Here is a 143,255-nt window from a genome sequence, read left to right on the forward strand (position 1 = left end):
GGAGGAGCTTATCAGAGTCTGAAGGGCAGCAGTTGAAGAAGGAGCAAAAAGGGTTTTCTTGTGTGTGTGTGTTTCTTTGTGGCTGGTTAGCTGTTTTCCCTGTGTAAAGGTCAGAGGGGGCAGGGTTTCTGTTGAGGCAGGGGATTAGCTGTGGGTGGAGCTTATCAGAGTTTGCAGGGCAGCAGTTGAAGAAGGAGCAAAAAGGGTTTTCTTGTGTGTGTGTGTGTGTTTCTTTGTGGCTGATTAGCTGTTTTCCCTGTGTAAAGGTCAGAGGGGGCAGGGTTTCTGTTGAGGCAGGGGATTAGCTGTGGGAGGAGCTTATCAGAGTTTGCAGGGCATCAGTTGAAGAAGGAGCAAAAAGGGTTTTCTTGTGTCTGTGCGTTTCTTTGTGGCTGATTAGCTGTTTTCCCTGTGTAAAGGCAGAGGGGGCAGGGTTTCTGTTGAGGCAGGGGATTAGCTGTGGGAGGAGCTTATCAGAGTCTGAAGGGCAGCAGTTGAAGAAGGAGCAAAAAGGGTTTTCTTGTGTGTGTGTGTTTCTTGGTGGCTGATTAGCTGTTTTCCTGTGTAAAGGTCAGAGGGGGCAGGGTTTCTGTTGAGGCAGGGGATTAGCTGTGGGAGGAGCTTATCAGAGTTTGCAGGGCATCAGTTGAAGAAGGAGCAAAAAGGGTTTTCTTGTGTGTGTGTGTGTGTTTCTTGGTGGCTGATTAGCTGTTTTCCCTGTGTAAAGGTCAGAGGGGGCAGGGTTTCTGTTGAGGCAGGGGATTAGCTGTGGGAGGAGCTTATCAGAGTTTGCAGGGCATCAGTTGAAGAAGGAGCAAAAAGGGTTTTCTTGTGTCTGTGCGTTTCTTTGTGGCTGATTAGCTGTTTTCCCTGTGTAAAGGCAGAGGGGGCAGGGTTTCTGTTGAGGCAGGGGATTAGCTGTGGGAGGAGCTTATCAGAGTCTGAAGGGCAGCAGTTGAAGAAGGAGCAAAAAGGGTTTTCTTGTGTGTGTGTGTTTCTTTGTGGCTCATTAGCTGTTTTCCCTGTGTAAAGGTCAGAGGGGGCAGGGTTTCTGTTGAGGCAGGGGATTAGCTGTGGGAGGAGCTTATCAGAGTCTGAAGGGCAGCAGTTGAAGAAGGAGCAAAAAGGGTTTTCTTGTGTGTGTGTGTTTCTTTGTGGCTGGTTAGCTGTTTTCCCTGTGTAAAGGTCAGAGGGGGCAGGGTTTCTGTTGAGGCAGGGGATTAGCTGTGGGAGGAGCTTATCAGAGTCTGAAGGGCAGCAGTTGAAGAAGGAGCAAAAAGGGTTTTCTTGTGTGTGTGTTTCTTTGTGGCTGATTAGCTGTTTTCCCTGTGTAAAGGTCAGAGGGGGCAGGGTTTCTGTTGAGGCAGGGGATTAGCTGTGGGAGGAGCTTATCAGAGTTTGCAGGGCATCAGTTGAAGAAGGAGCAAAAAGGGTTTTCTTGTGTCTGTGCGTTTCTTTGTGGCTCATTAGCTGTTTTCCCTGTGTAAAGGTCAGAGGGGGCAGGGTTTCTGTTTAGGCAGGGGATTAGCTGTGGGAGGAGCTTATCAGAGTTTGCAGGGCATCAGTTGAAGAAGGAGCAAAAAGGGTTTTCTTGTGTCTGTGCGTTTCTTTGTGGCTCATTAGCTGTTTTCCCTGTGTAAAGGTCAGAGGGGGCAGGGTTTCTGTTGAGGCAGGGGATTAGCTGTGGGAGGAGCTTATCAGAGTTTACAGGGCATCAGTTGAAGAAGGAGCAAAAAGGGTTTTCTTGTGTGTGTGTGTTTCTTGGTGGCTGATTAGCTGTTTTCCCTGTGTAAAGGTCAGAGGGGGCAGGGTTTCTGTTGAGGCAGGGGATTAGCTGTGGGAGGAGCTTATCAGAGTTTGCAGGGCATCAGTTGAAGAAGGAGCAAAAAGGGTTTTCTTGTGTCTGTGCGTTTCTTTGTGGCTGATTAGCTGTTTTCCCTGTGTAAAGGTCAGAGGGGGCAGGGTTTCTCTTGAGGCAGGGAATTAGCTGTGGGAGGAGCTTATCAGAGTTTGCAGGGCATCAGTTGAAGAAGGAGCAAAAAGGGTTTTCTTGTGTGTGTGTGTTTCTTGGTGGCTGATTAGCTGTTTTCCCTGTGTAAAGGTCAGAGGGGGCAGGGTTTCTGTTGAGGCAGGGGATTAGCTGTGGGAGGAGCTTATCAGAGTTTGCAGGGCATCAGTTGAAGAAGGAGCAAAAAGGGTTTTCTTGTGTCTGTGTGTTTCTTTGTGGCTGATTAGCTGTTTTCCCTGTGTAAAGGCAGAGGGGGCAGGGTTTCTGTTGAGGCAGGGGATTAGCTGTGGGAGGAGCTTATCAGAGTCTGAAGGGCAGCAGTTGAAGAAGGAGCAAAAAGGGTTTTCTTGTGTGTGTGTGTTTCTTGGTGGCTGATTAGCTGTTTTCCCTGTGTAAAGGTCAGAGGGGGCAGGGTTTCTGTTGAGGCAGGGGATTAGCTGTGGGAGGAGCTTATCAGAGTCTGAAGGGCAGCAGTTGAAGAAGGAGCAAAAAGGGTTTTCTTGTGTGTGTGTGTTTCTTTGTGGCTGGTTAGCTGTTTTCCCTGTGTAAAGGTCAGAGGGGGCAGGGTTTCTGTTGAGGCAGGGGATTAGCTGTGGGAGGAGCTTATCAGAGTCTGAAGGGCAGCAGTTGAAGAAGGAGCAAAAAGGGTTTTCTTGTGTGTGTGTGTGTGTTTCTTTGTGGCTGATTAGCTGTTTTCCCTGTGTAAAGGTCAGAGGGGGCAGGGTTTCTGTTGAGGCAGGGGATTAGCTGTGGGAGGAGCTTATCAGAGTTTGCAGGGCATCAGTTGAAGAAGGAGCAAAAAGGGTTTTCTTGTGTCTGTGCGTTTCTTTGTGGCTGATTAGCTGTTTTCCCTGTGTAAAGGCAGCGGGGGCAGGGTTTCTGTTGAGGCAGGGGATTAGCTGTGGGAGGAGCTTATCAGAGTCTGAAGGGCAGCAGTTGAAGAAGGAGCAAAAAGGGTTTTCTTGTGTGTGTGTGTTTCTTGGTGGCTGATTAGCTGTTTTCCTGTGTAAAGGTCAGAGGGGGCAGGGTTTCTGTTGAGGCAGGGGATTAGCTGTGGGAGGAGCTTATCAGAGTTTGCAGGGCATCAGTTGAAGAAGGAGCAAAAAGGGTTTTCTTGTGTGTGTGTGTGTGTGTGTTTCTTTGTGGCTCATTAGCTGTTTTCCCTGTGTAAAGGTCAGAGGGGGCAGGGTTTCTGTTTAGGCAGGGGATTAGCTGTGGGAGGAGCTTATCAGAGTTTGCAGGGCATCAGTTGAAGAAGGAGCAAAAAGGGTTTTCTTGTGTCTGTGCGTTTCTTTGTGGCTGATTAGCTGTTTTCCCTGTGTAAAGGCAGAGGGGGCAGGGTTTCTGTTGAGGCAGGGGATTAGCTGTGGGAGGAGCTTATCAGAGTCTGAAGGGCAGCAGTTGAAGAAGGAGCAAAAAGGGTTTTCTTGTGTGTGTGTGTTTCTTGGTGGCTGATTAGTTGTTTTCCCTGTGTAAAGGTCAGAGGGGGCAGGGTTTCTGTTGAGGCAGGGGATTAGCTGTGGGAGGAGCTTATCAGAGTATGTAGGGCAGCAGTTGAAGAAGGAGCAAAAAGGGTTTTCTTGTGTGTGTGTATTTCTTGGTGGCTGATTAGCTGTTTTCCCTGTGTAAAGGTCAGAGGGGGCAGGGTTTCTGTTGAGGCAGGGGATTAGCTGTGGGAGGAGCTTATCAGAGTTTGTAGGGCAGCAGTTGAAGAAGGAGCAAAAAGGGTTTTCTTGTGTGTGTGTGTTTCTTGGTGGCTGATTAGCTGTTTTCCCTGTGTAAAGGTCAGAGGGGGCAGGGTTTCTGTTGAGGCAGGGGATTAGCTGTGGGAGGAGCTTATCAGAGTTTGCAGGGCATCAGTTGAAGAAGGAGCAAAAAGGGTTTTCTTGTGTCTGTGCGTTTCTTTGTGGCTCATTAGCTGTTTTCCCTGTGTAAAGGTCAGAGGGGGCAGGGTTTCTGTTGAGGCAGGGGATTAGCTGTGGGAGGAGCTTATCAGAGTTTACAGGGCATCAGTTGAAGAAGGAGCAAAAAGGGTTTTCTTGTGTGTGTGTGTTTCTTGGTGGCTGATTAGCTGTTTTCCCTGTGTAAAGGTCAGAGGGGGCAGGGTTTCTGTTGAGGCAGGGGATTAGCTGTGGGAGGAGCTTATCAGAGTTTGCAGGGCATCAGTTGAAGAAGGAGCAAAAAGGGTTTTCTTGTGTCTGTGCGTTTCTTTGTGGCTGATTAGCTGTTTTCCCTGTGTAAAGGTCAGAGGGGGCAGGGTTTCTCTTGAGGCAGGGAATTAGCTGTGGGAGGAGCTTATCAGAGTTTGCAGGGCATCAGTTGAAGAAGGAGCAAAAAGGGTTTTCTTGTGTCTGTGCGTTTCTTTGTGGCTGATTAGCTGTTTTCCCTGTGTAACGGTCAGACGGGGCAGGGTTTCTGTTGAGGCAGGGGATTAGCTGTGGGAGGAGCTTATCAGAGTTTGCAGGGCATCAGTTGAAGAAGGAGCAAAAAGGGTTTTCTTGTGTCTGTGCGTTTCTTTGTGGCTGATTAGCTGTTTTCCCTGTGTAAAGGTCAGAGGGGGCAGGGTTTCTGTTGAGGCAGGGGATTAGCTGTGGGAGGAGCTTATCAGAGTTTGCAGGGCATCAGTTGAAGAAGGAGCAAAAAGGGTTTTCTTGTGTCTGTGCGTTTCTTTGTGGCTCATTAGCTGTTTTCCCTGTGTAAAGGTCAGAGGGGGCAGGGTTTCTGTTGAGGCAGGGGATTAGCTGTGGGAGGAGCTTATCAGAGTTTGTAGGGCAACAGTTGAAGAAGGAGCAAAAAGGGTTTTCTTGTGTGTGTGTGTTTCTTTGTGGCTCATTAGCTGTTTTCCCTGTGTAAATGTCAGAGGGGGCAGGGTTTCTGTTGAGGCAGGGGATTAGCTGTGGGAGGAGCTTATCAGAGTTTGCAGGGCATCAGTTGAAGAAGGAGCAAAAAGGGTTTTCTTGTGTCTGTGCGTTTCTTTGTGGCTGATTAGCTGTTTTCCCTGTGTAAAGGTCAGAAGGGGCAGGGTTTCTGTTGAGGCAGGGGATTAGCTGTGGGAGGAGCTTATCAGAGTTTGCAGGGCATCAGTTGAAGAAGGAGCAAAAAGGGTTTTCTTGTGTCTGTGCGTTTCTTTGTGGCTGATTAGCTGTTTTCCCTGTGTAAAGGCAGAGGGGGCAGGGTTTCTGTTGAGGCAGGGGATTAGCTGTGGGAGGAGCTTATCAGAGTCTGAAGGGCAGCAGTTGAAGAAGGAGCAAAAAGGGTTTTCTTGTGTGTGTGTGTGTGTGTTTCTTGGTGGCTGATTAGCTGTTTTCCCTGTGTAAAGGTCAGAGGGGGCAGGGTTTCTGTTGAGGCAGGGGATTAGCTGTGGGAGGAGCTTATCAGAGTTTGTAGGGCAGCAGTTGAAGGAGCAAAAAGGGTTTTCTTGTGTGTGTGTGTTTCTTGGTGGCTGATTAGCTGTTTTCCCTGTGTAAAGGTCAGAGGGGGCAGGGTTTCTGTTGAGGCAGGGGATTAGCTGTGGGAGGAGCTTATCAGAGTTTGTAGGGCAGCAGTTGAAGAAGGAGCAAAAAGGGTTTTCTTGTGTGTGTGTGTTTCTTGGTGGCTGATTAGCTGTTTTCCCTGTGTAAAGGTCAGAGGGGGCAGGGTTTCTGTTGAGGCAGGGGATTAGCTGTGGGAGGAGCTTATCAGAGTTTGCAGGGCATCAGTTGAAGAAGGAGCAAAAAGGGTTTTCTTGTGTCTGTGCGTTTCTTTGTGGCTCATTAGCTGTTTTCCCTGTGTAAAGGTCAGAGGGGGCAGGGTTTCTCTTGAGGCAGGGGATTAGCTGTGGGAGGAGCTTATCAGAGTTTGCAGGGCATCAGTTGAAGAAGGAGCAAAAAGGGTTTTCTTGTGTCTGTGCGTTTCTTTGTGGCTCATTAGCTGTTTTCCCTGTGTAAAGGTCAGAGGGGGCAGGGTTTCTGTTGAGGCAGGGGATTAGCTGTGGGAGGAGCTTATCAGAGTTTGCAGGGCATCAGTTGAAGAAGGAGCAAAAAGGGTTTTCTTGTGTCTGTGCGTTTCTTTGTGGCTCATTAGCTGTTTTCCCTGTGTAAAGGTCAGAGGGGGCAGGGTTTCTGTTGAGGCAGGGGATTAGCTGTGGGAGGAGCTTATCAGAGTTTGCAGGGCATCAGTTGAAGAAGGAGCAAAAAGGGTTTTCTTGTGTGTGTGTGTTTCTTTGTGGCTCATTAGCTGTTTTCCCTGTGTAAAGGTCAGAGGGGGCAGGGTTTCTGTTGAGGCAGGGGATTAGCTGTGGGAGGAGCTTATCAGAGTTTGCAGGGCATCAGTTGAAGAAGGAGCAAAAAGGGTTTTCTTGTGTCTGTGCGTTTCTTTGTGGCTGATTAGCTGTTTTCCCTGTGTAAAGGTCAGAGGGGGCAGGGTTTCTGTTGAGGCAGGGGATTAGCTGTGGGAGGAGCTTATCAGAGTTTGCAGGGCATCAGTTGAAGGAGCAAAAAGGGTTTTCTTGTGTCTGTGCGTTTCTTTGTGGCTCATTAGCTGTTTTCCCTGTGTAAAGGTCAGAGGGGGCAGGGTTTCTGTTGAGGCAGGGGATTAGCTGTGGGAGGAGCTTATCAGAATTTGCAGGGCATCAGTTGAAGAAGGAGCAAAAAGGGTTTTCTTGTGTCTGTGCGTTTCTTTGTGGCTGATTAGCTGTTTTCCCTGTGTAAAGGTCAGAGGGGGCAGGGTTTCTGTTGAGGCAGGGGATTAGCTGTGGGAGGAGCTTATCAGAGTTTGCAGGGCATCAGTTGAAGAAGGAGCAAAAAGGGTTTTCTTGTGTCTGTGCGTTTCTTTGTGGCTCATTAGCTGTTTTCCCTGTGTAAAGGTCAGACGGGGCAGGGTTTCTGTTGAGGCAGGGGATTAGCTGTGGGAGGAGCTTATCAGAGTTTGCAGGGCATCAGTTGAAGAAGGAGCAAAAAGGGTTTTCTTTTGTCTGTGCGTTTCTTTGTGGCTGATTAGCTGTTTTCCCTGTGTAAAGGTCAGAGGGGGCAGGGTTTCTGTTGAGGCAGGGGATTAGCTGTGGGAGGAGCTTATCAGAGTTTGCAGGGCATCAGTTGAAGAAGGAGCAAAAAGGGTTTTCTTGTGTCTGTGCGTTTCTTTGTGGCTCATTAGCTGTTTTCCCTGTGTAAAGGTCAGAGGGGGCAGGGTTTCTGTTGAGGCAGGGGATTAGCTGTGGGAGGAGCTTATCAGAGTTTACAGGGCATCAGTTGAAGAAGGAGCAAAAAGGGTTTTCTTGTGTGTGTGTGTTTCTTGGTGGCTGATTAGCTGTTTTCCCTGTGTAAAGGTCAGAGGGGGCAGGGTTTCTGTTGAGGCAGGGGATTAGCTGTGGGAGGAGCTTATCAGAGTTTGCAGGGCATCAGTTGAAGAAGGAGCAAAAAGGGTTTTCTTGTGTCTGTGCGTTTCTTTGTGGCTCATTAGCTGTTTTCCCTGTGTAAAGGTCAGAGGGGGCAGGGTTTCTGTTGAGGCAGGGGATTAGCTGTGGGAGGAGCTTATCAGAGTTTGCAGGGCATCAGTTGAAGAAGGAGCAAAAAGGGTTTTCTTGTGTCTGTGCGTTTCTTTGTGGCTCATTAGCTGTTTTCCCTGTGTAAAGGTCAGAGGGGGCAGGGTTTCTGTTGAGGCAGGGGATTAGCTGTGGGAGGAGCTTATCAGAGTTTGCAGGGCATCAGTTGAAGAAGGAGCAAAAAGGGTTTTCTTGTGTGTGTGTGTGTGTTTCTTTGTGGCTCATTAGCTGTTTTCCCTGTGTAAAGGTCAGAGGGGGCAGGGTTTCTGTTGAGGCAGGGGATTAGCTGTGGGAGGAGCTTATCAGAGTTTGCAGGGCATCAGTTGAAGAAGGAGCAAAAAGGGTTTTCTTGTGTCTGTGCGTTTCTTTGTGGCTGATTAGCTGTTTTCCCTGTGTAAAGGTCAGAGGGGGCAGGGTTTCTGTTGAGGCAGGGGATTAGCTGTGGGAGGAGCTTATCAGAGTTTGCAGGGCATCAGTTGAAGAAGGAGCAAAAAGGGTTTTCTTGTGTCTGTGCGTTTCTTTGTGGCTCATTAGCTGTTTTCCCTGTGTAAAGGTCAGAGGGGGCAGGGTTTCTGTTGAGGCAGGGGATTAGCTGTGGGAGGAGCTTATCAGAGTTTGCAGGGCATCAGTTGAAGAAGGAGCAAAAAGGGTTTTCTTGTGTCTGTGCGTTTCTTTGTGGCTGATTAGCTGTTTTCCCTGTGTAAAGGTCAGAGGGGGCAGGGTTTCTGTTGAGGCAGGGGATTAGCTGTGGGAGGAGCTTATCAGAGTTTGCAGGGCATCAGTTGAAGAAGGAGCAAAAAGGGTTTTCTTGTGTCTGTGCGTTTCTTTGTGGCTCATTAGCTGTTTTCCCTGTGTAAAGGTCAGACGGGGCAGGGTTTCTGTTGAGGCAGGGGATTAGCTGTGGGAGGAGCTTATCAGAGTTTGCAGGGCAGCAGTTGAAGAAGGAGCAAAAAGGGTTTTCTTGTGTGTGTGTGTTTCTTGGTGGCTGATTAGCTGTTTTCCCTGTGTAAAGGTCAGAGGGGGCAGGGTTTCTGTTGAGGCAGGGGATTAGCTGTGGGAGGAGCTTATCAGAGTTTGTAGGGCAGCAGTTGAAGAAGGAGCAAAAAGGGTTTTCTTGTGTGTGTGTGTTTCTTGGTGGCTGATTAGCTGTTTTCCCTGTGTAAAGGTCAGAGGGGGCAGGGTTTCTGTTGAGGCAGGGGATTAGCTGTGGGAGGAGCTTATCAGAGTTTGCAGGGCATCAGTTGAAGAAGGAGCAAAAAGGGTTTTCTTGTGTCTGTGCGTTTCTTTGTGGCTCATTAGCTGTTTTCCCTGTGTAAAGGTCAGAGGGGGCAGGGTTTCTGTTGAGGCAGGGGATTAGCTGTGGGAGGAGCTTATCAGAGTTTGCAGGGCATCAGTTGAAGAAGGAGCAAAAAGGGTTTTCTTGTGTCTGTGCGTTTCTTTGTGGCTGATTAGCTGTTTTCCCTGTGTAAAGGTCAGAGGGGGCAGGGTTTCTGTTGAGGCAGGGGATTAGCTGTGGGAGGAGCTTATCAGAGTTTGCAGGGCATCAGTTGAAGAAGGAGCAAAAAGGGTTTTCTTGTGTCTGTGCGTTTCTTTGTGGCTGATTAGCTGTTTTCCCTGTGTAAAGGTCAGAGGGGGCAGGGTTTCTGTTGAGGCAGGGGATTAGCTGTGGGAGGAGCTTATCAGAGTTTGCAGGGCATCAGTTGAAGAAGGAGCAAAAAGGGTTTTCTTGTGTCTGTGCGTTTCTTTGTGGCTGATTAGCTGTTTTCCCTGTGTAAAGGTCAGAGGGGGCAGGGTTTCTGTTGAGGCAGGGGATTAGCTGTGGGAGGAGCTTATCAGAGTTTGCAGGGCATCAGTTGAAGAAGGAGCAAAAAGGGTTTTCTTGTGTCTGTGCGTTTCTTTGTGGCTGATTAGCTGTTTTCCCTGTGTAAAGGTCAGAGGGGGCAGGGTTTCTGTTGAGGCAGGGGATTAGCTGTGGGAGGAGCTTATCAGAGTTTGCAGGGCATCAGTTGAAGAAGGAGCAAAAAGGGTTTTCTTGTGTCTGTGCGTTTCTTTGTGGCTGATTAGCTGTTTTCCCTGTGTAAAGGTCAGAGGGGGCAGGGTTTCTGTTGAGGCAGGGGATTAGCTGTGGGAGGAGCTTATCAGAGTTTGCAGGGCATCAGTTGAAGAAGGAGCAAAAAGGGTTTTCTTGTGTCTGTGCGTTTCTTTGTGGCTGATTAGCTGTTTTCCCTGTGTAAAGGTCAGAGGGGGCAGGGTTTCTGTTGAGGCAGGGGATTAGCTGTGGGAGGAGCTTATCAGAGTTTGCAGGGCATCAGTTGAAGAAGGAGCAAAAAGGGTTTTCTTGTGTCTGTGCGTTTCTTTGTGGCTGATTAGCTGTTTTCCCTGTGTAAAGGTCAGAGGGGGCAGGGTTTCTGTTGAGGCAGGGGATTAGCTGTGGGAGGAGCTTATCAGAGTTTGCAGGGCAGCGGCGCGCGCCTAGCGGCGCGCGCAGTTGGATCCATCTTTTAGATTTAGGGGTGCTAGTCTCAAACGTTTGTTGGGGAGATCTAGGTGCTTTTTTGTGTGGGGGAAGTTATTTGTCCTGTCTTCAAGCTTTTTATGATGGAGGACCTCTGTAGCCACCCACAACGACACGATCTCAAGATGGAAGGGGAGGGAACAGCTGCAGTCGCCTGCGATTCCTGCGCAATGTTTGCCATCTTGCCAAAGGTTGCAGGCAGCTTTACCTGCAGCAATTGCATGTTGATTGCCCTCTTAAAAGACAAAGTCCAGCAACTGGAGGAACGTGTAGCTACGCTCCAAAGAATTAGAGAGCTGGAGCTCTTCTTGGAAGCAACAGAGCACACCGTCTCCACCAAGGAGGAGACAGGGGACTCCCCTGAGAAGGAGTCTAGTTCACCAACACAGGAGCCAGATATATGGAGAAACGTGACTCAAAGAAGTAGGAGGCCCAGGGTTCACTCTGATTGCTTAGAAATACACAATCGCTTTGAGGTCCTCTCCCCTAGCATGGAAGACGAAGAGCAGACTCCATTTGAGGATCTCTCCCTCATTACAGTCGATCAGGTATATGAAGACGAGCAGCAAAGTCAGTCCTCAGGGAATGTGCAGGCAACCTTGGAACGGACAGCTCACGGAAGAACCCCAACCAAACCCAAGAGGAGGCGTGTAGTGGTGATAGGGGATTCCCTACTGAGGGGAACAGAAGCAGTGATCTGTGGGCCTGACAAGATGTCTCGGGAAGTGTGCTGTCTCCCCGGGGCTATGATCCAAGATGTAACTGAACGACTGCAAGGAATCATAAAACCCACTGACAAATACCCCTTCCTCTTGGTTCATGTGGGAACCAATGACACTGCAAGCAATAGCCTCCAGAAGATCAAAAGAGACTACGAGGCTCTCGGCAGGAAATTGAAGCAACTAAATGCACAAATTGTCATCTCATCTGTCCTCCCAGTTGAACGACGTGGCCCAGGGAGAGAGGGGAAAATAGTGGAAGTGAACAGCTGGCTTTGCAAATGGTGTAAACAGGAACGGTTTGGATTCTTAGATCACGGACTGCAGTTTCTTGAAGATGGACTTCTGGCAAGTGATGGGCTGCACCTCACAACGGTTGGGAGAAATGTTTTTGCCAAAAATCTCAGAAACCTCATCAGGAGGGCTTTAAACTGACTAATGTGGGGGAGGGAGACAGTGCTCCTGAAGGTAGGAGTCTATCAATTAATGAAGATGATCATCCAAATGTCATAGACCAAATGGAGCAAACAGCACGCGGACCTAGTGGTGGGAGGAAAAAATCCTTAAATAAGAGACACGGGGGAATGATTAATGGACTTCAATGTCTGTACACTAATGCGCAAAGCATGGGAAATAAACAAGATGAGCTTGAGCTCTTGGTACAGCAAACTAAATATGACATAATAGGCATCACTGAAACCTGGTGGGACAAGTCCCACGATTGGAATGTAATAATGGGGGGATACAATCTATTTCAGAGAAACAGACCAGACAAGAAAGGAGGAGGAGTGGCGTTATATGTCAGGGATGTGTATACCTGTGAAGAGATCCAAGATTTAGATCCTCAAAGCCAAAGTGAGAGCATTTGGGTCAAAATTAAGGGAGAGAAGAATAACAGAGACCTCATTGTGGGAGTTTACTATAGATCCCCAAGCCAAACGGAGGACATAGATGATGCCTTCCTGGAACAGATGGCCAAGCATGCAAAAGGAAGGGAGATAGTAGTAATGGGGGACTTCAATTACCCGGATATTTGTTGGACGTCAAACTCAGCCAAGAGCATAAGGTCAAACAGATTCCTCACTGGCCTTGCAGACAACTTCATTGTCCAGAAAGTGGGAGAAGCAACAAGAGGAACAGCCATTTTAGATCTGGTCCTAACCAATGTTGATGACCTGGTTAGTGGGGTAGAAGTGGAAGGATCATTAGGCGCGAGTGATCATGCTCTTCTGAAGTTTACTATACAGCGGAAAGGAGCAGCCAAGCATACTAGGACTCAATTTCTTGACTTTAAGAAAGCCGACTTCATAAAACTTAGGGAAGTGCTGGGTGAGATCCCATGGACAACAATACTAAAAGGAAAGGGAGTTCATGATGGCTGGGAGTTTGTTAAGAGGGAGATACTAAAAGCACAACGTCAGGCAATACCAATGAGACGGAAACATGGAAGGTGCCTAAAGAAGCCAGGGTGGCTATCTAAAGAACTTTTAACTGAATTAAGATTAAAAAAGGATGTGTACAAAAAATGGAAAAGGGGGGAAACCACCAAAGAGGAATTCAAACAAATAGCCAGCACGTGTAATAATAATAATAATAATAATAATTTATTATTTATACCCCGCCCATCTGGCTGGGCCTCCCCAGCCACTCTGGGCGGCTTCCATAAAAACCAAAAATACAATAAAATATCACACGTTAAAAACTTCCCTGAACAGGGCTGCCTTAAGATGTCTCCTGAATGTCAGGTAGTTGTTTATCGCCTTGACATCTGCTGGAAGGGTGTTCCACAGGGCGGGCGTAGACACAAAGTCAGAAAAGCTAAAGCACAGAATGAACTCAGGCTTGCTAGAGAGGTTAAAAGCAACAAAAAAGGCTTTTATGGGTATGTTCGTAGCAAAAGGAAGAACAAAGAAACAATGGGGTCACTCAGAGGAGAAGATGGTGAAATGCAAACAGGGGACACAGAAAGGGCTGAACTACTCAATGCCTTCTTTGCCTCAGTCTTCTCCGATAAAGAAAACAATGCCCGACCTGAAGAATTTGGAGCAAATGATTCAGCAAAGGAAACACAGCCCAGAATAACTAAGGAGATAGTACAAGAATATTTGGCTAGTTTAGATGTATTCAAGTCTCCAGGGCCAGATGAACTGCATCCAAGAGTATTAAAAGAACTGGCAGATGTGATCTCAGAACCACTGGCAGTCATCTTTGAGAATTCCTGGAGAACAGGCGAAGTCCCGGCAGACTGGAGGAGGGCAAATGTTGTCCCTATTTTCAAAAAGGGGAAAAGAGAGGACCCAAATAATTACCGCCCAGTCAGTCTGACATCAATAGCAGGGAAGATTCTGGAGCAGATCATTAAGCAAACAGTGTGTCAGCCCTTGTGGTCTCTTCCAACTCTATGATTCTATAATTCTATGATTCTCTGATTCTATGATTCGAAGAAGAAGAAGAAGAAGAAGAAGAAGAAGAAGAAGAAGAAGAAGACAACTGTCACTTCCCCAGATTTGGACATGAGACTTCTTGTTAGGAGGATCCAACTACAGAGACTCCCATTATCAGTACACATTATCAAGGCAAGACTTGTTTAAAGAAGGAGTAGAGGCAATGCCACAAACATCCGCGAGGGGTTTTATTTCCCATGCAGCAAGAGCATGGCAGGCTGGGGGCAAGGCAGCATGTGCGCCTGTGCGTGTGGCAGGGGGCGGGCTGGCTGCTGGGGTCTTTGCTGAGCAGAGACCCACGAGTGACAGCCAGCTTGTCTTCCGATGTGGATTTTTTGGCAGCCATAAGTTTTGACAACGCTGATTGAATCCCAGGCTGCGACAAGGTCAGAAATAATAAACTGAGGACAAGAGTGTGTTTCTACTTGTCACTCCAGTGGAGACCGATTTGCTGGTGCCCTTGTTTCCAAGCAGTTGGTGTGAGGGCTGCGATTTGAACACACATGCGCGCGCTCACACACACACACACACACACACACACACACACCCTCTGGTGTGAAAACATAGTGCAGACTCATCCACCACCACCACCACCCCCCGCATCCCCTGCTGCCACGGAATATTTGCAGAGAGCTCATTTTCATCCACTTATTTTTTGCTCGGCCGTATTTGCATTCTGATTTCCAACCCTCCTGTCCTGCAGCCCCACAAGGAGAAATCAGAAATTGAGAGAGGGAGGGAGGGGGGAGAGATTGAGAATACAAATTTTTTTCAAGGCTCATAAGCAGAGGTGAGTTTTGGGGCTCTGCTCTCCCTAACCGAAGGAATTTATTGCATGGAATTGTAGAGGTGGAAGGGACCCAAAGTGTCATCTAGTCCAACCCCTCAGCCTCAGATTTAGACTCTCCTGCTCTCCCGACCGAGGCGGCTTTCTAGAGGCTCAGCCAGAGCCCTCAAACGGAAAATGTGCCCTTGTTCCCTGTTTTGCTGCAGCTCTGAAACACTGGTTTCTTTGAGTGGGATGAGCTTATTCTGTTATCCAGCCCTAAGACTATGGATCTGACTCCCACAAGAAGCAGTGATTGTGGGAATGTTGAGGGTGGCAGGAGAGGATATATTGATTATTAATATCCTTCCTAACTCACGCTAGCAAGTTTCTTCACTTAGCAGAGTGCATTCCCTTTTTACGCAGCCGAAAACTGGTTGCAGACTCGTGTGAGTTTTTTAAGACAATAACCAATTTCGCCTGGCTTGTCCAGATTGAGATATGTTCTGATATTCCTTGTAAGACCCCTTTGATCCCTCCTACATGTAACAAAAAGTAGCTTTACTCATGATCAGGCAGAGCACAGTGTGATCCCCGAAGGCAGGCTTAAGGCTTAAAGTTACAAACAGGTACAGACAGGTTTACCCCAGATGGGAGACTGCTGTGGCAGCCAGAAGAACAGTCCAGGAAGTTCTCAGGACAAACGTGATGCAAGAAGAGAGGAAGGTGGCAGCGTGACTGGACTTTTCGTTGGGTCAGGTAAGGCCACGCCCACATTTTAGTCACGTGCAAGAGGGAGAGAGAGAGAGAGAGGTGCTGCGTGACTCGTCCTTTTGTTACCAGGACAGGTAAAGCCACGCACGGTGTTATGTACTGAGTTTAATAGGATCCTGAATGCAGCAGTCTGATTGGTCCTAGAACAATAGGATCCAGAATGCAGCAGTCTGATTGGTCCTAGAACAATAGGATCCTGAATGCAGCAGTCTGATTGGTCCTAGAACAATAGGATCCAGAATGCAGCAGTCTGATTGGTCCTAGAACAATAGGATCCAGAATGCAGCAGTCTGATTGGTCCTAGAACAATAGGATCCAGAATGCAGCAGTCTGATTGGTCCGCAGGAGGCACCCAATCCAGCTCCACGTGGAAGTGAATCCACAACCTGATTGGCCTACAGGAGAATCCCGGAATTAGCCAATCATGTGGGGCCCATTGTGTAAATAATGTATATAAAGCAGACATTCTGGGGGAACTTCCATTCCTCCTCACCACTATGAGCTGAATAAAGAGCATGAAATCCACTCTCGACTCCGGGTATATTTCACAGACCTTCTATCACATGCAAAAGGAAGGATGCTCCAGCCAGGAAGAAACAGGAAGTTTTTGACTGGCTGGACCAAACATCCCCTTGCATGTCCACTCTAGGAAAAGAAGGAATGTTGTACTTGACTGCTCCCAGTGGATTACATCCCACAGTGATGACCATCAGCCTAGATCAGGGGCCAGCAAACTTTTTCAGCAGGGGGCCGGTCCACTGTCCCTCAGACCTTGTGGGGGTCCGGACTATATTTTGAAAAAAATAAGGAACAAATTCCTATGCTCCACAAATAACCCAGAGATGCATTTTAAATAAAAGCACACATTCTAAGTCATCCAGGTTGGTGGTCATCCCTGCCTCTTGTGGGAGGGAGTTCCACCGTTCAACTATGGACTGCAGAAAGAAATATTTTCATTTGCCTGTCCCATTTGCCTCTCCTCCTACAAAACAAATAATTTGATTCCATTTTCTTTGCTGTAGTGAGTGGATTTATATATGACCACCTGGATGCTTTAACTGTTGTTAGCCATCAATGTTCATGGTTTTATATAGAAATAGTATATAGTGTGTAGATATAGATATGGATATAGATGATATACGGTAGATATAGATGATATAGATATAGATGATGTAGACATAGATATAGATGATATAGAGATATAGATATATCTTGCAAACCATTTTGGGCTTTATAAAAGAACAGTGGTATAATAATAATAATAATAATAATAATAATAATAATAATAATAATAATTTATACCTTGCCCATGTGGCTGGGTTTCCCCAGCCACTCTGGGCAGCCCCCAGCAGAATATTAAGAACACAATAAAGCATCAAACATTCAAAACTTCCCTCAACAGGGCTGCCTTCAGATGTCTTATAAAAGTCAGATAGTTGCTTATTTCCTTGACATCTGCTTCCCTGGTAGCTTCGCTTCTCCCAGGGAGGGAACTGCCAGAAGGCCCTCGGAGCTGGACCTCAGCGTCTGGGCTGAATGATGGGGGTGGAGATATAAATATACATTTTCAAAATAAATAAAAATAATCTTTAAATATGCATACATTTATGTGAAGTAGTACATAAGCATGTTATGCAAAGCAATGTCTTCTTTTCCAATGATCGCCCCCATGTTCTCCAACTGGGGGTGGCTCTCTGGAGAATTAAATGTCCTCATTATCCAGGAAACTCCTGGAGACCCACAATTGTTTCTGGGACTTATTTATTTATTCCCTTTCTGCATCTCTTTCTCTCTTTTAATTAACTTTTAAAACAATTTATTTTTAATACAAGTGCAGTTTGCAGCAATCGTGACAGACTGTATTCTTGACAATTAACAACAATCCCCTTTTATATTACATAATAATTTTGTAAAATCACCCAAAACAAATCGATGGTAATTTTAGCCTCTGATAATTACCCATCCCAAAAAGGAGGGTTATTCTGAGTCAAACCATATTTTCTCATGTAATTGTTAAAAAATTATCGTTAATTGTCCCTTGTTCTTTAAGTGTTCTCCAATCTTGTTCATTTTGTCTTCCTTTTCCCCATTTTTAACCCATGAAAACTAGGTAGTTTTGCCAAAAGTATCTGTTTTCTCTGCAGTTTTATATGCCATCCTCTAATATGGTAGATTTTCTATCTCCCCTGCCCCAATATTTTACATATACCACAAGGTGAATTCACGAGACCATTATATACACGCGCCTACCAAAATGATTAAGGTTTTAAATGATAATTTTAGGTTATATTTTAGTGATCTAGATTTAATATCTTTTTTTAGCTGTCGCTATATCTGAATTGTCTCTGTTATACCAAATTGCAATTCAATGTATTCCAGTTGTGTTTTATGATTTTCCTGATATTGTAAGTGACCCGGAACTGATCTGTGACTGTATTAATAAAATGCTATTCTATTCTATGCACAGGCACATTTGCATATATAAAACCAGTTTTAAAGTTGGACTTTTTTTCTTCCCTTTCTGGGAGATGATATATAGCGAGCTGAAAAAAATGTTGAAAATAACTTTTGTTTAAAAAACAGAAGCTTTTTTATTTGGACTTTTAGATACTGATATTCCAAAGGAGCAGAGAAGACTTTTTATGTATGCGACAACAGCCTACTGGTGGTTAACCCTTCCTGGACTTCTAGCGGACGGGCTGAAGTCAGATATAGTCTGTTAGGACCAGTGCCTAAGCCAATACCGCTCATCACCTGTAACCAATAAAGTTGTGGCCTTATTTAGCCCATTAACCTTAATAATTGTGTCATGTGTCTTTATTTCCACTGTGGGGGGCAGGAACTTGCCACGCAACAGCTGCACGGATGCTACTAGCCCAGAGATGGGAAGAAGACCATGTCCCTACCAGAGAGGAATGGCAAATTAAGATGATGGATTACGCCAAAATGGCAAAGCTGACCAGAAAACTCAGGAACCAAGAGGACAAAAACTTTAAAAAAGAATGAGGAAAATTTATAATTTACTTAGGAGACCACTGTAGGTGGATAAAAAGATTAGCAGGATTTTAATATCATCTGTAATGCAACAGGTATTATGGATGAATACAAAATATAGTTTAGGAAATAATATGTAGTTGAAAATGTTCACATTAGGACTCATAGAAGGGATATTGGGGGGGAGTCGTGAGATTCAGAGTAATCTCTTTATATAGATATATATTTGGGATTGTTGTATTTTTGTAAAATCACATAAAAATGAGTTTTTTAAAAATGGACTTTTGGACGTTTCAAAGAACCGTTAAATATATGTTGTTGTTTAGTCGTTTAGTCGTGTCCGCCTCTTCATGACCCCCTGGACCAGAGCACGCCAGGCACTTCTGTCCTCCACTGCCTCCCGCAGTTTGATCAAACTCATGCTGGTAGCTTCAAGAACACCATCCAACCATCTCATTCTCTGTCGTCCCCTTCTCCTTGTGCCCTCCATCTTTCCCAACATCAGGGTCTTTTCCAGGGAGTCTTCTCTTCTCATGAGGTGGCCAAAGTATTGGAGCCTCAGCTTCACGATCTGTCCTTCCAGTGAGCGCTCAGGGCTGATTTCCTTCAGAATGGAGAGGTTTGATCTTCTTGCAGTCCATGGGACTCTCAAGAGTCTCCTCCAGCACCATAATTCAAAAGCATCAATTCTTCGGCGATCAGCCTTCTTTATGGTCCAGCTCTCACTTCCATACATCACTACTGGGAAAACCATGGCTTTTACTATACGGACCTTTGTTGGCAAGGTGATGTCTCTGCTTTTTAAGATGTTGTCTAGGTTTGCCATCGCCTTTCTCCCAAGGAGCAGGCGTCTTTTAATTTCGTGACTGCTGTCACCATCTGCACTGATCATGGAGCCCAAGAAAGTAAAATCTCTCACTGCCTCCATTTCTTCCCCTTCTATTTGCCAGGAGGTGATGGGCCCAGTGGCCATGATCTTCGTTTTTTTGATGCTGAGCTTCAGACCATATTTTGCGCTCTCCTCTTTCACCCTCATTAAAAGGTTCTTTAATTCCTCTTCACTTTCTGCCATCAAGGTTGTGTCATCTGCATATCTGAGGTTGTTGATATTTCTTCCGGCAATCTTAATTCCGGCTTGGGATTCATCCAGCCCAGCCTTTCGCATGATGAATTCTGCATATAAGTTAAATAGGCAGGGAGACAATATACAGCCTTGCCGTACTCCTTTCCCAATTTGGAACCAATCAGTTGTTCCATATCCAGTTCTAACTGTAGCTTCTTGTCCCACATAGAGATTTCTCAGGAGACAGATGAGGTGATCAGGCACTCCCATTTCTTTAAGAACTTGCCATAGTTTGCTGTGGTCAACACAGTCAAAGGCTTTTGCATAGTCAATGAAGCAGAAATAGATGTCTTTCTGGAACTCTCTAGCTTTCTCCATAATCCAGCGCATGTTTGCAGTTTGGTCTCTGGTTCCTCTGCCCCTTTGAAATTCAGCTTGCACTTCTGGGAGTTCTCGGTCCACATACTGCTTGAGCCTTCCTTGTAGAATTTTAAGCATAACCTTGCTAGCGTGTGAAATGAGTGAAATTGTGCGGTAGTTGGAGCATTCTTTGGCACTGCCTTTCTTTGGGATTGGGATGTAGACTGATCTTCTCCAATCCTCTGGCCACTGCTGAGTTTTCCAAACTTGCTGGCATATTGAGTGGAGCACCTTAACAGCATCATCTTTTAAAATTTTAAACAGTTCAGCTGGAATACCATCACTTCCACTGGCCTTGTTATTTGCAGTGCTTTCTAAGGCCCATTTGACTTCACTCTCCAGGATGTCTGGCTCAAGGTCAGCAACCACACTACCTGGGGTGTACAAGACATCCATATCTTTCTGGTATAATTCCTCTGTGTATTCTTGCCACCTCTTCTTGATGTCTTCTGCTTCAGTTAGGTCTTTACCACTTTTGTCCTTTATTATGGTAATCTTTGTGCGAAATGTTCCTTTCATATTTCCGATTTTCTTGAACAGATCTCTGGTTCTTCCCATTCTGTTGCTTTCCTCTATTTCTTTGCATTGCTCGTTTAAGAAGGCCTTCTTGTCTCTCCTTGCTATTCTTTGGAAATCTGCATTCAATTTCTTGTATCTTTCATTATCTCCCTCGCATTTTGCTTGCCTTCTCTCCCCCGCTATTTGTAAGGCCTCGTTGGACAGCCACTTTGCTTTCTTGCATTTCTTTTTCATTGGGATGGTTTTAGTTGCTGCCTCCTGTATAATGTTGCGAGCCTCCACCCATAGTTCTTCAGGCACTCTGTCCAGCAAATCTAAATCCTTAAACCTGTTCCTCACTTCCACTGTGTATTCATAAGGGATTTGGTTTAGATTGTATCTTACCTGTCCAGTGGTTTTTCCTACTTTCTTCAGTTTAAGCTTGAATTTTGCTATAAGAAGCTGATGATCTGAGCCACAGTCAGCTCCAGGTCTTGTTTTTGCAGACTGTATAGAGCTTCTCCATCTTTGGCTGCAGAGAATATAATCAATCTGATTTTGATGCTGCTCATCTGGTGATGTCCATGTGTAGAGTCGTCTCTTGTGTTGTTGGAAAAGCGTGTTTGTGATGACCAGCTTGTTCTCTTGACAGAACTCTATTAGCCTTTGCCCTGCTTCATTTTGATCTCCAAGGCCAAACTTGCCAGTTGTTCCTTTTATCTCTTGATTCCCTACTTTAGCATTCCAATCCCCTATAATGAGCAGAACATCCTTCTTTGGTGTCACTTCGATAAGGTTTTGTAAGTCTTCATAGAACTGGTCAATTTCAGTTTCTTCAGCACCAGTAGTTGGTGCATAAACCTGGATTACTGTGATGTTAAAAGGTCTGCCTTGGATTCGTATCGAGATCATTCTATCATTTTTGAGACTGCATCCCAGTACAGCTTTCGCCACTCTTTTGTTGACTATGAGGGCCACTCCATTTCTCTTACGGGTTTCTTGCCCACAGTAGTAGATATGGTAGTCATCCGAACTGAATTCGCCCATTCCCGTCCATTTTAGCTCACTGATGCCCAGGATGTCAATATTTATTCTCGCCATCTCATTTTTGACCACCTCCAACTTACCCAGGTTCATTGTTCTTACATTCCAGGTTCCTATGCAATATTTTTCTTTACAGCATTGGACTTTCCTTTCGCTTCCATGCATATCTGCAACTGAGCGTCCTTTCGGCTTTGGCCCAGCCGCTTCATCAGCTCTGAATCTACTTGTACTTGTCCTCCGCTCTTCCCCAGTAGCATGTTGGACACCTTCCGACCTGAGGGGCTCATCTTCCAGCGTCATAACTTTTATATGTCTGTTGTCTTTGTCCATTGAGTTTTCTTGGCAGGGATACTGGAGTGGCTTGCCGGTTCCTACTCCAGGTGGATCACGTTTGGTCAAAACTCTCCACTATGACCTGTTCATCTTGGGTGCCCTGCTCGGCGTAGTTCATAGCTTCTCTGAGTTCTTCAAGCCCCTTCGCCACGGCAAGGCAGTGATCCATGAAGGGGTTAAATATATAGAAACAGTTAAAAATAACCATTGCGCATCTAAAAGCCCTTTCCTGTCCCAGCCTCCTTTCTCCAAAGGGAGCCCAGAGGCTCATTTCTCCCTGTAGCTTGGTAGCAGAGCACCTGTCCTGAATGCAGAAGGCACCAGGTCCAGTCCCCACTGGGCACCTCCATGTGGCGCTGGGAGAGTCTCCTATCCTGAACCCCTAGGGCAGGGGTGGGCAGCCTAATGCCTGGGGGCTGGATGCGGCCCAATCACCTTCTCAATCTGGCCCATGGACGGTCCAGGAATCAGCGTGTTTTTACATGAGTAGAATGTTTCCTTTTATTTAAAATGCATCTCTGGGTTATATTTCCAAAATATAGTCTGGCTCCCCACAAGATCTGAGGGACGGTGGACTGGCCCCCTGCTGAAAAAGGTTGCTGACCCCTGGTCTAGGGAGCCACTGCTGCCAGTCAGTGTGGACAATGTTGATGTTGTTGTTTAGTCGTTTAGTCATGTCCGACTCTTTGTGACCCCCTGGACCAGAGCACGCCAGGCACTTCTGTCTTCCACTGCCTCCTGCAGTTTGGTCAAACTCATGCTGGTAGCTTTGAGAACACTGTCCCACCATCTTGTCCTCTGTCGTCCCCTTCTCCTTGTGTCCTCCATCTTTCCCAACATCAGGGTCTTTTCCAGGGAGTCTTCTCTTCTCATGAGGTGGCCAAAGTCTTGGTGCCTCAGCTTCAGGATCTGTCCTTCCAGTGAGCACTCAGGACTGATTTCCTCCAGAATGGAGAGATTGATCTTCTTGCAGTCCATGGGACTCTCAAGAGTCTCCTCCAGCACCACAATTCAAAAGCATGTTTTTGAATTATGGTGTGGACAATACAGAGCTCAATAGGCCCATGGTCTCCTTCGGCATGTGATGCTCCCCTGAGGCAGGGGTCAGCAAACTTTTTCAGCAGGGGGCCGGTCCACTGTCCCTCAGACCTTGTGGGGGACCAGGCTATATTGGGAGGGGGTGGGAATTGAACAAATTCCTACGCCCCACAAATAACCCAGAGATGCATTTTAAATAAAAGCACACATTCTACTCATGTAAAAACATGCTGATTCCCAGACCATGCAGGGGCCGGATTGAGAAGGCGATTGGGCCAGATCCGGCCCCCGGGCCTTAGTTTGCCTATCCATGCCCGGAGGTTTCCAGAGAACCACTTCCTCTTGTTTAGGAGCCAGTGGTTGTGTTCTGGCTAGGGTGTTGGGTTCGAATCCCCACTCAATGGGTGGCCTCACAGGCCAGTCCCTGCCTCTCCATCTGACCTGCTTCCCAGGGTTGTTGTGAAAATAAAAGTGGAGAGGAGGAGAACTGTGAGTGCCCCCTTGGGCTCCGTGGAGGAAGGCTGGGCTATAAATGGAACCATCGATTTAATGCAATTGTTGATTTTAAACACTTATCCACTGCCTTTTCTTGAAAGCTTCCGGGGGGGGGGGTGTAAAATAGACGCCGCGTGGCTCCTATTCTGGGTCTCCCTTTCTGTGCCCAGAAACCGATCTGCATTTTCACAGCCAAGGGAGCCTGGAGAGAAAATTGCACGCTAAGTAGAATCCTTTTGCAAATCGCACGGATGTCTAAACATCTGGGAATTGGTTAATTACCAATGTGGTCCATTAATTAGCTGCGTAGCGTGCATTTTATTCGGGGTGGGACTCAGTAGAATCGGCACCGCGAAATCTGTTCAGCGGCCGAGGATTGCAAGTGTTCCTGGTGCCGCTGCTTCCTCGAAAGGGATCTCCTCCCTCCTTCCCAAAGGCTGTTCTTCACGAGAAAATCAGCAATTTTTGACATGCTGCCGTTTCCCAGCTGCTACTTTCCCAGGATGCAAACCGTTTAGAAAATAAATCCCCAACCATGCATGATTGCAGGGGTGGAGGAAGGGGGGTGCGGTGGGGGCGGACCGCCCTGGGTGTCTTTGCTGAGGGGGTGACATTTGGCATGCCGCCTGCCCGCAACTCCCAAGCCTGCCCCAAGCATTTCCCCTCCCTCCCCCTTTGTTTTGACAGGTTGGGGGGTGCTTGGGAGCTGCGGGTGGGTGGTGCACCAAATGTCCGCCATCGGCAGCTCGCTCTGCCCCTGGCTGCACCCAAGTGACTATCCTGGGCCTGGGAGGTCACCTTCTGCACCACGCCCCCCCCCCGGGGAGTGTGCCCGCCCTGGGCAGCGCAAGCATATGCTCTGCCGCTGCATGGTTGTGGTGCGACTCATGCAACACGTTGGCAATTAATATATATGATATATACGATATCTTTATTGTCATTGTCCCATGCAGAACAATGAAATTGAAAAACTACATAAAACTACATAAAAACTACATAAGACATTCAAAAACCCCTAAAAACTCTGAACCCCCCTTTTAAAATACACTATACTATAGAGACCCCTTATGCTGTGTTTAGAACCAGAATTGCATTTGCGTAGAAACTGTTTCTCAGGCAGCTAGTCCTGGTCTTTATAACCCTGTAATTTCTTCCAGAAGGCAGAAGCTGAAAGAGATCATTTCCGGGGTGCGCACTATCCTGCGCTATCTCTGCCGCTTTCTTATGGCACTTGGCAGAGTAGATTTGATCCAAGGTGGGAAGAGTGCACCCAATTATACCCAATTAATATACACAGAGCAATAATTATACATACTTTATCAACCTTCTGAGAAAAATACAAAACCTTGTGCAAAGCCACAGAGACTTGCGAACTACCCAACCTAAGATGAACTTATAATGCCTGGTTTCAATAGATTTTTCAAATGCTTAAATCAGTCTTTTAGATAAGTTCATGAAGAGAAGTAAGTTTGATGTTGTTCACAATACTGAGAGATGCTAGTGGAGTTGTAGACAATGAAGTTGCAGACAGGGTGCTGGCGTTTTGCACCTGTTTCGCCCTGGCAGTCCAAGTAATCAAGAGGCCACTCTTCACCCCGGATGGGGCCCTTTTGCTGGGGCTTGCAGGCAGCACACTCCCAAGGTAGTTTTCTGGGCTTCTTCAGTCTAATCTCAAAGCCTTGATACATATACAGTGGTACCTCAGCTTAAATACTCAATTCGTTCCGGAGGTCCTTTCTTAACCTGAAACTGTTCTTAACCTGAGGTGCCACTTTAGCTAATGGGGCCTCCCACTGCCGCCGCACCACCAGAGCATGATTTCTGTTCTCATCCTGAAGCAAAGTTCTTAACCTGAGGTACTATTTCTGGGTTAGCGGAGTCTGTAACCTGAAGCGTATGTAACCTGAAGCGTATGTAACCTGAGGTACCACTGTATTGATATTCAATCTTATAGACAATACTCTTTCTTGGCTTAAGCTTAAGAGATTGAAATAGTATTCTCTATAAGATTGAATAGGTGCAAAAAGGTTGATAAAGTGTGTATAATTATTGTTCTGTGTATATTAATCGCCAACGTGTTGCATGAGTCGCACTGCTTCTTTCAGCAGCACAGGTCGCATTTTCTAGCTGCATGATTGTGGGGCAGGAATTGCACGACCCCTTCCGCTTTTTTGCTTATTCACCCGCGTATGGGTGACAATCTCAGGGTCTCGTACGTAGCAGAGGAGCCCCTTGCTGCCATCTATTGAAAGTCATCCCTTGACACAAGCTTTCTTCTCTGGAGGGTAGGACTCGAACCCACAGCTTCCAGTTACAAGAAAGGAGATTCTGACTAAACTTTAGGAAGAACTTTCTGACAGCAAGAGCTGTTCGACAGTGGAACAGTCTCCCTCGGGAAGTGGTGGACTCTCCTTCCTGGGAGGCTTTTAAGCAGAGGTTGGGTGGCCGTCTGTCATGGATGCTTCAGCTGAGATTCCAGCATTGCAGGGGGTTGGACTAGATGACCCTCGGGGTCCCTTCCAAGTCTACCATTCTACGGTTCTCTGATTTAGAGTGTATAGATGCCCAGTGAAGTTTTTCCCTTCCTTTCGCTCTCCAATATGAAAATCTCATCTCCGGATATGTCAAATGAAATTCTGTCCAAGACACAGGAGAGTCTAGAGCAGTAAACCAGAATTCCTGACATGTCAGAGAGACACAAACAAGTTGAAGCCCTGATTCTGACATTGTGCATTCGGATCACAGTCTGCAGTCGGGGGAACGTCATCCGCGACTGGAAGCATCAACATTCGGAGCGGCTCTCCGTCACTCGGGTGATGTTGGAGGTCAGGCTCAGCATGTTTCCTGAAGCGCAACACTTTGACCTCTCTGCCTCCCCCTCCCCTCTGCAGAGGACCAGGACGCCCCCCAGTGAAAGGCAGCCGGGAGATGAGTCACTGCGTTCCCTCGCCCCACACTTCAAATGCAGCAGGGGCAAAGATTAATTATTCCGTAACATAGAGGTGCCTCTTCAGAATGCAGGAAGCACTTTCCAAATCAACTCTGGTTGTCACAACATCCAGCACTGTTTTAACAGGGGAGAAAAGATGCAATATTCCATCACTGCCAAGAACAAACTTCAGCATTTCAAAATCCCCTGGTGTTTGAAAACAGGGGCTCTGGGATCTTCTAAAACTCCACAGTGACCAGGTGGGTGAGATATCTTCAAATATCTCAAGGGCTGTTCCATGGAAGAAGAAGAAGTTTGTTTTCTCCTGCTCCAGGGGTTGGAGCTGAACTAATGGCTTTGCGTTACCAGGAAGGAGATTCTCACTAAACATCAGAAAAAACTTCCTTTTAAAAATAATAATACAGTGGTACCTCGGGTTAAGTACTTAATTCGTTCTGGAGGTCCATTCTTAACCTGAAACTGTTCTTAACCTGAAGCACCACTTTAGCTAATGGGGCCTCCTGCTGCTGCTGCGCCGCCGGAGCACGATTTCTGTTCTCATCCTGAAGCAAAGTTCTTAACCTGAAGCACTATTTCTGGGTTAGTGGAGTCTGTAACCTGAAGCGTATGTAACCCGAAGTACCACTGTAATAATAATTTTTATTATGTTTTGCATTTTAAGCATCCAAATATCGTATCACATAACAGGGGGGGGAATATACCCAATTTCCTACTTCCCCAATTCACTACACCCCCCACCCCCGACTTCCCTCAATTTCGTCTGCTGGATATTTTTACATATTAACTTCTCCTGCTGAAATTAATATCTTAATTTTGCAATCTTTAACTTGAATATTATTATACTCTTCTCAATTCACACCCTCCTGCGTTTATTTTGCTAGCTGTAAGTGTTTAATCAAAACCTGCTAGTGAGTTCATGTCTTTACATTGTTTCTGTAGGTATAATATACCGTATTTTTTGCACCACAACACTCACTTTTTTCCTCCTAGAAAGTAAGGGGAAGTGTCTGTGCGTGTTATGGAGGGAATGCCTACGGGTGGCATGCCTAGGGATTTTCCTCCTCTAAAAACTACGTGCGTGTTATGGTCGGGTGCGTGTTATAGAGCGAAAAATACGGTAAATGGTTCCCAGTGTTTCTAAAAGTCTCCATTGCCCTTGTCTCAGAGTCTTTCAGTTAACTTTGCCATTTCAGCATATTCCATCAGCTTTTCTTGCCATTGTTCTTTGGTTGGTATTTCATCACTTTTCCATCTTTGGGCTAGCAATATTCTAGCCACAGTTGTAGCATACATAAAAAGTTTTTTTTCTTTTCTTTTGGCAAATTTTGACCTGAAATGCCTAATAAAAAAAGCTTCTGGTCTTTTCACAAAGGTGATCTTAAACTTTCTTTTCATTTAATTATAGATCATTTCCCAGTATTTTTTAAAATTATTTTACAATTCCACCACATATGAAAAAATGTGCCTTCTTTTTCGTTACACTTCCAGCCAGCTGTATACACCCCCCCCCCATTTTTACAGGTGTAATAGAGGAAAAACTTCCTAACAGCAAGAGCTGTTTGACTGTGGAACCGTCTCCGCCCAGAGATGGTGGGCTCTCCTTCCTTGGAGGTTTCTAGGCAGAGGTTGGAGGGTCAGCTGCCATGGATTCTTGAGCTGAGATTCCTGCAGAACTGTGTAGACAGAGCTGAGCCCTCCAGGCTAGTAGAAGTTGATGTTGACAGCCATGAATTGGTCCTGCCCTCTCAGTGCTCTTCTTCTAGAAAAAATTGTGCAGGTACTCACCGTGAAGTTGTTACAGCAAGTACCACATTTTTTAAAAAGGCTTTTCTTCTAGAAGGAAAGGGGCCACCATTGCGTATCCTTGAGTACCCCCAGAAAGCACTGTGTCCTCTTCTAAAGTCATCTTATGGCCTAGGACCCTCGTACCTATGGGACCACCTCTCCTGGTATGCCCCGCAGAGGACCTTAAGGTCCACAAATGACAACACTTTGGAGGTCCCAGGCCACAGGGAGGTTAGGCTAGCCTCAACCAGAGCCAGGGCTTTTTCAGCCGTGGCCCCGATCTGGTGGAATGCTCTTTCAGAAGAGACCAGGGCCCTGCGGGACTTGACATCTTTCCGCAGGGCCTGCAAGACAGAGTGGTTCCATCAGGCCTTTGGCCAGGGCACAGTCTGACCCCCTCTCTCCTTCTGTAATCCTCATAGAACTCTAGCCCAATGGTTGCCATTAATTTGATTCTGAATTGATTTTAGCATGTATTTCAATTAATTGACTGTGATTTTATGAAAATTGTGCTATTTTTACGGTTGTTAGCTGCTCTGAGCCCGGCTTCAGCTGGGGAGGGAGGGATATAAATAAATTATTATTATTATTATTATTATTATTATTATTATTATTATTATTATTATTATTATCTATGCCTCCTTTCTACATTGCTATATGCAAGATCAGTGCTTTTCTCTGGGGGTACACAGGGGTACGCTTACCCCTAAACATTTTGTGGATCTTTGTACTTTTGTCCATTTACTGTATTTTTTCCCATTTTGGACTGAACCCCTAAACTTTTTTTTTTGGGGGGGGGAGCACCACGCAAGATGTTTTACAAGCTGAAGAAACAACAAAACATGCAACCACGAGCACACATGACAATCCAATCCAATGCAAGCAAGTTATTGCAAAATTGACTTTCAGAATCACAGCTCATTTCCTGCCAACTGTTTGTTGCAAAGCGAAGTCTGGTCTATAAAAAAACATCCCTGGTAGCATTAAGTGCAATTTGCCACCAGCTCATTCCCCCCCCCCCAGATAAGGCAAATCTGCGTCGTAGAAGGAGCCACGCAATGCCTCCCCTCCTCCTCTTCTCCCACCCACACAAGGCCTGACTCTGTACCAGTTCGTTCTCTCACACTGAGTGGCATTAAGCCACAGCACAATGCACACAAAAAGCAACCCCTGCTCTCACTCTGGGAAGCAAGAAGGAAGAGGTGGCAAGGTAGAATTTTTTTAAAACAACTATGGCACAACATGGAGATAGCGGATCGAGCAAAGTATTTCTCCCTCTCTCCTAATGCGAGAACTCATGGAAGATTCAGGAGAGATGAGAGAAAGTCCTTGTTCCTGCAGCAAAGAGTTAAACTGTGGAACTCCCTCCCACAGCTTTGAAAGAGAATTGGACAAATTCCTGGAGGAGGAGGAGAGAGCTGTTGATGGCTCCTAGCCAGGATGGCTCTGTTCTGGCTCCACGGTTGGAGGCAGCAGGTAGACCACTGGCCTGATCCATAACCTTCTTCTGTTCTGTGGGAAGCCCAGGAAGAGAGAGTTGCTCATTGGGGCACCTGAGAACAGGACATTTATTATTTATACCCCGCCAATTGGCGGCTTCCGACACAATATTAAAATACAGTAATGCATCAAACATTAAAAGCTTCCCTAAACAGGGCTGCCTTCAGATGTCGTCTAAAAGTCTGGCAGTTGTTGTTCTCTTTGACATCTGATGGGAGGGCATTCCACAGGGCGGGCGCCACCACAGAGAAGGCCCTCTGCCTGGTTCCCTGTAACTTGGCTTCTCACAGGGGAGGAACCGCCAGAAGGCTTTCAGTGCTGGACCTCAATGTCCGTGATGAACGATGGGGGTGGAGACGCTCCTTCAGGTATACTGGACCGAGGCCGTTTAGGGCTTTACAGGTCAGCACCAACACTTTGAATTGTGCTTGGAAATGTACTGGGAGCCAATGTAGGTCTTTCAGGACCGGTGTTATGTGGTCTCAGCAGCCGCTCCCAGTCACCAGTCTAGCTGCCGCATTCTGGATTACTTGTAGTTTCCAGGTCACCTTCAAAGGTAGTTCCACATAGAGCGCTTTGCAGTAGTCCAAGCGGGAGATAACCAGAGCACGCACCACTCTGGGAAGACAGTCTGTGGGCAGGGAGGGTCTAATTCTGCGTACCAGATGGAGCTGGTAAACAGCTGCCCTGGACACAGAATTGACCTGCGCCTCCATGGACAGTTGTGAGTCCAAAATGACTCCCAGGCTGCACACCTGGTCCTTCAGAAGCCTCTTCTGGTGTTTTTATGCTCAGAGTCCCGGGAATTTCTCAAAGCGCCCGTTCTGAGATGCCAGCACCTCCAAGAGCCAGAGATTATTGTGGGTTGGGGTAGAGGAAGGGAGAGGAAACCCCCGCAGGAGTCAACTTCTTCCCCTGTTGCAGCCATGAAACTTTCCTTCTGCGCTGGAGTCGACCCCGCTGGCTTCCGATGTGGGGATGCAGTAATTTTCTGTCGCATGTAAAGGTTAAGGATTATTTACGAGTTTCCCTGGGGCTTTTGAGTTGACAATCTGATTGGTTCTAATCATCGTTCTATTCATTTCCTGATGCAATTAGAGTTGTTATTTGCTTTATTATGTTTACTTGAGGATGGCACAACAAAACATTAATAGTGATTTGCTGGAGAGGCTGAGGAGGAGAGTGGGGGCTGAGAACCAGGCAGAGGTGGGGAGATGGAGCCACGCCGGCACCAGGGCAGAGGTTTGCTGTTTCTTCCCTGGCCTGGTCAAGCTGGTCACCTTCGGGTGGGATTGACAGCTGTCCAGTCCCTCCTCCCAGAGTTGCACTTTCCTGCACTGCAGGGGGTTGGACTAGATGACTCTTGGGGTCCCTTCCAACTCTACAGCTCTGTGACTTGATGACTCCTGTTTTATTGGGTACAATCACTTTTTTTGGGGGGGGGAATATTGGCTTATACATTACTTACTTTAGCCCCATTTATTTCCATGGGCCTACTCAAAGCATGAGTAAGTCTGATGGGTGAGAGCAGGATAAGTCCCTTAATGTGGGCTCTATACCCCACCCAATCAAAATATACATCCTTCGAATGTGCCCTCTGCCCTGCAAGTTGCAGTTGTAAACTTACACGTCCATTTCTTGGCATATCCTGGATTCCCACATTCCAGTCTTTTCCTTAGCTAGACTTTGCAGACAGTTGTCTTCCCTGGATCCCTCAGTGCATGTCAGGAACCACCTGGGGCCCTGATTCCCACCTGGTCTCCTTGTTTCCAGGTGAATGGCGCTTTTTCAGGGTTCAGGTCACCCCAGTGGAAGCCCACCTCTCTTGCTTCCTCCTTGCAGCCATCCTCTCTGTCTTTCAGAGAGCAGTGAATTCCTATTTGGCAAGATTTGAATAAATGTTGGTGACCATCTTCATCCATTTCCCATCAGCTCCTCTGCAGACTCGGCTCAATGGGAGATGCAGCTACAGAATTCCTGATACGTCCCTCTAGTTCTTGTCAGGAGTCAGCAGGAGGCTGGGATCCTGTTGGGTCTCCAGATGCCTTCCTGGCCCACCTTCCCAACTCTTCTGGGACAGGCACTTCCCGTGACTTCTTTAATGGAATGAAATTTCCAAGGAGATGGTCGAATTGCAGAGTTGGAAGGAATCCCAAGGCTCATTGAGTGCAACTCCCTACAGTGCGGGAATCTCAGCTCAAGAAGGCTTGAGAGGCGGCCACCCAACCTTTCCTCAAAAACCTCCAAGGAAGGGGAGTCCCCCAGCTTCCAAGGTCATTCATTCCACTGCCAAACATCTCTTACTCTCAGAAAGTGCTCCCTAGTGTTTAGTTGCAATCTCTTTTCTTGAAATTTGAAACCATTGGTTCGGGTTCCACCCTCTAGAGCAGGAGAAGACAAGTTTGCTCCCTCTTCCTTGGGGCAGGGGCAACCATTCAGATATTTGAAGAGGGCTCTTGTGTCTCCTTTCAGCCTCCTCTTTCCCAGCTCCCTCAACCCTTCTTTTCCAGCTTGTCAATTGTTGTTTGGTTGTTTAGTCGCGTCCGCCTCTTCATGACCCCCTGGACCAGAGCATGCCAGGCCCTCCTGTCTTCCACTGCCTCTCGCAGTTTGGTCAAACTCATGCTGGTAGCTTCGAGAACACTGTCCCACCATCTCGTCCTCCGTCGTCCCCTTCTCCTTGTGCCCTCCATCTTTCCCAACATCAGGGTCTTTTCCAGGGAGTCTTCCCTTCTCATGAGGTGGCCAAAGTCTTGGAGCCTCAGCTTCAGGATCTGTCCTTCCAGGGAGCACTCAGGGCTGATTTCCTTAGCTTGTCAATATCCTTCTTAAACTGGACACAGGACTCCAGAAAGGGTCTGACCAAGGCAGGATAGGATTGATGGACCTTTCACTTCCCTTGATTATGGCTATTGTGCTACAGTATTTAGATTATCTTTTTCCATCATGAGTCACTTTGTGCTCATTTGTGTTTATGTGTGAAGTTGCTGGTGTGATTGTGACTTGAATGATGGCTGTGTTTGAATGAAAGTGGCCCCGATTCAGCCAGGACCTCTGACTCTTGAGGAGGCCCATTCGGACAGGGTTGTGCTTGCCAGCGCTGCTTCTCCCTGGGCTGTCTGTCTCCTCCCTCCTCTCAACACCCCGCACTGGCTTCCCTGTGGCATCTTGCATCCGCCGTTCTAAAAATATTGTATCTATTTTGAACCAGCTCATCCTCCCTGGATCCTCAGGAAATGATAAAATGGGAAAAATCTATTCATGCCAAAATATCTCTCTCTGTTGGATTGCAGACGTAATGTCCCTGCAGTGACATAAGTTATGGGGGATTCGATCCTCGCTAGACATGGGGGTAAACAGCAAATTGAAGCTCTCTGTCTTCTGGGATACGATCACTGTGTTCTTTGTGTTGATCAAGAGCATTTCTTTTCTCAACAAGACAGACAGTGCAGATTCTATGGACCTTTTAAAAAAGCATAATAAGTTATTGTGCATGTGAAATTTCATCCAGGATCAATCGCATTCTAGTTTATTTCTCTCAGGGGTGGGGAACCTCCAGTCGGTGGGTTGATATTGGCCCACCAAGGCCTCCGGTTTGGCCCATGAGGCCACTTCCCCCAAACCATGTCCACCTGTCAATCAGCTGTGATTCCTGCATTGCAAGGGGTTGGACTGGATGACCCTGGGGGTCCCTTCTAGACGTACAATTCTGTGGTTCTGCGACATCAGATGATGGGCAGGTCTTTCCAGTGGGGCATCTGATTGGCCCATCTGAGAAGATGATGCTGGACTAGACGGGTCTTTGGCCTGACCCAACAGCCTCTTCTTCTTTACAAAATGTGCCAGTCCCCATGGGCCCCACATTTAGCAAAGTGGCTTAAAAGCTGACACCCCCAACGAATGTTGAGGAAATTGTTTTGATCCAACACGATCTCTGGATTTTCCACCTCCAGATTCCCCGATTCTGATAGCAAAAGTGGTTCTACCACCTTAGCAAACCCCACCCTCTCCTGACTCTTATTTCCAGACATTGTCTGGACTGCTGCGCAATCACAGCTGGGCACATTTTTCCTCCTGATTTTCCCTTACAGGTTTCCAGTGCTTAGAAAGCACATTGATTAAAACACTGTGCTGGGGAATCTGCCTTCATGACTTTGCACAATTGCAATTTAATCAGCGCTCAAGGGGGGGGGGAGGCTGTTGGAGCAGAAAGCTCAGTACAGGGACATCCCATTCCAGCACAGAAGGCCTCACAAAAGCAAATGCTACATTCCTTCATCTAAGAGAACTGGACTGATTATTGTTGTTGTTCTATTTATTTATTTATTTATATATATCCCGCCATTTTCCCTGGGCAGCCAAATGCTCAGCCACACGTTCTAGAGAGCACAGATCCAGGCACTTTTCCACCTGACCCACACTTTCTAGGCCGGGGTCTGAGTGGTTTCCCCTGGTCCCACTCCTTCCCCAAGGAAAACCCCTCTTGAGTGCTAAATCAGAGCAAACACCAATCCAGAGAAAACCCAAATCGCCATTTGTTCCAGTCTACCTCTTGGACACCTACCCCCCAGCTTTACCTCTTGGACACATACCCCCCCCCAACTTGCATTCACTTGCCAAACATCTGGACAGGCTTGTCTTAAATGTCTTTATCAGGCGCCCAAAAGAGGACAGGAAAGGAACCTTCCTGGTGTCACTTGTCAGGGAGTTCCAAAGTGCAGATGCTGCCACACTAAATGACCAAGTTCTTCTTATAAACGTGGATCAGGTCTTATGATGCTGCTGCTGCTGCTCCTGTTGTTGTTGTTGTTTTTACAATTTTTTATTAGTTTTACATAAAGGTTATACACTATAAACATAGCATTTCCATACATTAAAAAAGGGGGGTTCTTCTGAACCTTGAAACCTCCTTCCTTCCCTTCACGGGTTCCAATTCTAAATTTTATTCCTGCATCTTTTACTGTAATCTATCTGTTATATAATCATAGTATCCAAAGGATCAGGCCTGATGTGGAGCTATAAGAGAGTGAGTTCTAGGAGAGGGCATATATGGGGTAAGGTGATCTCTCGAGTAAATTGGTGCCAAGTTGTTGAGGCTTTTGTACGCTATCCGTTCTTTACATTGTGCTGGGGTTCATATCTCCTTCAGGCCGCCCCCTGCTTCGGATGGATCAGGCAATGGGTAAAATCATTGGTAAAATCCTTGGTAAAAGGTCAAGGAGCCCTGGACAGTTAGGTCCAGTCAAAGGCGACTATGGGGTTGCAGCACTCATCTCCGTTTTCAGGCCGAGGAAGCCAGCGTTTGTCCACAGACAGCTTTCTGGGTCATGGTGTGATGGCCTGGGATTCAGACTCGGATGCTTAACCTGAGGAATCCCAGCCTGCACAGGAGTCCCCGCCTCCAGAACCAGCTGAGCCGGGGCAGGGGCATGAGCCTGAAGGGTCCTCACCTGTGCTGGATCCTCAGGTGCAGGCGTCAGCTGTGTCTGCTCTGGCTCCAGAGGTGATGGAGGACCCATTGCCTGCAGGTGCTCCACTCTCAGCCCCGTCAGGGGAAGCTGAAGTTGCCTCTGGGTCCGGGAACCCTCCAGCCTCCCCTGAGCTGCAGAGGCTCAGGGCAGAGAGGCGGAGGGAACTGAGTTCCCGCAGGAGGAGTGCTCACCTCCAGGCCAGGAGAGGCGAGTCACCTGTGGACTGGGGCCGCCCTATGCCTCGGGGCAGATAAAAGCCAGCCAGCCCCAGTCCCAAGTTGCGGGAGCAACATTGCTGGTTCCTGCCGGAACCCTGTGCTGCTCCTGACCAGCCCTGGCTCCCTGCTTGCAAGCCTGTTCCTGACTTCACCCGACTCCCTGCCCTGCACCCAGATTCAGCTACTACGGACTGCCTCCACGTTGCACCTTTGACCACGGACTGTACTTGGACCTTGCCTCTTGGGTAACCCACGGGACCAGCACACATGGGGCCAGAAGGACTAAACCACTTCTGGTGCAACGGGACACCGTGATGGAAACCAGAGCGCACAGAAATGTCATTTACCTTCCCGCCACAGCAGTCCCTATTTATCTACTTTTGAACTGCTAGGTTGGCAGGAGCTGGGACAGAGCAATGGGAGCTCACCCCATCGCAGGGATTCGAACCACCAATGTTCTGGTCTGCAAGCCCAAGAGGCTCAATGGTGTAGACCACAGTGCCACCGTGTCCCAGTTTGATTCTGTTGGGAGATCCCTTGTCTCCCTACATTGAAGAGTTCCCCCCAAAGCCCTTTAGACCTCACGATGAGGCATTCATACCAGACTCTTCATTTCTTTTTAACTGCAAACCTGAAACAGACCAAGACTTCACAGGAGGGAGATATTTCACTGGCAAAGGATGCCAGATCACTTGACCTAAGCATCCCACTCCTCACCATAGGGAACATTGCCAATAGCGGGGGGGGGGGGGAGCCTTCAAAACACACCCACCCTTCTTCAGCAGAGATTAGACCATGGAAGGGGGATTTCTCCTCCTCCTCCTCCTTTTAGCAATAAGTTCTTGTGTTGTTGTTTTTTAAAAAAAAAATCAGATCAAGTTAGCATCTGAGCTCCAGAGAGAGCTAATCCCCGCATGGAAGAAATCGAAATTGAGAGCAAGATTCTCTTTGGACAATCCGCTTTTATTAGAGATGAACCGATATTTTTGGGAGGGTTTTTGTATCAGCCATTCGTGGAGGGAAGAGTGAAAATGAAATGCTCTTCTCAAAAAAAGTGTGTGTGGATCAAAGAAAGACACGTTGTCTGGCATGTGTGTGAGAGGCTGGGGGAGGGTGTCCTTCAATTTCTTCTTCTTCTTCTTCTTCTTCTTCTTCTTCTTCTTCTTCTTCTTCTTCTTCTTCTTCTTCTTCTCAACCCTCATGGTGGCTCAGAACTACCCCAAGGCTGTTTGAATCCCTGCTGCCACATATGAGAGATGGAGCTGGGTTTTTAGAAGAGGTGGTCAAGTGTTTTCCAGCAGAGGCCAAGGATGAAACATGTGCTGGTCTCGTGGGTTTCCGTGAGGCATGGCCTGAGTCCAGTCCGAGGTCGAGGGCGCAGTATTGAGGCCGTCCGTCAATGTTGAAGCTGGATGCAGGGCAGGGAGTCGGGTGAGGTCAGGAGCTCCAGCAGGACAGGGTTCAGACAGGAACCGTCAACCAACGAAGTTGCTCCCGCAACCTGGGCTTTTATCTGCCCCGAGGCACAGGGCGGCCCCGATCCTCTGGTGACTCACCTCTCCTGGCCTGGAGGTCAGCACTCCTCCTGCAGGAACTCAGTTCCCTCCGCCTCTCTGCCCTGAGCCTCTGCAGCTCAGGAGAGGCTGGAGGGTGACCGGACCCAGAGGCAACCTCACCTTCCCCTGACGGGGCTGAGAGTGGAGCACCTGCAGGCAATGGGTCCTCCATCACCTCAGGAGCCAGAGCAGGCTCAGCTGGTGCCTGCACCTGAGGATCCAGCACAGGTGAGGACCCTTCAGGCTCAGGCCCCAGCCCCGGCTCAGCTGGTTCTGGAGGCGGGGACTCCTGTGCAGGCTGGGATCCCTCAGGTTCAGCCTCCGAGTCTGAATCCCAGGCCATCACAAACCGTCTGCAGTAATGCCAAGGACACCTCCCAGGGTGGGGTATGGACCCTCCCCATTTCCTTCACCCTTCTCATTTGGCATATTGGTGATATTTTTATTCTATGGAAAGAAAATTCAGAGCAGCTGAGTCAACTTTTGAGTCCGTTATCTCTGGGGATGTGGAGACACGTCTTCTGTCAGGATAATAGGACGATGAATATCTTAGACGTTCCAGTTTTCCAGGAAGGTGAACATCTGTCTGCCAGTTAATAAAGAAAACCCTACAGGCAGCAAAAACCTATTTATGGTTGGAAAACTCCCAGTAATGCCATATGGACATTTTTGTTTTTTATTTTACATTTGAGATGTAATTGGGCAGATCTTCAAGTTTGTAAACAGGGGGCTTCCCAATCTCTGAATTATATTCCGCAAGAGAAGGTGGTGTCCCGCTAAGTCATTCCCATAGCAGACCAACTCAAATCAATGGACGTAAATCACTTTAGCCCATCAATTTCAGTTGGGCTACTCCTTAGATATCATCACCCAGGGTGTCCAAAAGTTTCAGTGATCATTTGTTGTCAACTGAGAAAGTCTAAAATGCTTTATAGTCTTTCCACTCGGAGATACTGAGTTTCTTTTTCTTTCTGCTGTCTCACCTGATAATTCAGCATATTGAAGTGTAGGAATTGGTGCCTCTGGCAATATAGACTTTCCAAATGTTATTTGAGCATGGAGTAAAGTGTGCTTTCTGTGAATAATTAGATACAGAGGGGGAGTGCTTCTTGAATTCAGGATTTTATGAGCCTTGCTTAGGGCTGTTCTCTTAGTTGGGTCTCTCTCTTTCTCTCTCCCCCCCCCCCGAATTCATATTTAGCAATGCTGTTTTATATAATGTGTTCTTCAGGGAATTTTCCATATGATGTAGTTGCCCCCTAATGCAGAAGGTGGTGATATAACTGGCATCTGACACCTTCGTTATCTAGCTCCCATTGTGTGCGGAACATTATCCTCTTCGCCCTGGTCTTTGTCTACACAAACTCTTCCTGGGATTGTAATTTGATTTCAATGTTGTATTTTAAAATTCTTTCAACCACCTTGGGACCCGGTGCTGAAGCATGTATAGGAAATCAAGCCAAGACCATCAGGAGAGCCTTCTGGATCAGGCCAATGGTCCATCTGGTCCATTATCTTGGTCTCACAGCGGCCAGCCAGATCTGGCATGCGCTGAAACTTTTGTAGGGAAAGAGTTAGACCCAGATGCACCCGCTTGCTAGGGCAATGGGGGTGTGTGTGTGAGAGAGAGAGAGAGATCGTATGCATGACATCCCAATGTCCCAATGCCAAGCATGACAACATTGTGCCTCCCTCCCTAAGCCAAACAGAGGCTTCCCAGGCTTTGGGAAGGAAGGACCAGGCTCTAACACTAAAAGGGAAAGGGACCCCTAACCATTAGGTCCAGTCATGACCAACTCTGGGGCTGTGGCGCTCATCTCGCTTTACTGGCCAAGGGAGCCGGCGTACAGATTCCGGGTCATGTGGCCAGCAGGACGAAGCCGCTTCTGGCGAACGAGATCAGTGCACAGAAACAATGTTTACCTTCCCGCCAGAGTGGTACCTATTTATCTAGTTGCACTTTGACGTGCTTTTGAACTGCTAGGTTGGCAGGAGCAGGGACTGAGCAATGGGAGCTCACCCTGTCGCGGGGATTCGAACCGCCAAACTTGTGATCAGCAAGTCCTAGGCTCTGTGGTTTAACCCACAGCGCCACCCATGTCCCTTAGCTCTAACACTATCATACTCTAATTTACCAGGAACATTTAGGGGACTACTCTGACCTCCCAAGTCCACTGACCAGATGCCTACAAGAAACCCAGGAGAACCTCAGAAGAACCTGATGGACCAAGCCAGTAGCCTGCCTTGATCCTGTTCTTCTCACAGCGGCCAACCAGACGTCTGCAGGACACTATCAAGCCAGACCGGAGCCCAGGAGCAGATCTCCCCTCCTCTGGCTTCCAGCAAGTGGCATTCGGAAGCATATTATCATACAGTCATATCTCGGGTTGAATGTGCTTTGGGATGAGCATGTTCGAGTCGCGCTCTACAGCAACCCAGAAGTAACAGAGCACGTTACTTCCGGGTTTCGTCGCTTGCGCATGCGCAGACGCTCAAAATGACATCACACGCATGCGAAGAAGCGGTGAAAAGCGACACGTGTGTGTGCAGACGTGCTGTCGCTAGTTAGATTTGCTTCTAGATGCGAACGGGGCTCCAGAACGGATCCCGTTTGGATCTAGAGGTACCACTGTCTATATTAATAAGCAACTATCCTACATTTTTAGGACGTGGGTGGCGCTGTGGGTAAAAGCCTCAGCGTCTAGGGCTTGCCGATCAAGAGGTCGGCGGTTCGAATCCCCGCGGCGGGGTGCGCTCCCGCTGCTCGGTCCCAGCGCCTGCCAACCTAGCAGTTCGAAAGCACCCCCGGGTGCAAGTAGATAAATAGGTACCGCTTACCAGCGGGAAGGTAAACGGCGTTCCGTGTGCTGCGCTGGCTCGCCAGATGCAGCTTTGTCACGCTGGCCACGTGACCCAGAAGTGTCTCCGGACAGCGCTGGCCCCCGGCCTCTTGAGTGAGATGGGCGCACAAACCCCAGAGTCTGTCAAGACTGGCCCGTTCGGGCAGGGGTACCTTTACCTTTACCTTTATCCTACATTTAAAAGACATCTGAAGGCAGCCCTGCTTAGGGAAGTTTTTAATGTTTGATGTATCACAGTATTTTAATATTTTTTTGGAGGCCGCCCAGAGTAGCTGGGGAGGCCCAGCCAGATGGGCGGGGTATAAATAATAAATTATTATTATTATTATTATTCCTTCTCCCAGTGCGGGGCTTCCTGGTTCATGAAAAGAAGGAGGAGGAGGAAGAGGAAGAAGAGGATCCTGTGTCCTTTCTTTGGGGATGTGCCCCTCCCCACCTGCCACTCAAGCAGGCTGCCATTTCCTAGATCTCAGGAATCAGGCGCCAAGCCCAGTGTGGTCACGTCTGGCATGCTGTAACTAACCTCCGCATCCCTTTAATTACCTTCCTTCCATCTTGGTCCCCACCCCCACCCCCTCTTTTTCGGTCTCTCTCTTTAATTGCCGCTGCATAATCGTCTCCAGAGAAAAAACATCTGCGGTTTTTATTGATCGCTCGTTTCCTCAGGGAGGATTTTGCATTGTACTGCTGCGTAATTTAATTTCTTCCTTTTCCTTCTGATACCCACCACAGTCTTGAGTGGTTTTTCAGTCTCTCTCTCTCTTGGAAGGGGGAGCAAGGAGTGCAAAAGGACTTTCTCGTTCCCAGAAACTCTTTCTCTCCATCCTGCTGCAAGACGCCCCCTCTGGGCCCAGAAAAGATCCTGCCGGGAAGAGGGAAACCCCCTCTATCCCATCCTCACCTGCCTGCTCTGCTTGCATGTGCAGGATTGGTGCGGCCGCCTGTGGAGAACGGTGCCCGATTCTGATCCCCTCCCCTCAAAACAGATACTGCATTTGGAAAATGAAATATACTCGGAGTCGAGAGTGGATTTCATGCTCTTTATTCAGCTCATAGTGGTGAGGAGGGATGGAAGTTCCCCCCGAATGTCTGTTTTATATACATTATTTACACAATGGGCCCCACGTGATTGGCTGATTCCAGGATTCTCCTGTAGGCCAATCAGGTTGCGGATTCACTTCCACCTGGAGCTGGATTGGGTGGCTCCTGTGGACCAATCAGATTGCTGCATTCTGGATCCCATTACTCTAGGACCAATCAGACTGCTGCATTCTGAATCCTATTGTTCTAGGACCAATCAGCCTGCTGCATTTTGGATGCTATTTAACTCAGTACATAACAGAAAAGGTTCAGAAAAGGACCGTCGAAAGGATTGAGTGGAGGGACTCCCATGAGGAAAAGAGACTTTAGAGAAAAGGAGAATGAGAGTTTGTAAAATGAGTGAAGTTTGTAAAACGATGTGGCAAAAAGTTTTTCTCCCTCACAATACTAGAACTCAGGGACATCCAAAAAAAAAAGCTGAAAGTTAGAATCATAGAATCATCGAATCCTAGAGTTGGAAGAGACCACAAGGGCCATCGAGTCCAACCCCCTGCCAAGCAGGAAACACCATCAGAGCACTCCTGACATATGGTTGTCAAGCCTCTGCTTAAAGACCTCCAAAGCAGGAGACTCCACCACACTCCTTGGCAGCAAATTCCACTGTCGAACAGCTCTTACTGTCAGGAAGTTCTTCCTAATGTTTAGGTGGAATCTTCTTTCTTGTAGTTTGGATCCATTGCTCCGTGTCCGCTTCTCTGGAGCAGCAGAAAACAACCTTTCTCCCTCCTCCATGTGACATCCTTCTATATATTTGAACATGGCTATCATATCATCCCTTAACCTCCTCTTCTCCAGGCTAAACATGCCCAGCTCCCTTAGCCGTTCCTCATAAGGCATTGTTTCCAGGCCTTTGACCATTTTGGTTGCCCTCCTCTGGACACGTTCCAGTTTGTCAGTGTCCTTCTTGAATTGTGGTGCCCAGAACTGGACACAGTACTCCAGGTGTGGTCTGGGACTACGTAGTTGGGACTACGTAGCACACAGTTAAACTCTGGAACTCCCTGCCACAGGAGACAGGGCTGGCCACCCATCTGGGCAGCTTTAAAAGAGGATTGGATAAATTCATGGAGGAAGAGAGAGTTGAGGGTCATGGAGGGCTCCTCCTTGCCAGGAGGACTATCTCTCTCCCTTCACAGTCAGAGACACCAATGGTTCTGAATCCCAGTTGCTGGAAACCACAAGAGGGGAGAGTTACTCTTGGGCTCGGATCCTGATTAAGGGTTTCTCATGGGCATCTGGCTGAGGATTGTGAGAAGAGGGAGGGGACTGGATGGGCCCCCTTTGGGCTGACCCAGCAGCCAGTTCTGCCTATATTCTCTTTTATATTTTAAAATTTTATTGGAAATTTTATTTACAACATAACATAACCCCCCCAATACAGAAACCCACCCTCATTAAACGTGTACAGTGGTGCCCCGCAAGACGAATGCCTCACAAGACGGAAAACCCACTAGACGAAAGGGTTTTCCGTTTTTGAGCTGCTTCGCAAGACAAATTTCCCTATGGGCTTGCTTCGCAAGACGAAAACGTCTTGCGAGTATTCCGATTTTTTCCCACTCCCCCCCTTTTTCTAAGCCGCTAAGCCGCTAATAGCCTTTTAGCCGCTAAGCCTTTAATAGCCGCTAATCCGCTAAACCGCTAATAGCGCTAATCCACTAAGCCACTAATAGGGTTGCTTCGCAAGACGAAAAAACCGCTAGACGAAGAGACTCGCGGGACGGATTATTTTCATCTTGCGAGGCACCACTGTACATAATGAGCATAACATACAACAATACAAACAACCAAATAAGAGACTTCCTTTATCCTGTATCTGGCCTCCTTATTTACTTCTTATAAGCTGTTTCCTTTATGAATAATTATTAAGATTTTTCTAATTATAACTTAAACATCCACAAAGTCTCCTGCAGACATTAATCGAAACAAGTGTTTTTAGGGCACTGTTTTGTGAAGTATTCTCTGCATTTCCCCCATGCTTTTCGAAACTCTGGTCTAGTGTGAGCTCTAATTGCCTCTATCTGAAGAAGTGTGCATGCACACGAAAGCTCATACCAAGAACTAACTTAGTTGGTCTTTAAGGTGCTACTGGAAGGAATTTTTTTTATTTTGACTATGGCAGACCAACAGGGCTACCTATCTGTAACTCTAATTGTCTCTGTTAATCTAGCCAATTCAATATACTCTAACAGTTTGTCTTGCCATTCCTTTTTTGTTGGCACAGTTTCTTTTTTCCAGTTTTTAGCAATTAGGATCCTTGCTGCTCCTGTGACATAGAGGAATATTTTCTGATCTTCTCTTGCTATACCTGTGTCTGTTATTCCTAGTAGAAAAGCTTCTGTATTTTTTATAAAGTTATACTTTATATCCTATACAGTATTCTCATGCTCCACTTGCTGGAGACTATTATCGTCATAATATTAATTTATATTCTGCCTTTTCCCCAGATCACCACTGAAGGCTGTTTCAACCAATGCAGATACAATGCAGAAAGCTAAAAAACATATAAAAGACAATCATAAAAAGTAAATAAACTGTAAAAGGATCGACACAATAGAAAACGCAAATCTATGCAGATAATAAAAACAGCACGGCAGTATCAAAAGGAAAAAAGAAAAGAAACACTCACTTTTCAAAGGCCTGTTGGGATAAAAAAAAAGGTATTTGCTTGCCAGGGGAAGCACAGCAAGGAGGGAGGCAGTCTGGCTCCTCTAGGCAGGCAGTTCCAAAGTTGCCTGGGAGGAGCCACCACTGAGAAGTCCCTCTCCCACATCCCCACCAAATGATCCTGTGGGGTGCTAGGGCCAAGAGAAGGGCCTCCTCAGAAGATCTCCCAGCCAGGGCAGAGGTGGATTTAAGGCAGCACAACTGGCTCCCCCAACTGGTGCCACAGGGCATCACAGCTATGACTTGGTGCATGCGCAGAGCGGAAGGTGAGAGGCAGAAGGGGGCCTATTTTGGCCTCACACAGGGCGCTGCTGAAATCGGAAAAAGTCTTCCCCCGCTACGGGGATGAGCATTTACTGTTCCCAACCCTCATCCTGTGGAAAGCCATCTACTGTATTTTTTGCTCCATAAGACACACTTTTTTCTTCCTAAAAAGTAAGGGGAAATGTCTGTGCGTCTTATGGGGCGAATGTGTGGTCCCTGGAGCTGAATTGCACAGGGGCAAAAAGCAGATCGTGCTTTTATTTTTAGAAAGAGGGAAGAGGGTGTTGAAATGAAGCCACTGATCGTTTGCCGATCGGGGAGAGAGATAAGGGACGCTAGCAGAGGCTGCCTGGGAGAGGGGAGGTAAAAGCCCATGGATCCTCAGGATTTTTACATTGGGTCACCCCAAATTCAGCATCAGATCACACAGCATGTCCATGGCTACAGCCTGCACCAAAAAAATCACGCACCCACTGTTGCCTGGGGCTGCAATGGCGCAAAAATGTGGTTACAAAGCATGGATCCACATGGATCCTCAGGATTTTTGCATTGGGTCACCCCAAATTCACCATCAGATCACATGTCTCTGACCACAGCATGAACCACAAAAATCATACATCCACTCTTTCATTCAGAATATATTTTTTTCTTGTTTTCCTTCTCTAAAAACTAGGTGCGTCTTATGGAGCGAAAAATACAGTAATTAGATTTTAATTTGATCCTGACTTGTTTTCAGGAGGTAATTTAATTATTGTTTGGTTTTATACTAATGTTATATATTTGATGTTAGCCGCCCTGAGCCTGGTTTCAGATGGGGAGGGTGGGATACAAATAAAATTTGTTTCCTGCTTGGCAGGGGGTTGGACTCAATGGCCCTTGTGGTCTCTTCCAACTCTATGATTCTATGATTCTATGATTCTAAAATAATTATTATTATTATTATTATTATTATTATTATTGGTGTGTATGAGGGAATACAGTCATTGCAGAGGGTTGGACGAGCCTTGGGGTCCCTTCCATCTCCACAATTCTGTGATTCTGTGAATAAGCAACAACCGTGCCCAGTTCTTAAATGGGAGAGGCAAGAAGGGAGAGAAGAAGGAGGCCCCTTCGCAGCAGAAGCTGCCTGCAAAACCTCCCTGGGACTCCTTCTTGACCCCTCGCCTGATGAAAAGACCAGTTGCTGTCGTAACAAGTTCCATTTTAATATGAGCAAAAATGAAATTCAGGCTGCCAGGCATCAGACGACCGCAGGCCGTTCTGTTCATGCGCAAAAGACAGTGCTCTCTGCGCTGGAAAGGGGGAGCAGGAGAAAGAGGTGCGATTTTGCAGGGCCTTTTCCCTCCACTTGAAATACTTTTCTGGTTGTCGTCTAAGTGACAGCGACTGTCACTCAGGCAACTCGAGTTAAGAAGAATATTGATAAGCTGGCAGGTGTGCAGAGGAGAGCGACCGAGATAATCAAGAGCCTGGAAACCAGACTCCTATTTCTGAAGAAGGGTTGAGGGAGTTGGGAGAGAAGAGACGAGAACCACTTTCACATACCTGAAGGGTTGTCACACGGAAGAGGGAACAAGCTTGTTTTCTGCTCTTCTAGAAGGTGGTGCCAGAACCAATGGATTCAAGATACAAGAAAGGAGATTCTGACTCCATTTTAGGAAGAACTGCCCAGTAGTAAGAGATGTTTGACAGTGGAAAGGACTCCCTTGGAAGGTGGTGGACTCTCCTTTTAAGCAGGGGTTGGATGGCCAGATGTCAGGGATGCTTTAGCTGAGATTCCTGCACTGCAGGGGATTGGACTAGATGGCCTTTGGGTCCCTTCCAGCCCTACGATTCCATGATTCCATGATGCTGTTATTCTCTGCCTGCTGGGAGCAGTGCCGGATTTACGTATAAGCTAAACAAGCACTGTGGGTTAAACCACAGAGCCTAGGGCTTGCCGATCAGAAGGTTGGCAGTTCGAATCCCCGCAATTGGCTGAGCTCCCGTTACTCGGTCCCTGCTCCTGCCAACCTAGCAGTTCAAAAGCACATCAAAGTGCAAGTAGATAAATAGGTGGGAAGGTAAACGGCGTTTCCGTGCGCTGCTCCGGTTCGCCAGAAGCGGCTTAGTCATGCTGGCCACATGACCCGGAAGCTGTACGCTGGCTCCCTCAGCCAATAAAGTGAGATGAGTGCTGCAACCCCAGAGTCGGCCACGACTGGACCTAATGGTCAGGGTTACCTTTACCTTTACTAAACAAGCTATAGCTTAGGGCCCCACTCTCTTGGGGACACCCAAAAAAATTAAAGGGGGGGGGACTGGATGTACATCTCCAGAATATAACGTAAAAAACAAATGAAATAAAACCTACATCCAGCAACAGTGTTTTGTGTTGTGTAGGCTCTTATGATGTAAGTCATGGGCCCCGCCTGCTAGCCTGTTCCCTCAAATATCCCTGGTTTGCTCCTTTCTATATATAGGGTGCCTACATTCTGTATGTGCAAATGGCTTCAGATATCTATTAGGTCCATAAATTACCATATAGCATATATTCAACACATGGGTTGGTGGCAAACAACAGCTGGACATAGAAAGGGCCCCATTACCTTCAGGAGCTGAGGGCCTCATCAAACCCAGATCCGGCCCTGGCTGGCAGGTATCTTCCCCAAGCTAGAGGAGCAGAGGAGCAGGCTTCCAGTATATACGGCCACACTTTTATTTTACAGTACAGTGGTACCTCGGGTTACAGATACTTCAGGTTACAGACTCCACTAACCCAGAAATAGTAATTCGAGTTAAGAATTTTGCTTCAGGATGAAAACAGAAATTGTGCAGTGGCAGTGGGAGGCCCCATTAGCTAAAGTGGTGCTTTAGGTTAAGAACATACCTCCAGAACGAATTAAGTTCTTAACCCGAGGTACCACTGTACGTAGTTGTCCTCCTCCACCGGGACAGGGCAGGGGAGGAGAGTCCTTCGAAAACCCTCCCTGCTGTGTGGTTGTCATTGTGGTTCCCACCTTTCGATGGTCGCAGGCTCTGGAATAACAGCAAATGCAACTCAGGATCTCTCTTCCACTTGATAGATGGGGTGGAGTGGGGGAGAGAGAGATGAGGAAATTTTGTACTCCGTAAAGGAGCCCTCAATGGAAAGCGGAGAATAAATTCTTAGGCAGCAGCTCCATTCAGAGGTTTGTAGTGGTTAGCAAATGGGACATTTGGCCTCAAGAAGAACATAACCCAAGTTATCTCCTTAACATTTGACCTCCCCTGGAGGTCCGAAAGGGGTCTGCATTTCGGGAAGGGATGGCTGATTTCATGAACTGACGGGGGCCACTGTTGTCTCCAGACTAAATAATCCATGTCTTCATAGAGTTGTGGAGTTGGAAGGGACCCAAAGCGTCATCTAGTCTGACCCCCTGCGGGAGCTGTATGTTGTTGTACCAACGCAACCCTTCAGAGGTGATCTGGCTCGATAAGAAAACTGGGCAGGCCTTCACTGCTGTGGAGCGAAAGGAAAGCCTAACAGTCAAACGTTTCGTTTATGGGTTAAATGCAGCATCAAAGAGAGAGATGAAACATTCATGCCCAAATCTCGGATTCCTCCCTCGGTGGCTCCTCGCACAGCCTGCAGCCTCCTCTCCGCGTCCACAGAGTGAACTGCCTGCCTTTTGTTTGCCTTGAAGTCTTCATCCAAACGGACGTCCCTATTAAACAAAAAGGGCTAAACTGCACTCAGAGACTCAGATGCGAAACGCGGCGCAGCCTCCCAATCAGTTCATTAAGTCTGAATAAACACATGGAAATTAATATTCAACTTTCATTCTCATATAGCCAAATTAGAAGCCAGCAAAGAGGGAAAGAATGTAATCTAATTAAACTAATGAGAGTTGTGCTAATAAATTGCCCACCATTAATTCTTTATTGCAGCAGGAGCGGCTGGTGAAGGAGACGTCGGCAGCCCCACCGACCCGCCCCTGACGCAGGGGGGCTTCGAAATCAGTTGGTTCTCCCATCAGCTTTGCATGTCCCCCAACCGCTTCAAGGAAAAGCCAGAGATCTGCCAGGCGTTGGAGCCGAGGAGTCCCACTCCCAGAGCTCAGTTGCTCCTTATTTTTAGAGAAACATTCACCAACCCCTTGTTTTTATTCTATTAAATTGTTGTTGTTGTTTTAAAGCACCTGAAAGAGGTTTACCAAAAGATAAAACAATAAAATCCATTAAACAATGACAATACTTCAAACACATACAAAAAGTTAAAATTCACACCGGCATTTCTACGCCTCTGGGTAAGGTGCTTTTAGCAGCTGCCAAAAAAGAATCAAGTTGCCAGCTTGATCTCAATAGGCTGGGAGTTCCAAGGTGGAGGCGCTGGGAAGCGCCGGAGGAGAGAGTTGCGCTTGGGCTCAAACCCCACAGGGGGGATTTCCGCTGTGGCATCTGGTCGGCCACTGGGAGAACAGGAGGCTGGACTTTGGGCCTGACCCAGGAAGCTCTTCGTTAAGTCGATAGAAAAATCTGTTGGAGAGGGAGGTGTTCCTTCTCTGCTCCTGACCTCGAATGTGGATGCCATGGGACGAGAAGCTGCCAGTTAATTTTGCTTTACTTGTTTCTTGTTTCATTGCATTCATATTGTCTTTTTTCATCCATGGAGTCAGGGGCGACTAATCCATATTTTACTAATATTTTACTGGATATAAAACTGGATATTTCATGTTTTTTCATGTTTTTAATATTAGGTTGGGAACCACCCAGAGTGGCTGGGGAAACCCAGCCCAATGGGCGGGGTATGAATAATAAATTATTATTACTACTACTACTACTATGTTTTTATATAAGCTGTAAGCCACCCACAGTGGCTGGGGCAACCCGGTCAGATGGGCATTGTACAACTAAGTATTATTATTATTATTATTATTATTATTATTATTACTATTATTGTTATTATCTACAGGTGTTTTTTCCTCGTGCTTATCTTCCTTCCAAAGTGGCTGGGCACTTTCATTTCCAGACAGAGAGAGAGAGAGCGACAGAGAGCAGGAGGGATTCAACATCCATTTCTGAACCATGGAGTAACTTTTGCTATAAGGCTACAAATACAAGACTTTTCACCCGGGAACACAGAGCTGACGAAAGATGTACATTTCCCCGCTCTGTTAAGCTAAGTGTAAACCCAACCAGCAACCCAAACAGGGACAAACTGAGCCACAAAAAAATATCCAAAGATGAACAGATCTGCCTCTTGCAAAGAGCGCGGCTGGGAAGCGGAACCATTCTGAGCATTTGGGTGAGCCTAACTGGGTCACAGGGATCCTTTACGCATCCTGCTCAGAGACTCAGCTGGGATCTGGCGCTCTAAAGCTAGATCATCTTGACTCCTCTCGGCTTCTGCTGCTTGGCTTGCAAAATCCCCCGAACTGCCTTTGTTGTGCGGCGCCGCATTTGTGATGCTCCGAGTGTCTCCATGGAAAACTTTCAAGTCTGGCAAGGAGGCTCAGCCGAAGCCTCAAGGACCTGGTGGAATTTCCCCATTTTGACTTATAATCGATGGGGGCAGCGCAGCAGAAGGGGGGGGGAGAGAAGGAGGCCTTGTTTGCTAAGTAATGTTTTTTAAATGACCCGATGTTTTTATGCCTCTGCTAGAAACCGTGGTGTGTCGATGGGAGGTGTGGGGAAGGGGGCCAATCCAACAGAAATTTATTTTCGTACAATCATTGCATTGCAGAGTCATTAGAACTGGATATGGAACAACTGATTGCTTCAAACTGGGAAAGGAGTACGACAAGGCTGTATATTGTCTCCCTGCTTATTTAACTTATATGCAGAATTCATCATGCGAAAGGCTGGGCTGGATGAATCCCTAGCCGGAATTAAGATTGCCAGAAGAAATATCAACAACCTCAGATACGCAGATGACACAACCTTGATGGCAAAAAGTGAAGAGAAATTAAAGAACCTTTTAATGAGGGTGAAAGAGGAGAGCGCAAAATATGGTCTGAAGCTCAACATCAAAAAAACGAAGATCATGGCCACTGGTCCCATCACCTCCTGGCAAATAGAAGGGGAAGAAATGGAGGCAGGGAGAGACTTTACTTTCTTGGGCTCCAGGATCACTGCAGATGGTGACAGCAGCCACAAAATTAAAAGACGCCTGCTCCTTGGGAGAAAAGCAATGACAAACCTAGACAGCATCTTAAAAAGTAGAGACATCACCTTACCAACAAAGGTCCGTGCAGTGGTACCTCGGGTTACATACGCTTCAGGTTACAGACTCCGCTAACCCAGAAACAGTGCTTCAGGTTAAGAACTTTGCTTCAGGATGAGAACAGAAATCGTGCTCCAGCGGTGCAGCAGCAGCAGGAGGCCCCATTAGGTAAAGTGGTGCTTCAGGTTAAGAACAGTTTCAGGTTAAGTACGGACCTCCGGAAGGAATTAAGTACTTAACCCGAGGTACCGCTATATAGTTAAAGCTCTGGTCTTCCCAGTAGTGATGTATGGAAGTGAGAGCTGGACCATAAAGAAGGCTGATCGCCGAAGAATGGATGCTTTTGAATTCTGGTGCTGGAGGAGACTCTTGAGAGTCCCATGGACTGCAAGAAGATCAAACCTCTCCATTCTGAAGGAAATCAGCCCTGAGTGCTCACTGGAAGGACAGATCCTGAAGCTGAGGCTCCAATACATGAGGCCACCTCATGAGAAGAGAAGACTCCCTGGAAAAGACCCTGATGTTGGGAAAGATGGAGGGCCCAAGGAGAAGGGGACGACAGAGGACGAGATGGTGGGACAGTGTTCTTGAAACTACCAGCATGAGTTTGACCAAACTGCGGGAGGCAGTGGAGGACAGAAGTGCCTGGCGTGCTCTGGTCCAGGGGGTCACGAAGAGTCGGACACGACTAAACGACTAAACAACACAAAGGGACCTCCAGGGTCATCTAGCCCCACCCCCTGCAATGCAGGAATCACACCTTTGCACAAGCTTCACTGAAAAGAAAGGTGTTGTGTTTTAATGAAGGGCCTTGAACATTTAAGGAAAAGAGCAGCAAAAAAGAGACAGTTTGTGTTCAAGAATGGGACAGTTTAACCCCTTCTCACCCTGCTGCAGTCCTGGTGAAAGCTGCTCCTTGCATCAGAGGGGAGGTCAGCTTGGCTCTGGCCAGAGTCTAGGCATCAAAGCTTCTGTCTCCGCAGAGCAGGTCAAGCAAGCAGGCACAGTGGGATGAGTGGGAGGTGAGAGAGCAGCGCCCAGGACCCAGCTGCAGAAAGCGAGGGTCAAGTCTGTCTGCCAGGGTTCACCCACCACCTTCTGTCCTCTCCAGTTGCCCATTGATCTGTGTTTTCTCCTCCAAAAGGAGCCGCTCTGAAAATCTCAATGTCCAAATGAGCCAACGGACATGAGCCAACAGTGTGATGCGGCAGCTAAAAAAGCCAATGCAATTCTGGGCTGCATCAATAGGAGTATAGCATCTAGATCAAGGGAAGTAATAGTGCCACTGTATTCTGCTCTGGTCAGACCTCACCTGGAGTACTGTGTCCAGTTCTGGGCACCACAGTTCAAGAAGGACACTGACAAACTGGAACGTGTCCAGAGAAGGGCAACCAAAATGGTCAAAGGCCTGGAAATGATGCCTTATGAGGAACGGCTAAGGGAGCTGGGCATGTTTAGCCTGGAGAAGAGGAGGTTAAGGGGTGATATGATAGCCATGTTCAAACATATAAAAGGATGTCACATAGAGGAGGGAGAAAGGTTGTTTTCTGCTGCTCCAGAGAAGCGGACACGGAGCAATGGATCCAAACTACAAGAAAGAAGATTCCACCTAAACATTAGGAAGAACTTCCTGAGAGTAAGAGCTGTTTGACAGTGGAATTTGCTGCCAAGGAGTGTGGTGGAGTCTCCTACTTTGGAGGTCTTTAAGCAGAGGCTTGACAACCATATGTCAGGAGTGCTCTGATGGTGTTTCCTGCTTGGCAGGGGGTTGGACTCGATGGCCCTTGTGGTCCATTCCAACTCTATGATTCTATGAAATACGTTTTCTCTCAAAATCAACTGTTCTAGATACTCTTTCATACATACAGTCATACCTCGGGTTACAGACGCTTCAGGTTGCATTTTTTTCAGGTTACGGACGCTCCAAAATGTGGAAGTACCAGAATGGGTTACTTCCAGGTTTCGGCAGTCGTGTCTGTGCAGAAGTGCTAAATCACAACGTGCGCATGTGCAGACGCGCTGCTGTGGGTTGTGAACATACATCCCGCATGCATCACATTTGTAGCCTGAGCGTCCACTGTATTTGGAGCCACAAGCTGCACTGGAACATTTGGTCAACAGCAACAACAACAATGGCTGAATGTCCCGGTACAACTTGCGGCTCAAAAGATAGAATTATAGAACTGTAGAAACTTGTTTTCCACTCTTCCTGATGGTAAGACCCAAACCAATGGATTCAAGCTACAAAAAAGGCAATGCCAACTAAATCTCAGAAAGAGCTTTCTGAGGACAAGAGCTGTTGGGCAATGGAAGGGACTTCGGCAGAAGGTGGCTCCTTCAGAAGACTCTCCTTCCTTGGAGGTTTTTCATCCGAGGTTTGATTGGCACCTGCCAGGTATTCCTGGGATTCCTTCTAGATGCTCCTCAGGATCTCTTCCAGTTCTGCAATTCTATGTTTGTAAGAAAGAGGGCCCCAAACAGGTGTGATGTGACAATTGCGGCTGGGAAGGAAGGAAGGAAGGAAGGAAGGAAGGAAAAAGCACAGGAAGGGGCAATGAAGGAAGGGGAATGCAAAGGGAGGGAAGAAAAAGCAAGCACAGGAAGGAAGGGGAAATGGAAGGGTAACAGGAAGGAAGGAAGGAAGGAAGGAAGGAAGGAAGGAAGGAAGGAAGGAAGGAAGGAAGGAAGGAAGGAAGGAGCCCTATCTATTTCCAGGCTAATTGGTGCTTTTCTTCCACCTTCCCAACCCTCCTCCTGTTTTCCGGGAAGAGGTGGCGGTGGCACTTGGAGCCATTTCTGCCGGAATGAGCGAAGTGCCGAGGGAAGGCCATTTATTCTGATTAGCCTGCCTCATTACACAAACACAAATGTTGCTTAAGCAAATGAAGCCAATCTGCCTCCTCGCTCTTCCAAGGAGGCCCTTTGCGGCCCCGCCAACAGAACGCGCCAACGGAACTAGGCGCGCCGACCGCTTCTTCCTCTTTGCAGCCCAGTAATGGAACATTCACCGGGGCCTGGACTGGAGGGCTCCAGAGCTGGAGGAGAGGAAGAAGGCAAAGGAAAATGGGCTGCAGCGCCTGCAGAGCGAGCGACAGCAGGAAGGAGGCCTCAGAGGTGCCTGGTGGATCAGGCCAGAAGATGCCTCTTCTGGGAAACCTCCAAGCAGGATTCAAGCACAGGAGCAACTCTCCCCTCCTGGGGTTTCCAGCAACTGCTCTCCAGAAGGATAGGTGAGCACAGCCATCGTGGCCAGGAGCCATCAACAGCCTTCCTTTACATCATGGTTGCAATAATTAGAGCCATCGAGGTAGGTGCCCATCACTGCTTCCCACAGGAGTGAGTTCCGCAGTTTAACCAAGGCCAGGGAGCCCATGAGGCGAGGTGAGGCCATTGCTTTAGGCAGCATATTGGGGTCCAAGGAGAGGGCTTTGGGTTTTACTTAAAGGCTCAGATATAGGTCCATATATAAAGGAGAATTCCCTGAATGCCTAGTGTGGGATGTAAACACAGGAGCAGTCAATGACAACATTCCTAGAGTGTACATGTTAGAACATGGGGAGGGATGTCTGTCCAGCAAGCAGGTAAACTTCCTGGGGACGGACTTCCTCCGCATGTGACCAGAGGTGGGTGTGGCCTCACCTGTGCAGGTAATGACAAAAGCACAGGGCAGGCAGCCTCTCTCTCTCTCTGCCATTTTCCTTCGATGAGGAAGCATCTAAAGATGCTCTCTTGGCTCTCAGCCAAGAGAGGAGGAAAGGACTATCTTGCTATAAGATAGATTCTGAATGTATGTAACCTTTTTAAGCTGTCTGCCTTCTGGGATCATATTGTGAACAGAACGTGAGTAAACTCTTTTATGCTTTTATAAAGACTGTGTCGTGTCTTGTATTTTAAGAGGGAACAAAGGGGAAAATACCAGGGTAATTATTATAGAGGTTCTAGCGAACCTGTGCACACGTTACCGTTGCGAACTTAAAGGGGAATGTCTATTAACTCTGCTGATATTTTGGGAACTTGTTAGCACAAGTTGGATAAGGATATAATTAGTCAATATATCCTCTCCTGCATCCCTGAACATTCCCACACCTAGACCCAGGTTTGAGCCCAGAGAGAACCCTGGCAGAGATTTAAAAATCACTATTTATTTATTTATTTATTTATTTATTGTTTATATGCCGTCCTATACCTGGAGGTCTCAGGGCGGTTCACAGAAAAGATCAACATAAAAACCACAATATATATAATAAAAATAAAAACAACCCGATTACACCCCCAAAAAAATGTGCAGCAAGGCATTGAAATATTGCCTGCTAGACCTTCAAAATATCCCTTCAAAGTTGCTCTTGCCAGAGGAGTGAGGGTGCCAGGGTGGTGGGCTGCAGGGGGCAGGTATGGAGAAGGCAGCTGCGCTGAGCAGATCTGGTGCCTGAGGCAACTGCCGCACCTTGTCTCACAGGTGAGCCAGCCCTGAAAGAAGAGGTAGGGCAGCTGCGTTTCCCAGAGAAGTCCTAGCTCCAGACCCCAAAACCTACCTACCTAAGAGCTTCCCCAGAGACCCGTTGCTGGGAATCCAGAGCTGGATCTGGTGCCAGTCTGGACACCTCCTTGAGGCCTCTCCCCTTGTTATGTACTGAGTTGAATAGGATCCAGAATGCAGCAGTCTGATTGGTCCTAGAACAATAGGATCCTGAATGCAGCAGTCTGATTGGTCCTAGAACAATAGGATCCTGAATGCAGCAGTCTGATTGGTCTGCAGGAGCCACCCAATCCAGCTCCAGGTGGAAGTGAATCCACAACCTGATTGGCCTACAGGAGAATCCCGGAATTAGCCAATCAAGAGGGGCCCATTGTGTAAATAATGTATATAAAGCAGACATTCTTGGGGAACTTCCATTCCTCCTCACCACTATGAGATGAATAAAGAGCATGAAATCCACTCTCGACTCCGAGTATATTTCACCCCTCTTAGGGAAGCTCTTTCCCATCAACAGCTGCCTTGAAACTGCTGAGGGGTTGGAAAGTTGGGATGACTTGGAGGAGGCGAGGAGGACCGAGGGTGAAGAAAGAGCTGGGAGTAGGGAGGGGCCCTCTTCCCATCCTTTGGACCCCCTGGAAAACTCAGGAAATCTTCTGCACCTGGAACTGGTCATGGAGAGGTCAGCTGGATGGGATGCAGCCAGAGGAAGCACCATCCAGCTTGGGCTGCCCATAGAAAGCAAGTCTAGAGGGAGAAGCTAGAGCAGTGATGGTGAACCTGGTGGAGACCGAGGCCCAAAGTGCAACCCAAAACCCCCTTATTTATCGCAAAGTGCCAACACAGCAATTTAACCTGAATACTGAGGTTTTAGTTTAGAAAAAGCAACTAGTACATTAATATCTTTTGCCTTAAAAGAAAAGTACAATGACAGAGCTTCCAATGACACAAACCACTTTTTGTTGAAAGGGGAAAGTTTGCATTTGACATGCTTTTGAACAATTAATGTGATTTTTGCTGTTGTATGCATGCTGATAACTTGGCTCATACTTTGTAAGCTGGTGGGTGATCTGTTCTAGAAAGAGACTGTGGTTGCAAAAACTAAGATACTGGGAATGATATTTCCTCAATTTCCCTTCAAGAAACTCTTTTCTTTCACCAAGTTGGGCAACACTTTTGTGGTTGGTGTCAGAGTGCCATTGGACGCTTGATGTGTGACACACAACATTTTCACTGCACAGAAGACAAAACACTTTCCCACTGCATTCAATCACTCCACTTGACTCTTGGAATGATCTTCCACTATCTGTTCTTGCTTTTTTTTTTTTTTTTGCTGTCCTCCTTTTTGGTTGTCCCAATACAAATCTAGCCCTGTGTCTGTGTCACAACGGCGATCCTCAATTCCTCTGGCAATCTATTAACAAGCTCTGGTGAACTCAGTGCTGGGGCGACGGCACATGTGCCCACAAAGAGAGCTTGAGGGATCACCACCACTGGGCTAGAGGGATCTTTCCAGGAACTCTTAGTGTTTTGAGACTTTTGCGGGTGAACTGAGAATTTGTTTGGACCCTGGGTGAGAATCCAAAGGCTGAGAGTGGGTGTCAGAAGGAAAATGGATCGGTATTGATTCATATATATTAGCCACATTATCTTAATGTTACGTTTTTATATGTAACTGTGTGTTTTTGCAATGTTTTCTTTAAATTGTCTGCCGCTGCTTCGGGTTTTGTTGCACACCACTTTGAGATATTTTTCATAAATTAAGCAGTATAGAAGTTAAATGCTCTGATCTAATAATCTAATCTTTCTGAGCCAGGAAACGAGGATGAAGTTGCAGTCCAAGTCAGCAGAATCAATTGTTCTGAAAAGACTGCTAATTTGCTGAAAGTGAGCCCTCAAAGCATTTTGTTCGTCAAGCCACCGTGTCTTTGTTTACAGGTTAAATCCCCGCTGTCTCATCCTGTTAATGATCTCCAAATTAAAGCTGACCTTCCAATTTGGAGCCTTTCAGGGACTCAGAGATAATGGCTGGTGGGGGTGGGAGGCATCGTTTAGGAGACCAATGAGACAGGCCGGCAGGTGCCCCGTGCCTGAAAACCTGAATCGGGGCCGTTCCATTTGGAACAATGAAGAAGGCACAGAGGAAAGGGGTTCTGGGCACTCTCCCTACCCTTAAAGAAGGCAGGACTTGTGAGTGCATTATTTCTTGGAAATGTCTTGCCCCCAAAATGGTTTTCCTTGAGCTGGAAAGATGGTGAACCATCTGGAAACTAAGTCTTTTGAGGAACAGCTGAGGGAGTAGGGGGTGTTCAGCATGGAGAAGAGGAGGCTGAGAAGTCAAGGGCTGCAGCGACTTGTTTTTCCAGCCAAGGTACACCCAGAAGCCAGCCCCACCCAGAAGCTGGAGGAAGAAGAGTGCACAGGCAGAAGGACAAAGCAGGTCTTTTGCTTTCCTCTTTTCACCCCATGCTCTGGTGTGAGCCAACTGACTCAGGCCACAGTGTGGGACAAAAGAATGTGTCTTTTGGAGCAACCAGAGCTCCGGAGCCCAGACAGAACATTCAGACTTGGGATCAGAAGCTTCTGTGAATCTGGGGTGCCCCTCTTAAAACGGGACAGTTGCATGCTATGCCAAACCCAGATCTTCAAATATCTGAAGGGCAGTCCCAGGAAAGATGGAGCCAGCTTGTTTTCTGCTGCTCCAGAGGGGAGGACCTGAAGCAATGGATTCCAAAGACCAGAGGGGACATTCTGACTCAACATCAGGAAGAGCTTTATGATAGTAAGAGCTCTTCAGCAGTGGAACAGTCAACGTCAGGAGATGGTGGGCTCTCCTTCCTTGGGGGTTTTTAAGCAGAAGTTATCTGGCCATCTGTCATGGATTCTTTGGCTGAGATTCCTGCATTGTGGGTATTTAGGCTAAATGACCCCTTCCAGCCCCACAATTCTATGATTCCTCCTGCAACGCCATGGAAGGCTCAAGGAGAACGGAGGCCGTGGCAGTGCAACTGGTCGCTTCAAGCCCTTTGCCAGGGATCTTCAAACTGCAGGTTTCCACCACTTTACCTGCTGCAGTCAAATCTGCTCTCTGCTCTGCATTACCATCCTATTACAATAGAAGGAGAAGACGTGTGTGTTGTCGATGAGATATATATATATATATATTTAAAAGTAAAGACTGGTTGTTTAAATAAGAATGGTTCTGTACTGAATATTTATGGAACCCAGTGTTATCCAAAAGGGCAAGAAATAAAAATAGAGGTTATTTAAATTTAATTTGCATTTAGATTTTCAAGTCAGGTTTATTATATAGCAGAAACATGCTAAAATTAAATCCATAATGTACATTACAGCAAGTTGAGCAAATTGTACCTTGGAGCAATTTCTGCTTCGAACACAGGCTGCCTTGCCTGCCTCTTCTCTTTTCCCCATCATGGGTAAGTAAATTTGCAGGCGCTTTTCAGCAACTCTTTTATTATGCCTATTAGTAAATCAATGGAGAGTCTGGAAGAGAGAAAGTGTAACTGCTCAGGCAGCTGAGAGAGACGCAAAACCCGGTGGCGGCTTGGATTCACCCGAAGGACTTCTTGGTGTGGCAGGAAAACGTTGCCTTCTCTTCTGCTGATTCAGCATTAAAAGAAAATTTAAGGATTTTGACAAGCTAGAAAGTATACATACAAGGGGGACCAGGATGGTCAACGGTCTGGAAACCAAGCCTTGTGAGGAACAGTTGAGGGAGCTGGGTATGTTTCGCCTGGAAAGGAGGAGACTGAGAGGAGATAGGAGAGCCATCTTCAAATATCTCAAGGGCTGTCCCATGGAAGATGGAGCAAGCTTGTTTTCTTCTGCTCCAGAGGGAAGGAACCAAACCAATGGACATGGGATGTAAGAATCAGGTGCAGTCCAACACAACATTGCTAGAGTAGACATGAAGGTTGTCTCAGTCCTCCAGCTGGAACTTCCTGCTTCCCAAATCTAACATGAAACCTCCTATGTGTAACTTGAGATGGGCATGGCCTCTCCTGAAGTAGAAAGAACCAGAACCACAGGTTGGCGACCATCTTGTCTCTCTTGTCTCTCTCGATGCCATCTTAACAACAGCACTACTATGATGCCCCCTTGGCTTCAGACCAAGAGAAGAAAAGGGGGGTTTTCTCCCATAAGGAAATAGTCACCACATTTAAACTATGTTTTAACCTTTTAAGTCTGCCTTCTGGGAACCTGTGTGTGAACAGATGATTACTTGTGAGTAAACCTTTTATACTTTACAGAAGACTGCATAGCGCCTTATTTTAGGAGGGATTAAATGGGGAAAATACCAGGAAATATTTACAGAGATGCTAACGAGTCTGAGCAAACTATCTGCTGTGTGTGTTTTTAAAAAGCGGGATGTTAACTCTGCTGATTTTGTTGAACTTGTAAAGACAAGTTGGGATAGGATATCTTAGACAATATATCCTCCCCTGGATCCCTAAACATTCCTACAATGGATTCAAATGACGAGAAAGAAGATTGCAACTAAACATCAGGAAGAACTTTCAGACAGTAAGAGCTGCTGAACAGTGGAATGGTCTTCCTTGGACGATGGTGGACTCTCCGTCATTGGAGGTTTTTAAGCCAAGGTTGGGTGGGATTCTTGGGTTGCGATTCCTGTGTTGCAGGGGGTGGAGCAGATGACACTTGAGGTCCCTTACAGCTCTACAATTCTGTGATCAAATGAATCCTAGGGTGGTATGAAAAGGAAAATGCTTCTTTGGACATTAAATCAATGGCTCCCTCTTGTCTCATTCTCAGCGGAATGAATGAAAATCTCTCTCCCCTCGCCCATTCCTTTGGATGTTTGTGAATTGCTAATATATTCCAAGCTCCTGACCTGCATCTCCCACTTCCTTCAGCCAGAAGTCACGATATTGGCCTTCTCCCTATCCTATGGATTATTATTAGCTCCTTGTGGGGGGCAGTGTAGCTGATACCACAGAAACGTGAACCAGGATTCAGCAGGAACCTAACAGATCACCTCAGTGGCCCAGAGTGCCTTCCATCAGTTTCTGCTGGTGGCCCAGCTACGCTCCTATCTGGACAGGGATAGCCTGACTACTGCTGTCTCTGCTCTGGTAACCTCCGGGTTAGATTACTGCAATGCGTTCTACGTAGGGCTGCCTCTGAAGACGGTTCAGAAACTTCAGCTAATGCGGAATTCAGTGGCCAGGTTGCTCACGGTTTGAGCATATTACACCAATCCTGGTCCAACTGCACTGGCTACTGATTAGTTTCCAGGCCCAATTCAAAGTGCTGGTTTTGACCTATAAAGCCTTAAATGTCTCAGGACCGCAATACCGCAAGGACTGCTTCTTTCCATATGAACCTACCCAGACCCTGAGATCATCTTCTGAGGTCCTTCTTCGTGTGCCCTCTCCTCAAGAGGTCCGGAGGGTGGCAACATGAGAACAGGGTCTTCTCTGCAGTGGCTCCCCGTCTATGGAATGCTCTCCCCAGGGAAAATAAAAAAAATCCTTCCAGTAGCACCTTAAAGACCAACTAAGTTAGTTCTTGGTATGAGCTTTCGTGTGCATGCACACTTCTTCTGAAGAAGTGTGCATGCACACGAAAGCTCATACCAAGAACTAACTTAGTTGGTCTTTAAGATGCTACTGGAAGGAATTTTTTTATTTTGACTATGGCAGACCAACACGGCTACCTATCTGTAACTCTCCCCAGGGAAGTTCATCTGTCGCCTTTGCTATAAACCTTTATGCGCCAGGCAAAAATGTTCCTTTTTAACCAGGCCTTTCCTTACTTGATCTACATCCTATACCCTTTTTAAAAATGATGGCTCTTTGGGGGAGTTTTTGCTTGGGTTTTTGGTTTTGATTTGATTTGATGTATTTGATATTTTATGTGAACCGCCCTGAGACCTTCGGGTATAGGGCGGTATAGAAATTCAATCAATCAATCAATCAATCAGTCAGTCAGTCAGTCAGTCAGTCAATCAATCAATAATATTGGAGACTGGGGCTAAGTCTAACGAAACAAATTCCAATCTTTAGTTGAGATTTCTGCATTGCAGGGGGTTGAACTAGATGACCCTTAGGGTCCCTTCCAACTGATTCTGACTTCTTGTTGAAGCCGCTCTTAGCACAGGGGGAACGAGAAGATACACACAAATGGCCTCTGACAGAGAGCCAGCCTCCATTAGGCTCTGCCTTTGAAATACTTAATAAAGACAGATTTGCTTTGCTCGAGAAGAAGGAGATTGGTCTTTCCCAGCCTCGGTCTCCAGTGCTCCCTCTAAATGCTCCCCACATCCAACCTCGCTTCTCCTGGCCGCCAAGGAGCAGACGGACTTTGCATTGCCCCGCCGTCCCCGCCATAACATCTCACATCACCAAGCAAGACGTCCCTTTTCTGTTTGGGTTTACACCTGTCATTTGCAAAAAGCAGCTCACGTGTCACATGTTTGGGAAGCAGCTCAGGGGTTAGGAGGAGACGTTGAAAGACAGAATTTAAAATCTGATGCTCTGGATCCCATCTCTTCTGGTTACTTTGACAAGAGCATTTCAGAGAGGCTCATATTTGTCCCTTCCTGTTAGGCCCACCGTCTCTCCAGTGCCTCACATGTGCTTGGAAGTGTGCACTTCAGAGGAGCAGAGGCACCCACTGAAATGCGAAGAACATCCCTTCCTTTCTAGTTAGGAGTTGCAGGACTGCCTGCCAGCCAAAGCTGCTCACTGCTGGAGCTGGCAGCCAAGGGAGGCCTGTCATGAGGCTGCCTCCTTTGCCGCAGAAAGGGTTTCAAGGGAATGCCAGAAAGGCACCTGCTGAGAGCCTTCATAGAATCACGGAATTGGAGAGTTGCAATGCAAGAATCACAGGTAAAGCATCCTTTGTTTACAGCCACCCAACCTCTGTCTAAAAGCCTCCAATGAAGGAGATTTCACCACCTTCTTGTGGGGCTTGCAGCTAAAATCTCAACTGTGTGTTTTGCTTGGCAAGCACAGAGCTAATACACCGAGAGTTATTGAACTTCCCAGAGAGGACCCTCTGTGTGGTTTAAAGACTCCCTCAATGTTTAAAGCCTCTCTCAAGGCAAATCTTTAAAAAAAGTAGTATAAACACCGACAACTGAGAAAAACTGGCCTGCCAGTGCTCCAGTTGGAGAACAGCCTTTACCAAAGGTGTCATGGACTTTGAAGACACTCGAACTCAGGACGCAAGGGAGAAATGCGCTAAGAGGAAGGCATGCTTGGCAAACCCTCACCATGATCAACTCCCGTCCAGAAACCAATGTCCCCACTGTGGAAGGACGTGTGGATCCAGAATTGGCCGCCATAGTCATGGACACACCATTAAGACCATGTTCATGGAAGACAATCTTACTTGGCTACAAGGTCACTAAAGAAGAAGAAAACAAAATCACAAACATGTGTTTTGCTAGACAAGCACAGGGCTAATACACCAAGAGTTCTTGAACTTCCCAGAGAGGACCCTCTGTGGTGGTCACTTCTTTTGCCTCCTCTGGGTGAGAACTCTCTAACAAATGAAACAATCCTTCTTATTTCCTCCTGCCTATGAGGAGACCGTCTCTTTTTCCCCACCACGCCTCCAAGCCGACCAGACGTGCGTGGCTAAAGCTCCTGCTTTCAGCCGTGTTAGCTAAGACTACATTTTTTTTTATTTTACTGTAAGTTAGAAGCATTTTTCTGCACACTACTTTTGTTGTGTTTGCTGCTTGCATTGAAATGTAAGTAACCCCCTCTTTTTTGTTTATCTTATTAAAAACATTTGGTGCATTCTTTGCAAGGGGGGTGAAGAGGAGAAGGTGAGCTGACCGCAAACGAAAGGGAGGGAAAGGTCTGACTGCCTAATTCCTCAGCTTTATTAAGCTGCAAAACGTATAAGTGTTTTATTCTACTAAAAAGGCTTCACAGCCAGTTTTTACTTTTGTCCTCATAGTGGCTGACCAGGTGCCTTAATGGAAAACAAGATTCAGGAAGCATTTTCATACAAATTTCTCCTAATAAACACCTTGTGCTGTTGTGACTAATAAGCACTTTTTTTGGCAACCAATTTCCCCTGATATAATTTATATTTATATGTTGCTTTTATTAATAGATACATTTTTAATTCCCCTACCATATGCATTTTTGTGGACGTGATTTAGTTGGAGAAGCACGCCTCAAAATTCAGAGATGCACGATTCTCAAAAGCTAGCCTTGTTTTGGTTCAGGAGCTGATTGCAAAAGGGCAAAGGGGGGGGGTTCTTATTGAAATGCAAACAAACACCAAGCTCGCTCTCCCTCGCTTGGCCAGGTGAAAGCAGGAGGCTCAGATCCATTCATTCCATTCAGAGTGAACGGTTCCCTGGCTCCACGGAGAGATGGAGAGTGTGCTGCAGATGATCCCTGGAGTGGGAAGGAAGGCAAAATATTGATTTCCTGCACTCCTTTTCGTGGGCTGATTGAAATCAGGTTAGTTCTCCTTTACAGAGACACACACACCCCTCCATCCTTTATCTCCCGCAGTGTGTGTACTGGAACAGTGGGGCTCTCCTTCCTCCACCCCAACAACAACAAAACGCTGGGAAAATAGAAGCAGGAACAAAATCCCCTGGAAAGATATTGCAAAGGCCAACAGGTTTGCTCGTTTTTTCTCCTCCAAAGCTCCGGTAAGCTCCATGGCAACTGATTGGCTGTTCTGCTGAAGAGCACCGAAGCCGCAGAGCTACATCAGGATTTCAGCAGCGAATCCGTCTCTGAACTAAACAACAGCAAATGAAGTTAGAAGTTAATCCTGCAGCGTCAGGGTGAGAGTGACAGCGAGCCCTGACAAGGCCCGGGGCTTTGCGCAGGGAGGGGGCGGAAGAAGCCCCAACATCACTCAACCCCCCAAAGAAGGTTCTCAGAGCCAGGCGCTCTCACCTTTGCTCATGTGCGGAGAAGTGACAGCATTTGAGGCCGAGGAAGAAATCCTAGGATCACAGGATGGCAGAGGCAGAAGAGACCCCTAAGGGTCGTCTAATCCTCCACCCCCCCCGAAATGCCAGAATCACCACTAATGAATCCCTGACAGATGGCAATCCAAGCTCTGTGGGAAGATTTCTGTGGTGGCTTGAAGGAAGAGAGGCAGTTGGGAAGGGGTCTTCTCGCTGGTTGCCCCCAAATTAAGGGAAAGGGCTCAGAGCATTCAGAAAGTCCCAGCGTTTTAGTTTAGGGGAAAGGAAGGCAAGAGGCAACATGACAGAAGTTTGTAAAATTACGCATGGCCTGGAGAAAGTGGAAAGAGAAACATTCTTCTTCCTCTCTCCTAACTCTAGAACTTGTGGACATCCAATGATGCTGAACATTTAACCTTTAAAGCCCTTCACGGCCTAGGACCCTCGTACCTACAGGACCGCCTCTCCTGGTATGTCCCACGGAGGACCTTACGGTCTTCATTTTTTTTTAAAAAAATGCTTTTTATTGAGTTTTAATTTTAAATGACCTTACGGTCTTCAAACAAAAACATATTGGAGGTCCCGGGCCACAGGGAGGTTAGGCTGGCCTCAACCAGAGCCAGGGCTTTTTCGGCCGTGGCCCCGATCTGGTGGAACAAGAGACCAGGGCCCTGCAGGACTTGACATCTTTCCACAGGGCCTGCAAGACAGAGCTGTTCTGCCTGGCCTTTGGCCAAGGCACAGCCTGACCCCCTCTCTCCTTCTGTAATCCCCATAGAACTCTAGCCCAATGGTTGCCATTAATTCGATTCTGAATTGATTTTAGAATGAATTGATTTTAGAACGTATTTCAATTAATTGACTGTGCTTTTATGTAAACTGTGTTACTTTTAGTGTTGTTAGCTGCTCTGAGCCCTGCTTCAGATGGGAAGGGCGGCTTATAAATAAAATATTATTATTATTATTATTATTTGTCAGGGGTTCAGGAGCAGAGGCGAGGGCAAGGGAGGAAACAGAGAGCGAGGGGGAGGAGGCAGAAGAAAGGATGAGTGACGACGACGACCCGAGATCTCCGAGTCTGTCCAGTGAATCAGAAGATTCACAAAGAGGAGCACCAGTGGCAAGGGCAAGGGGGGAGACTAGGGGGACACCCCAGGAAGAAAGAGCCAGAGGGGACTCAGAGGGGAGCAGTTGGAGATCGGGACCTACGTCACCGCCAGAGAGGAGGAAAGAGGAAGAGCGCCTGGGAACTAGCGCTGGCAGCTCACAACAGGAGGGAGGGCACGAGTCAGGAGTGGCCACACCTTCATCGGGGAGCGAAGTGACGGTTAGACGGAAAGTGGAAGGTTGGGCGCGCGCGCCAAGTTCAAATGCACAGGAAGGTGGCGCAGTAGGCAGCCCGGAAAGAGAGCCAGGTCCTAAAGCCCGGCGCAAGGAGACAGGGGAGTCAGGGGGGTCAGCGTCAGAAGAATCCCGGAAGGGAGAGACCCAGGGGGGCAGAGGGACCCAGAGGAGAACTGTCAGGCGGAAAAGGTGGAGCAGGGCTAGGATATTAAGTTGGTGCGCAAGGGGCGGAGACTCAGAAGGAGCTTCGCCGACCTAAGCATAAGGCGTAGGGTTGCACGCAGCAGCTCAAGAATGGAGACTGTAACTCAATAAAGACTTTTAATCAACAACCGCTGGCTAGCGTGATCCTCTGTGAGCTAGGATCTGGAAGTAACCCTGACAGTAAGCTCCTTCTCTTCAAATTGTGGACATCCACGACCTCGCGGAGAGGAGGGAAAGCGGGTGCCTACAAGAAAGCTCACGAACGGTAGACAATATGACGGCCGAACAGCAAATAACGGAACTCAGAGACGCGGTTTCACGACTGACTGCCGAGGCGGTGGCGTCCAGGAAGAGAGAGGAGGACGCAGCGGCCGCCTACAGGGATCTCCAGGTCAGGTTGGACGTGCTTACGAAGCAGGGGCAACAGACACCCAAATCAGAGGGGATTGGGTTGGGGAGACGCACAGGCAGTCTGGTCTCGCACTTCGATGGGAATTTGCAACAGTACCCCAATTTTAGAGCAGACGTAATGTGTGCACTACAACTACTGCACAAAGACTTTAGAGATGAACAAGAGAAAGTGGGGTTCATCATGTCCCATTTGCATGGAGACGCTAAAGCATGGCTGCGCAATTTGTGGAGGGATAAGGATCCTGCGCTCCAAAATGCGGACGCCTTTATTAAAGCGATGGATGGCTGTTTTTTATCAAGCATTGACGTGGATCTTGCCCGAAGGGAGGTGCACGGACTAAGACAAGGGAGGGCCAGCGTACAGCAATATCATGCCCGCTTTTTCGCTTTGGTCAGTGCCCTGGAATGGGACAGAGATTCGGCTCCCGTCAGAGACCTTTTTTGGGAGGGCTTGAACAGCTCGGTGAAAGATGAGATTGCGAGGGGGGAGAGACCCCGGACCACGCAGGAGATCGTTCAGAGGGCGCTGGCGGTGGGAGTGCGGCTGGAAGAACGTCCGTGGAGCAGGGACGAAGGGCGCAGCGGGCGCGAACCAGCCAGAGGCTCCTCCTTCCTTCCCAGAGAAGCAGCGCGTGCGCAATCCACGACCCCAACAGGGGGAGGGGTGGAACCGATGGAGGTTGGGAGTGCAAGGGCTCAGTCAGCAGCCAGAGCCCTAGCACCGGCAGCAGTGAAAGCGAAGCCTCCTAGAGGGAACAGGAAGTGTTACATCTGCGAGGATCCAGGCCATTTGGCGAAAGAGTGTCCCCGGAGGCTCCACAAGCACACTGCAGCCTCAGCAATGGTGACTGCAGCAACGCAGCAAGGAGAACCACAGCAGGGAAACGACGATGTCTGGCTGGAAGAGGAGGCACTGGGGCCCAGCCAGACGTGTCAGTGAAGCAGTCCCCAGAGATTTTACCGCCCATGGACCCCCTCCCGCCCAAGCCAGTAGTGAGGCTCACCGCATCGCTCCAGCTACCCAATGGAATCACCATGGACGTGCCAATCACCGTCGACTCGGGAAGCAATGCAGACTTCATAGGGCAGGACTTTGTCGACCGGCACGCTATACAGTTGCTGCCTGCCGCGCTGCCCCTGCAGGTTGTCACGGTGGATGGCAGGGAGCTGTTAGGGGGGCAAGTGGTGAAGCAGACGCCACCTATGGTGCTGCGGCTTGGAAATCACAAGGAGATTATCAGCTTCAACGTCACTCAACTGTCGGACACGCCTATCGTATTGGGCATGAGTTGGCTGGACAAGCACAGCCCGACGCTGGCTTGGTACCAGAGGCAGCTGACCTTCGGCTCTTCCTTTTGTGCTGAACACTGCATCATGCCCCGGCAGGAAGGGGAGCAAGAGGAGTCACAGATGCTGCTAGGCACGCTGCAAGCGATTCCCCACAAGTACGCAGAATTTTTGGAGGTTTTCTGCGAGAAGGAGGCAGACAAGCTACCCCCCCACAGACCATATGACTGCAAAATTGACCTGCTGCCGGGGGCGGCGCTGCCCAAAGGGAAGCTGTATTCCATGTCTGAAGACGAACTGCAGGAACTCAAGGAGTTCATTGATCATAATTTGAAACGCGGTTTCATCCGAGAGTCCCAGGCAGCGGGGGGCAGTCCTGTATTCTTTGTGAAGAAGCGAGACACGCCCCAGAAAAGGCTCGTGGTGGACTACCGCATTTTGAACAGTGTCACCAAGCCGTCGGACTTCCCCATGCCCCGAATCGACGACCTCCTCGCGAAAGTACGCAAGGGCAGCGTGTTCACCAAGTTGGACCTGCGAGGGGCGTACAACCTGATTCGCATGCGGGAAGGAGATGAGTGGAAGACAGCCATGTTCACACCCCTGGGCACCTACGAATATAGAGTTATGCCTTTTGGATTGCAAAATGGCTCCCACGTTTTTCAAGCTTTCATGCATCACGTGTTGGCGGGGCTCCTCTACAAGACGTGCGTCTGTTTCTTGGATGACATCCTGATCTTTTCGGAATCGCAGCAGGAGCATGACAGACACGTCAGGGAAGTGCTGAGCAGGCTCCAGCAACATAGGCTTTACGCCAAGCTGGAGAAGTGCCAATTCGACGTGACGGAGGTGGATTTCCTGGGATACAGGTTGTCTGACAAGGGGCTCGCCATGGACAGCGCCAAGGTTCGAGCGGTGTTGGATTGGAAAAGCCCACGCAACCGGAAGGAGGTCCAACGATTTGTCGGCTTCGCGAACTTCTATCGCAAGTTCATCAAAGGCTTCGCTATGCAGACTGCAGCCATTACAGACACGCTCAGTTCCAAGAAAAAGAAGTTCATCTGGACAGCGCAGGCGGAGCAGTCCTTTCAGGCACTCAAGCGTCTTTTCGCCTCGGAGGAACAGCTGCTTCATGTCGATCCTAGCAGGCCGATGAGAGTTGAAACAGACGCCTCGGACAGGGCCGTCGGAGCAGTCCTGCTGCAGAAGGACCCGCAGGGGGTTTGGAGGCCCGGAGCGTTTTACTCCAGGAAGCTCAGCAAGTCCGAACAGAATTACACCATCTGGGACAGGGAGTTGCTGGCTATTCATGCAGCGTTCAAAGCATGGAGGCACTTCCTGATTGGAGCCAAGCACACGGTGCAGGTCTGCACGGACCACAAGAATCTGGAGCACTGGCGCACGGCACAGTTCCTGAACCAGAGGCAGATACGTTGGGCTGAGTTCTTTGCGAATTTCGACTTCCGAATAGAGTATGTCCCGGGGGACATCATGGCGGACGCGCTCTCCCGTAAGCCACAGTATCTGGAGGACGCCACGCCAGCGGCCGCCATGCACATCTTCGCGCCAACAGTGTGGGCGTGCGCTGCGGCGACAGTGGACCTGGAGGCGGTGCGACAAGCGTTGCAGAATGACTCTTTCGCGCAAGCAAAGATGGCTGAGATGCGAAGGGGCATGGCAGCGACCAACGGGTTCCAGCTGAGAGATGGATTGCTCATCCGCAAAGGGGCCATCTACGTGCCGGGAGACGAACTTCGCACCAAGGTACTGCATCAGCTGCACGACGCGCCCACTGCCGGGCACTTTGGCAAGGAGAAGACGGTGGAATTAGTCGCCAGGGATTTCTGGTGGCCCGGAATGAGAGGGGAGGTCGCGGACTACGTGGCGAGGTGCGACACCTGCCAGAGGGCCAAACCAGTGCACAGACCGCCGGCCGGACTGTTGGAACCGCTGCAAACTCCGGTCGAGCCATGGGAGAGAGTCGCCCTGGACTTCGTCACGGATCTGCCCAGCTCGAGGGGCAAGACGGCCGTGCTGGTGGTGGTGGACTTGTTCTCCAAGATGGCACATTTCATCCCGTGTGCGAAGGTGGCCACGGCGGAACAAACCGCCAAACTGTTCATAGACCACGTGTTCAAGGTTCACGGTCTGCCACGGTCTATTCTGTCCGACCGCGGGCGGCAGTTCATCTCGAACTTCTGGCAGAAGCTGATGGGCTTCCTAAACGTCAAGGTCAACCTGGCGTCGGCGAGACACCCGCAGACCAACGGGCAAGCGGAGCGGGTCAATGCCATCATGCAGCAGTACCTGAGATGCTATGCAAATCAACAGCCTGCGACGTGGGTGGATTACCTGCCGCTCGCCGAGTTCGCCTACAACAACACGAAGCACGTGTCCACGGGGGTCACGCCGTTCTTCGCCAACAACGGGAGGCACCCCAGAACCTTCCCGGGACTGGAAAGACTGGTGGAGGGGGAGCCGCAGACAGCAGATGCGTTCGCGTCGGAGTTGCAAGAGGTTCACGATCAGCTGCGGCGGCACCTGGAGCTGGCCAAACACGCATACAAGGTGCAGGCAGACAAACACAGAAGGGTTGGCGAAGAGATCCAGGTGGGAGACTGGGTCTGGTTAGCAGCCCACGCAGTGCCGGCCAGGTCGTTGGCCAAGAAGAAACTAGGGCATAAGCAACTGGGGCCCTACCAAGTCGAAGAGCAGGTCAACCCGGTGGCTTTCAGGCTGGCGCTTCCGGAGGGTTCCAGAATGCATCCGGTGTTCCACAGATCGGTGCTCACTCCCTACAAGGCACCGCACAGGTTTCAGGAACCCGGCACGGCGCCGAGTCCGCTCCGAGAGGGAACCAGGCAACGGGGAGTGGCACAGGAGGTGCGCCTCAACGAAGTCACGGAGATTTTGGACTCCAGATGGGGGGAAGAGGGGGTAGAATACCTTCTCGCTAAGGAGGGCACCCCGGCCAATGCCAACAGCTGGGTGCCGGGCTACGCTCTAGATGAACCTCTGCTCAAGGAAGAGTTTCATGCCCTCTTTCCCCATAGGCCAATGCCGGCGGACTTTTTCGACGACTGGCTTTTCACGCCCACGCTTTCAGCCAGCACGTTCCGGGGGTTCGACTCGGATGAGGAACCGACACGAGACGCCCGTTCCCCGGAGGGGTCACCCTCGGGATCTGCCTCAGAACCCTCGTATTGGTGGGATGATCGACCAGAGGAGCAGTGGCGCAGGAAGTGGCTGGAGGGTCCAGGACGAGCTACGCCTACAGAAGGAAGCGAGGGAGAGACCGACATGGACTTTTTCGGGGACAACCAGGGTCTCGAGCACGGCGGCACGGAGATGGAAGCAGAGGTGACCGTCGTTGACGAGAGCAGGGAGGAAGAACCGGGAGTCTGCGGATGGAGGCCGGCCACGGGAAGCGAACTGTACCCGACATTCGTCCCTTTGACACTGCAGCACCCAGTTCCCGCACCGGAGGGAGGGGAGGGGGAAGGGGGGGCTTTGAGGGGGGATGGATGTCAGGGGTTCAGGAGCAGAGGCGAGGGCAAGGGAGGAAACAGAGAGCGAGGGGGAGGAGGCAGAAGAAAGGATGAGTGACGACGACGACCCGAGATCTCCGAGTCTGTCCAGTGAATCAGAAGATTCACAAAGAGGAGCACCAGTGGCAAGGGCAAGGGGGGAGACTAGGGGGACACCCCAGGAAGAAAGAGCCAGAGGGGACTCAGAGGGGAGCAGTTGGAGATCGGGACCTACGTCACCGCCAGAGAGGAGGAAAGAGGAAGAGCGCCTGGGAACTAGCGCTGGCAGCTCACAACAGGAGGGAGGGCACGAGTCAGGAGTGGCCACACCTTCATCGGGGAGCGAAGTGACGGTTAGACGGAAAGTGGAAGGTTGGGCGCGCGCGCCAAGTTCAAATGCACAGGAAGGTGGCGCAGTAGGCAGCCCGGAAAGAGAGCCAGGTCCTAAAGCCCGGCGCAAGGAGACAGGGGAGTCAGGGGGGTCAGCGTCAGAAGAATCCCGGAAGGGAGAGACCCAGGGGGGCAGAGGGACCCAGAGGAGAACTGTCAGGCGGAAAAGGTGGAGCAGGGCTAGGATATTAAGTTGGTGCGCAAGGGGCGGAGACTCAGAAGGAGCTTCGCCGACCTAAGCATAAGGCGTAGGGTTGCACGCAGCAGCTCAAGAATGGAGACTGTAACTCAATAAAGACTTTTAATCAACAACCGCTGGCTAGCGTGATCCTCTGTGAGCTAGGATCTGGAAGTAACCCTGACATTATTATTATTATTATTATTATTATTATTATTATTATTATTATTTAGGGAGAAGAATTGATGCTTTTGAATTATGGTGTTGGAGGAGACTCTTGAGAGTCCCATGGACTGCAAGAAGATCAAACCTCTCCATTCTTAAGGAAATAAGCCCTGAGTGCTCACTGGAAGGACCGATCCTGAAGCTGAGGCTCCAAGACTTTGGCCACCTCATGAGAAGAGAAGACTGCCTGGAAAAGACCCTGATGTGGGGAAAGATGGAGGGCCCAAGGAGAAGGGGACGACAGAGGATGAAATGGTTGGACAGTGTTCTCGAAGCTACCAGCATGAGTTTGACCAAACTGTGGGAGGCAGTGGAAGACAGGAGTGCCTGGCGTGCTCTGGTCCATGGGGTCACGAAGAGGCGGACACGACTAAATGACTCAACAACAACATTATCTAGGGAAGGACTTCTTCATGTAGCACAGAGTTCAACTGTGGAACTCCCTCCCACAGGAGGCAGGGATGACCACCGGTCTAAATGGCTTTCGAAGAGGAGCGAGCGCTCTTGTGGGCTTCCCATGGACATCTGCTTGGCCACTGTGAGAAGAGGATTCTGGACTAGACGGGCCATTGCCCTCATCCGGCAGGCTCTTCTCTTCCTAAGCCAGGCCTGGGCAAGACTCCCTGAGTCTGCAATACCGGAGAGCCTCTCCTGCCAGTCCGTGCAAATCCCTCCCAAGGGATATTTGTGGGGAGCTCATTTGGAGAGGCCGACTTGGCACCCGGCCGTCACATTCCTGCTTCCCTGAGCTTTGGCTTGGTGGTTTCCATAGCTGTGTTTGACGGTGGTTAATATTGTTTGCAGTCATCTGCGGGCAGCTGATAATAACTTTTTGTTTCACTCCTGCCTTGCAATCTGGGTACTTTTTTGCATTGCTGTCTCCCACCTCTTGCCAACATCCCTCAAACACCACCAGGCAACAGAAATGTTTTAAATAAGCAAACCGTGGATTTGTGCCACGCTTGACAGCGACCCAGACGCAGCCTCACCTCGCATTGCGTATGGGTGGGTTCTGGTCCCTTGTTTAAAGCACTGCCTTGTATTAGTTCAGCCTGAGTTGCCACTGCTGGAGCTCCTGCACATCTCATTACAGCGGGGCCTTTTGGAAGCACCGAGGTTCAGGCTACAATGGAGGCGCTGCTGTTTACACTCTTGTTTTATGCATCAGTCATATTAGGATGCCGTACGTTGGACTCTTTGCTTTGCATTCCATCCTCCTGCTGTATCCGTTGGCAGCCGTGAGCAGCAGCCTTGGAGGAAACTTCCAGCAGATGAGATGCAAATGAAGGCAGAACCAGAGGTGTCCAGTGGATTCCCAATGTCGCTCTCCTCCAATGTGCAGAGTCAGGCTGGAATCAGGATTCGCACCCGGGCTGCACTGCATGGTCAAATGGGTAGGGGGGTTAGTGATGGTGGAGAAGGGTGTTGGTGGGAGAAGAACAGGCAGCTTCTCTATGTGCCTCCTCATTAAAAACATAAGAGGCCCCTGCAGTCATAGAACTGTAGCCATGCCGATCACTTCTCCTACCTGGAGAGCCAGTGTGGTGTAGTGGTTAAGAGTGGTGGACTCGTAATCTGGTGAACAGGGTTCACGTCTCCGCTCCTCCACCTGCAGCTGCTGGGTGACCTTGGGCCAGTCACACTTCTCTGAAGTCTCTCAGCCTCACTCACCCCACAGAGTGTTTGTTGTGGGGGAGGAAGGGAAAGGAGAATGTTAGCCGCTTTGAGACTCCTTAAAGGGAGTGAAAGGCGGGATATCAAATCCAAACTACTACTACTCCTCCTCTTCTTCTTCTTCTTCTTCTTGGCTTTCCGCAATGGCCAACATTGATGCCCAAATCCAGCATCGCCTGAGCTCTGCAAGTGTGGCTTTCTCCCGACTGAAATTCAGAGTGTTTGAGGACTGGGACATTCGCAGGGAAACCAAAATGCTTGTTTGCAAAGCTATTGTACTACCAACCTTACTATATGCTTCTGAAACATGGACCAGTTATAAACGCCATCTCCAACTCCTTGAAAGAGTCCGTCAATGGTGTCTCCGAAAAATTTTACACATCACCTGGGAAGACAGGAGAACTAATGCCAGTGTACTGGAAGAATCAAAGATCACCCGTGTCAAAGCAATGATTCTTCAACATCAGCTTCGTTGGACTGGTCCTGTTGCACGTATGCCTGAGGATCATCTTCCAAAGCAACTACTCTATTCCCAACTCAAGAATGGAAAGCATAATGCTGGTGGTCAACAAAAGAGGTTTAAAGACTGTCTCAAGGCAATTCTAAAAAAATGTAGTACAATGGTACCTCAGGTTACAGACGCTCCAGGTTACAGACGCTTCAGGTTACAGACTCCGCTAACCCAGAAATAGTACCTTGGGTTAAGAACTTTGCTTCAGGATGAGAACAGAAATTGCGTTGCGGCGGCAGCGGCAGAGGGAGGCCCCATTAGCTAAAGTGGTACCGCAGGTTAAGAAGAGTTTCAGGTTAAGAATGGACCTCCAGAATGAATTAAGTTCTTAACCTGAGGTAAAGGTAAAGGTAAAGGTACCCCTGCCCGAACGGCCAGTCTTGACAGACTCTGGGGTTTGTGCGCCCATCTCACATCTATTGGCCGGGGGCCAGCGCTGTCCGAAGACACTTCCGGGTCACGTGGCCAGCGTGACAACGCTGCTCTGGCGAGCCAGAGCCGCACACGGAACGCCGTTTACCTTCCCGCTGGTAAGCGGTACCTATTTATCTACTTGCCCCCGGGGGTGCTTTCGAACTGCTAGGTTGGCAGGCGCTGGGACCGAGCAGCGGGAGCGCACCCCGCCGCGGGGATTCGAACCGCCGACCTTTCGATCGGCAAGCCCTAGGCGCTGAGGCTTTAACCCACAGCGCCACCCGCGTCCCTTAACCTGAGGTACCACTGTATAAACACTGAGAACTGGGAAACACTGGCCTGCGAGCGCTTCAGTTGGAGAACAGCCTTTACCAAAGGTGTCATGGTCTTCGAAGACACTCAAACTCAGGACGCAAGGGAGAAACATGCTACGAGGAAGGCACGTTTGGCAAATCCACAACATGATCAACTCCCTCCCGGAAACCAATGTCCCCACTGTGGAAGGACGTGTGGGTCCAGAATTGGCCTCCACAGTCACTTATGAACTCATTGTTAAAACCGTGTTTATGGACGACAACATTACTCGGCTATGAGGAGTCGCCAAAGAAGAAGAAATGTAGCGTTGGAAGGGGCCTTTCTTCATAAGGAAGTCGTTCCTTGCTATTATAAGAATTCTAAGGTCTCAAATATAAAATAAACATTCATCAATGTATAAGGCAAACACATGCATAAGTGTATAAACCATGTGTCTGAAATAGTACAGGAGAGCAATCCTGAAGTCATTTTGACTTTACCAAACCAATTTGACTCTCCCAAATTGACCTCAATATATTTCTCTGCAAGGGTGGAGGAAATGGGAAAGCCTTCCCTTTCTCTTTCTGCTTTCAGATCCTGTCTTTAGGGCATATTTGTGCACAAATAGGGTGAGCCTGTGACCTGGATTCAGGAATTAAAATATTTACTATCTCAGAAGAATGGCCAGGCTGCCCAGGTAATGCAGTCAGTGACCATTAACTGTTATCTTGGCAAACAAGATTTCTGCTGTAGACCACCTTCTTCTGTGACGTATGTATGTTTTGGGGGGTGGTCTTGAGCTACAGGGTGGGCAATTTCAAAAGTCTATATAAGACCTTGCACACCAATGTTCGGGGTTCCTTTCCTCCCTTCTGCGTGTGGTGAGTGAGGACCCTGTTGCAACAGTTCAATAAAGATCAGGCTTATGAGCTGCTTTGCTTCCCAATATACTCTGGTTGGCCTCTGTTATATTCTCCTACCCATAAGGAACCTACTTAAGGACTCTATATGGGCTCTTGGGTACTGCAGAAGGGAAAGGGAGCAGGTTTTTTCTTATAACACTTTGTTTACCAAGATCAGGAGCATCATAAGCTGAAGCCGTATTTAAGACTCAAAGTCATAAAACTCCCAGCATCATACGTAGAGTTGGAAGGGACCCCAAAGCTCCTCTAGTCCAACCCCTGTGATGCAAGAATCACAGGTAAAAAAAATCTCTAACAAATTGCCAACCATCCTTTGTCTTAAAACCTCCAAGGAAGGAGAACCCATCTTGTTCAGAGGGAGTCTGTCCTCTGTCCAAAGGGCAGGATTTTCAGGAAGGACTTCCTGGGGGGAAGAAGAAGAAGAAGAAGAAGAAGAAGAAGAAGAAGAAGAAGAAGAAGAAGAAGAAGAAGAAGAAGATGATTTTGGATTTGATATCCCGCATTATCACTACCTGAAGGAGTCTCAAAGCGGCTCACATTCTCCTTTCCCTTCCTCCCCCACAGCAAACACTCTATGGGGTGAGTGGGGCTGAGAGACTTCAGAGAAGTGTGACTAGCCCAAGGTCACCCAGCAGCTTCAGGTGGAGGAGCAGGGAAGCGAACCCGGTTCACCAGATCATGAGTCCACTGGCTGTTCAGCAGTGGAACAGACTCTGCTGGAAGGTGGTGGACTCTCCTTCCTTGGAGATTGTTAAGCAGAGGCTGCTCCACAGGAGGGGAGCATTGCACTTGTACTAAAGTCCTGCTTGCAGGTTTCCCAAGAGGCATCTGGTTGACCACTGTGAGAACAGGACACTGGACTCACTGGCCTGATGCAGCAGGACTTTTCTGAGGACCTCAAGGTACACGAGGAGAGTCTTCCCTGGGGAGCACAGAGAGTGAGGCTGCGGGTTTCCCCAGGAGGCAGTCGGGCTCCCTCGACACCCCTCCAGCATCAAATAAACATGGAGCCATGATCGTTCTCCATTTGACTAAGCCAATTCAGCACATACCAGAAGACAAAACGGACAACCTTTCACGCCTCGCTGGCCTCCCGTTTGCTGAATCGGCACTGAAATTACTTTCAGCTTTGCTGAACAAGGGGAATGGTGTTGTGAACCAGCTCCTTTCCGTGCTTCATCTTTTGTGGATGTTTTCCCCTCCCTCTCTTCTCCCCCCCCCCCACACAGGCTGATGACGCACACATCTCGCAAGCCCTTCTGTTGAAAGGGGACTATGGCATACTGTTTGCTGCCCTCTGTGGAAGAGGTCAACTTGCACACTGTCAAGAAAGAGCCTTGGGATGGCCTTAAAGATGTCTTTAAATAACCCCCCAGTGGAGATGAAGAGCAAGGAGCCCCACATGAGTGGAGGAGAACATGGCGTGGCCACTTGCCCTGAACCATGGCTTCCTGCATGTTGCTGTTGCTGTGGTACAGAGGAGGCATTCGGCATTGTGCCAACACCCCAAGCATTTTGGCTTCCCTGTGACACAGCATAGGATCGTGGAACAGTAGAGCTGTAAGAGACCCAAAGGGTCATCTGGTTCAATCCTCTGCAATGCAGGGGTCTCAGTCCTCCATCTTCTCCCACCACGCATTGTTCCAGGGGTTTTCTTGGCCCTCATCATCTCTCTCTTGTCATCAAAGGAAGGAATAGTACCGCTCTAATTTGCCTTGATCAGACCCCGACCTGGAGTCCTGTGTTCAATTCTGGGCACCACAATTTAAGAAGGATGTGTACAGAGGAGGGCAACCAAGATGGTCAAGGATCTGGAAATTAAGCCTTACGAGGAACAGTTTAGAGAACTGGGTATGTTTAGCCTGGAAAGAGGAGATGGAGAGGAGACGGGATAGCCAAATACCTTGCAGGCTGGTACATGGAAGATGGAGCAAGTTTGATTTCTCCTGCTCTGAAGGGTAGGACTCAAATCAATATCTTCAAATGACATTGTCTCCCAAGACAAATCAATGCCAACCAGGAAGGAGTTGGGGGTGTTTAGCCTGGATAAAAGGAGACTGTGAGGAGATATGATAGCTCTCCTCCAGTGTCTAATGGGCTTTTGCACAGAACATGAAGCAAGATTGTTTCTGCTCTCCAGGGGGGAGAACCAATGGATTCAAATGATAAGAAAGGAGATTCCAACTGAACATTGTTGTTGTTTAGTCGTTCAGTCGTATCCACCTCTTCGTGACCCCCTGGACCAGAGCACACCAGGCACTCCTGTCTTCCACTGCCTCCCGCAGTTTGGTCAGACTCATGTTCGTACCTTCGAGAACACTGTCCAACAATCTCATCCCCTGTCGTCCCCTTCTCCTTGTGCCCTCCATCTTCCCAAACATCAGGGTCTTTTCCAGGGAGTCTTCTCTTCTCATGAGGTGGCCAAAGTCTTGGAGCCTCAGCTTCAGGATCTGTCCTTCCAGTGAGCACTCAGGGCTGATTTCCTTCAGAATGGAGAGGTTGGATCTTCTTGCAGTCCATGGGACTCTCAAGAGTCTCCTCCAGCACCAGAATTCAAAAGCATCCATTCTTTGGTGATCAGCCTTCTTTATGGTCCAGCTCTCACTTCCATACATCACTACTGGGGAAACCATAGCTTTAACTATATAGCGGTGCCACCACTGAGGAGGCTCTGTCCTGTATCATCACTGCATAAGCCTCACCCTGTAAAACTGGGGCTATTGGGTTATATGTATTATTATGTGAAAAAGAAGTGCTTCCTTTTGCATGTCCCAAGTTCTAGCGTAACGGGAGGGGAACTGGCACTTGGGGGCTCTGCACTTTTGCACTGGACCCCTGTAACCCCCTCACCCCAATATCTCCTCAGTCCTGGCCCAGTAAATAAGTAGTCCAGAGTTAAGGGATAATTGGCTTATTATCCTAATTTTGTTTACTCCTTCACTATCGCATTATTACCGGGTAAATTCCTCAACAAAGGCAGCTCTGCCTGAACCCTAATTATCTGCAGGTGTGAATTAGCCAATTATATCTCCTGGCTCTTAAGCTACGCACCCATAATAGTTCACCAAAGAAGCCGTTTAAGGGAGGGAACCTTGTGTTTCAGTGCGGGGAGAGCAAGTCACTGCACATCTGGGGGAAAGGGAGCAGTTTTAGTAAACGGGTCGGTGCCACATGTTTTGCAGAATGGGAAGAACCAGACTGCTTCTTGCTTCTTAATGCCCTGGAAGCCTGGAAGACCTCATGGAGGAACTTTTTCAGCAGGGGGCCGGTCGACCTTGTGGGGGCCGGACTATATTTTGGGGGAAAATATGAACAAATTCCTATGCCCCACAAATAACCCAGAGGTGCATTAAAATAAAAGCACACATTCTACTCATGTAAGAACACGCTGATTCCCGGACTGTCCTCAGGCCGGATTAAGAAGGCGATTGGTCCAGATCCGGCCCCCGGGCCTTAGTTTGCCTACCCATGTCCTAGGCAGTCCTCAAAATATCATTGTTCATCCTCTTATCCAGTATTGTCTTCTCTGCAGTGAAGCAAGGGGTTAAACCTGAGCCCTTCTGCAAGCAGACCCGGCTCAGCAGGAAGGAGCCTAGCACCATCTCCTAGTGTGGCCACATCATCATGCCCTTCTATGAGCCTACGGTGCAGCTGCCCTTGGGACCCTGTGTGCAATTCTGGTCGCCTCCTCTCAGAAAGGATATTGCAAATTTGGAGAAGCTTCCAAAAAGGCCAACCAAAATGATCCAGGGCAGTGTTATAGGAAAAAACTGCTCCTTTTCCCTGATGGGGTATCCAAGAGCCCCTATAGAGTCCTTAAGTAGGTTCCCTATTGGTAGGAGAAAATAACAAAGACCAACCAGAGAATAATGAGAAGCAAAGCCTGATTTTTATTAAACTGTTGCAACAGGGTCCTCACCACACGCAGGAGGGAGGAGGAACCCAGAACAAAGGTGTGCAAGCCCTTATATAGACTTTTGAAACTGCCCACCCTGTAGCTCAAGACCACCCCCCAAAACATCATACATGCATCACAGAAGGAGCTGGTCTACAGCAGAAATCCTGTTTGCCAGGATAAAAGTTAATGGTCACTGACTGCATTACCTGGGCAGCCTGGCCATTCTTTTGTGATGGTAAATACTTTAATTCCTGAATCCATGTCACAGGTTCACCCTATTCATACACAAATATGTCCTTAAGACAGGATTTGTAAGCATAAAGACAAAAGGAAGATTTTCCCATTTCCTTCCTTACTGCAGAGGAATACATTGAGGTCAAGTGGGAGAGTCAAAATGACTTCAGGATTGCTCTCCTGTACCAATTTCTTGGGCTCCATGATCACTGCAGATGGTGACAGCAGTCACGAGATTAAAAGACGCCTGCTTCTTGGGAGAAAAGCAGTGACAAACCTAGACAGCATCTTAAAAAGCAGAGAAATCACCTTGCCAACAAAGGTCTGTATAGTTAAAGCTATGGTTTTCCCAGTAGTGATGTATGGAAGTGAGAGCTGGACCATCAAGAAGGCTGGTCGCCAAAGAATGGATGCTTTTGAATTCTGGTGCTGGAGGAGACTCTTGAGAGTCCCATGGATTGCAAGAAGATCCAACCTCTCCATTCTGAAGGAAATCAGCCCTGGGTGCTCACTGGAAGGACAGATCCTGAAGCTGAGGCTCCAAGACTTTGGCCACCTCATGAGAAGAGCAGACTCCCTGGAAAAGACCCTGATGTTGGGAAAGATGGAGGGCACAAGGAAAAGGGGACGATGGAGGACGAGATGGTGAGACAGTGTTCTCGAAGGTACGAACATGAGTCTGACCAAACTGTGGGAGGCAGTGGAAGACAGGAAGGCCTGGCGTGCTCTGGTCCAGGGGGTCACGAAGAGGCGGACACGACTAAATGACTAAACAACAACACCATTTCAGACACATGGTTTATATACCTATGTATGTGTTTGCATTGTACATTTATGGACGTTTATTTTTTATTTGGGACCTTAGAATTCTTATAAGAATTCTGCATGTAGATTTTTATTTTTTTTAAAGCCATGTCTTCTTTTTCTTCCTGGTGACGAAGAGTTGGAAATGCAAAGGAACGTCTTCATCTGCGCGGGTCAAGTCAGATCATGCTCCTTAAAATAATGGCCTCTGATTCTTCTCCCAATCGGCTGAGCTTCCTGGTAATGATTCCTTTGCTGGGCTGAGCGAAGGAATTGAAATCAGCTTTAAAAGGCAGCGGATTTGCTATTGCTGTGTTCTACAATCCAGAGGTGAGCTTTAGCGAGGATATTCTGATGCTAATTCCTCTTCCCTAGAGGGCATTTTCACGCTGTTTCACTGCCGCCCCTTAAACGTTTTGCCATCATAACGCACGAAGAATAAGCCTTCAGGATAAGTGTTGGACGCCTTATTATATAAATTAATATAAAGGCACTTTCCACCAGACTTTCTGAAGTCTCTCTCTTTCTTCCTTTTTGCCCCAGAGCCAGCTGGCCATCTTCTCAATGAAATGATGGTGCCATTGTGACTCCCAGACCTGTGCAATATGTCTGTGGGTGAGTTCAGCTGGAGGACACGGCGGTGCAGAAGGTGACCTCACCCAGCTTCTCTGCATTCATGGAAAACTGGTTCCCCCCCAGCCCCCAAGATCAGCCCCCAAATTGAACAGCCATGAGATGGGCTTCTACCCAAGGGGCTGCTACTGCCCACTCAGTGAAACCTCCCAAGTGCTGCTCATCCTGCAATTATTATTATTATTATTTTAAAAAATATTATTATTATTTAAATTTATGTACCACCCTACACCCATCGGTGTGAGGGTGGTTGCAACATAAAACCACAATATAAAAACACAACATACATAATCGAAATAAATACAACCCATTAACCCCCCCCATGCACATTTAAAAAGGGCGGCAGGCCTCTTTCGTGTGAGACGGCTTTGCCCCACAGGTGCTCTTGCAACGGCTTTGAGGGGCAGAACTGGCATCACGAAAGAGGCCACAAACTGCAGGTTCCACATCTGTAAGAACTCTGTCTTTTCACTCAGCAGCATACTCTGCGGTGTTCCTCATCTGTAAATAGGGACATTTCTCACCCCCCAACTGACCCTCTTCGAACCCTCCTTTCATCTGTCCCCCCTGAGCATTTCCTATCATAAGAAGGATGAGTGCCATCACCACTTCACCAACGAATTTGAATTTTACTATTATGGTCACAGACCAGTTCCGGGTCACTTACAATATCAGGAAAATCATAAAACACAACAGGAATACATTGAATTGCAATTGGATATAACAGAGACAATTCAAATATAGTGGCAGTTTTTTTAAAAAAAAAAATTGATCAATAAAATATAACCTAAAATTATCATTTAAAACCTCAATCATTTTGGTAGGTTTTATGGCAGTCACACAGAATTTGGCCACCCTGAGCGTGATCTCTGGATCCTTGTCCTCTACCAGGAGTTTTAAACATTGGAGTTCGGACCCATTTGGAGATTTTTGTATAACAGGGGTGATAAATGCCGAGCGTATATCCCCATAGAAACGGCAGAGTAACAAGACATGAGAGACAGTTTCACCAATGGGACACAGCACACATGCCCCCCACTGTCCTGAAAAAACCTCCCAATGTTTTGTTTTGTTTTGTGTTGTGTTGTGTTGTGTTGTGTTGTGTTGTGTTGTGTTGTTTTGTTTTGCTTTGCTCTGCTTTGCTCTTTGGTAGATTTACAAAAAGGGAAGCACACACCATTAAATATATTTTAGCAAGGGCTTCTCCTTCCTTCTCCCCCCCCCCCCGGAACACCTGCCCCTTGCCTGCCCATCAAAGCCATTGCATCCAGCAAGTCCGGGCCTTGGTGGAAAAGACAGGATCTCCTCCTCCTCCTCCTCACTCTCTGAAATAGACTCGGAGTCGAGAGTGGAGTTCATGCTCTTCATTCCGCTCGTAGTGGTGAGGAGGAATGGAAGTTCCCCCAGAATGTCTGCTTTATATCCATTATTTACACAATGGGCCCCATGTGATTGGCTAATTCCGGGATTCTCCTGTAGGAAGGAGGCTGTCAGGGGCAGCCGTGGGGAGGCCATGGGGTGCCCCCTCGCAGCCGCCACAACCATCCGCAGGGCTCAGGACAAGCACCGACTCATCCTCCCCCTGGAGGATGGCAGCCCTGGGGGGGGGGGAATAGGGACATTCTGGGATCAAGAGGGAGGCTGGGGCGGCTTTTGTGATTCCGGGACTGTCCCTGGGAAATTGCAGCAGCATTCAACACCTTGGAACTTCCTGCCTATTGACAACGAGTTTAACAGAAACCCCCCATCGACATAGAACAGGTGAATGTTAATGTTTGACATTTTTATTATTTTGCTGGAAGCCGCCCAGAGTGGTTGGGGAAGCCCAGCCAGATGGACAGGGTATTATTACTTGTTGTTGTTGTTGTTTAGTCGTTTAGTCATGTCCGCCTCTTCGTGACCCCCTGGACCAGAGCACGCCAGGCACTTCTGTCTTCCACTGCCTCCCACATGGTCAGACTCATGCTGGTCGCTTCGAGAACACTGTCCCACCATCTCGTCCTCTGTCGTCCCCTTCTCCTTGTGCCCTCCATCTTTCCCAACATCAGGGTCTTTTCTAGGGAGTCTTCTCTTCTCATGAGGTGGCCAAAGTCTTGGAGCCTCAGCTTCAGGATCTGTCCTTCCAGTGAGCACTCAGGGCTGATTTCCTTAAGAATGGAGAGGTTGGATCTTCTTGCAGTCCATGGGACTCTCCAGAGTCTCCTAGTATTATTAATATTATTATGGGCTCTGTAGGGGAGACATCTTTGTCCTCCTGAAAGCATTGAACACATTCCCCCATTGACACTTTCCCCAACCTTAGCAAAAGATAGTTATGGCACCTCCATCAGGTCTAAGGATCCACCAACCATTGTCAACCCCTTTTTGCCTGGTTCCCTTCTCCCTGCTCCAATCCACCCCACACATTCTGCTCACATTTTTCTGGCCCCTCCTGGCTGAAATGGGGAGCTGGGAGGAAGGGAATTGGGGGCTGCCTTCATCATATCAGGCACCCCAGAGCTGCCAGGAGGCTGCAGAGATACCCACTGATGGAGCCATGGCCATTCTCTGGACAGCAAACGTCTTTTGAGAGAGAAGGAAAAAGCAACAGGAGAAAGAGAACTAAATGCCACATGATTTAGATTTCTCAGGTATAAAATAATCTGAAATAGACTAGCACAAAGTACACCATAAGCAAAGGTATAAAATGGCAGTTTATGGATAAGCAGCCTCTTTTAAGTACTAAACGTTGAGTCGAGCAAATCTTCAAAATAATGAGGGGGAGCATTAAAAACACATTTATTTTACAGTCTGCACCTTAAGATTCCACAACATTTTTTGCTTAGTTACCGATACAGTGAAATTGGAGGCTTTTAATATTGCTCTTAATGGAATTTCTGAAAAGGCAAATGGAAAAAGCTGTAAGATGACAGTTTATAAAATGGTGATGGAAAAGATGAATTAAGAGGAAAGGGCCTTGCCGATATATATATATTTAGATGTATGGCCAGGAAGGGCCCGTGGTCTAACAGAAGAAGGAGTCACAGAGCTGGGAGATGATTAAGAGCCCAGCTACGGATGGCTTGTTTTATTTTATTTCACAAGATTTATATACCCTTTGCTTGCAGTAAAACCATAAGGAGAGAGGTCTTCTTAGGCACGTAAGGCTATAGGAAGCTGGATTTTCCTGAACATACATAGCTCAGTGTTGTCCACAGTGACTGTCAATTGCTCTGCAGGGTCTGTGGGAGAAGTTCTCCTTGATGGTTCCAGTATGGAGCCTCACACCCAGTTCCCAACTGGTCAGAATTTATTCAATGATGCAATACCAGGCAGAGTTCAAAGAGAGAGCTTTCAGTTTAGGCCCACACTATGGAGAGTACCACAGTTCAAGAAGGACACTGACAAACTGGAACGTGCCCAGAGGAGGGCAACCAAAATGGTCCAAGGCCTGGAAACGATGCCTTATGAGGGACAGCTAAGGGAGCTGGGCATGTTTAGCCTGGAGAAGAGGAGGTTAAGGGGTGATATGATAGCCATGTTCAAATATATAAAAGGATGTCATATAGAGGAGGGAGAAAGGTTGTTTTCTGCTGCTCCAGAGAAGCGGACACGGAGCAATGGATCCAAACTACAAGAAAGAAGATTCCACCTAAACATTAGGAAGAACTTCCTGACAGTAAGAGCTGTTTGACAGTGGAATTTGCTGCCAAGGAGTGTGGTGGAGTCTCCTACTTTGGAGGTCTTTAAGCAGAGGCTTGACAACCATATGTCAGGAGTGCTCTGATGGTGTTTCCTGCTTGGCAGGGGGTTGGACTCGATGGCCCTTGTGGTCTATTCCAACTCTATGATTCTATGATTCTATTCTATGATTCTATGAGTAAGACAAACCTAGACAGCATCTTAAAAAGTAGAGACATCACCTTGCCAACAAAGGTCTATATATAGTTCAAGTTATGGTTTTCCCAGTAGTGATGTATGGAAGTGAAACCTGGACCATAAAGAAGGCTGATCGCCGAAGAATTGATGCTTTTGGATTATGGTCTGGAGAAGACTCTTGAGAGTCCCATGGACTGCAAGAAGATCAAACCTCTCCATTCTGAAGGAAATCAGCCCTGAGCGCTCACTGGAAGGACAGATCGTGAAGCTGAGGCTCCAATACTTTGGCCACCTCATGAGAAGAGAAGACTCCCTGGGAAAGACCCTGATGTTGGGAAAGATGGAGGGCGCAAGGAGAAGGGGATGACAGAGGACGAGATGGTTGGACAGTGTTCTCGAAGCTACCAGCATGAGTTTGACCAAACTGCGGGAGGCAGTGGAAGACAGGAGTGCTTGGCGTGCTCTGGTCCATGGGGTCACGAAGAGGCGGACACGACTGAACGACTAAACAACAACAAATGAAGAGTAAGCCTAAGAGAAATTCATTACCAGGTTCAGGGAGTCTTATCAGGAAGCCCCACCTGAAGATCCCAGCGAGGACCAAGCTTGGATTTCTGCAGGTAAAGCAGATGGTGTACCCCTGAGCTAGGCCAGATCATTGCTTCCAGCTGTCCCATCTTGGAAGGTGGTGGACACGCCTTCCTTGAAGGCTTCTGAACACAGAGTTTAGATGGTCATCTGCCAGGAGACTTTTAGCTATGATTCCTGAAACACAGGGAGTTGGACTAGATGCCCCGTGGGTCACTTCCCACTCTACAGTTCTAGGATTCTGTGACTCTGTGACCTCAAAAGGTGGTGGACTCTCCTCCATTGGAGTTTTTTTCTTCCCCCACAGGTAGGCTGGCCACCTGTCAGGAACTCTTCAGCTGAGATTCCTGCTATGCAGAGGGTTGGACTGGATGACCCTCGGGGTCCCTTCCACCTCGACAATTCTACAATTCTATGAAACCTTGGAAGCAGAAGAATTAATTCATCCCCTCTCAGTTATTTCTGGCTCTTCTCAAACTCCCCTTGGAAACAGGAACTGCAACATAAACCCACAACGTGGGGAATTTCCCCCGACCTACAGAGTATGGCCATTGTCATCACGTCCAGAAATACTTTTTTGAAATGGGGAGGACTGCCGTCCTGTTAGAGCATCCAGATTTATTGCTCAGGGCCTTACTTAATCTTTGCAGGGGCTAATTCATGCGCTGTAACAGTCAAGGAGCCCCCACTTTTCCTAGCGATTGGCTTTGTCGCAGCTACAATTCCCACAGAGAAAAGCATCATTTTCTCCCCTGAAATTTGCAGTGTGGGTAGAGCATTACTCACTCCTGTGCTAGACCTTCCAATTAGCCGGAAATTAATTCCATCGCCTCTACTTTCGGCACAGCAGCTACGGGTTGGTGTGTGGACCCACAATGGGCCTTCACGGCCGCGTGGAGAAACCCTCCCCTGCAGAACATTAGAGGGAAGCTGTGCAAGTGTATTATTAAGCCTTGTCTTGCGAGGAAAATATAAAAAAGGCACATTCTCAATAAAATTCTTTCTGAAAGAACATGATTCTCCCCAAGCACGAAACGGTGTCCCATAACTTTCAGGGGGATGTGATGTTGACCTAGAAAATGCCAGTTCACGCCTCCTGCTCCTTGCGCAGATGGCCTTCGATGGTCCTCTGAGGACAGATTCTGCACCCGTAAAAAGGGAACAGGAACAACTCGCCTCACATAATTATTGTGACAAAGAAGTGGAGCTAATCAAGGATAAATTGTATTATCCACCATCAGCCTCAGGGGTAGGATTAAAACCATAAGGAAATAAATTAAGCCCCTGAAAACTTTCAGATAACTGGAACTGAAAAGTACCCTCCAAAACAAGGCAGTAGAAAATGAGAACTTATGAAGGACTTTGAAACAAACACGGCATGTATTATTTTTGGAGCATATATAGAATATATATATATACAAGCTGGAAGGTGTGCAGAGGAGGGCGACCAAGATGACCAAGGGCCTGGAAACCAAGCCTGATGAAGAACGGTTGAAGGAGCTGGGTATGTTTAGCCTGGAGAAGAGGAGACTGAGAGGAGATAGGATGTTGTTGTCCTTGTTTAGTCGTTTAGTCGTGTCCGACTCTTCGTGACCCCCTGGACCAGAGTATGCCAGGCACTCCTGTCTTCCACTGCCTCCCGCAGTTTGGTCAAACTCATGCTGGTAGCTTTGAGAACACTGTCCCACCATCTCATCCTCTGTCATCCCCTTCTCCTTGTGCCCTACATCTTTCCCAACATCAGGGTCTTTTCCAGGGAGTCTTCTCTTCTCATGAGGTGGCCAAAGTCTTGGAGCCTCAGCTTCAGGATCTGTCCTTCCAGTGAGCACTCAGGGCTGATTTTCTTCAGAATGGAGGAATTTCCTTCAGAATAGTGGAGAGTTTTGACCAAACGTGATCCACCTGAAGCAGGAACCGGCAAGCCACTCCAGTATCCCTGCCGAGAAAGCTCCATTGACAAAGGAGATAGGATAGGCTGCTTCAAAGACCCCAAATGCTCTCATTTGTCACAAGCTTGCTTTCTGCTGCTCCAAAGGGGAGGACCCAAACCAATGATTTCATATGACTAAATTGTTAGGAAGAACTTTCTGCAGGTAAGAGCTGTTCAATGGTGGAACGGACTCCCTTGGAAGATGGTGGGTTCTCCTTCCTTGGAGGATTTTAAGCATCTGTCTTGGGTGCTTCAGCTGAGATTCCCACCTTTCAGAGGGTTGGACTAGATGACCATTTGGGTGCTTTCCAATTCTACAATTCTATGAGCAATTAAGATTCTGTGAAGCAAGCAAGCAACCCATAATCTCTGAATGGCACCTTCCTTCCTTCCTTCCTTCCTTCCTTCCTTCCTTCCTTCCTTCCTTCCTTCCTTCCTTCCTTCCTTCCTTCCTTCCTTCTCTGGGTGCCTCCTCTGTCCCAGCACTAGGCACACAGGGACTGTCCTGTTTTTGTTTCCTCGCAATCAATAATCTCTCCAGGCCCAGCCTTCCAGGCAGATTAGAGCAGGCCTGGGACGCACGGAGAAGGGCTGAGCTGCCACTGAGTAATGGGCGCAATAAATATCCCCTTTGTTATCCTTGCACAAAAGATGTTTTCACTGATGTATAACAGTGCCATGTTCAGATTAGCTGCCTTGCTGCCGCCAGCGAGAAGGAGCTTGAATCATTTCCAGCACCTTCCCTGACTGAAGTGGTCCAGAGCCTCATAAAACACCCTTATTGCTTTCTGTCCTTCCTCCAAAGCACAGATCAAGGTGTTATTTCATTGCTAAGATCCTGATGCTGGGAGAGAAGTGGCCGCTCTCTGCCTAGAGCTCAGAATGGCAGGTCAACGCATCTTCCGGTGTAATGGGGTTGAGATTAATTGGTGATAAGAATCTATGAACATAAGAAGATCCTGCAGTGTCAAGGCAATGGCCTTTCCAGACCAGCCTTGTCTTCTCACAGTGGTCAACCAGATATTCCAAAGGGTTGCCATATTTCAAAAAGTGACTCAAAATTTGTTGTTGAGCTTTTGGGGGGGGCAAAGTTCTTGATATGGATAGATAGATATATTGCCCAAAGTTGTGGCTAAATCTCTAAAGAATTAAAGTTTTTGAACTATTTATTTTTAAGGAAATTCGCAAGAACATCAGCACTTCTGGCATGGGTAAGCCATATGTCCAGGTTTTCCAGACCTTTTTGTGGTACTACACATATAGTTTGTTAAGAAAATTCCCAAACTCGGATCCACAGGCGACTCTGGGTCATTTCTCTATGGTAGCCTATCTTAAAGTCTTTATGTGTTTATATGCCTACCGCATTTTAAAACTTAAAATCCATAGTTGAATATTGTTTTAAATGTTAGTTTTGCTTTTGGGATTGTAGTTCCATTTGTGTTTCACAAGCTGGTCTCTGAGCGTAATAAATTCCATGTTCATTTTTTAGTGATTTTTGGAAATTCCAGCCGGACGCTCTTTCCTCCTAGACATGTGGCAGCCATTCCCACAAGCAGGATATGACCCCACAAGCCCTCTCCCCTCCTGTGGCTTCCTGTGACTGCTATGCAGAAGCTTGACTGAACATAAGAACCTAAGTCCAGCATCCTGTTCTCGCAGTAGCCAAATCTAGATGGACTGCACCTGGACCAGGAGGCTCCACAGGAATGTGAGAAGAGACCTGATGGATGAGGCCCATGACTCATCGAGAGGCCCAGCAACCTGCTCCAGTACCCGGAGCGGCGCTTGTCCAAGGGGGCATGGGGGGTGCCGCCTTGTCCCAGGGGTGTGTACTGAGCGGGGGGTGCCGCCGATTGGGGGTCAGCATTTTGCCACCCCCCCTTTGGAATGGCACCTGAGGTCCATCTAGTCCATTGTCCTGTCTCCACTGTGACCAACCAGATGCCCACAAGCAGGATTTGAGTTTCCAGGAGCTTGCATTCAGAAGCGTTGCTTCCTCTAATAGTAGCTGCAGAGCATCCTGGCTGGTAGCCACTGACAGCCCTCCCCTCCATGAATTTATGCAGTCCTCTGATAGCCATCCACATTGGCGACCTTCACTCCCTCCTGTGGTTTGGGAGCTGCACGGTCAGGGGAAAAACAATGCCATCCAGGGTTGTAAAGACTGCGGAGAGAATAATTGGGTGCACTCTTCCCACCTTGGATCAAATCTACGCTTCCAGGTGCCATAAGAAAGCTGCAGAGATAGTGCAGGATAGTGCGCACCCTGGAAATGATCTCTTTCAGCTCCTGCCTTCTGGAAGAAGGTCCAGGGTTATAAAGACTAGGACTAGCCGCCTGAGAAACTGTTTCTATCCAAATACAATTTTGGTTTTAAATGCAGTGTAAGGTAGTATCTATGTGGTGTAGTGGTTAAGAGCAGTGGACTCGTAATCTGGTGAACCGGATTCACATTTCCGCTCCTCTACCTGCAGCTGCTGGGTGACCTTGGGCCAGTCACGCTTCTCTGAAGTCTCTCAGCCCCACTCACCTCACAGAGTGTTTGTTGTGGGGGAGGAAGGTAAAGGAGATTGTTAGCCGCTTTGAGACTCCGTAGGGTAGTGATAAAGCGGGATATCAAATCCAAACTCCTCTTCTTCTTCTTCTTCTTCTTCTTCTTCTTCTTCTTCTTCTTCTTCTTCTTCTTCTTTGGGAGTATATTGTATTTTAAAAATGGGGCATCAGAGTTTTTAGGAGGCTAACCAGGTCGGGATAGCTGGGATAGCAGGCTTGTTGGTTTTGAATGTCTTATGTAGATTTTTTCCCCCAATTTTGTTGTTCTGTATGGGACAATGACAATAAAGATTATCGTATCGTATCGAGTTCCATAGTTAGCTACGCTCGGCAGGAAGAAGTCCCTCCTATTATTCGTCCTGACTCCTCCAACATTCAGCTCCATTGGATTTTCACGAGTTCTCCTGTTATGAGGGAGGGAGGAAAGCTTCCCTCTCTTTGGTCCCTTCTCTTCTGCCTCTCCCGCCACCCTCTTCCTCCTTCCTCCTTTCCTGGCACCCCTCGCCAATCAACAAGTTTAAAAATTCACCGCTCCAGCAAGCCCCAATTAACCAAAGCGGTTGTGCACTGTGCAGATGATGACAAGTTGGGGACAGCTAATTAGTTGCCTTGTATTAATAAAAATGTATCGGTTCTGCAGTGTTGTTTTTAGCAGGGACCCTTTCAGTTCAGGAGGAGGCTAGGCTCTCATAGGAAGAAAAAGAGGTCATTTATAACAGATTTAAAATCAAAACAAATCAGGATGGTGATTGCGACTCCCAGTAAGCCCCCTGCTGTGTTGTTTTGCACTCAGGCGTCCCCAGGTGTGTCACATTTGGGGGTTCCTCATACATCAGTGCTCCTCAGACATCAAGACCACATCTTCTGTTGAGGCTTGGTGTGTAGGGAACGCAGAAAGTACCACATAGTGAGTCAGGCCGCTGGTCCTGCTAGCGCTTGTCTTGTCTACACTGCAGATCTCCAGGGTTCAGACTGTGGGAATGTTCAGGGTGGCAGGAGAGGATATATTGTTTATTAATATCCTTCCTAACTTGTGCTAGCAAGTTCCTTTGCTTAGCAGAGTGCATTCCCCTTTACACAGCACAGCAGATAGCTGGTTGCAGGCTCGTGTGAGCCTCTCATTATTGTACAGTTCAATCTGTCTCAGACTGAATTGTACATTCCTGGTAAGTTCCCTTGCATCCCTCTTAAAAGACCAAAGGCGCCACAATCTTATTTAAAGTCAATAGAAGAAGCTTACTTACATCAGACAGAGCACAGTGTGATCCCTGAAGGAGACTTAGTTACAAATACAGTGGTGCCCCACAAGACGAACGCCTCGCGAGACGAAAAACTCGCAAGATGAAAGGTTTTTTCGTTTTCGAGTTGCTTCGCAAGACGAATTTCCCTATGGGCTTGCTTTGCAAAACGAAGCTTGCCCCCGCACCCCGGACCTCTTTTGAAGCAAGGGGCGGCGGGGAGAAGATTGCTTCTCCCCGTTGCCAGCCCCGCAATCTCCAAGGACAGAGGGGAAGGCGCACGCGCGCCTTCCCCTCTGTCCCCGGACCCCTTTTGAACCAAGGGGCGGCAACGGGGAGAAGCGATTCTCCCCGCTGCCCCTTCCCTTGCTTTCAAACAGGTCCCCTCTGTCCCCAGACGGTCTCCATAGGAACGCATTGATTGATTTTCAATGCATTCCTATGGGAAACCGTGCTTCGCAAGACGAAAAACTCGCAAGAAGAAAAAACTTGCGGAACGAATTAATTTCGTCTTGCGAGGCACCACTGTATGTACACATGGATCTGGGACGCGGGTGGCGCTATGGGTTAAACCACAGAGGCTAGGACTTGCCAATCAGAAGGTCGGTGGTTCGAATCCCTGCAACGGAGTGAGCTCCCATTGCTCAGTCCCTGCTCCTGCCAACCTAGCAGTTCAAAAGCACGTCAAAGTGCAAGTAGGTAAATAGCTACCGCTCCGGCGGGAAGGCAAACGGTGTTTCTGTGCGCTGCTCTGGTTTGCCAGAAGCGGCTTAGTCATGCTGGCCACATGACCCGGAAGCTGTACGCCAGCTCCCTCAGCCAATAAAGTGAGATGAGCACCGCAACCCCAGAGTCGGCCACGACTGAACCTAATGGTCAGGGGTCCCTTTACCTACCTTTACACGTGGATCTGTCCCATATGGGGGATAGTCCCAGTGCTTCTGCTAGCTGAGAAGCCTTGCTAGAAGCTGGTCAAATGAAGAAGGAAGTCAAAAAGAGAGTGGTGTGCTGTGTGACTCGTCTTTTTGTTACCTGGACAGGTTAGGTCACACCCACCTTCTAGTCACATGCAAAAAGGAAGGATGCTCCAGCCAGGAGGAACAGGAAGTTTTGACTGGCTGGGCCAAACATTCCCTCGCATGTCTTCTCTAGCATTACAAGGAATGTTGAACTTGACTGGTCCCCGTGGATCACATCCCACACGGACAGGGGTTCTTTCTGAGCCATGCCAGGAGATGCCACTGGGGACTGAGCTTGGGACCTTCATCATGAAAGGCAGATGCTCTAGCCGCTGAGATATGGACCTCCATGACTTGGTGGACGTGCCACTTATTTGGAGGCCTGGAGGGCCATCTCATCCGGTGTCATGATTGAGCCAGCTCCCAGTGAAGGAAGCAGTCAGGAAGAGAGAGAGTTCACTGCCTGACAAGATGAGCATAGTCGAGTGCCAGCTCCCCCACCCGTAGGAGTGCCAGTGGATAAGAGAATGACGGAGGGCAAACCAGAGCCCTGCCAACGCTCTTAAGAAGTGCAAAGGACCACAAAGAGAGAAGGAAGCAGTTCATCAGGCGGGAACAGAGACCGAGATAGTGACTTGGAAGAGGTTGGAACTGATCAAATCTCTTCCCGGAGCCGGTGTATGGGGGGCTTGCTAGACAGGAAGCAGAAAGGATGTCAGCTTTGTAAGTTCATTTTCTGTTTTAGAAAGCGGAAGGGACCTTAGAAGGATCATTGTAATTCATGATGGCGGAGGCTGTGTTAATGCCGTCTGGAGTTATCTGTATGTTTTGACAATAAATCATTCTTTTTAATTAACTACGCTCACTGTGTTATCAAGCTGGGAACCGGGCTCCTGACATCCAACCCCCTGCGGTGCAGGCATCACAAGAATTCCCCACAGATGGCCACCCAACCTCTGTTCAGAAACTTCCAGTGAAGGAGAGTTCTGGGGCCACCCATTGCACTGTTGAATGACTATTTGCACGAAAAAGTCCCACTCTACTCTGCCTTGGTCAGACCCCACCTGGAGTCCTATATCCAGTTCTGGACACCCAAGTTTAAGAAGGATGTTGACAAGCTGGAAGGTGTGCAGAGGAGGGTGACCCAGATGATCAAGGATCTGGAAACCAAACCTGATGAGGAACGGTTGAAGGACAGGGGTGTGTCTAGACAGGAAAAGAGGAGAATGAGAGGAGATAAGATAGCCATCTTCAAATATCTCAAGGGCTGTCCCATGGAAGAGGGAGCAAGCTTGTTTTCTCCTGCTCTGGAGGGGAGTACACGAGCCAATGGCTTTCAGTGACAAGAAAGGAGATTCTGACTAAACATCAGGAAGAACTTTTGGACAGGAAGAGCTGTTCTACAGGTGGAATGGTCTCCCTCGGGAGGTTGTGGACTCTCCTTTCTTTGGAGGATTTTAAGCAGAGGTTGGGTGGAATTCTTGAGTTTTGCTGCCTGTCTTGCAGGGGGATGGAGTAGATGACCGTCAGGTTCCCTTCCAACGCTATATTTCTATGGTTCCTAACTTACTGTAAGAAAGTTCTTCCTGATGTTTCGTCGGAATCTCCTTCCTTGCCATTTGGATCCCTTGTTCTGGGTTCTCCCCTTTGGAGCAACAGAAAACAAGCTTGCTCCATCTTCCATGGGACAGCCTGTCAAAAAGTCAGAGGTGGTTCTAAAGTCATTTCTCAGTCTTGTCTACTCCCGGAAAGCTGTTGGACTGACCGCTGGCCACAATGAAGTCCCAAAACATCAGGGGGGGGATTTATTTATTTAATTAGGAGAACTGGGTGCTGTGCAAGAGGCCAGTGGCAGGATGAGTCCCTTCCTTTAAGGGAAAAGCAGGGAAGGGGACTTTCCCAATCCAAAATAGCACTTAAAATTGTTCCCTGTGCACGCGTGTTTCAGAAGAGGGCTTTGGGCCGTGTGCATTTGCCAGCTCTTGTTTTCAAAATGTATTTTGCTCCCTAGAAACAGAACTTTGCAGTTGCCTGAGGCGGCGGAAGCAACAAGACTGCAGAGCAAACAGCTCCTCCACCCCTTTCTTTTTTTTGCAAGCCTGACCTGTAGGAAAACATCTCTTTTGCAACAGGAAAACAAATTGGTTTGAAGGGGAATGTCAATGGACACAGACTCCCTTACCTCTTTTCCAGACCAATTAAGCCCATGTTCTTCGTTGAAGGCTTGTGTATTTCTCAGAAATGGATGGAGATGCCTTGTGGATAAAGACCCCTTGACCCACCCTGAGGAAGACTCGATCAAGGCATCACTTTTCTTCTTCTGCTGAAATCTCCTCCTTGCTCCTTCCTTTGCACAGGAACCACACGTCTGAGACAAGGAGCGCTGAACTGACCCCTGCGAAGAGGAACCTGCCAATCATAGGAGCCTAGGAAGTTGCCCCAGACCAGGAGTCAATTGAGTGCAGTATTGCCCACGGATTCAGTGACTCATTCCCTCCCTCCACTGCTTGCCAGGAGAGATGGAATCATCGAATTGTAGAATCGGAAGGGACCCCAGGGGTCATCTAGTCCAATCCCCTTCAATGCAGGGATCGCCAGGCAGAAAGGAAGGAGCCAGGGAGGAGAGTGTATGTGGATCCCATCTTTTCAAGGGCTCCTCAAAGCCTGGCAGCACCCCAAGGCAAAATGATGCTTCTGCAGGATTCAGGATTCCACCACTGGGCTGAAACCTCCAGGTTTCCCTGTCTCTATCTCTCTCCCCCTCTCTCTGGATTGGAGGGGTCAGTCTGGATGATGCCCAGAGTCCCTTCCATTTCTTTGGATCTATATCTGGGGCAGTAGAATGTGTGAGAGCAAGCTTGTCAAACCAGCCCTTCTGTCAAGGTGATAGTTAAGCACCACGATTAGCATAACCAAAGAAGTTGTTTTGTGCCATAGAAGAGGCATGTCCAACTTTCAAGAGATGGAGATCTACTCCCACTATAAGATAGCTGGCAGTGATCAACCAAAGTTGCTGAGGGTTTTTTTTAAAAAAAATTCCTTCCAGTAGCATGACTGTTAACAACTGCATTTGGTCCTACAGGAAAAAGCAAGGGGTGAGATGGCTAAAAATAGCTTTATCATGTATAATGAGATAAGAATCCAATGTCTCTATTCAGACCAGGTCTCTCCATGGTTTACCACATCTATCAGCCAATCACCCATTCCCACCACCCTTCTGAGTAAGACCCCTCCCCACCTTCTCACTATATATAAGGGTCTGGTGATTTCTGTTTCAGTGTATCTGAAGAAGTGTGCATGCACACAAAAGCGCATACCAAGAACAAACTTAGTTGGTCTCTATGCAGCTACTGGAAGGAATTTCTTTATTTTGTTTCGACTACAGCAGACCAGCATGGCTACCTACCTGTAACTAGAGCTTTTTTTAATGAAGCCAAAGTTGTTGAGTAGGAAGACAAGTGCCAGAGCGTAGCGTGTGTGAACAGAGATGGAAGCAGATTGGAAGCTGGAGAGACAGAGAGCTGCTTGCTCTGCACTGAATCCAAAGATGCAGCAAATGGAGAAGGAAGATCTGTTTGGGTGTTGATGCCGTGACCCCTTCCAATCCCGGGCTCAAGCTGGAGATTTAAAACCACATGTCCTGAAGGCACCACAGTCTCCGAAGACCTTCATTTCAAGGAAATCGAACTTGGGTCAGGGCCTGGAACCCCTGGGTTCTCTAACGGCCTTGGTCCAGTATATCTGAAGGAGCGTCTCCACCCCCATCGTTCTACCCGGACCCTGAGGTCCAGCACCGAGGGCCTTCTGGCAGTTCCCTCACTGCGAGAAGCCAAGTTACAGGGAACCAGGCAGAGGGCCTTCTCGGTAGTGGCGCCTTCCCTGTGGAACACCCTCCCACCAGATGTCAAAGAGAACAACAACTACCAGGCTTTTAGAAGACATCTGAAGGCAGCCCTGTTTCGGGAAGCTTTTAATGTTTGATGTATTATAGTATTTTAATATTCTTTTGGAAGCCGCCCAGAGTGGCTGGGGAAGCCCAGCCAGATGGGCGGGGTATAAATAATAAATTATTATTATTATATTATTATAACCGCTCAGAGATTGGGGTGGTGTGGAACGACAGACACCAGGAAGAACTTTCTGGCAGTAAGAACTGTTTTACAATGGAAGGCTCTCCCTCGGGAGATGGTGGACTCTTCTTCTTTGGAGGTTTTCAAGCAGAGGTTGGATGGCCATCTGCCATGGATGCTTGAGTTGAGATTCCTGCATTTAAGGGGGTTGGACTAGATGTCCCTCGGGGTCCCTTCCAACTCTGCTGTTCTATGATTCCCCCCCCCCCACACACACACACATACCTGCCTCTGTAGTATCTCCTAGAGGCCTTCTTGCTTGCGAATTCTAGATCCTCCTTCTTCACAATAGTATCCACCCAGGCTGTTTGCTGGCATTTCTCTGCTCTGAATTCATTTGTCACAATATGTCCAAAAGAAATAAAAAATAAAACAAAATCCTTCTTCAGAATCTGCTTGAAAACTTCCACGGGCGTCTTTGATGTATGTCATTAATTGTACATGCTCTTAACTATTTCATGGTGATTTGGCATTCCAATTCATTTCTTAATTGGACATCTGTTCTCCCTGTAAATTTGATTTCTGACTTGATAGAACTCTTGGCCTATTCATTGGCTCAGACAGATCTATTTCTTCCCTTGCCCCCTTTCTCTCTCTCTCTCTCTTTTAATTGGAGAACAGTCCATTTTCAGTAATTTGCCGAAACTTTGTTTTATCTTGCAAGGATACTTGACAGCAGGATATAAGGACACAGAAAGAGCCAACTGCCTTCTTGGGTGGAGATTCTGGTGGCTGTATAGATTGCGGCTTCAGGTTTCCTGGATCCACACATGCTATTGCCAGAGGCAGATTGTGTAGATTATGCTGGTTTGATAATGTTGCATCACTTCTGGAGCTGCTGACGGCATACTTCCTGGAATACGCACACGCAAAAATCAATTTAAAATCATCTTAATTACACTTTTTAAAGGGTTGAATAAATCAGTCTGTTTTCAGCAATCAATTCTGCCTCGTTTCCACATTAATTTGTGGTTTATATGTTTTGCAAAGAAAAACCTGTAGGAACATTTGTGCCTAAATGCACTGTGCATTTTATGTCAAAGGGGACATAACTCTCCCCCCCCCTTTCCTCAAAAAGGGCACTTTTTAAAAAATGCATTTCCTGAGCTGAGAAGTGCAAAGGGGAAACATTTAAGCTGCAGTCAGAGTGAAAACATAAGAAGTATGGGCAGGATGAGGCCAATGGCCTGTCTAGTCCAGCATTCTGTTCTCACAGGGGCCAATGAGATGCCTCAATGGGAAACCCACAACCAGAAAAATTCAGGAGTGGGGACCCCAATTTTTGGGAGTGCTTAACATGATGGCATAGTTGTCAACTTACAGATTTAAAAATAAGGGACCAGCAGCCTCGAAAATAAGGGATCAGCAGCCAAAATAAGGGATTTTCAGAGCACAGGTATGTTCAACTTCTGAGCCCCTCCGAGCCAAAGGCAGAAAGCCCAGCCAGCAGCCAAACGAAGCCTTAAGTGGTGGTTCCCACAGCAAAGCAACCCGGCAAAGGGGATGCAGCAAGGAAAACCACCGTCACCTCTCCGCTGGGAAGCGCTGAGCAAAGGCAAGACCCCAGGCAAGGCGGCCGACTTGATTGGCACAAGGCATGCAAGCTCCACCCCCCAGTCGTTCTTAGACTCCTTATTGGGTGAGCAACACAGCCAAGCAACACAGTTGGAGCCTCCCTCCTCCCTGGCTGGCAGGGAGGGAGGGAGGAAGAGGAGCTGCTTCCTTTGAAACCCGGGAAATTTGAGGGACATCATAAATAAGGGACAGCAGTGGGACATGGTGCTGGGTTAAGGGAGTTTCCCGCCAAATAAGGGACGGTTGACAACTATGCATGATGGTGATCTGCTCTGGGAATTTTCCTGCCCTTGGTGATTTTGGACAGCTTTCTTATAAATGTCAGCTTCATGTCAATACCTGTTTGGACATCCAGACGGCATGCATCAATTTAGATGTTTAAGATGGATGGATTGATGGTTACTGCATTTTTTTAAGGTGACCCAGTGAGCTTTAGCTGTGATTCCTGCATTGCAGGGGGTTGGAATAGATGACCATTGGGACCCCTTCCAACCCTAATGTTATATGGATTTAACGTCTCAAATATATAAATTAAATGTTCATAAATGTACAAGGCAAACACATACATAGCAATATAAACCATGTGTCTGAAATAGTACAGGAGAACAATCCTGAAACCGTTTTGACTCTCCCAGTGAGAGTCAAATATTCCTCTGCAGTGAGGAAGGAAATGGGAAAACACCCCCATGGTCTCTTTGCTCTTAATTCATATTTGTGTATGAATAGGGTGAGCCTGTGACCTGGATTCAGGAACTAAAAGTATTTAGCATCTCAAAAGGAATGGCCAGGCTGCCCAGGTAAAGCAATCAGTAACAATTATCAGGTATCCTGGCAAACAGGATTTCTGTTGTAGACCAGCTCCTTATGTGATGTAGGTATGATGTTTTGGGGGGTGGTCTTGAGCTACAGCGTGGGGTGAGTGAGGACCCTGTTGCAACAGTCTAATAAAGATCAGGCTTATTAGCTGCTTTGCTTCTCAATAGTCTCTGGTTATAGAATCATAGAATCATAGAATCATAGAATCATAGAGTTGGAAGAGACCACAAGGGCCATCGAGTCCAACCCCCTGCCAAGCAGGAAACACCATCAGAGCACTCCTGACATATGGTTGTCAAGCCTCTGCTTAAAGACCTCCAAAGTAGGAGACTCCACCACACTCCTTGGCAGCAAATTCCACTGTCGAACAGCTCTTACTGTCAGGAAGTTCTTCCTAATGTTTAGGTGGAATCTTCTTTCTTGTAGTTTGGATCCATTGCTCCGTGTCCGCTTCTCCGGAGCAGCAGAAAACAACCTTTCTCCCTCCTCTATGTGACATCCTTTTCTATATTTGAACATGGCTATCATATGACCCCTTAACCTCCTCTTCTCCAGGCTAAACATGCCCAGCTCCCTTAGCCGTTCCTCATAAGGCATCGTTTCCAGGCCTTTGACCATTTTGGTTGCCCTCCTCTGGACACGTTCCAGTTTGTCAGTGTCCTTCTTGAACTGTGGTGCCCAGAACTGGACACAGTACTCCAGGTGAGGTCTGACCAAAGCAGAATACAGTGGCACTATTACTTCCCTTGATCTAGATGCTATACTCCTATTGATGCAGCCCAGAATTGCATTGGCTTTTTTAGCTGCCGCGTCACACTGTTGGCTCATGTCAAGTTTGTGGTCAACCAAGACTCCTAGATCCTTTTCACATGTACTGCTCTCAAGCCAGGTGTCACCCATCTTGTATTTGTGCCTCTCATTTTTTTTGCCCAAGTGCAATACTTTACATTTCTCCCTGTTAAAATTCATCTTGTTTATTTTTGCCCAGTTCTCTAATCTGTCAAGGTCGTTTTGAAGTGTGATCCTGTCCTCTGGGGTGTTAGCCACCCCTCCCAGTTTGGTGTCATCTGCAAATTTGATCAGGATGCCCTTGAGTCCATCATCCAAGTCGTTGATAAAGATGTTGAATAAGACCGGGCCCAAGACAGAACCCTGTGGCACCCCACTAGTCACTCTTCTCCAGGATGAAGAGGAACCATTGGTTGGCCTCTGTTATTTTCTCCTATTGATAGGGAACCTGCTTAAGGGCTCTATGCGGGCTCTTGGATACCCCATAAGGGAAAGGGAGCAGATTTTTCTTAAAACACTACAATCCGATGATTCTATGAATAACCCTTCAGGTACACAATCATGGGAGGCAACTGCAAATTATTATTTTATTGTTCTTTATTGAATTTATATACCTGGAGGTCTCAGGGCTGCAAAGACATGCTTCTGCAGGCAGCAGCTGGTGGAGGGTCCTAAAAGGGGGTGTTCTTGGATCCGCTGGACCAAAATCTGCCTGGGGACCAATCTCTGGATCTTGGGATGCTGTGGAGGCTCAGGCACTCAGATTCCTCCATAGGCCAGGGTGGGATTGACCACTTATAAACGCCATCTCCAACTCCTCGAAAGATTCCATCAATGGTGTCTCTGAAAATTTTTAGATATCACTTGGGAAGACAAGTGAACTAATGCCAGTGTATCTGAAGAAGCAAAGATCACCAGTGTTGAAGCAATCATTCTTCAGCATCAACTTTGTTGGACTGGTCATATTGTGTGGATGCCTGATGATCGTCTTCCAAATGAACTACTCTATTCCGAACTTAAAAATGGAAAGCGTAATGCTGGTGGTCAACAAAAGAGGTTTAAAGACTCTCTCAAGGCAAATCTTAAAAAATATAGTATAAACAGCAAGAATTGGGAAACACTGGCCTGCGAGTGCTCCAGTTGGAGAACAGCCTTTACCAAAGGTGTCATGGGCTTTGAAGACACTCAAACTCAGGACGCAAGGGAGATGTGCTAGGAGGAAGGCACACTTGGCAAATCCACACCATGATCAACTCAAAGGCAGAAACCAATGTCCCCACTGTGGAAGGATGTGTGGATCCAGAATTGGCCTCCACAGGCACTTACAGACTCATTGTTGAAACTCTGTTCATGGAAGACAATCTTACTCAGCTACGAGGGATCACCAAAGAAGAAGAAGAAGAAGCTCTGCCCATCGCTGATCCATGACGTGGTTCCAGGACCTTGTGAAGACCAAGAGTTAGAAGGGGGCTGGAGTTCTCCACTGGGTTGCCTCCTGGGATGGGTTGTGGCAGAAGCCGATGGGGAACATGCAGAGTTTTATCATCAAAGGGAAGCAGCCTTTTCATTATCTGGGTTTCCAGCCGGCCCACAAGCCCCTCCGTAGCGAGAGAGAAAGGGAGAGAATAATTACATTTTGGGTGTGTGTGATCGTCCTTTTGAAATTGCTAACAGCCTCATTGCTTGGTTCAATCAATTAGACTGAAACTCACAGCAGGAAATATAATTATTTTAATTATTCCGAATTTGAAAGTGACGTGTGCAGAATCCAAAGATGCTTTGTTCTTCAGCCTGGGCATTGATGAATAAATACTCTCTCATCATTTATTTTGGGGTGGGTGGGTGTGAAATGAAGACTCAGGAGCATTCACCTTAAAGGCCACTCAAAGCAGACGTTCATTAGGACAGCGTTCACACACACACAAGGAATTGGTCTGTAGTGGACTCATGGATTGGAGAGAGCATCTGGTGAGCTGGAAATCACCGCAGCCGCAGACATCGAGAAATGCAATTATTTCATGTCACCACTTCCTTCATCCTTTGTCTTTGCTGCTCTGGAATTCATCCTGCAGAGCCTTATCTGGACTTCCAGAAAAACCAAGGGAACAAAGGAAAACAAGCAGAGAATGACTGAGCAGATGGTGGAAGCTGACAATGGCTGGCTGCTGGTTATCTTGTCCGGCGTCTTATTGTACAGCCTTCTTCAAACATCTGGTTCCAAGCCCTGAAGTAGTGGAGTGCTGCTGGCAGCTCTGAAACCTTCATAGAATCATTTATTTGAAAGGAAACCCAAGGGTCATCTAGTTCAACCCCCTCAATGCAGGAATCTCAGCTCAAGCATCCATGACAGGTGGCCACCCAAGTTCTGCCTAAAAACCTCCAGTGACTGAGAGTCCACCGCCTTGTGTCTCTCCCACTATCAAACAGCTCTTACTGTCAGAAAGTTCTTCTTCATCTTTAGTCTCTGCTGTAGAAAACTTGGGAGTCTGGCCTTTGCAGCCCAACTCTCCACCAAGGGCCTCTGTGTCCCCAGTTATAAGAATTTTAAGGTCTTAGATATGTAATAAATGTTCATAAATGTACCAAGCAAACGCGTACATAAATATATAAACCACGTGTCTGAAACCCCACAGAAAAAAAGTCCTGAACAAATTGACCTCAGATATTTCTCTGCAAGCTCAAAGTGGGAAACCTCCCCATTGTCTCTTTCCTCACAAATCCTGTCTTAAGGGCACATTTAAGATATGAATGGGGTGTGAGCCTGTGACCTGGTTCAGGAAGTAAGTATTTATCATTACAAAAGACTGGCCAGGCTCCCCAGGAAATCCAATCAAGTGACCATTAAACAGGTAACCTGGCAGACAGGAGGTAAACAAAGCACTCAGATTTCTGCTGTAGACCTCCCTTTCTGTGATGTAGGTATGATGTGTCTGGGGGACGGTCTTGAGCTACACCCCTTCTGTGATGTATGTATGATGTTTCTGGGGGTGGTCTTGAACTCCAGGGCGGGCAATTTAAAATGTCTATATAAGGGTGGACACACCTGGGTTCTGGGTCCTCCTCCTTTTCTGTGTGTGAGGGGAGCACCCTGTTGCAACAGATCAAAAAGATCAGGCTAACTAGCTGCTTTGCTTGTCAATATTCTCTGGTTGGCCTCTGTTATTTTCTCCGACCGATGGAGAACCGGCAAAGGACTCAATAAGGGCTCTTGTGTCCCCCATAAGGGAATAAGGGCAGATTTCTGTTTATTACACCCCTAAGTCCATTATCAGTCAGAGAAGAATAGATGGAGGCAGGATCCAGATGAAAGCAAGGAGGGAATCTTGATTTTCCTGTTGCATAAGACCCCACCCCCAGACACTTGCAAGAACAAAGGGTGCAAGAACTTTTGAAAGCTTTAGAAATTGCCCATCCTCTTAGGCAAAGACCACCCCAAAAACATCATGCACATGTCACAGAAAGAGGTGGTCTGGAATTTGAAACTTGAGAGTGTGGTTTCCCTCCTGTCACTGATTCTACTGGTCCTCTCTTGCACACCTGGTGCTCAGCACTGCAGACAAATGGCAGAATTGGGATAATTATTTTTTTAAAAAAACATTGTCCAGTAGCACCTTAGAAACCAACTAGGTTTGTTCTGGGTATAAGCTTTTGTGTGCATGCGCACTTCTACAGGAGGGTAGGAGGAGGTGGGTTGACTCAAGGGGTCCAGGTTCTTGCATTTAGTCAGAAAGGAGATATCAGTCTGTAGCTGTGCAAGTTTTTTTGTGAGGTTGATGGACTTCCATTTCATGTGGCTCAATGTGAAGCCTTCCATGATTATAGATTCAGGTAGGTAGCCATGGTCTGGTGACTTCTGTCTCAGTGTATCTGAAGAAGTGTGCTTGCACACGAAAGCTTATACCCAGAACAGACTTAGTTGGTCTCTAAGGTGCTACTGGACAATTTTAAATTTTTTAAAAATTTATTTCGACTGCAGGAGACCAACACGGCTACCTACCTTAAGGCAGAATTGGGGGAAAGGGTCAATGCCCCCTCCCTCCCGTTCTCAGGGCAACGGCTGGATTTGGCCATCCTGCGAGCCCCTCCTCCACCTCGAGGAAAGGAAGACTCTTGCTTTGCAGCCAGAAAATTAGGCTCTGGAGCATGGGCTTGTGATGCTTTGTTCAGCAATTTCAAAAGCAGAGAAGCAGTCCCACAGCAGCTGCCAAGATTTGAGAAGCTTGACTCCCAAACTCTGTTTGCAAAAAAAGGAAGAAGATGCTGGGTGAATGCAAAGGCCTTAACCTGGCAGGAATCTTGTGTTGTGGGTTGCACTGGTTGCTGCAGTGCCATTGTTGTAAACAAAAATTGCCCTTTTCCCTTATGGGGTATTCCCAGAGCCCATATAGAGTCCTTATGTAGGTTCCCTATTGGTAGGAGAAGATAACAGAGGCCAACCAGAGAATATTGGGAAGCAAAGCAGCTAGTAAGCTTGATCTTTATTGATCTGTTGCAACAGGGTGTTCCCCTCACCTGTAGGAGAGGAAGAGAGACTCAGAAAAATGCCTTATAAAGCAAGGCCTTATAAAGACTTTTGAAATTGCCACCCTGTAGATCAAGACCACCCTCAGAAACATTATACATACATCACAGAAGGGGTGTAACCTAAAACCACCCCTCAGATACATCATACCTACATCACAGAAAAGGCGGTCTAAACAGAAATTTGAATGTTGTTTTTTTCCTGTCCTGCAGGTTACTTGATTGGATTTCCTGGGGAGCCTGGCCAGTCTTTTGTAATGATAAATACTTAGTTCCTGGGCCAGGTCACAGCCTCACACCCTATTCATATCTTAAATGTGCCCTTAAAACAGGATTTGTGAGGAAAGAGACAATGGGAGGTTTCCCACTTTGACCTTGCAGAGAAAACATTTTCTCAGTTCAGGAATCAAAATGGTTCCAGGTTGGTCTTCCTGTGCTGATCTATGTACTTGTTTGGTTGGTACACTTATGAACATTACCATATATCTAAGACCTCAAAATTCCTATCACACCATGCAACCCCGCCTCTCACAATAGCCGCACAACACACACAGCCCATCGCTGCCGCATAAATATTGTTGCATGCCACCTGAATTTCCGATCAGGGAGAGATTCCAGGGAGTTCCAGCGCTTGCTCAGAGTTGGGTTTCCTTGGAACAAAGATCAGCAGATACTGTGGTGTCTTTAGGTTATACAGTTTCATTTGCACATCTGGACAACCTGAACATAAGATGGAGGGGTTCATGGCATCAGCACCCCTAACAGATCCTGATTCTCTGTTAGTCACAGCTTCGGATCCAGCACAAGCTCCCAGCCCAACTTGCCCAAACTTCCTCTGGCTCTTGTTCTCCTACCTAACATCTACGTGAGGAGAGGTGGAGGACAGGCCCACCATTTAGCCCAGGGGGACTCTCCGTTAGTTTTTCTATGTTATGAACAATTAGGTTCTTTTAATTTTTTTAGGTGTTTAACATAGATGAGACCCAGTACGCTCCGGGGAAGGCACAAATAATCCTCAGACAACCAATATTGGATTTTCTCTATAAATAGTGTTTTATAGATTAACAGGCAACAAACAGTTCACATTTCAAGACAAGGAATATACACTCAGTCATACAGCCATACATACACCTGCCATACATACACCAGTCTCCACTCAATTGATCAGGTTCAGTGAAAGCCATGGGTGGCAGATGGGCAGCACTGTCAAATGTCTGGCACACAACTCAGGCAGCAGGGCTTTGCATACACACACACACACACACACACATATATGCTTTGTTGCTCATCTGACGTTTGGCCTTGCACAACTTATGACTCCTGTTTTGGCATCATTCTCACAACGCTTATCTCATCTCGCATGTAATGTTGCACACGCCATCTCTTTGCCTCCTTGTGTAAGCTGTTCTGTCTTTGGCCTAGCACACACCGTTCTGGCCAGATTATCCTGATGTCCATCAGCACTTATACAACGCTGTTCATGATCTGTTCAAAGACAACGAGTCCATTCTGTGGTGTTCTTCAGCCATTTTCTAGGCCCATGCGAACCATGCCATTCAACACATCTATATGCTGGAAGCCTCCCAGAGTGGCTGGGGCAACAAAGTCAGATGGGAGGGGTACAAATAATAAATTATTATAATATTATTATTATTGTAGCTCTTGCAACTTGGCTCGTCCGTTTGGGATTCAGAAGAAGACACTTAAGTGGCCATCACCTTGCAAAGAAACTTGTCTCACTAGTTCAGCAATAGAATTTGCATTTCGGTACTAACCCTCACTGGGTCCTGGACCCCAAGAAGAGGTTTGGCCTTGGGGTATCATCCAGACTGCTCCCCTCAACCCACAGCATCATCAAAGGGTAGATCTCTTCCCTATCATATAATGACTGTTGTTGTTGTTTGGTCGTTTAGTTGTGTCCGACTCTTCGTGACCCCCTGGACCAGAGCACGCCAGGCACTCCTGTCTTCAGCTGTGTCCCACAGTTTGGTCAAACTCATGCTGGTCGCTTTGAGAACACTGTCCCACCATCTCGTTCTCTGTCCTCCCCTTCTCCTTGTGCCCTCCATCTTTCCCAACATCAGGGTCTTTTCCAGGGAGTCTTCTCTTCTCTTGAGGTGCCCAAAGTACTGGAGCCTCAGCTTCAGGATCTGTCCTTCCAGTGAGCACTCAGGGCTGATTTCCTTCAGAATGGACATATAATGACTAGATTGGCATAATTTGCAGAGCCTTCAGGTCCAGGCATCTCAAAGCAGCAATGTTCCCCTGAAAGTACAGTGGTACCTCGTTTTACAAACAGTCCTGTTTACGAACTGTTTGGTTTACTGTCAGAGCTGCTACCAGGTCCCAGCTCACATAGGACCACGCCACACAGCGTCCACTTTAAAAGAGTCTTTATTGAGTTACAGGTTTCATTTCCGAACTGCAGCGTGCAGCTCTACACCTTCTGCCCTAGGTCGGCGAAGACCCATCTGAGTCCCCGCCTCTTGCACACCAGCTTAATACCCTAGCCTTGCTCCACCTCCTTCGCCTCTCCCTACGTCTCTGGGTCCTTCTGCCCCCCTGGGACTCCTCCCTTCTACTCTCCTCTGACGCTGACCCCCCTGATCCTTCCGCTTCCTTTCGGCGGGCTTTGGGACCTGGCTCACTCTCCGGGCTGCTTACTGCTCCAGCTTCCGCTGCATTTGAACTTGGCGCGCGCGCCCAACTCTCTACTTTCCTCTTGACCGTTGCCTCGCTCTCTGAGGAGGGCGTGACCACCCCTGACTCGTGCCCTCCCTCCTGCTGACGGCCTCCGGAACCCGATGCCTGGCTGCCTTCCTCCCTGCTGCTCTCAGTCTTGAGCGTGGGTCCCGACTTCCAGCTGCTGCTCTCTGAATCTCCTCTGTTCCCTTCCTCCTGGGGTGTCCCCCCGGATCCCCCCCTTGCTCTGCTCACTGGGGCTCCCTTTTGGGAGTCCTCTGACTCACTGCTTAGGCTTGGAGATCTCGGGTCGTCATCATCACTCATTCTCCCTTCGGCTTCCTCCCCCTCGCTCTCTGTTTCCACCCTTCTCTGCGTCTCTGCTTCTGAACCCCTGACATCCATCCCCCCCTCGAAGCCCCCCCTTCCCCCCTCCCCGCTGTCAGGTGTGGGTGCTGGGTGCTCCATCATCATGGGAGGGAATGCTGGATACAGGTCGCTCCCCGTGGGTGGCCGCCAACTGAAAACCTCCGAGTCTTCCCCCTCGCGGTCGTCGACGTTGACTTGTTGCTCTTCCATCTCTGTACCGCCGTGCTCGAACCCGAGGTCCTCCCCGAACACGTCCATGTCAGTCTCTGCGTCGGTCGCTCGACCTGGCATCTCCAGCCACTTCCTGCGCCATTGCTCCTCTGGTCGATCGTCCCACCAATACGAGTTGCCTGATGCCGAACCTGCCGGTGAACCTTCTGGGGAACGGGTGCTCCGTGCGGGTTCCCCTTCTGAGTCGAATCCATGGAACGTGCTGGAAGAAAGTGTGGGTGTGAACAACCAGTCGTCGAAGAAGCTCGCTGGCATGGGTTTGTGTGGGAAGAGGGCATGAAACTCGTCCTTGAGCAGGGGTTCCTCCAAAGCGTAGTCTGGTACCCAGCTATTGGCGCTGGCCCGGGTGCCCTCTCTGGCTAAGAGGTATTCGACTCCCTCCTCCCCCCATCTGGAGTCCAAAATCTCCGTGACCTCGTTGATGTGGTCCTGGTGCTTCACCCCCCGCGTCTCCGTCCGTTCCCGGAGCGGACTTGGCGCCGTCCCTGGCTCCTGGAACCTGTGAGGTGCCTTGTAGGGAGTGAGCACCGACCTGTGGAACACCGGATGCATTCTGGAACCCTCCGGCAGCGCCAGTCGGAAGGCTACCGGGTTGATCTGCGCTTCGACTTGGTACGGACCGATTTGCTTGTGCCCCAACTTCTTCTTGGCAAGTGACCTGGTCGGCACTGCGTGGGCTGCCAACCAGACCCAGTCTCCCACTTGGATCACTTCGCCAACCCGCCTGTGCTTGTCAGCTTGCACCTTGTAGGCGTGCTTAGCTAGCTCCAGCTGCCGTCTGAGTTGATCGTGGACCGCCTGCAGCTCTGACGCGAACGCGTCCGCCGTCTGTGGTTCTCCTTCCCCCACTCTCTCCAGTCCCGGGAAGGTTCTGGGATGCCTCCCATTGTTGGCAAAGAACGGCGTCACTCCTGTGGACACGTGCTTCGTGTTGTTGTAAGCGAACTCGGCTAGCGGCAGGTAATCCACCCACGTCGCAGGCTGTTGATTGGCATAGCATCTCAGGTACTGCTGCATGATGGCATTGACCCTCTCTGCTTGCCCGTTGGTCTGCGGGTGTCTTGCTGATGCCAGATTGACCTTGACATTTAGAAAACCCATCAGCTTCTGCCAGAAAGACGAGATGAACTGGCGTCCGCGGTCGGACAGGATAGACCGTGGCAGACCATGCACTTTGAACACGTGATCTATGAACAGTTTGGCGGTTTGTTCCGCCGTGGCCACCTTCGCACACGGAATGAAATGTGCCATCTTGGTGAACAAGTCCACCACCACTAGCACCGCTGTCTTGCCTCTCGAGCTGGGTAAATCCGTCACAAAGTCCAGGGCCACCCTCTCCCACGGTTCAAACGGCGTTTGCAGCGGTTCTAACAGTCCCGCCGGTGGTCTGTGTACCGGCTTGGCCCTCTGGCAGGTGTCGCACCTCGCGACGTAGTCCGCGACCTCCCCTCTCAGCCTGGGCCACCAGAAGTCTCTCGCGACTAATTCCATCGTTTTCTCTGTGCCAAAGTGACCGGCCGTGGGTGCGTCGTGCAACTGTTGCAGTACCTTGGCGCGAAGGTCGTCTCCTGGTACATAGACAGCCCCTTTGCGTAGGAGCAAGCCGTCCCGCACCTGGAACTCGTCCGTGGTAGCCGCGCCTCTGAGCAGTTCCGCCATCTTGTCTTGTGCGAATGAGTCGTCCCGCAATGCACGTCGCACCGCATCCAGGTCTACTGTAGCTGAGGCACACGCCCACGCCGTCGGTGCGAAGATGTGCATGGCCGCCGCTGGCGTCACCTCTTCTAGGTATTGCGGTTTTCGGGACAGTGCATCCGCCATGATGTTGGTGTCGCCTGGGACGTACTCTATTCGGAAATTGAAGTCAGCAAAGAACTCCGCCCAACGTATCTGCCTCTGGTTCAGGAACTGAGCCGTGCGCCAGTGCTCCAGATTCTTGTGGTCCGTGCAGACCTGCACCGTGTGCTTGGCGCCGATTAGGAAGTGCCTCCACGCCTTGAAAGCTGCATGAATGGCTAGCAACTCCCTGTCCCAGATGGTGTAGTTCTGCTCCGACTTGCTGAGCTTTCTGGAGTAGAACGCTCCCGGCCGCCACACCCCCTGCGGGTCTCGCTGCAGCAGAACAGCTCCCACGGCTCTGTCTGACGCGTCTGTCTCTACCCTCAACGGTTTACTGGGGTCGATATGCAGCAGTTGCTTCTCCGATGCGAAGAGACGCTTGAGCGCTTGAAAGGACTGCTCCGCCTGCTCCGTCCAGATGAATTTCTTTTTTTTGGAGCTGAGCGTGTCCGTAATTGCTGCCGTCTGCATCGCGAACCCCTTGATAAACTTGCGATAGAAGTTGGCGAAGCCGACAAACCGCTGGACCTCCTTCCGGTTGCGCGGGCTCTTCCAATCCAATACCGCACGAACCTTGGTGCTGTCCATGGCTATCCCCTTGTCCGACAACTTGTATCCCAGGAAATCCACCTCCTTCGTGTCGAACTGGCACTTCTCCAGCTTGGCGTACAGTCTATGTTGTTGCAACCTGCTGAGCACCTCCCTCACGTCTCGGTCGTGAGCTTGCTGCGAGTCCGAGAAAATCAGGATGTCATCCAGGAAGCAGACGCATGTCTTGTAGAGGAGTCCCTCCAACACGTGATGCATAAAAGCTTGAAAACAGTGAGAGCCATTTTGTAATCCAAAGGGCATAACCCTGTACTCGTAGGTGCCCAGCGGTGTGAACATGGCCGTCTTCCACTCATCGCCCTCCCGCATGCGGATGAGATTGTACGCCCCTCGTAGGTCCAACTTGGTGAACACGCGTCCCTTGCGCACCGTCGCGAGGAGGTCGTCAATCCTGGGCATGGGGTAATCAGACGGTTTGGTCATCTGGTTCAAAAGGCGGTAGTCCACAACGAGTCTTTTTTGGGGCGTGTCTTTCTTTTTCACGAAGAAAACGGGACTGCCCCCCACTGCCTTGGACTCTCTGATGAAGCCACGCTCCAGGTTATGCTTGATGAACTGTTTGAGTTCCTGCATTTCATCTTCAGACATGGAGTATAGCCGCCCCTTCGGCAGCGTCGCCCCCGGTAGGAGGTCAATCTTGCAGTCATATGGCCGGTGAGGGGGTAGCTTGTCCGCCTCCTTCTCGCAGAAGACCTCCAAAAAGTTCGCGTATTTGTGGGGGACCGCTTGCAACGTTCCCAACTGCAGTTGTGATTCCTCCTCCTCTCCCTCCCGTCGGGGCAGGATGCAGTGTTCTGCGCAATAAGAGGAGCCGAAGATCAGTTGTCTCTGGTACCAAGCCAGTGTCGGACTGTGCCTGTCCAGCCAACTCATGCCCAACACAATGGGCGTGTCCGACAGTTGGGTGACATTAAAACTGATGACTTCCCTGTGGTTGCCAAGGCGCATCACCATTGGTGGCGTCTGCTTCACCACCTGCCCCCCTAGCAACTCTCTGCCATCCACTGTGACGACTTGCAGGGGCAGAGTGGCAGGCAATAGCTGTATAGCGTGCTGCTCCACAAAGCTCTGCGCTATAAAGTCTGCGTTGCTTCCAGAATCCACGGAAAGCGGCACTTCGATAGTGACGCCGTTGGGTAGCTGGAGAGACGCTGTGAGCTGCACCACTGGTTTGGGTGGGAGGGGATCCGTGGGTTGCAATATCGCTGGGGGCTGCTTCACAGATGCGTCTGGCTGGGCCCCAGTGCCTCCGTCTCCAGCCAGACATCGTCGTTTCCCTGCTGTGGTTCTCCTTGCTGCGTTGCTGCAGTCACCATTGCTGAGGCTGCAGTGTGCTTGTGGAGCCTCCGGGGACACTCCTTCGCCAAATGGCCTGGATCCTCGCAGATGTAACACTTCCTGTTCCCTCTAGGAGGCTTCGCTTTCACTGCTGCCGGTGCTAGGGCTCTGGCTGCTGACTGAGCCCTTGCACCTCCAACCTCCATCGGTTCCCCTCCCCCTCCTGGCGGAGGTGTGGATTGCGCACGCGCTGCTTCCCTCGGAACGAAAGAGAAACTTCTCGCTGCTTCGCGCCCTCCACGTCCTTCATCTCTGCACCATGGACGTTCTTCCAGCCTCACCCCCACAGTCAGCGCCCTTTGGACCACCTCCTGCGTGCTTCGGGGCCTCTCCCCCCTTGCAATTTCATCCTTAACCGCAGAACTTAGACCCTCCCAGAAGAGGTCTCTGACAGGGGGCGAATCCCGATCCCATTCTAAAGCACTGACCAGCGCAAAAAATCGGGCGTGATACTGCCGGACGCTCGCCCTCCCTTGTTTTAGTCCATGAATCTCCCGTCTGGCAAGATCCACATCAATAGTAGACAAAAAACACGCATCCATCGCTTTGATAAAGGCATCTGCATTCTGAAGCGCCGGATCTTTATCCCTCCACAAATTGCGCAGCCAGGCTTTGGCATCCCCATGCAAATGGGACAATATGAACCCCACCTTCTCTTCCTCATCTCTAAAGTCTTTTGCCAGCAGTTGCAGTGCGCACATTACGTCTGCTCTAAAATTAGGGTACTGTTGCAAAGTCCCATCGAAGTGAGCCACAAGCCCTCCTGCTCTCCGTGCCAATCCCACGCCCTCCGGTCTGGGTCCCGGTTGCCCTTGCTTAACAAGCATTTCAAACCTGGCGTGTAGGTCTCTGTAGGCGGCTGTAGTCTCCTCCTCCCGTTTCTTGGAAGCCAATACCTCTGAGGACAACTGGGTCACTGCCTCTTGCAGCGCGGAGATCCTCTGTTCTTCCGTCATCTTGCTAACCTTTGTGAGCTTGCTTACAGACACCCCTCTTCCTCCCCTAGCGGCTTCTGCTCCCGCTGCGAGGTTTCAGGTTTCTGAAGCTTTGAAGAGATGGGTCTTACTGTCAGAGCTGCTACCAGGTCCCAGCTCACATAGGACCACGCCACACAGCGTCCACTTTAAAAGAGTCTTTATTGAGTTACAGGTTTCATTTCCGAACTGCAGCGTGCAGCTCTACACCTTCTGCCCTAGGTCGGCGAAGACCCATCTGAGTCCCCGCCTCTTGCACACCAGCTTAATACCCTAGCCTTGCTCCACCTCCTTCGCCTCTCCCTACGTCTCTGGGTCCTTCTGCCCCCCTGGGACTCCTCCCTTCTACTCTCCTCTGACGCTGACCCCCCTGATCCTTCCGCTTCCTTTCGGCGGGCTTTGGGACCTGGCTCACTCTCCGGGCTGCTTACTGCTCCAGCTTCCGCTGCATTTGAACTTGGCGCGCGCGCCCAACTCTCTACTTTCCTCTTGACCGTTGCCTCGCTCTCTGAGGAGGGCGTGACCACCCCTGACTCGTGCCCTCCCTCCTGCTGACGGCCTCCGGAACCCGATGCCTGGCTGCCTTCCTCCCTGCTGCTCTCAGTCTTGAGCGTGGGTCCCGACTTCCAGCTGCTGCTCTCTGAATCTCCTCTGTTCCCTTCCTCCTGGGGTGTCCCCCCGGATCCCCCCCTTGCTCTGCTCACTGGGGCTCCCTTTTGGGAGTCCTCTGACTCACTGCTTAGGCTTGGAGATCTCGGGTCGTCATCATCACTCATTCTCCCTTCGGCTTCCTCCCCCTCGCTCTCTGTTTCCACCCTTCTCTGCGTCTCTGCTTCTGAACCCCTGACATTTACGAACTCCGCAAAACCGGAAGTAGTGTCCCAGGTTGCAAACTTTACCTCAGTCTATGAACAGAAGCCGACTGGTGGAAGGGCACTGGCGGTGGGAGGCCCCATTAGGGAAAACGCGCCTCTGTTTAAGAACGATTTCAGTTTAAGAACGGACTTCCAGAACAGATTACCATATTTTTTGCTCTATAAGATGCACCAGACCACAAGACGCACCTAGTTTTTGGAGGAGGAAAACAAACAAAAAAATATTCTGAATCTCAGAAGCCAGACCAGCAAGAGGGATCGTTGTGCAGTGAAAGTAGTGGGAGGCCCCATTAGGGAAAACACACCTCTGTTTAAGAACGGATTTGGTTTAAGAACGGACTTCCAGAACAGATTAAGTTCATAAACCGAGGTACTGTACATACATACTGAAGCAGACATACCAAGGAGAGCATCAAATTCTGAAGCCAAAGAGGCTCCTCATTCTTGTTTAGAATCTCGACGAGTCTCCTCGGCTAATTTGGTTTATACATTGGCTTTGGGTCTCATTTGATTTCCCTCCTTCCCCCTGCGCTTTCTATAACTGTGGCATTCTCCTCTCCAATGCACAGACATAATGAGATGCTAAATCTTTCTTTAGGCAATGTTTAATCCACATTTTAGATTTAAGAAGCACACAGACCAAAATTCTCTCTCTGCCGCGCGCTGTATCTAGCCGAATGGTTAAATACATATTTATATCAATTCTACCCGCCGCTGCCCTCTCTCCGAAATAGTTTCATTCAGAGCAACCAGACCAGGGAAAGCGGCTAAATATTAAAATGCATGATATTTATAAGAAAATTTGTTATGCAAATGTATTTTTAAAGCAAGCGTTTTGACTGATACTTTTCCGCCCCTTCCAAATATCACAACATGTTTTCCTTTGAGAAAGGGATCCACAAATAGCTGCGGAGTCTGTGATCGCTGGCAAAATATTTAATTTCAAACCTGCGCTGCTCTCCGGTTGGCAATACGAACGTTGGACAAGCATCTGCCAAGGCAGCCTTAAAGTCAGGGCCTTTTTTGCAAATCTCCAAAGTCAAGGCAGAGAAGCTTCTCCAGAATAGCATCTGCAGAGCAAAATGCAAAAGTGGGGGGCTGGGGTCAAACCCTGAGCATTAAGGGTCAAACCCTGAGCATAGGAAGAAGCTTTGCCTGTCCAGTGTATTATGAAATGCGTTGCGCAGCATCCTTCCACAAGCATCCATCGGGTTTGATCTTCCTCTTTTTTTAATCCTCAGAAACTCTGTAATTCGCATCATCCCATCATATCAGGTGACAAAGGAAACAATCTGCAGCCGCGGATCCGCAAACAAGGGAAGCCGAGAGCTCCAGTAAAGGAGCACAATGCATTTTATTGGCTTTCAAAGTCCTCCCGCCTTTGTCAAAGGAAACCTCTCCTCTAAGTGCACCTTGAAGAGGGCTGATTGTTGGGTGTCATCACACTCTCCATTGTCTGGCAAGGAAGACGGAGACCCCGCTGTCTGCCCAAGGTCAACACTTACAGCAAGAGGAGGAATGCAGGAAACTGCTGGCACCTTGGCCTCAGAAAGTCCAGAGGTCTTTTATTCGCTCATTCAGGAACAGCTGCTGAGAGACGTGTGTGTGTGTGTGTGTGTGTGTATGTGTGTGTGTGTGTGTGTGTGTGTGTGTGTGTGAAAGTTGTCTATCTGTCTGCCCACCTCTTCTCTGTGGTTCTGTGATTCACTCAGACACCTCTTAAGCAGGGCTCAGCAAACTTTTTCAGCCATGGGATGGTCCACCATCCCTCAGACCTTGTGGGGAGCCAGACTATATGGGGGGGGGATGAACAAATTCCTATGCCCCAGAAATAACCCAGAGATGCATTTTAAATAAAAGGACACATTCTACTCATGTAAAAACACCCTGATTCCTGGACCGTCCATGGGGTGGATTGAGAAGGCGATTGGGCCGGATCTGGCCCACGGGCCTTAGGTTGCCCACCCTTGCTCTTAAGAATACCTTCTGAATACCAGTTCCTGGAAACTGCAGAAGGGGAGAGTTACTCTTGTGCTCAAATCCTGCTTTGGGGCATCTGGTTGGCCACCATGAGAAGCAGAAGGTGGACTGGATGATCCATTGGCCTGCTCCACCAGGGATCCTCTGGCATCCAGATTTTGCATGATGGTTCCTCAGACTGGCAAACAGGTTTTCATAGAATCATAGAATCATAGAATCCTAGAGTTGGAAGAGGCCACAAGGGCCATCGAGTCCAACCCCCTGCCAAGCAGGAAACACCATCAGAGCACTCCTGACATATGGTTGTCAAGCCTCTGCTTAAAGACCTCCAAAGTAGGAGACTCCACCACACTCCTTGGCAGCAAATTCCACTGTCGAACAGCTCTTACTGTCAGGAAGTTCTTCCTCATGTTTAGGTGGAATCTTTTTTCTTGTAGTTTGGATCCATTGCTCCGTGTCCGCTTCTCTGGAGCAGCAGAAAACAACCTTTCTCCCTCCTCTATGTGACATCCTTTTATATATTTGAACATGGCTATCATATCACCCCTTAACCTCCTCTTCTCCAGGCTAAACATGCCCAGCTCCCTTAGCCGTTCCTCATAAGGCATCGTTTCCAGGCCTTGGACCATTTTGGTTGCCCTCCTCTGGACACATTCCAGTTTGTCAGTGTCCTTCTTGAACTGTGGTGCCCAGAACTGGACACAGTACTCCAGGTGAGGTCTGACCAGAGCAGAATACAGTGGCACTATTACTTCCCTTGATCTAGATGCTATACTCCTATTGATGCAGCCCAGAATTGCATTGGCTTTTTTAGCTGCCGCGTCACACTGTTGGCTCATGTCAAGTTTGTGGTCAACCAAGACTCCTAGATAGAATCATAGAATCATAGAATCATAGAATCATAGAATCATAGAGTTGGAAGAGACCACAAGGGCCATCGAGTCCAACCCCCTGCCAAGCAGGAAACACCATCAGAGCACTCCTGACATATGGTTGTCAAGCCTCTGCTTAAAGACCTCCAAAGTAGGAGACTCCACCACACTCCTTGGCAGCAAATTCCACTGTCGAACAGCTCTTACTGTCAGGAAGTTCTTCCTAATGTTTAGGTGGAATCTTCTTTCTTGTGGTTTGGATCCATTGCTCCGTGTCCACTTCTCCGGAGCAGCAGAAAACAACCTTTCTCCCTCCTGTATGTGACATCCTTTTATATATTTGAACATGGCTATCATATCACCCCTTAACCTCCTCTTCTCCAGGCTAAACATGCCCAGCTCCCTTAGCCGTTCCTCATAAGGCATCGTTTCCAGGCCTTGGACCATTTTGGTTGCCCTCCTCTGGACACGTTCCAGTTTGTCAGTGTCCTTCTTGAATTGTGGTGCCCAGAACTGGACACAGTACTCCAGGTGTGGTCTGACCAGAGCAGAATACAGTGGCACTATTACTTCCCTTGATCTAGATGCTATACTCCTATTGATGCAGCCCAGAATTGCATTGGCTTTTTTAGCTGCCGCGTCACACTGTTGGCTCATGTCAAGTTTGTGGTCAACCAAGACTCCTAGATCCTTTTCACATGTACTGCTCTCAAGCCAGGTGTCCCCCATCTTGTATTTGTGCCTCTCATTTTTTTTGCCCAAGTGCAATACTTTACATTTCTCCCTGTTAAAATTCATCTTGTTTGTTTTGACCCAGTTCTCTAATCTGTCAAGGTCGTTTTGAAGTGTGATCCTGTCCTCTGGGGTGTTAGCCACCCCTCCCAGTTTGGTGTCATCTGCAAATTTGATCAGGATGCCCTTGAGTCCATCATCCAAGTCGTTGATAAAGATGTTGAATAAGACCGGGCCCAAGACAGAACCCTGTGGCACCCCACTAGTCACTCTTCTCCAGGATGAAGAGGAACCATTGATGAGCACCCTTTGGGTTCGGTCAGTCAGCCAGTTACAAATCCACTGAGTGATAGCATAGTCAAGACCGCATTTTACCAGCTTCTTTACAAGAATATCATGGGGCACCTTGTCAACTGCCTTGCTGAAATCAAGGTAGGCTACATCCACTGCGTTCCCTTCATCTACCAGGCTTGTAATTCTGTCAAAAAACAAGATCAGGTTAGTCTGACATGACTTATTTTTCAGAAATCCATGCTGACTATTGGTGATCACAGCATTCCTTTCTAGGTGCTCACAAACTGTTTGCTTAATGATCTGTTCCAGAATCTTCCCTGGTATTGATGTCAGACTGACTGGGCGGTAATTATTTGGGTCCTCTCTTTTCCCCTTTTTGAAAATAGGGACAACATTTGCCCTCCTCCAGTCTGCCAGGACTTCGCCTGTTCTCCAGGAATTCTCAAAGATGACTGCCAGTGGTTCTGAGATCACATCTGCCAGTTCTTTTAATACTCTTGGATGCAGTTCATCTGGCCCTGGAGACTTGAATACATCTAAACTAGCCAAATATTCTTGTACTATCTCCTTAGTTATTCTGGGCTGTGTTTCCTTTGCTGAATCATTTGCTCCAAATTCTTCAGGTCGGGCATTGTTTTCTTTATCGGAGAAGACTGAGGCAAAGAAGGCATTGAGGAGTTCAGCCCTTTCTGTGTCCCCTGTTTGCATTTCACCATCTTCTCCTCTGAGTGACCCCATTGTTTCTTTGTTCTTCCTTTTGCTACGAACATACCCATAAAAGCCTTTTTTGTTGCTTTTAACCTCTCTAGCAAGCCTGAGTTCATTCTGTGCTTTAGCTTTTCTGACTTTGTGTCTACACGTGCTGGCTATTTGTTTGAATTCCTCTTTGGTGGTTTCCCCCCTTTTCCATTTTTTGTACACATCCTTTTTTAATCTTAATTCAGTTAAAAGTTCTTTAGATAGCCACCCTGGCTTCTTTAGGCACCTTCCATGTTTCCGTCTCATTGGTATTGCCTGACGTTGTGCTTTTAGTATCTCCCTCTTAACAAACTCCCAACCATCATGAACTCCCTTTCCTTTTAGTATTGTTGTCCATGGGATCTCACCCAGCACTTCCCTAAGTTTTATGAAGTCGGCTTTCTTAAAGTCAAGAAATTGAGTCCTAGTATGCTTGGCTGCTCCTTTCCGCTGTATAGTAAACTTCAGAAGAGCATGATCACTCGCGCCTAATGATCCTTCCACTTCTACCCCACTAACCAGGTCATCAACATTGGTTAGGACCAGATCTAAAATGGCTGTGCCTCTTGTTGCTTCTCCCACTTTCTGGACAATGAAGTTGTCTGCAAGGCCAGTGAGGAATCTGTTTGACCTTATGCTCTTGGCTGAGTTTGACGTCCAACAAATATCCGGGTAATTGAAGTCCCCCATTACTACTATCTCCCTTCCTTTTGCATGCTTGGCCATCTGTTCCAGGAAGGCATCATCTATGTCCTCCGTTTGGCTTGGGGATCTATAGTAAACTCCCACAATGAGGTCTCTGTTATTCTTCTCTCCCTTAATTTTGACCCAAATGCTCTCACTTTGGCTTTGAGGATCTAAATCTTGGATCTCTTCACAGGTATACACATCCCTGACATATAACGCCACTCCTCCTCCTTTCTTGTCTGGTCTGTTTCTCTGAAATAGATTGTATCCCCCCATTATTACATTCCAATCGTGGGACTTATCCCACCAGGTTTCAGTGATGCCTATTATGTCATATTTAGTTTGCTGTACCAAGAGCTCAAGCTCATCTTGTTTATTTCCCATGCTTTGCGCATTAGTGTACAGACATTGAAGTCCATTAATCATTCCCCCGTGTCTCTTATTTAAGGATTTTTTCCTCCCACCACTAGGTCTGCGTGCTGTTTGCTCCATTTAGTCTATGACATTTGGATGATCATCTTCATCAATCGATAGGCTCCTACCTTCAGGAGCACTGTCTCCCTCCCCCACATTAGTCAGTTTAAAGCCCTCCTGATGAGGTTTCTGAGATTTTTGGCAAAAACATTTCTCCCAACCGTTGTGAGGTGCAGCCCATCGCTTGCCAGAAGTCCATCTTCAAGAAACTGCAGTCCGTGATCTAAGAATCCAAACCGTTCCTGTTTACACCATTTGCGAAGCCAGCTGTTCACTTCCACTATTTTCCCCTCTCTCCCTGGGCCACGTCGTTCAACTGGGAGGACAGATGAGATGACAATTTGTGCATTTAGTTGCTTCAATTTCCTGCCGAGAGCCTCGTAGTCTCTTTTGATCTTCTGGAGGCTATTGCTTGCAGTGTCATTGGTTCCCACATGAACCAAGAGGAAGGGGTATTTGTCAATGGGTTTTATGATTCCTTGCAGTCGTTCAGTTACATCTTGGATCTTAGCCCCGGGGAGACAGCACACTTCCCGAGACATCTTGTCAGGCCCACAGATCACTGCTTCTGTTCCCCTCAGTAGGGAATCCCCTATCACCACTACACGCCTCCTCTTGGGTTTGGTTGGGGTTCTTCCGTGAGCTGTCCGTTCCAAGGTTGCCTGCACATTCCCTGAGGACTGACTTTGCTGCTCGTCTTCATATACCTGATCGACTGTAATGAGGGAGAGATCCTCAAATGGAGTCTGCTCTTCGTCTTCCATGCTAGGGGAGAGGACCTCAAAGCGATTGTGTATTTCTAAGCAATCAGAGTGAACCCTGGGCCTCCTACTTCTTTGAGTCACGTTTCTCCATATATCTGGCTCCTGTGTTGGTGAACTAGACTCCTTCTCAGGGGAGTCCCCTGTCTCCTCCTTGGTGGGGACGGTGTGCTCTGTTGCTTCCAAGAAGAGCTCCAGCTCTCTAATTCTTTGGAGCGTAGCTACACGTTCCTCCAGTTGCTGGACTTTGTCTTTTAAGAGGGCAATCAACATGCAATTGCTGCAGATAAAGCTGCCTGCAACCTTTGGCAAGATGGCAAACATTGCGCAGGAACCACAGGCGACTGCAGCTGTTCCCTCCCCTTCCATCTTGAGATCGTGTCGTTGGGGTTGTAGATCCTTTTCACATGTACTGCTCTCAAGCCAGGTGTCAAGCCAGGTTTTCATCCAAGTTTGGATAGCATAAGAAAAACCCTGCAGGAACAGACCAATGGACTGTCTAGTCCACCGTCTTGTTCCTGCTGTGGCCAGCCTGATGCCCTCAAGGGAACCCCACAAGCGGGATCTGAGCACAAAAGCAACTCTCTCCTCCTGTGGTGTCTGGTCAAGGCTGTTCTCCAACTGGAGCGCTCACAGGCCAGTGTTTCCAAGTTGTTGGTGTGTATACTACATTTTTTTTTAGAATTGCCTTGAGACAGTCTTTAAACCTCTTTTCTAGACCACCAGCATTACACTTTCCAACTTTAAGTTCGGAATAGAGTGGTTGCTTTGGAACACGATCATCAGGCATCCGCACAACATGACTGTCAGGGAACTGCCATCAGAGGCAAGAGGAGAGGTAAGACACTCCCATGATACAGGGGAGGGAACTAGCAAGGAGAGAGAGAGAGCTTCCACTGGGGAAGGAAATCCAGGGGGCACCAGGTAGAAAGGGGAGGCTGAGAGTACTGCGGAGGGGAGGCTCCGAGACTCTTCCAGTGAAATCAGCGGAGAGAGCACAGGACCTCCGCTTGGCACGCCCACGCTGTGCAGAAGGCTTCCGCGCGGAGAATCTAGGCAGAGACTTGGAGTCAAGGAACTTTTATGTTGGAGGAAGTTTAGGAGACGCCCACTGACGGATTCTGCCAGTGACTGAGACAGTCGCGTTGTAAGGGGCTGTCAAACCAGGGAAAGGTTTAGCTATACAACCACCTTGGAGCAGTTTGCAGTTTACGCACAAGCAACCCCAATTCCCATTACAATGACCATTCCAACGAAGTTGATGTTGAAGATTTATTGCTTCAACACTGGTGATCTTTGCTTCTTCCAGTACATTGGCATTAGTTTGCCTGTCTTCCCAAGCGATGTGTAAAGTGATATATGTGGAGGCATAGTATGGCCATCCTGGCTATCCTGACTGATCAGTCAAAACGTATCCTGACTGGTATGTTTCCACCCCTTCCTCTGCTCCACAAATTTGTCCAATCTTCTTTTGAAGCCATTGAAGGTGGTGGCCACCCCACCTGCTGTGGAAGTGAGTTCCATAGTTTAACTCTGCACTGCATGAAGAAGTCCTTTCTTTTATCTATCCCGAATCTTCTCAAGAGACCAGGGCGCTGCAGGACTTGACATCTTTCTGCGTGGCCAGCAAGACAGAGCTGTTCCGCCTGGCCTTTGGTTTGGACTCACTCTGACCCTTATGTTTCCCTCTCCTTATGGTCTTGATTTATCAGCTACTTTAAAATGAGGCTGCATTTAAATGGCATTTTAACCTGTATTTTAATTCCCCCCCCTCTTTCCCCCCTATTACGTTTTTACTGTGATTTTATGGGCAAATGGGTGGGGCCCCTCCCTCAATTCCAGGTAATTAGAAGGACCAAGTGAGAGTTGAGGCCAGAGAGTTGTAGTGAAATGAGCTAGAGGGAAAGCAGCAAACTGGAGAGAGAGAGAGAGAGAGAGAGAGAGAGAGAGAGAGAGAGAGAGAGAGAGAGAGAGATATTTCTGTTTGAATCCAAGGCTGTGAGAAACAAAACTCTCTTGGGGTGTTAATGCTCTGAGCCCCTCCATCATAGGCCCAAATTGTATGTAGGTGTGAATAAACAATCTGTCATAAAGTCTTCCAAGTCTCCAGGGGGCCTCCTTTCCAAAAGGAAGCACAGACCCTGGGTGAGAACCTGGAACCCTTGGAATCTCGCATCACTCAGAGATCAGCGTGCCGCAATATGTTTTATTGAATGTGAGAGTGTCCCCAAAATGGGATCTGGGGCTGTTTTTACAGAATTGGGTTCATAGATCTTTTCCCTTACCTTCATGTCCCTTCCTGAAGAATAGCCAATACAATTCATGTCCTCTGGAAAAAGTATGACAGCCCTGGGCTGCAGAAGTCAAAAGCTCGCTAATAAATTGTGATGGGATCGATAAGCATCACCTCCCCACTGGCTGTGCAGTAAATCCTCCCATGCTCTTACTGGACATTTCCAAGAGCCTTCCCAAGGTAAGCCAAGATGGCAGAAGGTGGCCAGGCCACCAGCTCTCCAAGGACCCCGAAGAAGAATAGGAGGAGTTTGGATTTGATATCCCGCTTTATGATAGCCATGTTCAAATATATAAAAGGATGTCACATAGAGGAGGGAGAAAGGTTGTTTTCTGCTGCTCCGGAGAAGCGGACACGGAGCAATGGATCCAAACTACAAGAAAGAAGATTCCACCTAAACATTAGGAAGAACTTCCTGACAGTAAGAGCTGTTTGACAGTGGAATTTGCTGCCAAGGAGTGTGGTGGAGTCTCCTGCTTTGGAGGTCTTTAAGCAGAGGCTTGACAACCATATGTCAGGAGTGCTCTGATGGTGTTTCCTGCTTGGCAGGGGGTTGGACTCGATGGCCCTTTTGGTCTCTTCCAACTCTTCTATGATTCTATGATTCTATGATTCTATCACTACCCGAAGGAGTCTCAAAGCGGATCACATTCTCCTTTCCTTTCCTCCCCCACAACAAACACTCTTTGAGGTGAATGGGGCTGAGAGACGTCAGAGAAGTGTGACTGGCCCAAGGTCACCCAGCAGCTGCAGGTGGAGGAGAGGGGAAGCGAACCCAGTTCACCAGATTACGAGTCCACCACTCTTAACCAACTACACCACACTACACCACCTCTGCCCGCACTCTTCTCTTACATGAGAATTCAAGGGCGTCCAATGAAACTGAGTGTTAGAAGATTCAGGACAGAGAGAACAGAAAGTCCTTCTTCACACAGCACATAAACCTCCCTGGGTACAGAACCCCAAGAATTGGAGGAGACTCAGGATATCAGCCAGGCTGACCCCTCAAACTCACAACAATACTGAACCTAACAAGAGTCCTGCTGGATCAGGACTATGTCCCATGCGATCCAGCATCCTGTTCTTACATGGCCAACCAGATGCTGCAAGTGGGCTCCCTCCCCTCCCCTCCTGCTGCCTTCAGCCCCTGGCATTCACAAGCATCTCTGCCTCCTGCTGTGGAAGCAGAGCATGGTCATCATGCCTAGTAGAAACTGATAGCCCTCCATGAATCAGCTCAATCCTCTCTTAAAGCTCCTGTGGGAGGGAGTTCCACAGTTTAACCATACACGCCTTGAAGAAGTGATTTCTTCTATGTGTCCTGGATCCCAACAAAAGAGGTTCAAAGACTCTCTCAAGGTAAACCTTTAAAAATGTGGTATAAACACCAGCAATTGGGAAACATTTTCCTGCAAGCGCTCCAATTAGAGAACAGTCTCTACCAAAGGTGGCATGGGCTTTGAAGACACTCGAACTCAGGACACAAAGGAGAAACATGCTAAGAGGAAGGCACGCTTGGCAAACCCTCACCATGATCAACTCCCACCCAGAAACCAATGTCCCCACTGTGGAAGGAGGTGTGGATCCAGAACTGGCCTCCACAATCACCTATGAACTCAGTGTTAAGACTGTGTTTATGGAGGACAATCTTATTCAGCTACGAGGGATTGCCAAAGAAGAAGAAGAAGAAGAAGAACATTCATTGGATGCCTGCAGCTTGTAGTGTTATGAGACACTTTGCCATAGCTGTCTTAAGGAAGAGGGCAGCAAACCTCCATTGGCTCTGGGGACAATTTCCCATCTAAAAAGAGCTGTGCCTTTGGCTGTGACCTCATTGCCACCTCCTGAAGTGACCATCAGTGGCCATTGAGGGCAGGAATTATTCCGCTTGCCCCCCCCCCACCCTTCTTTGATGAATTTGCAATGGACTCACGCAATAACTCTGCAGCTGTCTCAGGACTACGTTGTGTGAACCCAAGAAGGTCCCTGAGTCAGAATGGGGGCTCCTCTCTCTGCGGCTGACATGCCTGCAAGAAGGTTCCTGCTCTAATCTGCCTGTCAGGTTTATGTAAAACCAGACAAGATAACTGCTGCCAGCTCTCCCTTTGTCTGACAGGAATCTGTGACCTATTTAGAAACGGCAGAAAAGCCTGATGCACTGAGGAGGAGGAGGAGGAGGAGGAGGAGGAAGGGGGATCAGCGCTGGTGCTCACCTCCGCCTTGCACGAGTGACATTATTTTGACAAGTGTGCTGCTTTCGAGCTGAGAGGCCCTTCGAAGCATCAAGCGGGGATTATGCAGATGGAGCCGTGGCGAGATGGCAAGGAACTGCCAGCCGGTCTGAACTCAAGAGGTTGGGGATGATGGAGCCAGGAGCCACGGGGACCCGGAAGGGTCCAGTTGGGTGCTCACACAGGTGATGGATGGCTGTTCTCTTCCTGGCGGAGATCTGCTTATTCTGAGCGGCCATCTGTTCCATCGTGATAAAATGCACTTGCTCCAATGCACAATATGCCAGGCATGGCTGTCTGGAGGGCTGCCCGGCTGCCCTAGCTTCCTAGCTTCCTAGAATCCTAGAATGGTAGAGTTGGAAGGTACCCCAAAGGGCATCTAGTCCAGCCTCCTGCAATGCAGGGAGTGCAGCTTATGGATCCCTGACAGATGAGCCCCCAGCCTCTGTTTCAAATTTTCAACAAAGGAGAGTCTACCACCTTCTGAGGCAGTCTGTTCCATGGTCATCAGAGAGCTTCTCCTACTGTTGAGTTGGAAACTTCTTTCTTGTCCCCTTGATGTGGTTCCTCCCCTCTGGAGCAGCAGAAAGCAAGCTAGTTCCATATTCCATGTGGCAGACCTTGATTTGAAGATTGATAGCTTATCTCATCTCAGTCACTTCTTGTCCAGTCTACACATGCCATTTCTCACAATGGTTGGTTTCCAGACTTTTCATTACCCTGGTTGCCCTCCTCTGCACACGTTCTAGCTTGTCAACATCCTTCTTAAACTGGAATGCCCAGAACTGGACACAGTGTTCCAGGTGGGATCTGACCAAGGCAGAAGAGAGTGGGACTTTTACTTCCCTTAATCTGGACACTAGACTTCTGTTGATGCAGCCTAGAATAGCATCAGCTTCCCTTCCCTTCCCTTTTGCTGCTGCTCCATCACTCTGCTGACTCATGTTAAGCTTGTTGTCTCCTAAGACCCCCAGATCCTTTTCAAGTGTCATGTATTCATGTAGGAATACAGACGCCACAGCAAAAAAAATAAAAAATGGAAAGGTACCCTGGACGGTTAAGTCCAGTCAAACTTGACTATGGGGTGTGGCGCTCATCTCACTTTTCAGGCTGAGGGAGCCGCTGTTTGTCCACAGACAGCTTTCCGGGTTGTGTAGCCAGCAGGATGACGAAACAACTTCTGGTGCAATGGAAGACCATGATGGAAAGCAGAGCACATGGAAACACCATTTACCTTCCCGCTGCAGTGGTCCCTATTTATCTACTTGCACTGGCGTGCTTTCAAACTGCTAGGTTGGCAGGAGCTGGGACAACTAAAGCATCCATGGCAGCTGGCCATCCAAACTCTGCTTGAAATCCCCCAACAATGGAGAGTCCATCATCTTCCAAGGTTGTCACTTCTACTGTCAAATGGCTCTTACTGTTGGAATGTTCTTCTTAATGTTTAGTTGGAACCTCCTTCCTTGTCATTTGAATCTGTTGGTTGAGGTCCTCCCCTCTGGAGCAGCAGAAAACACGCTTGCGCCATCTTCTGTGTGATAGCCCTTCGGTCCGTATAGTTCAAGCCATGGTTTTCCCAGTAGTGATGTATGGAAGTGAGAGCTGGACCATAAAGAAGGCTGATCGCCAAAGAATTGATGCTTTTGAATTCTGGTGCTGGAGGAGACTCTTGAGAGTCCCATGGACTGCAAGAAGATCAAAGCGATCCATTCTGAAGGAAATCAGCCCTGAGTGCTCACTGGAAGGACAGATCCTGAAGCTGAGGCTCCAATACTTTGGCCACCTCATGAGAAGAGAAGACTCCCTGGAAAGACCCTGATGTTGGGAAAGATGGAGGGCACAAGGAGAAGGGGACGATGGAGGACGAGATGGTGGGACAGTGTTCTTGAAGCCACAAACATGAGTCTGACCAAACTGCGGGAGGCAGTGAAAGACAGGAGTGCCGGGCGTGCTCTGGTCCAGGGGGTCATGAAGAGTTGGACACGACTAAATGACTAAACAACTAAACAACAACAAAATCATATCAGAGATACAGTGTTGGGTGGCAGCTGAAACAGGAAAATGATCTTTGTGCTTGCCAATGAAAGCCTGTGACAAGAAAGCCCCGCCTTTCAAGCCTGTGAGAAAGGAGTGTGTGTTTGTTTGCTATTGTGCTTGCTCCTTTAAAAACAATTGTTTCAGTTCCACTCAAAATAGCAGATGCCTCTGCGAGGAAGTGAAGATGATGGGTTTGGGTCCAGATGCTTTCTCTTCAATCTTGCAGCAGGCACTGACCCCTGGTAGCCATTTATTATATGTCAGCGAGAACCGATTTCCAGCGGCAGCCGACATTTTTAACACATGAAAGCAAAGAGAAACACTTCATATTGGAGAGTTTAAATTTAAATCAGGCAGAGATATACGAGTTCTTCTGTTCCGTGTTACAGGCGCTGAAAAATACTTTTGAGGAAGCCGCTCAAATCTTTCTTAAATCATTTCCACAGTGATAAAACAATTCACAACTGTAACAAATATATTTATCCCTGGCAAAGATTAAACTGTCTCCTCATTGTATTGCTAAAGAGACTGTCGGCTTCTCCTTCTGGGGCTGAGAACCACGAAATCTGACCGGCGGTCGTGTCAAGCAGGAAACTGTCAATGCTCAAGATCTATTTGCTGGTAGGGCTAAAATATTGCAAGGACCAGGATGAGCCGAAGCACATTTGTGCAAAGTCAAAGGATGCCTGCCTGAGATCACACCTGTGGTGCTCTAGTCCTAGAATCACGGAATTGTAGAGTCGGAGGGAACCCCAAGAGTAATCTAGTCCAGGCCCTAATATTGGTGGTCTATTAGGCCAAATGGTGAGAAGATGTCCCTTGGTGATTATGGACTATGAAGACCTACGGGGATTTTTGTCCTGGGGTAATAGAGCAGCGGTTCTCCACCTGTGGGTCCCCAGATGTTGTTAGACTACAACTCCCATCATCCCTGAGCTCTGGCCTTGCTAGCTAGGGTTGATGGGAGTTGTAGTTCATTAATAATAATAATAATAATAATAATAATAATAATAATAATAATAATAATAATTTATTATTTATACCCCGCCCATCTGGCTGAGTTTCCCCAGCCACTCTGGGCGGCTCCCAATCAAGTATTAAGAACAATACGGTGTTAAATATTAAAAACTTCCCTGAACAGGGCTGCCTTAAGATGTCTTCTGAATGTCAGGTAGTTGTTTATTTCTTTGACATCTGATGGGAGGGCATTCCACAGGACGGGCGCCACTACCGAGAAGGCCCTCTGCCTGGTTCCCTGTAGCTTAACTTCTCGCAGCGAGGGAACCGCCAAAAGGCCCTCGGTGCTGGACCTCAGTGTACGGGCAGAATGATGGGGGTGGAGACGCTCCTTCAGATATACTGGACCGAGGCCGTTTAGGGCTTTAAAGGTCAACACCAACACTTTGAATTGTGCTCGGAAACGTACTGGGAGCCAATCTGGGTCTTTTAAGACTGGTGTTATGTGGTCTTGGTGGCTGCTCCCAGTCACCAGTCTAGCTGCCGCATTCTGGATTAATTGCAGTTTCTGTGTCACCTTCAAAGGTAGCCCCACGTAGAGCGCATTGCAGTAGTCCAAGCGAGAGATAACTAGAGCATGCACCACTCTGGTGAGACAGTCTGCGGGCAGGGAGGGTCTCATCCTGCGTACCAGGTGGAGCTGCCCTGGACACAGAATTGACCTGCGCCTCCATGGACAGCTGTGAGTCCAAAATGACTCCGAGGCTGTGCACCTGGTCCTTCAGGGGCACAGTGACCCCATTCAGGACCAGGGAATCCCCCACACCTGCCTGCCCCCTGTCCCCCAAAAAGAGTACCCACAGGTTGAGAAAGGCTGGACTAGAGGGACTCCTGACCCCTGAACCTCCCGACCAATCTCACCTGCTCTCTGGATACCTCCATCCAAATATGCCCCAAAGTCTCTGAGTGGGGGCCTAAGAACATCTGGTTGGCCCCTGTGAGAAGAGGAGGCTGGGCTAGTTGGGCCACCAACTTGTCTGATCAACTTTTCAATGCATCTAGTTTAAGGGTAGGCAACCTAAGGCCTGGGGGCCAGATCTGGCCCAATCGCCTTCTAAATCCAGCTCACGGATGGTTCGGGAACCAACATCTCTGAGTGGGGGCCAAAGAACATCAGAAGATGGCCAGTGGTCCATCTCATCCAGCCTCCTGTTCTCACAGTGGCCAACTAGATGCTTGTCAGAAACCCACCAGCAGGACCTGAGGAACCTCCCTCCCCTCCTGTGGTCTCCAGCAACTGGCAAAGCAGAGCCCAGTCACTGTGACTAGCGGCCCCTGACAGACCTCTCCTCCTCCATGGATTTGTCTCCTCCTCTCTTAAAGCCATCCATGTTGGTGGCCATCACGGCCTCCCGTGGGAAGAGGAGGTTAAGGGGTGATATGATAGCCATGTTCAAATATATAAAAGGATGTCACATAGAGGAGGGAGAAAGGTTGTTTTCTGCTGCTCCGGAGAAGCGGACACGGAGCAATGGATCCAAACTACAAGAAGGAAGATTCCACCTAAACATGAGGAAGAACTTCCTGACAGTAAGAGCTGTTTGACAGTGGAATTTGCTGCCAAGGAGTGTGGTGGAGTCTCCTACTTTGGAGGTCTTTAAGCAGAGGCTTGACAACCATATGTCAGGAGTGCTCTGATGGTGTTTCCTGCTTGGCAGGGGGTTGGACTCGATGGCCCTTGTGGTCTCTTCCAACTCTATGATTCTATGATTCTATGATTCTATGACTTCCATCACTCAAGCACACTTTGTGAGGGAGGGCGTTGCTTTCCCTGTCCTGGGTCTTCCAAGATTAGCTTCCTAGGATATCCATAGTTCCAATGTTGTGAGAGTGGGAAAATGATTTTCTTCCTTCATGCCATGCATAATATCATCATCTTCTCTCCCGTTGCTTCTGACTCGCATTTCCTCTAAACTAAAAAGCCCCAAATGCAGAAACCTTTCTCTTCATAGGAGAGTCAATGCATTCCCTAGATTATGGTTAGGCAGACTAAGGCCTGGGGGCTGGATCCGGCCCAATCGCCTTCTCACTCCAGCCTGCAGACAGTCTGGGAATCAGCGTGTTTTTACATGAGTAGAATGTGTCCTTTTATTTACAGTAAAAATGTGCTTTTATTTAAAATGCATCTCTGGGTTATTTGTGGGGCATAGGAATTCGTTCATTTCCCCCCCCAAATATAGTCCGGCCCTCACAAGGTCTGAGGGACAGTGGACTGGCCCCCTGCTGAGAAAGGTTGCTGACCCCTGCCCTAGATCATTTTGGTTGCTCTTTTCTGAACCTTTCCAAATTCCACAATATTCTTTCCAAATGCAGTTGTGCTATACATTCCTGCGACATTCTCGGTTACAGATGCTTTAAAAGTGTTTGTAATTTCAAAAGTCTACATTTTTATTTAAACTGATGTGGCCTTTTGGTTTCACTGTACGGTTGTTCCCCATCTGCACTGAAATACTCATCTACCAAAATAATAATAATAACAATAATAATAATAGGAAATCATATAGAACCTTATATAGAATCAGGATTATTTCACACAGCTAAAAATATATTTATAATGGGTGGAAAATATCCTATTTTGTTTGAGATGAACGCATAGTGATAAGAGTTGCTGCATGGCAGCGAATGTGAATGCTGTTAATTCAAACACAGGATAAATATCCATTTATGGTCGAGAAATGAACTCCTCTCCAGTTTCCCATCATTTTACAAAAGGAAGATCTTGATCTGGTGAGACAGAGAGGGGGGGAGGGAGGGAGGGAGAAGCTTTTTTAGCTGCTGGAATTGGTCAAATGTCACCAGCAAATATGCCTTGTCTTGACTTCCTCAGAAAGCAGGCTCCTGGTTACCTTAGCAATCTTCTGACCTAATTCAGGTCCCTATTATGAATTTTTTTTAAAAAAAAGTTCTGCCTTTTAGTTCTTGCAGGCAAACATCAAAGAGTCTCATTCGCTTCTCCTGCAGCCCAATGGCTTTGCTGCAGACAGAGAGCCTTGTGCCAGAAGAGAACAGCCATTTCTCATCAAGGCAAGGGGGGAAATGGAGTCAGAATGACCTTCCACAGGGAGCTCATCTCTGTGCAGAACGACAATTTTGGATGTGCTGGATGCAGAAGAAAGATGCCTTTTGGACAAAAGTTCTCATTCTGCTCCAAGGCTGAGGGGTCTGAGGAATCCTTATGAGTCCACAGGAAACAGCTGGTCTCTCCTGTCCTTTATTAAGGTTGTATTCTGTGCTTTTTAGAATGTGTGGCCCTCTGAAAGGCTTGGGAAGGGTTATGAAGGATTCAAAAGGCAATGTTAAAGATGCCGTCACCGTCGCTGCTGCTGCTACTGCTTGTTTAACTGGAGACAGGCCTGGTCCCAGATGTGGCAGCAATGCTGATGGATACCAGTTGCTGGAAACTGCAGGAGGGAAGAGGGCGCTTGTGCTTGATTCCCGATTGCTGTGACCGAGCATGAGAGCATAAGGGCATAACAGAAGAGCCTGTGAGATCAGCAGCCTCTTCTCACAGAGGGCAGCCAGATGCCTCTTCTGGAAAACCAGCAAGCCGGATTTGAGCAGAAGATCAACCCTCCCTGCCTGCGGTGCTGCCCCCAAGTAGGACCTCAAGCAGCCCACCTTCTGGGGCACTGAGGAATGTCCGTCTTGTTCTGCTCCCAACAAAGAGCACGAGGGACAGGGAGGCTGGTGGGTCATAGAATCGTCAAGTTGGGAGAGAAGCCAATGGTCATCTGTTCCAACTCCTGCAGGAATCACGACGAAAGTGTCCACGACGGAGGCATCACCATGGACAGCTCTCAGGAAGCAGCTGCCTCCAACAAAGGCTGGAATAAATAACAACAACAACAACAACAACAACAACAACAACAACAATAATAATAATAATAATAATAATAATTTATTTATACCCCACTCATCTGGCTGGCTTTCCCCAGCCACTCTGGGTGGCTTCCAACGGAATTTAGGGAAGTTTAGGGAAGTTTTTAATATTTAATGCTGTATTGTTTTTAACACTTGATTGGAAGCTGCCCAGAGTGGCTGGGGAAACTCAGCCAGATGGGCAGGGCATAAATTATTATTATTATTATTATTATTATTATTATTATTATTATTATTAAATATTAAGAACAATACAGTGTCAGACATTTAAAAATTCCCTAAACAGGGCCGCCTTCAGTTGTCTTTTAAAAGTAAAATAGTTCTTTATTGCCCTGACATCTGCTGGGAGGGCGTTCCACGGCGCAGGCGCCACCACCGAGAAGGCCCCGTGTCTGGTTCCCTGTAGCCTCACTTCTCGCAGGGAGGGAACCGCCAGAAGGCCCTCAGCGCTGGACCTTTGTGTCCAGGCTGGGTGATGGAGGTGGAGACGCTCCTTCAGGTATGCAAGTGGAAGGAGACCTCTGTAATGGCATAAGGAGAGCTCACTGGATCAGGCCCAAGGCCTGTATGGTCCACCATTCTGCCTGCGAAGAAACCTGCAAGCAGGATTTGAGCACAAGAGCAGCTCCCTCCCCTCCTGTGGTTTCCAGAAGCTGGTCTTCAGCACCATTGCTGCCTCCGACCGTGGAGGCAGAGCAGAGCCATCCTGGCTGGCAACCCTCCGTAGACCTCTCCTCCTCTGTGAGTTTGTCTAATCCTCTTTTTAAGCCATACATGTTGGTGGCCATCATTGCCTCCTGGGGGAGGGAGTTCCACAGTTTAACTATGTGTAAAGGTAAAGGACCCCTGGATGGAGAGAGCCAGTGTGGTGTAGTGGTTAAGAGCGGTAGACTCGTAATCTGGTGAACCGGGTTCGCGTCTCCGCTCCTCCACATGCAGCTGCTGGGTGACCTTGGGCCAGTCACACTTCTGTGAAGTCTCTCAGCCCCACTCACCTCACAGAGTGTTTGTTGTGGGGGAGGAAGGGAAAGGAGATTGTTAGCCGCTTTGAGACTCCTTCGGGTAGTGATAAAGCGGGGTATCAAATCCAAACTCTTCTTCTTCTTCTTCTTAACTCCAGTGAAGGGCAACTATGGGGTTGTGGCACTCATCTAGCTTTCAGGCCGAGAGAGCCAGCATTTGTCCACAGACAGCTTTCCAGGTCATGTGCCCAGCAGGACTAAACTGCTTCAGGTGCAATGGGACACCGTGATGGAAACCAGAATGCACAGAAATGCCATTTACCTTCCTGCCGCAGTGGTAGCTATTTATCTACTTGCGCTGGCATGCTTTCGAACTGCTAGGTGGGCAGGAGCTGAGAAAGAGCAACAGGAGCTCACCCCGTGACGGGGATTCAAACCGCTGACCTTCTGATCAGCAAGCCCAAGAGGCTCAGTGGTTTAGACCACAGCGCCACCCGCGTGGCATCACACTGATACAACAACAGCAACAATTTATTATTTCTATCCTGCCCATCTGGCTGGGTTTCCCCAGCCACTCTGGGCAGCTCCCAACAGAATATTAAAACAGAATAAAACATCAAACATTAAAAACTTCCCTAAACAGTAAGAGATAAATAAGCATATCTGTAAGTCGCGTACATGAAATTCTGGAAAATGCATTAAAAATACATATGCACACACACACACAATGCTCCATGTACAGGGAGTTCACACGGTTATGCGTTAGTTTGCAAATCTTTTTATGACGAGTCGCTAATGCGAAAAGCAGACCGTGCCCTCCGTCTTGCAGGGGATGCTTCGCCCCCCCCCCCGCCCACCAGAGCCACATCTGCTTGGCCTCTTCGTGCACCTGCCTCCCCCCACCCCATTCCAGAGTCATGTTTTGTGCGCCTGGAAAGACTCCATTAACATCGGCAGTATTCTGCTGGCTTATTGTACCATGAAGTGTTTCTGATTAGCAGGTAATTTGATGGAGTGAGGCATTTTAATGGGACCGGCACAGGAATGCTCATGCAAACATGATATAGAAATAGAATTTCATGAGCATCTTGCTCCCGGCACAGGTATTTTCACTGTTCCGTCTGGAGCTGCAACACCCATTTGACTCGAGTGATACAAAGTAATTGAATTAGAAAAGGGGATTAGGGCTCTTTCAAGCGCGATCTCAGACAGAGGTTTTTTGTATTGCAATCTGTTGTGTTCCATAAATGGTTGCGAGGGCATTAATGCACGGAACCGCTTGCCTGGTGTGGGGAGAGGTAATCGAGGAGCAGGAATTCTCGGCTTCCTTGTTTACGTTTACTCTGCGCAGGTGCCTCTCCGGGAGGAGGGAGAAAGATAACTTTCTCTGCTGCCGCAAATGTTGAGGCCACGAGGCAAGGATTGCCACCCTGTGATGATGGCAGGCAGGGTCCAGGGCGTCCTTTGCAGGCAGGACGTGTTTCATGCAATTGGAGGGTTGGAAGGGATCTCTAAGGGTCATCTAGTCCAGCCCCCAGCAATGCAAGCGAAAGCAGGGGTGTCCAAACCTTTTTTCAATGAGGGCCAGATTTGATGAAGTGAACATGCGTGAGGGCCAACCAAAGTTCTTGACATTGGGTTGAAGTATTGAAGTTGCTGACCTTTTCTTTTCTTTTTTAAAGTGTTTTTATTGACAAATTCAACATAACAATTTATCAAAACATATCTGTCAGGGGTTCAGGAGCAGAGGCGAGGGCAAGGGAGGAAACAGAGAGTGAGGGGGAGGAGGCAGAAGAAAGGATGAGTGATGACGACGACCCGAGATCTCCGAGTCTTTCCAGTGAATCAGAAGATTCACAAAAAGGAGCACCAGTGGCCAGGGCAAGGGGGGAGACTAGGGGGACACCCCAGGAAGAAAGAGCCAGAGGGGACTCAGAGGGGAGCAGTTGGAGATCGGGACCAACGTCACCGCCAGAGAGGAGGAAAGAGGAAGAGCGCGAGGGATCAAGCGCTGGCAGCTCGCAACAGGAGGGAGGGCACGAGTCAGGAGTGGCCACACCTTCATCGGGGAGCGAAGTGACGGTTAGACGGAAAGTGGAAGGTTGGGCGCGCGCGCCAAGTTCAAATGCACAGGAAGGTGGCGCAGTAGGCAGCCCGGAAAGGGAGCCAGGTCCTAAAGCCTGGCGCAAGGAGACAGGAGAGTCAGGGGGGTCAGCGTCAGAAGAATCCCGGAAGGAAGAGACCCAGGGGGGCAGAGGGACCCAGAGGAGAACTGTCAGGCGGAAAAGGTGGAGCAGGGCTAGGATATTAAGTTGGTGCGCAAGGGGCGGAGACTCAGACGGAGCTTCGCCGATCTAAGCATAAGACGTAGGGTTGCACGCAGCAGCTCGAGAATGGAGACTGTAACTCAATAAAGACTTTTATTTAACGATCGCTGGCTAGCGTGATCCTCTGTGAGCTAGGATCTGGAAGTAACCCTGACAGTAAGCTCCGTCTCATCAAATTGTGGGCATCCACGGCCTCGCGGAGAGGAGAGAAAGCGGGTGCCTACAAGAGAGCTCACGAACGGCAGACAATATGACGGCCGAACAGCAAATAACGGAACTCAGAGAAGCAGTTTCACGACTGAATGCCGAGGCGCTGGCGTCCAGGAAGAGAGAGGAGGAAGCAGCTGCCGCCTACAGGAATCTCCAGGTCAGGTTGGACGTGCTTACGAAGCAAGGGCAACAGACACCCAAATCAGAGGGGATTGGGTTGGGGAGACGCACAGGCGGTCTGGTCTCTCACTTCGATGGGAATTTGCAACAGTACCCCAACTTTAGAGCAGACGTAATGTGTGCACTGCAACTACTGCACAAAGACTTTAGAGATGAACAAGAGAAAGTGGGGTTCATCATGTCCCATTTGCATGGAGACGCAAAAGCATGGCTGCGCAATTTGTGGAGAGATAAGGATCCTGCGCTCCAAAATGCGGACGCCTTTATTAAAGCGATGGATGGCTGTTTTTTATCAAGCATTGACGTGGATCTTGCCCGAAAGGAGGTGCATGGACTAAGGCAAGGGAGGGCCAGCGTAAGGCAGTATCATGCCCGCTTTTTCGCCTTGGTCAGTGCCCTGGAATGGGACAGAGATTCGGCTCCTGTCAGAGACCTTTTTTGGGAGGGCTTGCACAACTCGGTTAAAGATGAGATTGCGAGGGGGGAGAGACCCCGGACCACACAGGAGATCGTTCAGAGGGCGCTGGCGGTGGGGGTGCGGCTGGAAGAACGTCCGTGGAGCAGGGACGAAGGGCGCAGCGGGCGCGAACCAGCCAGGGGCTCCTCCTTCCTTCCCAGAGAAGCAGCGCGTGCGCAATCCACGCCTCCAACAGGGGGAGGGGTGGAACCGATGGAGGTTGGGAGTGCAAGGGCTCAGTCAGCAGCCAGAGCCCTAGCACCGGCAGCAGTGAAAGCGAAGCCTCCTAGAGGGAACCGGAAGTGTTACATCTGCGAGGATCCAGGGCATATGGCGAAAGAGTGTCCCCGGAGGCTCCACAAGCACACTGCAGCCTCAGCAATGGTGACTGCAGCAACGCAGCACGGAGAACCACAGCAGGGAAACGACGATGTCTGGCTGGAGGAAGAGGCACTGGGGCCCAGCCAGATGTGTCAGTGAAGCAGTCCCCAGGGATTTTACCGCCCATGGACCCCCTCCCGCCCAAGCCAGTAGTGAGGCTCACCGCATCGCTCCAGCTACCCAATGGAATCACCATGGACGTGCCAATCACCGTCGACTCGGGAAGCAATGCAGACTTCATAGGGCAGGACTTTGTCGACCGGCACGCTATACAGTTGCTGCCTGCCACGCTGCCCCTGCAGGTTGTCACGGTGGATGGCAGGGAGCTGTTAGGGGGGCAAGTGGTGAAGCAGACGCCACCTATGGTGCTGCGGCTTGGAAATCACAGGGAAATCATCAGCTTCAACGTCACTCAACTCTCGGACACGCCTATTGTATTGGGCATGAGTTGGCTGGACAAGCACAGCCCGGCGCTGGCTTGGTACCAGAGGCAGCTGACCTTCGGCTCTTCCTTTTGTGCTGAACACTGCATCATGCCCCAGCAGGAAGGGGAGCAAGAGGAGTCACAGCTGCTGCTAGGCACGCTGCAAGCGATTCCCCACAAGTACGCAGAATTTTTGGAGGTTTTCTGAGAGAAGGAGGCAGACAAGCTACCCCCCCACAGACCATATGACTGCAAAATTGACCTGCTGCCGGGGGCGGCGCTGCCCAAAGGGAAGCTGTATTCCATGTCTGAAGACGAACTGCAGGAACTCAAAGAGTTCATAGATCATAATTTGAAGCGCGGTTTCATCCGAGAGTCCCAGGCAGCGGGGGGCAGTCCTGTATTCTTTGTGAAGAAGCGAGACACGCCCCAAAAAAGACTCGTAGTGGACTACCGCATTTTGAACAGTGTCACCAAGCCATCGGACTTCCCCATGCCCCGAATCGACGACCTCCTCGCAAAAGTATGCAAGGGCAGCGTGTTCACCAAGTTGGACCTGCGAGGAGCGTACAACCTCATTCGCATGCGGGAAGGAGATGAGTGGAAGACAGCCATGTTCACGCCCCTGGGCACCTACGAATATAGAGTTATGCCTTTTGGATTGCAAAATGGCTCCCACGTTTTTCAAGCTTTCATGCATCACGTGTTGGCGGGGCTCCTCTACAAGACGTGCATCTGTTTCTTGGATGACATCCTGATCTTTTCGGAATCGCAGCAGGAGCATGACAGACACGTCAGGGAAGTGCTGAGCAGGCTCCAGCAACATAGGCTTTACGCCAAGCTGGAGAAGTGCCAATTCGACGTGACGGAGGTGGATTTCCTGGGCTACAAGTTGTCTGACAAGGGGCTCACCATGGACAGCGCCAAGGTTCGAGCGGTGTTGGATTGGAAAAGCCCACGCAACCGGAAGGAGGTCCAACGGTTTATCGGCTTCGCGAACTTCTATCGCAAGTTCATCAAAGGCTTCGCTATGCAGACAGCGGCCATCACGGACACGCTCAGTTCCAAGAAAAAGAAGTTCATCTGGACAGCGCAGGCGGAGCAGTCCTTTCAGGCACTCAAGCGTCTTTTCGCGTCGGAGGAACAGCTGCTTCATGTCGACCCCAGCAGGCCGATGAGAGTTGAAACAGACGCCTCGGACAGGGCCGTCGGAGCAGTCCTGCTGCAGAAGGACCCGCAGGGGGTTTGGAGGCCCGGAGCGTTTTACTCCAGGAAGCTCAGCAAGTCCGAACAGAACTACACCATCTGGGACAGGGAGTTGCTGGCTATTCATGCAGCGTTCAAAGCATGGAGGCACTTCCTGATTGGAGCCAAGCACACGGTGCAGGTCTGCACGGACCACAAGAATCTGGAGCACTGGCGCACGGCACAGTTCCTGAACCAGAGGCAGATACGTTGGGCTGAGTTCTTTGCGAACTTCGACTTCCGAATAGAGTATGTCCCGGGGGACACCAACATCATGGCGGACGCGCTCTCCCGTAAGCCACAGTATCTGGAGGACGCCACGCCAGCGGCCGCCATGCACATCTTCGCACCAACAGTGTGGGCGTGCGCTGCGGCGACAGTGGACCTGGAGGCGGTGCGACGAGCGTTGCAGAATGACTCCTTCGCGCAAGCAAAGATGGCAGAGATGCAAAGGGGCACGGCAGCGACCGACGGGTTCCAGCTGAGAGATGGATTGCTCATCCGCAAAGGGGCCATCTACGTGCCGGGAGACAAACTTCGCGCCAAGGTACTGCATCAGCTGCACGACGCGCCCACTGCCGGGCACTTTGGCAAGGAGAAGACGGTGGAATTAGTCGCCAGGGATTTCTGGTGGCCCGGAATGAGAGGGGAGGTCGCGGACTACGTGGCGAGGTGCGACACCTGCCAGAGGGCCAAACCAGTGCACAGACCGCCGGCCGGACTGTTGGAACCGCTGCAAACTCCGGTCGAGCCATGGGAGAGAGTCGCCCTGGACTTCGTCACGGATCTGCCCAGCTCGAGGGGCAAGACGGCCGTGCTGGTGGTGGTGGACTTGTTCTCCAAGATGGCACATTTCATCCCGTGTGCGAAGGTGGCCACGGCGGAACAAACCGCCAAACTGTTCATAGACCACGTGTTCAAGGTTCACGGTCTGCCACGGTCTATTCTGTCCGACCGCGGGCGGCAGTTCATCTCGAATTTCTGGCAGAAGCTGATGGGCTTCCTAAACGTCAAGATCAACCTGGCGTCGGCGAGACACCCGCAGACCAACGGGCAAGCGGAGCGGGTCAATGCCATCATGCAGCAGTACCTGAGATGCTATGCGAATCAACAGCCTGCGACGTGGGTGGATTACCTGCCGCTCGCCGAGTTCGCCTACAACAACACGAAGCACGTGTCCACGGGGGTCACGCCGTTCTTCGCCAACAACGGGAGGCACCCCAGAACCTTCCCGGGACTGGAAAGACTGGTGGAGGGGGAGCCGCAGACAGCAGATGCGTTCGCGTCGGAGTTGCAGGAGGTCCACGATCAGCTGCGGCGGCACCTGGAGCTGGCCAAACACGCATACAAGGTGCAGGCAGACAAACACAGAAGGGTTGGCGAAGAGATCCATGTGGGAGACTGGGTCTGGTTAGCAGCCCACGCAGTGCCGGCCAGGTCGTTGGCCAAGAAGAAACTAGGGCATAAGCAACTGGGGCCCTACCAAGTCGAAGAGCAGGTCAACCCGGTGGCCTTCAGGCTGGCGCTTCCGGAGGGTTCCAGAATGCATCCGGTGTTCCACAGATCGGTGCTCACTCCCTACAAGGCGCCGCACAGGTTTCAGGAACCCGGAACGGCGCCGAGTCCGCTCCGAGAGGGAACCAGGCAACGGGGAGTGGCACAGGAGGTGCGCCTCAACGAAGTCACGGAGATTTTGGACTCCAGATGGGGGGAAGAGGGGGTAGAATACCTTCTCGCTAAGGAGGGCACCCCGGCCAGTGCCAACAGCTGGGTGCCGGGCTACGCTTTAGATGAACCTCTGCTCAAGGAAGAGTTTCATGCCCTCTTCCCCCATAGGCCAATGCCAGCGGACTTTTTCGATGACTGGCTTTTCACGCCCACGCTTTCAGCCAGCACGTTCCGGGGGTTCGACTCGGATGAGGAACCGACACGAGACGCCCGTTCCCCGGAGGGGTCGCCCTCGGGATCTGCTTCAGAACCCTCGTATTGGTGGGATGATCGACCAGAGGAGCAGTGGCGCAGGAAGTGGCTGGAGGGTCCAGGACGAGCAACGCCTCCAGAAGGAAGCGAGGGAGAGACGGACATGGACGTTTTCGGGGACGACCAGGGTCTCGAGCACGGCGGCACAGAGATGGAAGCAGAGGTGACCGTCGTCGACGAGAGCAGGGAGGAAGAACCGGAAGACTTCGGATGGAGGCCCGCCACGGGAAGCGAACTGTACCCGACATTCGTCCCCTTGACATTGCAGCACCCAGTTCCCGCACCGGAAGGAGGGGAGGGGGGAAGAGGGGGCTTCGAGGGGGGGATGGATGTCAGGGGTTCAGGAGCAGAGGTGAGGGCAAGGGAGGAAACAGAGAGCGAGGGTGGCAATTTAAATTTGTATTTCTTTTTTTTCCCTTTTTTCTCTTGCTGGGGGTGGGTGGGTGTAATGGATATTTGGTTGGGGATTAATTTTAGTGTAATTGTTCTGTTTTTGTTTTCTGTTGTTTTATTGGTTCTGTATAGTTTGTGTTTTGTTTTTAAGGGGTGGGATCAGGGCTGCCTGGGAGTGAGGCCCCAGCCAACACGATGGCTGGGACAAGTTCCACAGGGCGGGAAGCACTGGGACATCCGATCTCGGTGATCATGGGCAGGAGGCGGAGTTACGCTAAGACCAGACCATGTCATTACCGAGGAGGCAGGTTTAGTCGTTGTTTGAAGACTATCCCTGCCTCCGGGTCTGGCCTTGACCAGATGGATACTGGAATCAACAGGGGAAACCCACATAACCTGAAGGTGTTGCTGTGTAATGCCAGGTCAATGGTGAATAAAACCACTGCCATCCATGACCTGATTGTGGATGGAGGATTTGACCTGGCTTGTGTGACAGAGACCTGGTTGAATGAGACAGATGGGCCTGTCCTTGCTGCCGCCTGCCCACCAGGTTTCTCTTACGCACAGCAACCCAGGTCATGTGGGCGGGGAGGGGGGGTTGCAGTGATTTTTAGAAAGTCATTAGTCTGCACCAGGCGTCCTACTGGGAAGACCCAGTTTTCTGAGTGCATGTTCTGGAAGTTGGGCAATAGGGGCAGTACAGGATTCCTTTTGGTGTACCGACCTCCCCGCTGCACCAAGGATTCCCTGTCCGAGCTGCTTCAGGTCGTGGCGGATGTTCTCCTGGAGACACCTAGTTTGGTTGTCCTGGGGGATTTTAACATCCACGCCGACACGACCTTACAAGGGGCCGCTCGGGACTTCGTGGAAAGCATGGCCTCCATGGGGCTGTCCCTGAATAAGTTGGGCCCAACTCATAGTCATGGACATGCCTTAGACCTGGTATTCACCTCTAGCGACGTGGGTGATCTGACACTAAGTAAAAATGAAACCAAAGAAGTGCCATGGTCAGATCACTTCCTGGTGCAACTGGACTTCTCCGCGACCCTTCCCCTCTGCAGGGAGGTGGGACCAATTCGGATGGTCCGCCCCCGCCACTTAATGGATCCAAATGGTTTCCAGAGAGTGGTAGGGGATGCTTTATCCCATGTTGATGGCCTTTCAGCTGACTCCCTGGTGGCCCGCTGGAATGCGGAGTTAACCAGGGCTATCGACTGTCTGGCTCCGAAGCGCCCTCTCCGATTGCATGGAGCCCGGACAGCCCCGTGGTTTTCTTCGGAGCTGAGGGCGATGAAACAATCGCTGAGACGGCTAGAGCGTCGGTGGCAGAAAACTCACTCCGAATCTGACCGGACACAGGTTAGAGCTCAACGTCGAGCCTACCAAGTGGCGATAGCGACGGCGAAGAAGACTTTCTTCACCGCCTCTATTGCATCTGCAGAAAATAGTAGCAGGAGACTCTTTCAGGTGGTCCGCAACTTAACGGAACCACCTTTACCATCGGGGCCTTGTAAAGACCCCAAGATCTCCTGCAACGATTTTGCAACGTTTTTTGCAGATAAAATCACTCATATTCGGAAGGAGCTAGACACCACCGTGGGAGCAGGGCCGGGGCGGGAGAGTGCTAGAGCCCTGTCTGGTCAAGTTGCATGGAATCAATTTCAATCCGTTACCCCCGAGGATGTGGACAGGCTGCTTGGACGAGTGAAACCAACCACCTGTCTCCTTGATCCTTGCCCATCCTGGCTTATAAAAGCTAGCCGGGAAGGGCTGGGCGATGGGCTCTGCGGGGTGGTGAATGCTTCCCTCTGTGAGGGAACATTCCCAGATCCGCTGAAAGAGGCGGTCATTAAACCGCTTCTTAAAAAACCATCTTTAGACCCGGCCAGTATGGCCAACTATCGCCCAGTCTCAAATCTTCCATTCTTGGGCAAGGTGATTGAGCGTGTGGTTGCTGAACAACTCCAGGCACGCCTGGAGGATGCGGACCATTTGGATCCCTTCCAATCAGGGTTCAGGCCTCATCATGGGACTGAAACTGCCTTGGTCGCACTGGTTGATGATCTCCGGCGAGCTAGGGACAAAGGTGAGAGTTGTTTCCTAGTTCTGCTGGATCTCTCAGCGGCCTTTGATACAATCGACCATAACATCCTTCTGGACCGTCTAGAGGGGTTGGGAGCTGGGGGCACTGTTATACAGTGGTTTCGCTCCTTTCTCCTGGGCCGTGTTCAGAAAGTGGTGGTGGGGGATGAGTGTTCAGACCCTTGGGCCCTCACTTGTGGGGTGCCTCAGGGTTCCGTCCTCTCCCCCATGCTTTTTAACATCTATATGAAGCCGCTGGGAGAGATCATCAGGGGGTTTGGACTGGGTGTCCATCAATATGCAGATGATACCCAGCTCTACCTTTCTTTCAAATCAGAACCAGTGAAGGCGGTGAAGATCCTGTGTGAGTGCCTGGAGGCGGTTGGAGGATGGATGGCGGCTAATGGATTGAAGTTGAATCCTGACAAGACAGAAGTACTGTTTTTGGGGGACAGGGGGCGGGCTGGTGTGGAGGACTCCCTGGTCCTGAATGGGGTAACTGTGCCCCTGAAGGACCAGGTGCGTAGCCTGGGAGTCATTTTGGACTCACAGCTGTCCATGGAGGCACAGGTCAATTCTGTATCCAGGGCAGCTGTCTACCAACTCCACCTGGTACGCAGGCTGAGACCCTACCTGCCCGCTGACTGTCTGGCCAGAGTGGTGCATGCTCTAGTTATCTCCCGCTTGGACTACTGCAATGCGCTCTACGTGGGGCTACCTTTGAAGGTGACTCGGAAACTACAACTAATCCAGAATGCGGCAGCTAGACTGGTGACTGGGGGCGGCCGCCGAGACCACATAACACCGGTCTTGAAAGACCTACATTGGCTCCCAGTACGTTTCCGAGCACAATTCAAAGTGTTGGTGTTGACCTTTAAAGCCCTAAACGGCTTCGGCCCAGTATACCTGAAGGAGCGTCTCCACCCCCATCGTTCTGCCCGGACACTGAGGTCCAGCGCCGAGGGCCTTCTGGCGGTTCCCTCATTGCGAGAAGCGAAGCTACAGGGAACCAGGCAGAGGGCCTTTTCGGTGGTGGCGCCCGCCCTGTGGAATGCCCTCCCATCGGATGTCAAGGTGATGGAAAACTACCTGACATTCAGAAAACATCTTAAGGCGGCCCTATTCAGGGAAGCTTTTAATGTATGATATTTTAATGTTTTTTTGGTTTCTGTGGAAGCCGCCCAGAGTGGCTGGGGAAACCCAGCCAGATGGGCGGGGTACAAATAATAAATTATTATTATTATTATTATTATGAGGCAGAAGAAAGGATGAGTGATGACGACGACCCGAGATCTCCGAGTCTTTCCAGTGAATCAGAAGATTCACAAAAAGGAGCACCAGTGGCCAGGGCAAGGGGGGAGACTAGGGGGACACCCCAGGAAGAAAGAGCCAGAGGGGACTCAGAGGGGAGCAGTTGGAGATCGGGACCAACGTCACCGCCAGAGAGGAGGAAAGAGGAAGAGCGCCAGGGATCAAGCGCTGGCAGCTCGCAACAGGAGGGAGGGCACGAGTCAGGAGTGGCCACACCTTCATCGGGGAGCGAAGTGACGGTTAGACGGAAAGTGGAAGGTTGGGCGCGCGCGCCAAGTTCAAATGCACAGGAAGGTGGCGCAGTAGGCAGCCCGGAAAGGGAGCCAGGTCCTAAAGCCCGGCGCAAGGAGACAGGAGAGTCAGGGGGGTCAGCGTCAGAAGAATCCCGGAAGGAAGAGACCCAGGGGGGCAGAGGGACCCAGAGGAGAACTGTCAGGCGGAAAAGGTGGAGCAGGGCTAGGATATTAAGTTGGTGCGCAAGGGGCGGAGACTCAGACGGAGCTTCGCCGATCTAAGCATAAGACGTAGGGTTGCACGCAGCAGCTCGAGAATGGAGACTGTAACTCAATAAAGACTTTTATTTAACGATCGCTGGCTAGCGTGATCCTCTGTGAGCTAGGATCTGGAAGTAACCCTGACAATATCATATTCATTATTTTCCCCCTTCCCCCCTTCAAACCCTCCCTCCCCCTCCTCCATCCATCAGCTCCTCTCTGATTTCTCAGCACATATTATTCTCTGCATCTTATAAAACTATACATATCCTTACATTATCTATCTACCGTGTTATCAACCAATAAATTTGTGTATGTTTATTCAAAATCTGCTAAGGAGTCCAGTTTATTTTGTTGTCTTCTTAAATAAGTTGTAAAAAGCTCCCATTCTTCCTTAAAGTCACCATTGTCCTTGTCCCGCAATTCGCATGTCAATTTAGCCAGCTTTGTGTAGCTCATCAGTTTTTCTTGCCACTTTTCTTTCATTGGGATTTCCTCATTCTTCCATCCTTGTGCTATCAAGACTCTTGCCGCTGTTGTAGCATACATAAATACCAGTAAATTCTTTGTTTTTCTTAGTAGGTCTTGTCCTACAATCCCTAACAGAAATGCTTCTGGTTGTTGTTTTTTTACAAATGTCATTTTAAACATTTTTTTTTAATTCGTTATATATCATTTCCCTTTTTTTAATTTCTCTACATTCCCACCACATATTAGTCATAGAATACTTTTCATATGGGATGCGGGTGGCGCTGTGGATTAAACCACTGAGCCTAGGACTTGCCGATCAGAAGGTTGGCGGTTCGAATCTCCGCGACGGGATGAGCTCCCGTTGCTTGGTCCCTGCTCCTGCCAACCTAGCAGTTCAAAAGCACATCAAAGTGCAAGTAGATAAATAGGTACCACTCCAGTGGGAAGGTAAACGGCATTTCCGTAAGCTGCTCTGGGTCGCCAGAAGCAGCTTAGTCCTGCTGCCCACATGACCCGGAAACTGTACGCCGGCTCCCTTGGCCAATAAAGCGAGATGAGCGCCGCAACCCCGGAGTCGGCCACGACTGGACCTAGTGGTCAGGGGTCCCTTTACCTTTACTTTTCATGTACCTTTTGGCTCAGATCGCAGGCAGCACAGGGGGGGAGACGAACAGCGGGCAGGAGTGACAGATGACTGAAGCATGGCACAAGCCAATTGGTGGGCAGGACAGAAGGCTGAATGCCGGCCGCGTGTGAGAGCCGGCAAACGGATGGGATACAGAGTGGGTGCATACAAGAGCCGGTGGGTGGACGGGACCTAGAGCCGCACACCGGGTGCCAGCACAAGCAGGCAACCAACAGGGAGAGAGAGGAGGGTGCATGCATGAGACGACGGCTGGACGGGTGCTCAAATCACACGGCAAGCAGCT

The 143,255-nt window shown here is 48.8% G+C and overlaps 1 long non-coding RNA gene across 3 annotated transcripts; it reads left to right on the plus strand.

Annotated features, from left to right (window-relative positions):
* The first annotated feature begins 47,935 nt into the window (after positions 1–47,935).
* On the plus strand, positions 47,936–118,750 carry LOC309529000. Of its 3 annotated transcripts, XR_014218017.1 has the most exons (6): positions 47,936–48,116; positions 79,045–79,237; positions 79,451–79,522; positions 84,294–85,490; positions 112,656–113,583; positions 118,392–118,750. It is a non-coding gene; the product is annotated as an uncharacterized lncRNA (long non-coding RNA). The 3 variants fall into 3 exon arrangements; XR_014218018.1 differs by lacking the exon at positions 84,294–85,490; XR_014218019.1 differs by lacking the exons at positions 79,451–79,522; positions 84,294–85,490.
* Positions 118,751–143,255: the final 24,505 nt, after the last annotated feature.

This window comes from Podarcis vaucheri (genome assembly GCF_965113315.1).
Source record: "Podarcis vaucheri genome assembly, chromosome: 1".
Lineage (NCBI taxonomy): Eukaryota > Metazoa > Chordata > Lepidosauria > Squamata > Lacertidae > Podarcis > Podarcis vaucheri.